Genomic DNA, 136,488 nt, shown 5'->3' with positions numbered 1-136,488 from the left:
CAGGATGTTGACAAATGCCTCCCAATCAGATCCTCCCTTCTAAGCAACACTGCATGAGAGCTCAGGTCACACCTCCCAGGCTTGGGGGTGCTAAGGCCCCAAGTGGCTCCATGGCTGCTGGCGTGCCCCACAGCCCATGGGTCCTTGTACTAAAAACCCTCGTGACTAGAGATCACCTGGGTCTCAATTCAATGCCCTCTCCTCAAAAAATGCTCCCTGACCACTCTATCTAACATACCACTCCTAGGTCACCTTTTAAAGGTTTTTTCCCTTCATAGCACTTATCAGGAACTGACATTATCCTGTTGGTATTTGTGTACTTGTGTACTTTGTGTCTTCCCACCTGAGAGCAGGGATCTGGGCTCCCCTTGTGTCCCACTGAATGGCCAAGGCCTAGAACGGTATCTGCACAGAGCAAATGCCCAATACGGTTTTGTTGAATGAATGAGCCTGGAGCCTCAGTCCCCTTCGGTGGGGGCATAGTGAAACCTTTCATCGCCACGCGTCCCAGGGACATAATCACAAGGAAGGTGAGGGCACACCTCCCCAGCCCTGTGCCTGCTCCATAGCCTGCTACTCCTTGTCCCCCTCCCAGCATCCAGGCCCAGCCTGGGCAATCAAGGGTGACCTGTATCGAGGGCTGCTCCAGCAAGGTCCAGCGCAGGGGGTACATGCGGGCCTGCATCATGTCCACCGGCACCGTGAACTGCCCGTCCAGGTGGAAAGTTCCTCTCTGGGTGAGGCTTGGGTCGAACTTGTTCTTCCAGAAACCTGCATCCAGCAGAGGGCAGGGCCACGTAGACTGGACCAGGGTGGGTTTTATACCACCAGCCTCTTCCCCATCCCGCCCAGAACCCATTCCAGGGACAAAAGGTGGGGGCCGAGACCCCAGAGGGTGCTGTGACAGTTGAGGCCCAGTTGATCTGAGATCTCTTTTCTATAGAGTTTTAAAAATCTGGGTGTGCACTTTCCCCATACCCTGCCATGCTCCCAGGGACCTCCCCCTGGGTCTTTCCAGACTGGGTTTCCTTCTAGGGTACTCTCTCCACAACAGCCCCATCCCGTTCCTGGGCCCCCTCCCTGCCACACCACTACCTGTCTCCTACCCTCTCCCAAGCCACAACCCAGAGGCTCCGCCCTGAGGAGGAAGAGTGCTCAGCCTACAGGGCGGGGGTAGGAGCTGCCAGGCTGGGGGACCTGAGAACAGGAGAAGCGCACCCTGGAAATGGATGACGTTGAGGAGCAGCAGCACGGTGTCGTCTGCCATCTCCGAGAGGAAGTCCTCAATCTTCCCCTCCGTGGCCTCCTTCACCCAGTTGTTGATGTTTGCCAAGTCATCCCCCTTCTTTCCCATCAGGTTGATGGGCTTTGCGCCAAAGAGACGTTCCGACTGTGCCAGGAAGTCCTCTTTGATGGGAAATCCTACACAGAAGGGGCCGCCAGCTGTTCCCGGAGCTCAGGCTCCACAGACAACAATGACCCAACTGGCTGAAGCCAAGCTCATCCCCCTCACCCTGTCCACCCCGACAGCCCTAGCTAGGGAGCTCCCTCCCACCAGCACCTACCTTTCTGCAGGTACATCCTAGCAGCCATGCGGAATGCCCCAGGGCCCAGGTCCTGGCAGAGGCGACTGAGCAGGTGGGGGAGGCAGGGCCCTGAGTCTGCATGCAGCACCTTCTGCAACCTCTGCAGCGTTCGGTTCTGAGCGCCTGGAGGGGACCGCACCGCTGTGGCCAGGCTGGGGCTCTTTCCCACCACCACTGCAACCCCCCCTGCCCCAGTCCCTCTTGAGTTCCCACGGTGAGCGCGCCCATGGGACCACACACTCTCCTCATGTCCACTGAACTGGTCTGAGTCACAGGACCCCCCCAAGTTCTACTTTCATGTCTGCTGCTGACAGTCTGGGTGACCACGCCTCATGAAAATTGTCCTTCCTCTCTGAACCTCAGTTTCCCACAAGAGACCCTCCAGTCCAATGGAGACATTGTAGCTATCAAACTCTTGCCTAAAAGTCACCAGAAGCAGATCCTTGGGCCCAATTCCTGGGAATCTGATTCACAGAGACTTGAGTGGACCCAGGGGTCTGCATGTTTACCAAATGTCACAGTGACCCCGCTGGAGAGGTCATTCTGAAGGAGTGAGCTCCTGCTGGCCTCCTAGCTCTGCTGGTCTGGACAGGTGCTGCCACAGTACCTAGTGCCAGGTGAGACAGCGCCAGAGCCACACTCAGAGGCGACAGGACGAGGTTGGGGTGGGTGGAACTCTGGGCCACCTGGGAGAATAGGTCTGTGGTGAAGGCCATCATGGCCTTGGCCAGCCTGCGGGTCTGCTCCGGGGCTGGGGCCTCATTGCAGTCTCCCGAGGCCGCCTTCGGGTCAGTCTTGCCATCAGGCTCCTGCAGGGATATAGCGGGGGTCAGCGGAGGCCAGGGGTCGCTCCGGTTCTGTGTTGAAGATCTGCTTCACAGCCCCTGGGCCTACGGGCAGCAGGGCCTTGTCCCAGGCCTGCCTGATACATTCTGGGGACTGGCTGCCTTCCTCTAGTCCCTCACCCTCTCTCTTCAGCCCTCTGCCTCAAGGCCACGCCCCCAGGCCCCTCACCCCTGCTGATGGTTCCCCCCCTCCCTCGGGCCCGCCCACTCTTTCCCAGCCCCACCTGGTTGTACCTGGTTGACCAACTTGAGGAAGCTCAGTGGGGACAGCTTCTCCTGGCTGGGCCCGATCACTATCTGAAGAAAGTAGGAAGCAAATGGAGAGGGATCCTTCCCACAGGTCCCCACCCTGCATGAGCCACAGGGGCGGCCTCTCAGCCCCTCTTCCCAGTACCTGCTGGCTCAAGGGCTCCATGGCGCTGGCTGGAGAGAACTGTTGAGAAAAGGATGAGGAGAGGAGGGGGAACCCCCTCAGAGCCAAACCCTCCTGCCCTTCTCTGCCCCCTCAGACCTATGGCCTCCATACCCACCGCCCATCCCTACCCAGACCCAGACTTCTGCCCAGACTCACCACTGAGCAGGGCCCTTGCAGGCAGGACAAGCTGAGTACCAGGAGCCCCCGGAGCAGTGCCATGTTCCTGTGAGGGGCAGGAAGTTTGGTTGCCAACTTGCCCCCGTCCACACACACACACACACTGTCACCAGTGAGCTGACTGGCCAGCTGAGCCAAGCCCCTACACCACCATGGGATCCCACCCACATGATCCCTGGCCGGCAGAGTCTGAGCCAGCATCGCGGAGAGGACAACGCCAGCTACAGCACACAGTCCCCAAAATACATCAGCAGTGGCTCTCAGTTCCGAGGGGTGTTTCGGTTCATGGGGGGAAACGATATCAAAGCGAAGAAAGCCCTCCTTCTCCAAGGCCTGGCATTGTGAGTGAGACCTGGGTGTGGATCCAGACGGACTCTTGCCAGAGGACCCTGGACATCTCCCTTACCCCTCCGGGCTTCTCATCTTGTAAAACGGTGGCACGGGTCCCTACCTCCTCCCACGGGCATTGTGAGGACCAAATAAGACAGTGTTTGTGAGCCCAGAGTGCGAGGCCTGGCACTCGGTAATGGCTGCTGGCCGCCGAGCCCACGGCCCCTCTTCTGAGAGCCCTGCCTCGTCCTGGGGCTCCCTCCCCACATCTCCTATCCAGCTGGCCCACCTTTTCTGGCTGGTCTGGTTTGGCCTTGCCCACAAGGGTGGCAGGCCGGGGAGGCTCTGAGGTCTCGGCAGGGGTGGTGGGGTGGCCCCAAGAGCCACCTTGTTGACCCAGCAGCAGAACCCAATGAATGACTCTGGCCAAAGCCACCTTTGGACTTTTGGGAAACACTGCCCCCGGCTGCCTCCGGGAAGCCAGGCTGTCAGGAGGGAATGGACAGGTGTAGATCTAGCCTCAGAGCAGGTCTCACACACCCCACCCCCATCTCAGGGCCAGTCCTTCTGGGGGATCCTTCTACCACCCCTGGCTCCGCCCCCATCACACACAGGGCCCTTGGCCGAGGTTCTGATCCCCAACCTGGACTTCTGAATCTTCCTGGCATGAAATGAACTCATGTTTTTCAAGTCCCAGAGAGCCTTCCCCTGGACCCCCCACCTTTCATCACCCCAGGAGCCGGGGAAACCACAGGCTCCTGGATAAATTTAGCCCAGACCCCCTCGCCAAGTGGGCAGCTCCTACCTCCTCTCCTGCCCGAGGAGCAGGCCGCTACCACTCCCCTCCTACCTCTGAGACTCCTCTCTGCTGCACACGATGTCCCTCTGGGACACTTGGGTGCTCCCCACGCTCTGCTCCGGCTCCAGCCAGCCCAGCCCAGCCCTCCCCTCCCACCAGGACCTTTGCTCTCAGCCAACCCCTGTGCAGATGCTTTCTCCTCTGGTAAATATTGACCTGCACATCCGATTAAACATTGATATTGGGGCCGGAAGCCCCTTTCCCACCAGGGCCTCTAAGCCTGAGACAGCTACCTGGAAGCACACGGATTTGGGTCCCACCTGAGCCTGGAGAAAGGAGGTTCAGGGGACAGTGGAGGAGGTTATCCTCATCTAGAGAGCAGATCCGGGAAGGACAGGAGCCTTCCAGAGACCCCATTAGGTGGAGGATTATCTCTGCTTTCGTCAGGCTCAGAGAGGCTATGTCACCTGCCCGAGGACACAGAGCTGGGCCGTTACATCCAGTTCCCACTTCCTTTCCTCTCCCCCACAACTGCCTCCCATCCCTAGGGAATGAAGGGGGAGCTGCAGGAGCCTGTGTAGGGGACCCAGGATAGGATGCCCACTCCCACTCTTACATGCCCAGGATCCTGACTGGCCGCCTTCAGCCTGGGTCAGAAGGCAGGGGATGGAACAAGATGCTGAGGGGTGCAGCCTCTCTCAGCACCCTGCCTCACTAGGAGCAATGCCTCACCTCCCCAAGGGTGGGGGGTCTGGAACCTGGCGCGGGGCTGCGGGAATCAGACGTCCTATTTCCGATGCCACCTGAAGAACCATGGCCAGCCTGCCTCCCACGTCTGCCCTACGCCCAACCCTCTCCTTACTGACCTGCAAGCTGTGGGAGCTCAACTTCTCCCCACCCGACACCACCGTCAAGAAAAGCCTCACTCGGTTCCGGGGCGCTTCCAAAGGGTTTATTGGTCATATTTACATCTATTGCAAAGAGTGAGGAGGCAGCAGGGGCCCAGTCCCAGACCTCAGCTCTGCTCCACAATGTGAGGACCCGGGGACCCCAGGATCTTCTTGTTCCCTGGGAGAGACCTGAGATGCACAGAGGAAATTCTTCTTGGCCCTTCTTTCAGGGCCTTGTACCCCCCATCTCACCCCCTCGCAGGGGTTCTGGGCTCAGGGGCTGCCTCCTCAGTTCAAGGCACAAACACTGTCTGTGGTTAGGGGTAAGCAGGGGAGCTTGGGGCCACTCCCGGCAGGCAGCAGCTAGCCGGTCCATCTTCTTTGCCCTGGTCCTGACCTCTTTCTTGTCCTACGGGTCCCACACAGGGCAGGGCCTGGCTGCGTGGACACTTAAACCCCAGCCCAAGGCCCTTAATTCCTGGACCATAGAGACTGGAGCCCAAGCACCATGGGGTGCTGGACTGGGGCAGCTTCTGTCCTTGGGGGACAGGGGCAGAGAGCCCAGCAGGAAGTGGGGGGCCTTGGCTGGAAAGCAGGTGGGCAGGGCCAGTCTCCCTTCCTCTTCCTGAGCTCCCCTGTCCCCATGTGGACACAGAGGGCAGAGCTGGGGTGAAGAGGGGCAGCGATGCTTTCCCAGCTCCTGCTCTTGCTTCCTGCTGGCCAGAGGCAGTCTCCCCAAGTCATGACTGAGACCTCTGACAACCTTGGTGGCTCTGGGGGCTCAGGAGCCCGGACTCCCACTCTGCCCTAGCTGGAAGGCCACATGGTTACACTGGGCATGGGGCCAGAGGCTTGCATGGAGGGGGAAACAAGGGTGAGGGGGTGGGCTCCCGGAGGATATCTGCCTACCCAGGCCTGGCCAGCTCCCACATCAGCCTATGCCAGGAGGCGGATGACCCCATTGTCTGAACCCAGCAGGAGGTGGCGCTTGGTGGGCAGCAGGGCCAGGCTGGTGAGTGTGCCACGGAAGTTCTCTGAGCTGAGCTTGGTGGTGGCCTGGGAGGGCGGCTCAAGCAGGGAGCAGACGCCGATCTTGTTGGCCACGGTGCCGGTGATCACCTCGCTGCCATACAGGTCGAAGGTGTGGATCGGGTCCGATGCGGACTTGTAGTGGTGTGTGGGCTTCTGCTCCAGCTCCTTCCAGACGGTCAAGGAATGGTCGGAGGAGGAGCTGACCAGGACGCCGCCCTCCACGGCCTGCTCAGGGAGAGGGGAGCCTTAGCAGGGCCTGGGGCTCCCATGGGCCCACCCAGCTCCAGGGTCTTCCTATTTCCACCCACGATCTCTCCCAGGAAGACAGGATGTTCTGAACGGCTGATGGGCTGCCATCTTCCCACATTATGTTCGTGTTAATTAATATGAATATACTAGAGGTTCGGTGCACGACATTCGTGCACTGAGGGGGAGGAGGTCCCTCAGCCCGGCCTGCGCTCTTTATCAGTCTGGGAGCCTTGGGGAGATGTCCGACTGATGGACATCCTTAGCACTGCTGCGGAGGCAGGAGAGGCTCCCGCCACTGCCGCTGCGCTCACCAGCCATCAGCCCGGCTTGTGGCTGAGCAGCAACCCCCTGTGGGAGTGCACTGACCACCATGGGGAAGCTCCTGCGTTGAGTGTCGGCCCCCTGGTGGTCAGTGTGCATCATAGTGACCGGTCGTTCGGCCGTTTGGTCTATTTGCATATTACCTTTTTATTATATAGGACTACAGCATCATTAACCTAGTCATCACTATAGTTTGAGCACTTACTATGTTTAGGCATTGTGTTAGGCACACCGCATTACCACGTTTCATCTTTGTAACAACTCTATGAAGTAAATGCTGTCACTGTTCCCATTTTACAGAGAAAAACTGAGGCTCAGGAAAGTTAACTAATCATACCAAGGTCACAGAGCCAGGATTAAAACCAGGCTGACCCCAGAGCCCTCCTGGAAAGTCAGGATCGGAAAGCCAGAATTTAGAGGCATCTGCAGCCCAGGGTCCCCTGGGGCAGGGGGTAGGGGGGTCTGAAGGGAGCCCAGGCAGCCTGTCCCCCCCAGCAGCGTCAGTGCATGTGCCCTTGCCTGGCCTCCACTTAGGATGGGGAGGGAATCCCAGCTGCCAGGAAAAATCCTCCCACAAGTAGCCCTGTGCCTCCCCGCCTCCTCCCCCCCACACACACCGTGCCTCCCTGAGGTCCGTGATTGAGAATGGGGTGGGGGCAGGATCCCCATGCCCGGTCTGCCCCTGCCCCCACCGGAGCAGCCCAGCAGGGGGCATGGACTCTGCTCAGTGGTCTGGGGGCAGTAAACAGCCTCCCAGATGAGCTTTATTTAACCTGAATTGGGTCACGGACAGGACCCGACCCCTGATCCTCCAAGCAAGACAAATATGGACAAGGGTTACTCATTAGAACATCTCCAGGGAGCAGCAGGGTCAGCTCGGCCCGCAGCGCCCGCCCCCATGGCCTGCCTCCTGCCAAGGCCCCGCAGTGAAGCTGGCTCCCGATGCTCCCTTACACCTGTCCTTGGGCAGGTATCAGGAAGCTCAGCTTGAGCCTGTCCTGGGTGGGCCCTAAACAGAGGTGGGGACCCGGAGCAGTGAGGTGGGGAAGGGGCCCTCGTCTGTCACCTTGATCTGCAGGATGTCCCCTTCGTGGGCAGGCCAGCCACGTAGAACCAGGCCTGTCCGGGTGTCCAGGAGCACCATGAAGCCCGAGGAGAAGCCGGCCACGACGCTGCGGCCACTGGGACTCACGGCCAGGGAGCGGACCAGCCCTGGGTTCAGCCCGCCACCCAGGCGGAACTCATGCTGCAGGCAGAGGAAGACAAGCTGAGGTGCCCTGCCGGCTCTGCCTGCTCCAAGCCGCTCTCCCTGAGGTCTTGCTCAGCCCTAAGCCCACACACCTGGGAAGCCTGAGCCCCTGTCCCCCCAGTCAAGGGGAGAGCTCCCCCATCAGCGTCCCACCCCCCAGGGTTTGCTGCTGTAGGTGATCTGTCTCCAAAGAGAAACTACGCCCTGGCCTTCTCTTGGGGATCCCTCCCTGCCGCCAGAAGTCACCCAGGCCCGGGCTCAGGCAACTGGGCATCCCTGACCTGCAGGCCAGGCTTCCTACTGTCCACAAAGCGCAGGGTCGAGTCAGAGCTGGCCATGGTGACGCTGCTGTGGGGAGCAGGCATGACAGCCACAGCGGTCAGCGGGACCCGGCTGTCGGACGGCTCCACCGTGCGAAGGGTCTTCCCTGGAAAGGAAACGTGCAGTGGATCTGGGGTTCCAGCAGCTGATGGAAGAGCCCAAACTCCTCCTACCTTCCCGACCAACCCCATACCTGCTCCCATATCCCCCGGGATCTCAGAAAATACTAGGTGTTTCTTGACCTTCCCACCTTCCTTCTTTCATGGCCAGGCCAGACTCCTATCCCCAAAGCAATGACTGAATGCTACCTCCCTCTGTCTACCTCAATGCTACTCCAACCCCCCTTTTAACTTTATTTCTCCCTCCACTGATGCCAAAAAATAATCGAGCCACCATTTATCAAACATGTGCTGATGCTACATTTTAAGCCAAACCCCTATGTTAAGCTAAACCAGGGGTCCTCAAACTACGGCCCGCGGGCCACATGCAAATACAAATATTGTATTTGTTCCCGTTTTGTTGTTTTACTTCAAAATAAGATATGTGCATTGTGCATAGGAATTTGTTCATAGTTTTTTTTTAAACTATAGTCCAGCCCTCCAACGGTCTGAGGGACAGTGAACTGGACCCCTGTTTAAAAAGTTTGAGGACCCCTGATGTAAACCTTTTGTTCTGATTCCCATTTTACAGATGGAAAAACTGATGCTTCCAGCAGTAAAGATCACTCAGCAAGTAAGTGGTCAGGGCCGATTCAAACTGAGGTCTAATGGATTCCAAGTCCTAACTGCTCCTCTGTGTGGCTTCACTGGGTCACCCCAAACCACGCACCACCACACTCCAACCACTCCACCCTTGGGCCCCATTCCAGAGGCCTACCGGAGGACAGGGTGACAGCAACAGAATAGACCTCACCTGGGCCCGCTCACCTGTGAAGGGGTCCCAGATGTGCACAGCCCCATCACAGCTCACCACATACTGGGGGGCCTCCAGCTGGCCCACAAAAAAGACGCCCTTGCGGTGCTGGGCGTAGATGAGGCGTGGGGCTGTCTCGCTGGTGCCGTCCCCATAGTTGTAGAGTGGCCAGAGGCGCACAGTGCGGTCCTTGCTGCCACTCAGGAAGAAGTCCTCACTGCTCAGGGGGGCCACGCACTTGACAGCCCCCGAGTGGCCCGGGAAGCTCTGCAGGCGGATCTGGTGGAAGTGAAAGTGGGCATCCTGCTGGCTCACGCCAATCTCGTACTGCCAGTATGCCAGCCAGTTCCCGCTCAGCCCGTGGGCGCTCCGTGGCAGCTCCCGCTTCAGTGCATTGTCTTCGCTTTCGCTGCCGAGGCCCCCACTGCCCATCCCGGAGATCAGGCCCAGGGGGCCGGAGCTCTCTGGCTGAGAGTCATCAGGGATCTGGATGCGGTTCCCGACTAGGACACTCCCAAAGGTCCCCGAGTGGCCGTCATCCTGGGGGCAGCCCCCACTCTGGGGGTCCGACTCAAGGCCGGCGCTGGGCACGGCGGGCTCCACACTGGCAGGGCTGCGACTGCTTGGGCTGATGCTCTCCAAATACAGTCCTGCCAGCTCCCCCACCAGCTCATGGTTAGGAATGATTTTCTGGATGATGTCACCTGGATGGAAGTGGAAGTGGTCCTAAGATTAGAGAAGGTAACAGGTGGCTGCTACCACCCAGCCAAGGGCTTGGGAACCAGAGGGGACAGGGCAGGTGCTGGCTGTGCAACTCTGAGCCAGTGAATCTTCATTTCTGAGCCTCAATTTGCTCCCCAGGAAAACATGGACTCATTCGTTCACTATGTACACATGAGCATCTTCTATGTGTGCTGGGCACAGAAACAGAAGAACAAACAAGACAGGTCATGCTCTCCCTCCCAGAGCTTAGATGTCAGTGGAGGGATGACAACTTATCTGACCACAGGGCTGTTCATCCTATGCAGGGAGATGACACCTGTTGGCTCTCAGCAGCGTCCAGCCTGTACCGTGCAGGAACCTAAGTACCCGGTGAGCTACTCATTCCTCTCAGGCAGCTCCCAGAGACACCAGGACGTCAGCCTGATCCCCCCACCTTCCCCGGGGAGGCGCTAGGCCACTCCTGTGCCTCCTTGCTGGCTAACGCTCAGTCCCTGTTATTATGTCACATTGAGACCTGAAGTCTGAGGCCAAATTCCTTTGCTCTGACCCAGAAATCTGTGCTGAACACCCACTACTGACTCTGAGGGCAGGGGGAGCATGGGGCCCTCCCAGGATAAAAGACATAGCCACAGAGGCCGTGTGAGGAAAGGGGAGGGGCAGTACCCAACAGGCAGGAGAAAGGCACGTAGATGGTGTACGCCATCTCCAAGGTGAACACCTTCTGCAGCTCATCCAGCAGGGCGGGGTCCACCAGCCGCTGCTGCCCATCAGAGAAGGCCACCTCTGGCAGCTGGCCCTCACTGTGGCCCACGGGATCCAGATCCTGGGGGAAGGAAGCCCAGGGAGTCAGCTGAGTCCACGGCCCCTGCCCAGCTCACCCCAGCCAGGTAGGTCTACCCACCTGGTGCCGCAGCTCATGCAGCTGAGAGAAGACTTGGAAGAAGGTGGCCACAGGCTCGCTCAGGTGCTGCTGGACCATCTCCTGTCCGATGCGAAGGCAGATGAGGGCGATGAGGCTGATGGTTTTCAGACACAGGACCGTCCGGGCCTGGGCTCCACTTGGGAACCTGGAAAGAGCTTATTAAGCTCCAGCTCCCCACACTGTGGGACTTGCCCAGAACCTATCAAAAGCTGTAAGTGGCCCTAACCGGTTTGGCTCAGTGGATAGAGCATCAGCTTGCGAGCTCAAGGGTCCCAGGTTCGATTCCAGTCAAGGGCATGTACCTTGGTTGCGGGCACATCCCCAGTAGGGGGTGTGCAGGAGGCAGCTGATTGATGTTTCTCTCTCATCAATGTTTCTAATTCTCTATCCCTCTCCCTTCCTCTCTGTAAAAAATCAATAAAATATATCTAAAAAAAAAAAAGCTGTACGTGAAAGGTGCTACAAGACCAACCGGTCCAAGCCAGAAGAGGAAACTGGGCATAGAAAGGTGTAGCTTGCTCAGGGTCACACAGCTGGGATCAGACGTAGGACACCCAGCCCAGTGTCAGTGGACTCTCCCCCAAGCTTCCCAGTCCCTACCCCCTTGGCCCCTCAGCTGGGCTGCTCCCCACACAGGATGGGGTAGGGGCCTACCCTGTGATGAGGGAAGTAAGGAAGCTGAGCACGGGCAGCAAGACCTCGTGGCTGATACGGGGCAGGATGTCCATGAGGGTGGTGTCGGAGAGGTACACAATGATCTTCTGGGTCAGAGTCACCGCTGCCAGCAGCCCAGCCTCCTTACGGCTGTTCAGTCGACTGGGGCTTGAGGTGCTACCTGGGGCCACCTAAGGACACAGAGTCGATGAGAGCCAGGCTGCCCCACAGACACCCTGAGACCCCCCAAAGATCCCATGTCAGCCCTCGGGCTCCTCAGACCCTCAGCCCCCAGCCTGCCAAATCGGACACTGACCAGGTAGCTGATGTAGGGCAGGTACTGGTAGGTGAGGACGGGCTCCCCATACAGATGGGCGATGTGGAGGAGGCAGCTGAGCACAGGCCCCGACACTATATCGCCCAGGACCGGTCTCTTCTGGTAGATGTTGCCGGCCCCCAGCGGGGGGCTCTCGCCACTGCTCACCGTGAACTGCTGCCGAGTGGACCCTGCCAAGGAAGGACCAGAGGCTTGAGTGCTGGCAGAGGGCAGGAGGGCAGTCGGCCTTCCAGGGTCTGTGGTAGCCGCTCCCACTCACGCTAGCCTGCGGTCTGCCCCATGCCCTAAGGAAGACAGAAACTTACAGACTGGGACCCAGGACCCAGGAGGTGGTCTGCAGTGGGAGTGGGAAGGATCCCTTAGAGGGGGCTGGAGATGGACAGAGGGCCTGGAGGACGTTTCATCTCCAGCACTGACCACAGGTCTTACCAACGTAACATGATGTCAGCAGGCGGAGCAGGTTGCGGGCCACGTGGCGGGAGGCCACCGTTGGGCCAAGCTTGGCGGACAGCCAGCGGACCATCTTGCAGGCAGTATCTGCAGGGAGGAGCAGACCCTGAGCTCATCAGATAATGGTGGCTCACCACTCCACCCCATGGCACCCACCTCGCCAACGCTGGCTACAATCTGCGAAGAAGCCCGGCCTGAGCCTGGTCGCCCCACAGCACCACTGCAGCGCAGAGGTGGCCGACGGGCCTCTGGCCTCAGGGCTGCCCCAGGTTATCCTTTCAGTGACTCTGCTCCAGTTTCTGACACCCTGGCTACCTCTCTGTCTGATCTCTGCTCCCTACTCTGCCCTCCGCTCCCTCAGCTGAATCAAGCTGGCCTTTCACTGATTTTTAACAGAACCATGACAGCCTCTGAGCTCTGCACATGCTATTCCCTCTGCATGGAATGCTCTTCCCACTGCAGACCCTGATATTTTTCCCTAGCTACTTCCTACTCATTGAACCCCAACTGGCCCTACTTTCAGAGTCTTCTCTGACCCCTGAAAACTAGATCTCAGCCCCATTTTATATCCCCTTGTCGCACCCAGCTGTACTCTTGATAGCGCCACGCTAACTTGGGCTTACGCTTACGTAAGCCTGTCTTCACTGTGGCATCTCCTCTGCTAGGTGTGAGCTCCAGGAGGACAGGCCCACATCTACGCTGTGTGTAGTCCTGCTCGATCCACTGCTTGGCGCAGGACACATGCTCTACACATGTTGAGTGCAGACCAGATAACTGACCTACAAACTCGGGCTCGTGTACTCACCGAGAAGGATCTTCTGTTCTTGGCCCTCCGACCGCTCAGTCAGCGGCTCCTCTTCGTCCTCCCCATCTGCCCCACCACCGGCAGCCACAGCCGTGTCCATGGACAGCACCGTGTTGGAGAGAGTGAGCTCAGATGGCCCAGTGACTTCATCTTGCTCCCCCTCTTCCTCCCCCTCCTCCAACACCACACAGCCTTCCTCTTCCTCCTCCTCCTCCTCCTCTGAGCCTTCGCTCTGCTTCAAGTCCTGACTGCTGTCACCTGACCTGAGGCTGCTCTTGTCCATGGGGGCCCCCCCTTCGTCTGCAGCCTGCTCCTCGCCCAGGGAGGTCTCACTGGTGCTGCTCTTGTCACTCAGCTGGCCCAGGCTCACCGCCTCAGCCTCCTGGGGCTGCGGGGACTCAGACACATAGAGCCCCGCCTGGAAGTCCTCTGTCTCCGAGAGGTCCGCCTGGTCGTGGAAGCTGACGCCAGACGTATAATCTGGGAGCCCCAGCCCTGACGACGCAGCAGGCTCCCCATCCATCGGAATCTCCTCCCCGAAGGCACAGGAGCTGGGCCTGGCCCCTGGGAGCCCACTTTCCTCATCCTCGGCAGCCCCTGCCAGGCCCTTGCTTTCTTCCTGGGAGGCCTCCACACCAGCCAGCACCTGCAGGACATGGGGCAGCAGGTGGACAAGAAAGGCCTGCAGGCCTAGCCGCACGATCAGCTGGGCCACGAAGCAGTCAGTGTATAGGTAGAAGCGGCCATGGAGCCGGCAGGGGCTCTCGTAGGCACCAATGAGAGGCTTCAGTAGGTACTTATTAGCATTTCTGGGGCCCAGTGCCTTGGCAACAGGTTCAAATAGGTACCAGGCCGTATACACAGCCGTGTGCTCCTCAGACATGAGTGACAGCACGAAGGGCAACAGGATCTCCAGGCCCTCAGGGGTGATGTCGCTCAGCACTGCACCCAGCTGCTGCCACAGAGCAAAGACCAGTTCCCGCCCCTGAGCCTCGTCCTCCACGCGCCTCTCCTGGTACAGAAGGATGAACTTGTGCAGTGCAGGGAAGTATGGAGGGAAGGGAACCACCGAGCTGAAGGGGCTGAGGAGCTGGGCCGGGGAGGGTGGGGGCAATCCCTGGGAGACAGGTCGGTACTCAAACAGTGGGCCCAGCTTGCCATCCCCTGCTGTGGCTGGGCCTTCAGGGCCACTCAGTTGCAGGAGCATGTCCAGCATGGGCTGCAGAGACACGGGGATCTCCTTGGGATGGCGTGTGCAGAGCCCCCAAGCAGCCTCAAAGCGTACCCACAAGGGCGCATCAGGCTGCAGTGACCGGGTCCTGGTGGCAAACACCATCTCAGCCAACAGGACGCCCAGCGCCTGCATGTCCCGATGGAAGAGGTCCCGCAGCTGCACAGGTGGCTGAACCTGGGGCTGCTCGGGCACCTCCAACCGGCCCCCTAGACCTTTGGTCAGGAAGTTGCCTAGCTTCTCCAGCTCCTCCAGCGCCTGCACGGGATTGAAGCCCTCCGGAAGAAGAATCTTCCCGTCCTCGCCTTCCCCGGGGTCCGTCCCGACAGCTTTGTTCCTGCGGCCTGGTCGAGAGGCTGAGGCCACTGAAAAAGACAGGAGGCCTGGGGGAGCTTGACCAGAGGAAGAGGAGGGAACCAGCTGGTCACCTGCTTTCCCAGCAAGGGAGATGGAATCGAGAGCTTCCGTGGCCTGCTCCAAGTCATCGTCCCCCGCCACCGGTCTGTCTCTGGCCCAGCCAGCCTCACAGGGAGTAGCCTCCAAAACCAGTCTGCCCACTCCATTTGCAAGCTGCCCCGGGAAGTCCTCCCGGCCGGTGCTCTCCTGGATGGTCTGGAACAACAGCCTAGGGATGAGTGGCGGCTCAGGGGCAAGGGCAGGAGCCCCAGCCAGGCGCTGGGGGTGTGGCTGATCGAAGAGCTGCACCACACCATAGTTGGTCAGGTGCGTGTGGGCATCCACCAGGTGCAGACACACATTCTTCTCCTTTACAGCTTCCTTGCCCTGGAGTTTGTAGCCGAAGGTGAGGTCGATCCAGTGGTGCAGGTCCTGGGACACCTCGCGGCTCTCCAGCAGCAGCCGGTGGGCAGCCACAAACTCCTGGCTGGAGCCACACCAGGCTGGCACATCCAGGTCAGGCATGTCAGGGTGAATGGAGCAGAAGATAGAGGGATCGGTGTAAAATTCGGGGATACACTCGTCCGGCGTCCAGTTCTGCATGCGCTCCATGCTGGCGGGGTACTCATTGGGCTCCCATTGAGCCCGTACGTGTCCACAAAGCACCGACCGGGGGGTGCGCCTAGCCTTGTACACATAGTACGTGATGTCAGAGAGCACATCTGAGATGTGATGAGGAACGTGGGGGGGCTCCCCGCCACCGGCACCACCTGCTACAAACGCCTGCCTCGTCATCTCATACGTGAAGTCCAGCTGCTTGTCCCCCTTGTTGAGGCGGAACTTGGACTTGCGCAGGTCTCGGAAGCGCCCGTGGGATGTGGTGAAGTCCACCACCCAGGGCAACACTGGGTGGTAGTTGGGATCCCCCTGCCGCCGACCTGCCAATCGGTTCAGCTGCATGAGGTAGTGGAAGTTGCTGATGCGGCCGTGGACCCAGTCGAGCACAAGGCACCTGAGTTCCTCCTGGCAGGAAGGACACCCGGGTCCCCCTCCTCCCTCCTCTCCACAGTCAGTGCCTGCCCTGTCCCTTGCTACGGGGGTCTCCTCACTCTCATCCTCTTCCCGTCTCTCATAAGCACTCAGGTCCAGCCGGAGCTCACTGCAAAGTTTCTCATCCACAGCAATGTGGTGCAAAGAGAGGGCCCCACAGGCCAGGCCCTGGCGGTGACAGGCATCCATGGCCCTCAGCACACGAAAGAGAATGAAGAGCACCTTGGCTTGGCTGTTGGTCAGCTTGGCAGGGCTGAAGGTGACCACATCATGCAGGGTGAACTGCACATAAGGGTGCACCACATACAGCATCTCTGGCGACTCCAGCAGGGCCTCAGCTCTCAATAGACTGGGACAGGCCGGGCTGCCCCGAGGGGGACAGGGGCCATCTCTGGCATATGCTGGGCATTGGGTAGTTTCACCCACTGGCAGGAAGGAGCAACCATAGACCCTCTGCAGAGCTTGTCTTACTGAGTCCAGGGCAGGGACAGTTGAGGGGGCAGGGCTATGACTATAGGGCTGCCCATAGGTATGATACGCATGGCGCCATAGGTTTCGATAATTCTGAGCAGCCACATCCTGCATGAAGCGATTGAGGGTCTCGGGGCTGCAGGAACCCTCCTCAAAGGACAGGCCGCCACCCAGCGGGTAGGACAGCCTCCGTTTCCGGAGCCCATGCACCTCTACTCGCGTCCAGCCTGGGGGCAGCCTCTGCACGGATCGTTGCAGGAGAGTCCTGACTTCCGCTTCGCTCAGGCCCTCGGCCCGGGGGCAGGGTCCCGGGGGCAAACGGCGCTCGCGGAGGCTGGCCAGCCAGCGCGCGGGCACTAGGGCCACCACGTGCTTGCCCCCAGGGGCTGGAGCCAGCTGGCGGGCATCGATGTTCAGGTCCCTCTCCACGCTCTGGAGCAGCTCCTCCATGTCAGGGCTTGGGGGCGGGGACCAGCCCTCGACCCCGGAGGTAAGAGCGACTTCCCGTCCCCAGGTCCCCAGGGCCATCCCCTCCCAGCCGCCTGGGGACCACGCGGGGTTGAGGCCACGGCCCTCCTCGCGACAGCTTCCGGGGTGCCAGAGAGGCGGAGTAGGGATGGACGAGGGGCGGGGGCTGGGGCGGAGGTGGCTGGGGTGGGCCCGGGACCGAGGAGAGGAGGGCGGGGGCGCTCTTACCCCTCCGCAGGGTCCTGCGCTCCGGGCGCGCAAGGGAGGAGGCAGAGCGGTGCCAGCACCGGGCTCCGCCGTGATGGGTCAGCTGATGCGGCTCACGTGATCGCCCCGACTCGGAAACAACCGCACGTGGCGCAAAGGGGCGGGCGGGACCCCGCCTACCACGCGCGCCACCGCCCCGCGGCCCAGCGCTCTGCTCAGAGCTGGTGGCGGCTTTGCTTCCTCCGGAGCTGAAGGGGGCCCCCGTGGGCCCCAACAGTGCAGAGGAGGGGGATGCCGAACTGCCCACGAGATTTGCCCTCCCCTCGCTGCCTCCTTCTGCACCACCCCGAACACAGATCGTAGATCTAAGGGAGGGCTTTATCCAGAGAGACCAGCCTTTAGGGGACTGATCACCCCTCCGGGTTTTAAAGATAAGGGACTTCGGACGACTTTTGATATCAAGTCCCTTCATCGCCTCCATACTGGCTTCCAAAAGAAGGAACTTTTAATTTTCCAAAACATGTAATCAGTAACATTCCATTTGGCCTCACAGAATCTAGGGAGGACGGCGGTTATTACTGTTTATATTTCACAGGTTTTAACCAAGAGCTATCAAAGAGGTTTGTCCAAGTGGCAGAATGGAGACTTAGAAGCTGGTGCACAGACTTTCTGCCCCGGAGTCCTCCCAACTGACAACCCTCTTCCATCCTCCCCCCACCCCACTCCCCGCCCCCCCCCCTTTTTTTTTTAAATTCTGGGTGACCTTCAGGGGAGAAGTGGCCCAGGCTCAGAGGCCTGGAGTTCTTGGGAGGAAATGTTCCCTAAGACTTCCTGTTTGAGATCAGCTTCTGCCCTGCCAAGCAGCCTGCTTGCTGTGGCAGAGCCTTGCAGATACCACAGTGGGGGGAGGTGCAGCACAGGACAGTAAGCGAAAACCAGACTGCTGGCACCAAAACTCCATGACTCCTCCAGGGGGTCTTGGTTCTGACTCATTTGCAGGACAGAAAGGCCATTGTCTGCAGTGAAACCACTGGCTGTGTTTTGAGTCTCACCCCGAGAAGGAGAAGGAGAGTGTTGTAGTTGGTGTAGAGGTGTAAGGGGTTCCTTGAGGTCACGTAAGAAAAACTACAGTCCAAATTAGAGAGGAGACAGGAATGGCTCAGCTATAATCTGATTCCATCTCTCTTTTTTTTTAATCCTCACCCGAGGATGTGTTTTTACTGATTGTTTTTAGAGAGAGATAAACATGGATGTGAGAGGGAAACATGGATCGGCTGCCTCCCTACCAGAGATTGAACCCGAAAACTAGGTATGTGCCCTGACTGGCAATCAAACCCCAAACCTTTTGGTGTACAGGTCCATGCTCCAACCAACTGAGCCACCCGGCCAGGGCTGCTGTGTCTTCTTTCTTGAAGGAGCAGCTGGAACCCTTGAAGTGCTTGGTCATAGGACCTGGGTCATAAGTAGTAACTTACAACCACTGATTAGGATCCAGGCACCACGCTAAACACTTCACATACCTTGTTTTGTTTAATCCTCATCTGGATTAGGAGAATGGCCACCTTAGGTAACTTGCCCGAGGTCACATAGCTAAGAAGTGGTAGAGCCAGGATTCAAATCGAGGCCTATCTAAAACCAGTGTTCCCTGTACTCCTTGGCCATTGCACTATTGTTTTTTCCAGCAGGGAAATTAGGTGTTCCTGTCAATCTCTCATCCCCAACTGTGGTCTGTGTTCCTGAGGCTAGAGGATAGGTTTTGATGGTCAGGAGGTAGTACTTGCTTCTGAGTACCAATAAAATTAGGTCCATCTGGTCTTTACTCTGGTCTCAGTTTACCTAGACTGAACAGGCACTATACTTTTTCTTTCTGCAAGTCTGTGTGTGCCCTGCCCTCTAGTGGTTTTGGCTTGCAATGTAACAATGACCTTGGGTGTAACTAACCTTACCTCAGAATTCCTTTTTGTTTTTTATGATTCCATAAGATTTTCCTTTTAATTTTCACTTTAAGTTATGCCTTTTCAATGCCAGAATATAGAAGGGAATATTTAAAACATTTAGAAATAGCTTAGATTCTAAAATAAATCTTACTGTTCTAGTAATAGCCTGAATCTGCAGAACAGTGAGAGCAAAGAAGAGAATTAATGAACTGGTTAGGATTAATGAGTCATACAGAGTCAGATCAACCTTGGCTGCCAGGGAACATGTATTTCCAAGAGAGGAAACCCAATCAGAATTCTTTCTTTCTCTTGAATAAGAAAGTCCTTGCAATGGTGGGTACTGGGTGCACTAAGATTTCCGGGGCAATGACACCTTCCCCAATCTGAGCCCTAAAACAGTGGTTTTCAAACTTTATGATGTACTTCTGATTCAGTAGCCTGGGATGAAATCCAGGAATCTGGATTTTTATTTTTTGTTAATCCTCACCTGAGGATTTTTTTTCCATTGCTTTTCAGAGAGAGTGGAAGGGAAGGAGGGAGGGAGAGAGAAACATCGGCACGAGAGACACATCTACTGGTTGCCTCCCACACGTGCTCTGACCGGGGCACAACTCGCAACCCAGGTATGTGCCCTTGATCAGGAATCAAACTCGAGACCCTTTGGTGTGTGTGCTCTAACCACTTAGCAACACTGGCCAGGGCTGGAATCTGAATTTTTTTAAAATATATTTTTATTGATATCAGAGAGGAAGAGAGAGGGAGGAAGAAATAGAAACATCAATGATGAGAGAGAACCATTGATTGGCTGCCTCCTGCACGCCCCCTACTGGGGATCGAGCCTGAAACCCGGGCATGTGCCTAACCCGCTAGGACAGGAATCTGAATTTTTAACAAGCACCCCAGGTAATTCTGATGCAGGCAATCTGCAGGCCACATCTTGAGATATAATGCTCTGTAATAGATCTATTCCCAAATTTCCCTTGAATCCCAACCCAAGCACCTTTGGGCTTTGGAGAATCTAGGACCAAATTAGCCAGCCCCCTTTGCCAACCTCCATATTGAGTGTCCTGGAGGTCATGGCTTGGATAGTCAGGGAGGCAAGCTGCAGCTGCCCCGGCAGTCAGCCCATGCCGGGTGAGGTTAGCCTTTGCTGATCTGGCAGGGAGAGAAGTGAAGGAAGCTAATGTTTAATGCACCACCTGTGGGCCAGTGAGCCTGGTACTGTGCTAGGCATTTCCTTCTTTAATCCCTACAATATGAATTTATTATTCATTCAATTTTGTAGATGAGAACATTGAGGCTCAGAGATGTTAAGTATTTCATCCAGCTCAGGGCTGGTAAGACCTAGAATTTGAATCCAAGTTTGTCTAACTCAGTGGTTCTCAACTGGGGGCAATTCAGGATCCCAGGGACTATTTGGTAACGTCTGAAGAGACTTTTGGTTGTCATGGGGAGGGGTCAAGTTGTGTTGCTAATGGCATCTAGTGGGCCAGGGATACTCGCCTCCACAGTACAGCCCCACAGCAAGAAATTATTCAATTCAAAATGTCAATAGTGCTGAGATTGAGAAACCCTGGACTGAAACAGCCTGTGCTTTTGCGCTAGGATGGGAGGGTGAGGGGATGGAGACTTAGCAGAACCAGAGAGAGACGAGCCTACCACAGGGCCTTTGGGTGGAAAGGGGATGGGACTTCTACGCCAAGGATAATGGGAACGGGTCAGCTGGTGAGATTTCTCTTCCTTCCAAGCTTGGCCAAGGCCCTGATCAGTTTCTCCCAACCTTGCCAAGTCATTCCTGGGACTTCACACTCAGCTTGTCCTGGAGTGACCCTGATTCCCAGCTCAGAGCTGGGGGCAAAATATTTACTTAGGTCTTCCTGCAGGGCTTCCCAGCCAAAGCCGCTGGTTCCTGGGGCCAGTCCTGTTCCACCTGCAGCCCCGGGAAGCGCCACATTCGCTCCCTTGCTGTAGAGGGTAAGAGTGTAAAAACGGAAGCAGCCAAGGTGGCATCTGAAAACAGAAGTGGAGTTAGAAGCAAGGCCAGGGCGATTCACTTAGCAGGTCCCTGTCTGGGGAGGTACTGGGCGACTTGAGCAGGGAGCAAAGGGCAGCTGGCCGGCCCAGGGAGCAGGGTTCTGACACCCCGGAGGCTTGCTTTCCACAGCCGTCCCGCTCCTCTAGGCTTAGTCCGAAGCTTCCCTGGACTTTCCCCAGTTCCCATTCCTGGAGCCCCCGCACACCCCTCCAGCCTCCATTCTGGGCCTCCCCAGTACTGGCCTCCCTGACTAGACCAGGGAGGGTGGGTCTGAGCCGACAGGAAATACCTCTGGTTCCAAGCTCAGAACCTCTGAAGAACTAACCAGCAGGGGGGAGGGAGAAAGGAGGGAGGCAGATGGTGACAGTGAGAGAGGGGGAAGAGGAAGGAACATACAAGCAGGTCCCCCATATTTGGGGTTCTGTCTCCTTCATTCCCTCCCTGCCGGTGGGGGGGGGGGGGGGGGGGGGGGAGAGTCATCAGATGGAGCAGGGCAGGCCAAGAGGAGGATGTGGTAACAGCTGATTTGTCCCCTGAGGTCACACTTTCCAGCAGTCAGCTGTTACTGGGGTGGAAGGCAGAAAGTTTCCTTAAAGGCGCAATGTTCTGAACACAAGTGGCGAATCGTGGTGCTCCTAGAAACCAGAGCAATCGCTTGGCTGAGCCCGTATTGAATACAGAAGGAACTGTCTCGCACTCCAGCCAAATCCTTTCGGCTCAGTGAACCTCACCCCCAATTTGGAGCTCGTGGAAAAGTCGTGGATCCCGTGTGGGTTCAGCTGGGAAGGGGGAAGGGCGGAGGAGTGATGCTACGGGGTGGGTCCCACACTTGCCCCTTTCAATAGGCAGTGGAGCAGCTTTTGCCAAGTCACTGGGTTCCTTTCAGTTTTTGCCCATCCCCCGCCCCTCTAAGCTGTGATTGGCCCCCGAGGGAAGGAGCAGCCTCCTCATTGGTCTCTACCTTCGAAATCTCTTCCCTAAGTAGGTCTGAGTCAGTGCAAAGCTTCTGAAGGGCGGTACTGAATGGGGTATTAAGGCAGAGGATGGGGTTGCCGGCCAGTTGTACTTTGACACGGCCATCCCCTAGTTTCTGACCAGAAGTCTTCCATCTACCCTCAGGTGAAGACTGTACTATGAATCTTTTTTATTTGGGGGGGGGGGGGTGAGGTGGGGGGAAGGGTTGGGGTAAGCAAACCATTTTATTAAGGGCCTTTGGGGGAGGGTCGAGGGCTGGGAGGACCATGAGAGCGATGTCCTCGGCCCGGCCGGGACTTCCCCAGCTTCACAGCCGCGAAAAAGTATGAGTCTTTTGTTAGGAAGCGGCTCTATCCCTGCGACTGGGACCAGACATCTCCACGAAAAGTCCCCTGATCAGGAAGCCTTCCCCCCACCCCCACCCCCACCCCCACCCCCAGGAGGGGTGGACTAGATCTCTCCAGTGAAAGCTGGGGCTTGGTGAGGCAGGCAGTCCTCCCCACCCCAAAAGCCCTCAGGAGTTCCCATCCAGTGGCAGAGTCTGCTGCCCTGGGGACTGATCTCCACCTTCAGTTCTCCCCACTCCTGCTGCTTCGCCTGCTCCACTTTTCCTTAGAGAGCCTCCTGCAGAGGTCAGCGAATCCATTTTGGGGTTGTCTAAAAGAAGCACTCACGGCTCCAAAAAGGAGGGGCTGTAGCCCTTTAAGGATTTCGCCGGGGATGGATTCAGAGATGATTTAAAAATGCCAACTCACAGAGCGCTCTGAATTCTGGGAACGGGGTGTCAGCTCGAGAACTACACGGACCAGAATGCACAGCAAACACACACGCCTTTACTTCCTGCTGCTCGGTCGGACCCTGGTTTGACGTAGCGCTCTTCAAAGCAAGTAGCCTAGCGGAGGGCCGAGCCACACCTTTTCACCTATTGGCCAGCTCTTGAGTTGGTGGGCGTGGCTTAGTGCAACTCTACTTCGGCAAAGGGGTGGCCTCCTTGTCAATCAGAGCTAAGACAGCCGGAGAGGCGGGATCAGGGCGAAGGGCTGGCGCCCCCGAGTGGGTGTGGTCACGCTGCACACCAGTAGGCGGTGATTGGCCCTGGGCGGTGCAATCGCAACTTGTGCGTCACTACGCCGCCAGCTGATCGGAGACTGGAGCCGGTGTGTGCTGGGCGCTGGGAAGAGAGCGCCGCCGGCTGTGGGGCACGGACGCACTGATTTGCTCCCCTGTCCTCAGCACCCCCCGCACACACCCGGCACCAGGTGGGTGTGAACTGGGGTCCTGGCCGCACTGGAGGGAGCCGTGCTAACGGGGTAATGGGGGCAAGTACGGTCCTGGCGGCCACACCCTGCCCTTCCGGGGGAGGGGAGAGGGGGCGGCGGAGGCAGGGGCGCTCCGGGGGAGAGGGTCCTGGACTAGCTAGAGGAGTGTGTCTGGAGGTTTTTTAAAAAGAGTCCGAGACAGGAGTCGTGGCGGAAGGTCTTGCGGAGTAGCTGGGAGGGCGGTGAGGGCGGGAGGGCTGGGGGCGGCTAACCTCGCGCCCTCTGGCCCGAGAATACGGGACCGACCACTCAGCCCGGAGAGGATTTGGACCAGGCGGGAGGCGGCGGAGGTGCTTTGCCTCTACCGGCACTCCCCGAGTCAGGCCGGCTGAGTACCCCGGCAGGGAAGGGGTCCCTGGGCGGGCCGGCCCCTCCTCTCATTGCCTCCAGGGTATGTTATGTAAGGGGGGAGGGGAGAGGAGTAGGGGGCGGCGGTGCCGGGGCCTTATGCAACCCAAAGGTTTAGGGTTTCACCGCGGTGGGTGGGGGGAGCGGGCACGAGGAAGGCCTGGAAACTCTACCTCCCCCCCCCCCCCCCGCCCCAGCCTCACTAGCCGTCTTGGGCCGAGAGAAGGTCACCTCTGCACCTCCCCCAAGCCCGTCCGGTCGTGGGGGCCCTAGCCCAGGCCTGGCCCCGACCGCCTGGGAAACCGGCTGGCTGGGTGGGGCGCCTGGGTTAGTCATCACTGGGCTCCCTCTCTCCCCACCTCTCGGCCAACTCTTGGCCCCTCCCCGTGGCCTCGGGCTAGGCTATCGCCCCCACCTCCCTTGGCCCTAGTTCCAGCCTCCAACTCTTCTGGCCTGTCATCCTGGCTGTCAGACTGGGCTGGAAGCTGTCAGGGTGCCAGAAGGTTGATGGAGCAGCTGGTCAGAGGGTCAGTGCCCTGGACCCACCCCGCTCTGCAGCCAAGGGCACCTGCTTGGCACAAACTCTCAGTAGCCGCTAAGTCCTTTGGGCTGACCAGAGCTGGCTCAGACCGAGGGGGGTGGGAAGGAGCTGGGGACTGGTCACTTGGGGGAAGGCAGATACCTCAAAATTCATGCTTTCCAAGAGGGTTTTGTCATTTGAAAACCTCCCAACCTTACCCTAATCTTTTCTACCCTCTAAGTGTAGAAATCTCGAGGCAAGACCACCTTGGCCACTCCCATTGGCATGGGCATGCCCTTGGGCCGAGTGTCAGCACAGACCCGCCCTCCCCAGCTCACTGCCCCCCCTCCCCCGAGCCTGCCACGCCCCCAACCCCCTCCCCGGGCCATGCTGCAGGGCCCGGCTTTTCCTGCTGATTCATGCGTTGGAACTGTGGGGGCGGGGCTTGGAACTTGGAACAAAGTTCAGACTTGGAGGGGCCGGCAGACAGCCTGGAATTCATACCAGATGTACCCGGAATGCGCAAGCGGAATGCTTGGCATTTGAGAGTCCAGGGGAGGCTGCCCAACCTCCCTGCCTAATCTCCCTCCCCTCCAGCCTTTGGTCCCTTGTCCTCTCCTCACAGTCCCAGGAGCTTCTGCTGACCTTCCAAACTCTAGACCTCCTCCCTTCCTCACTCTTCCCCAGATCCAGGCCCCCCAGAACTTTTTCCAGCTGAACTCTCTGGGAAGAAATCAGTTGGGCTGATCACTGAACTCATTTCTGGACCTGAGACACAACTTCTCACCTAGTACCTTGAAAAAGGGTAGGGTGTGTCCAGCCAGGGTCCCAGGTCCTGCCTTTTCCCAATGCTGAGTAGGCTGCCCCCCACCCCATGTGTGGCTGGGGTAAAGGGGATGAGAGCCTGGGTTCCTGCAGTTCCGGAAAGAGGAGCAAGGGAAAAGCTGCCTCTTGCTTCTCACTGAGCTCCCGCAGGCCCAGGCTAAGAACCCTTCCCTAGAAGGTTGAGTGTCTGCTGGGACTGGACTTGGGTGGACAGTGTCCCTGTGCCATGGCCCTGCTCAGGCCTTTCCCGTTTTTCTTCCCTTTGCCTTTAGGAGCCTGTACCTCCCACACCCTCACCTGGCTGAGCCGCAGTAGTTCTTCAGTGGCAAGCTTTATGTCCTGACCCAGCTAAAGCTGCCAGTTGAAGAACTGTTGCCCTCTGCCGCTGGCTTCAAGGAGGAGAAGGAGCTGCTTTCCCGCTCATCTGGAAGGTGACAGAACTGGGGCTGGGAAGGTCTGCAGGAGTGATGATGGTATGTTTCAGGAAAGGGAACCTTGTTCAGTCGGAGAGCCTTCACTCTGATTGGCGCTGCAAGAGAGAACAATTTGAGAGACCCTGACTGAATGAGGGGATAGATGGCTCTGACTGCCCAAAGTTAGTCAGCCTTTGTGTGACAGTGGGAGGAAGTGGAGCAAAGAAAACCCTGTCTATCCCTTTACCCAGGTGTCTTTCTTTACCCTCCTTCCTTATCCCTCATTCTTTCCACTGGCCTTTCCAGGTGAGGTCCAGAAGTAAGCTTGCCTCTTCCTGCCATCTCAGTAGTCATACCTCTTACCTTTCCCTGCATTTCCTTAGACTGGCCCAGACTCTAGATTCAGGGTTACTTACCTATATGTGGCACCCTTAGACATCCGGTCTCAGCTTCTCCACCTACCTGTGGTATGGAGAAATCGCCCAGTTGAGTGTGCCTGAGGGAATCAGAAGCCCATTTGTGCAGACTCAGCTTGGGGTGGGAACAGAACAGCTTTTCACTTAAGCTATTGCCCCTCCCCCCTCCCTGACAATAACCCCAGGGATAGGGGGTTGGAGGGTTAAAGGGGCTCAGTCTCTACATTGACTTCTCATCATGCTAGGGTGGCCCCAGGCATCCTCTGCCACCCATAATAAGACTGCGGCCCCTGATGGCTACCACTGCTCTTCTTCCTCACTTTGCTTTCCAGGATGGTGTGTGAAACTCAACTCAGGCCTGTGCAGGCAGAAAAATTCTCCCCTCCAGCAGCCAGCAGAGCTGAGTTCTGGGACTCAACCCCCCTTGGGGGCATCAGGCAGTGTAAACCTGCCATCCCCACATCCTGATCCAGTCTCACTCTTTGGCTCAGGCTCTGGTGTGGTTCAGCCTTGGCCTAGAATCCCTGCCTGAAGGTGGCTGCCTTCAGGGGCTGCAGGAAGCTGTTTGTTCTATTTGGGGGGAAGAGGAGCCGGGTCCTATTACCCATTTATGAGAAACTCAAAGATTTAGGGGAGAGTAGACCATTGAACCCAGCTCTTCCACAGCTTAAGCCGATGTGTGTGGGACTGTGTTAGAAGGGGGTGGGTAGACTGAGTCCACTCAACAAAGATCACTCTGTCCCTGGACATTGCTTCCGTCCTTTCTTCCCCTCCTCGCTTCACTGGCCACAGTGTTTCCTTCCAGCCTGGGTGTGTGGCTCTGCCATCCTCACCTATCATGGAGCAGAGATGAGGAGGAGCATCCTGGGAACACAGAGGCAGGCGGAAGACCAGTGAAGGACAAAGCCTGGAGAGCACAGGACCTGTCTGGGCACCTTGCAGAGGGGGGGCATAAAGGCCAGGAGCACCCCAGGAAGAGGGAGGACAGCCAGCCTCCAGCAAGGACAAGCTTCCAGGCATCTTCAATCTCTCCACCTTCTTCGGAGATGTGGGACCATATTAAAGTGTCCTGTGGCTTCATCCTCCTCCTTCCACCTCTCTCCCACCTTGTAATTTACATATAAGCAGCTTCAAGGAACAAGAGCCAGCTGTGAAAGGACATACACAGGAAATTCATAAAAGAAATGCAAATGGATAAAACCATGACAACAAATGTGTACTTCATTAGTAATTAAAGAGAGGCAAATACAGCTGTAATCATTTTTCTTTTTCTTATTATCTTTATTGTGGAAAGTATTACAGATGTCCTTTCCCCCCCCCCACTGACCTCCTTCATCCCCCCCCCCCCCCCCCCCCCGCAAAGCATTTTTCTCATAGCAAGCTATAACAGACAAAATAAGACCCAGTTGTCAGCAAAGGAGTACTAAAATAACACTCACATACATTGCATATAGGGTACAAATTGGTACAGCCTTCCTGGATATAACTTTGGTACTATGTATCAAACATATTACCATGGCCTTTGACCTAGTAATCCTACGTTTGGGAATTTAGCCTAAGAAAATAAATATTTAGTTATAGGATGTTCATTCCAGCATTGCAATAGAGAAACAATTGTCTGGGAATTCATTTCTGCTGTAAAGAAAATTTGCAATAGGGGGTTGCTTAAATAAATTATTGTATATCCAGATGGTGGAGTACTACACAGCCATTAAAAGTCACATTAAAGAGCCCTAGCCGGTTTGGCTCAGTGGATAGAGTGTCAGCCTGTGGTCGGAAGGGTCCCAGGTTGGATTCTGGTCAAAGGCACATGCCAGGGTTGCGGGCTCGAACCCCAGCAGGGGATGTGTAGAAGGCAGCTGATTGATAATTTTCATCATAGATGTTTCTATCTCCCTCCCCTTCCTCTCTGCAATCAATAAAAATGTATTTTTAAAAGTCATGAAGAATATTTGAAAAGAAAAATGTTCTTTAAATATTAAAAAAGGTGCCGAAACCGGTTTGGCTCAGTGGATAGAGCGTCGGCCTGCGGACTGAAAGGTCCCAGGTTCGATTCCGGTCAGGGGCATGTACCTGGGTTGCGGGCATATCCCCAGTGGGAGATGTGCAGGAGGCAGCTGATCGATGTTTCTCTCTCATCGATGTTTCTAACTCTCTATCTCTCTCTCTTCCTCTCTGTGAAAAATCAATAAAATATATTTAAAAAAAATATATTAAAAAAGGTTATAGCCCTGGTCAGTGGCTCAGTAGTTAGAGCATTAGCCAGTGCACCAATGGGTCTCCGCTTCAATTCCTGGTCAAGGGCACGTACCTGGGTTGCAGGAAGCAACCAATCCATATCTCTCTCCTCTCTCCCTCCCTTCCTCTCTTCCACTCTAAAAATCAATGGAGAAAAGACTCTAAGTGAGGATTAACAAAAAAATTAAAAGATTATAAAAATGGTGTACCAGTATGTCAAGTGATCTCAATTTTGTTTTTTAAAATATAAGTATATACTTGCATACAATACATGAAACAGATAGAGACTGAGGCTGTACTCTAAAGTGTTAATAATGGTTATCTTTGGATGGTGGAATAAAGTAATTGTAATTTTCCTCTTCTGGCTTTTTTTCCCCTATAACTTCCAAATTTGCTACATTAATTGTGGATGGCTTTCATATAACAAAATTTAAAAGAATCAGTGTAACTTTAAAAAAAATTTTTTGGAGAGGTGGGTGTGGAAGAATGAAGGGATGTCCCTAGCGCCTTGGGTTTAATGGCGTTTTGGTGGGGAAAGGGTTGTGAGAGGGTTCGGGGAGCAGGATCATCAATCAGCTGCCTCCTATCTGCTTAAGAAATTCATTCTCTGGCAGTAACTGGTATCTGCCTGTTCCACGTACAGGAAAGGGCCCTGAATTTCTGGCTGGCAACCAACTCCAGGTGTGGAGTAAGATGGAAAGCAGTACCAACTCTTCAGGAAATAGGGGTGCGGGGAGAGATTTTCCTTTACAGGCTGAAGGGTTCTGGAATCCTAACAATCCTGCTGCGGAAAGCACGATGATGCGCTCTGTTTTCTCTTCGATTCTGTCCAAACCTTGAGGTGACTCTCTGACCTCTCCCGGCCTCCTCGGATTGGGAGATATTCTGTCCACCCACCAGGTACCAGCTCGGGGGAGGGGGGCTTCTCAGGACTATAGTGCTGAGTGGTTCTCTTTGCCTCCCCTTCCTAACGATGAGACTCCTCTATAGGGCACCCAAAAAAGGTGGAGGGAGGAGTTTCCATTGGGCCCCTCCCTCTCCCAAATGGAAGCTGCAGCTGTTCTATTTGAGAGGTACTAGGTGAGGGGCAGGACTCCAGGAACTGTAGGGTTGCTGGGATGCGCTGTGGGCCTAGAAACCTCCGGAGGTAGAAGGGGTGCCTGGCTCCAAGGCAGTGAAGTGCCCTCTCCCCCACACCTGAGACGGGGGAGGGGTGTGAGCAAGTGGCAGTGGGTTTGCCCTGGCCTCTCACCCCAGGGCCGTGTGGGTGGGGTGGGGTGGGAGGGATAGCCAGATTGTAAGATTGGAGAGGAGGGGAAAGAGGGGAAAGTTAGTGGGGCGGGGCCTCCGGGAGTGTCAGGTGAGATTGGTGACCTATTTCTGGAGCTCTAAAGAGTTCAGGACTCGGGGAGCTGGGGGAGACCTCTGTCGACTTCCCAGAAGTCCCCTGAGCTCCGTGGCACGGCCGATCCCGGGAGCCTCCAGCCCGCAGTCTGTCGCTAGGGCGGGACGCGGTCGGTTGCCTAGGCTCCAGGGGCGGTGGCCGCGCGGCTGCTCCAATCACCGTCCAGCCGGGAGATCGTGGACCATCCCTGGAAAAGTTACTGCGGATTCCCCAGGCCGGGAGGGCCGGCGAGCCCAGGAACGCAGCCCCGCCGCGACGCGGGTCACAGTCTCCGGAGCGGGCGTCGGATGCGTCGGGGGCGAGTGCTCAGGGGCCCACGGAACCGATCCGGACCTAGCCCGCCCGCCCGGCCATGGCGCCCTCGGGGCTCCTGGTGACCGGTGCCTCCTTCGCAGCCTTCCGGGGGCTGCACTGGGGGCTGCAGCTGCTACCCACGCCGGCATCTGCGGCTCGGGACCGTTGGAAGTGGCAGAACATCTGTGTCTCCCTGGTGCACAGCCTGCTCACGGGGCCCGGGGCGCTGCTCGGGTGCGGGTCTTAGAGGTTCGGGAGAGACCTGGATGAGGGCGAGGGATGGGAAGCTCACGTTGGAAGACCTGGCGGCACCTTTAAAATGGATGCTAAACCTTGAGAGCCTGAGGCTGGGATGGGTGGACGGGGCGTGCCCTGCAGGAGAATCCGGTCTGCACGAAGCTGACGGTGGCTCCCCGTCTCCTCTAGGCTGTTGCTATACCCTCAGATGGCCGCCGACCCCATTCATGGCCACCCGCCCTGGGCCTTGGTGCTGGTGGCTGTATCTGTGGGTGAGTCTGCAGGGAAGGCTGGGCCAGCTTGGGGGCGGGGAACAGCTTCCAACGGTAATGGCAATCCCAGGTGCGCTTCTGTCAGCGTTACTGAGGGAGAGGAAAGCTCTGGGAAAGGTAGGGGCTGGAGATTTCTCTCCGGCTGTACCCCAGCTGCCGCCCTTCCCCATAGGTTATTTCCTGGCTGATGGAGTTGACATGCTGCTGAACCAGACCTTGGGCCAGGCCTGGGATCTTCTCTGTCACCATTTGGCGGTGAGATTCAGGGAGAGGCGAGGCAGGACGGGAGGTGTACCGACTGCACACCCCGATCTCTCATCAGCTTTATGTCCCATGACTTCCCAGAGAGCCTCTGACACCTCTTTCTCCCCTGGGCTTGATCCTCCCAACCTTGGGCTGAATTGAGGGGCGGGGATTGACTGCTGGCACAGCTGCGAGTCTGAGCACTGCCTCGGGGGCTTGCATTCGCCCACACAGGTGTCCTGTTGATTGCAGAAACCTTAAACATGGAGCTTTTCTGAGAAGGAGGGAGCCCCCGTATTGGGAGTGGGAATGGGGCATGAAAGGCCAGGATGGAAGTTGGGGGGTTACTCTGCAGATGCTACAGCCCCAGAGAAGACAGCCTCTGGCCAAGGCTGCTTCCATCCTAGAGAAAGATGGTTTCAAAGCCATGCAGGCTCCTGGCATAGGGTAGGCATAAAGTTGGGTGTTTTCAGGGAAAGAATGCCAGAACATGCTTGGGAGGACTGGGATATTAGGACGCGATGGTGGTAGGTCACGGAAGGTCTTCTAACCTTTGGCCCTTGCTCCCCAGGTAGTGAGCTGCCTCGGCACCGCCATTCTGTCCGACCACTATGTGGGCTTCTCCGTGGTGTCTCTGCTCCTCGAGCTGAACTCCGCCTGCCTGCACCTAAGAAAGTTGCTGCTGCTTTCTCACCAGGCCCCATCCTTGGCCTTCAGTGTGGCCAGCTGGGCCACCCTGGCCACCCTGGCCCTCTTCCGCCTGGCACCACTGGGGTGGATGAGTCTGTGGTTGCTCCAGCAGCACCACCAGGTGCCTCCTGCTCTGGTTGTCCTTGGTGGCACCGGGCTGGCCACTGTGGGAGCCATGAGCATCTCACAGGGTGTTCGCATTTTGATCAATGATGTCCTGCGGCCTCGGCCTCATTCATCCAACCCTGGGCACAGGGAAACTAGGGTCACCAGGACATGCAATGGGGAGCCTGCCACCAAGGATGGTTCCCCTCTCGGCCTGAAAGACTAGGGAGAAGCCTCGGGTTCTTCTTCTGCCACTCTTGCGGGAGCTCGGACCGGGACAAGGAGATGATGGTCTTCAATGCACAGCCCCCCACTGGGGTAAGGACTGGGCTGGATTTTCAGTATCTCAGTTCCTCTTCCAGCAAGTTCATACCCCTCCCCCACGCCTAGGATCTGAGAAGCAATGGTAATGTTGGTGGGTGGCTGGGAGTCTGGGCTAACGTTCATGTTCATTGCATTTCATCATCAGATAACGTTCTTTGCATTTCATCATCAGATAATTAGTCCTCTCCAGAAAACTAATTCAAGAGGTACAGCCAGTGCTGCCAATAAAGGGTGGCAGGACCCATGAGACTGAACGTAACTGGCAAGGGGAACAGAAACCCTTTGCTTTAGCACAGGGACAGATGAGGGAAGGTGAAGTCTCACCTAGGAGTAGAGATCTGGTATGGAGAGGGTAAGGCCAGAGGGAAGAGAGATCTCACCTATGACCAAATTCTGGCAGTGGGAGGAGAACACCACGGGTGCTATCTGTAGCCAGTAGTTATATAGACATACCAGCTGCTAAGAGACCAAAGACCTGGGTCATGGAGATTGCTGCTGATATTTCTGGTTCTCAAAACCCCACTGTTGTGTTTGTACTTAACCTGAGTCCTACTGTGTCCAGCATCTGCCTTTCCGAAATTTATTTTTAGAATATCTTGACCTTTTCGAAGAAAGGGCATATTCTTAGAGGAGTGAACATGGGGCTAGGTCTCTCTTCTTAGGACAGAGCCGGAGTAGGGACTCAAACACCCATTCTGGGTGCACAGCGTAGGGCAGTGGTTCTCAACCTTCCTAATGCCACGACCCTTTAATACAGTTCTTCATGTTGTGGTGACCCCCGACCATAAAATTATTTTTGTTGCTACTTTGTAACTAATTTTGCTACTGTTATGAATCGTAATGTAAATATCTGATATGCAGGATGTATTTTCATTGTTACAAATTGAGCATAATTAAAGCATAGTGATTAATCACAAAAACAATATGTAATTATATATGTGTTTTCCGATGGTCTTAGGCGACCCCTGTGAAAGGGTCGTTCGACCCCCGAAGGGGTCGCGACCCACAGGTTGAGAACCGCTGGTGTAGGGTCTTCCTAGGCCCAGGCCTTCATGGGAGAATGAGGAACAGGCAGAAGGAGCCAAGCAAAGGCTTCCTGTTGGCTGCAGAGCCATGAAGTCATTTGCAAGCTCTCCTTTCTCCCCTGCCACTTCTGCTGCATTTTTTCTTTTGTTTTGATTGATTGATTTTTTTTTTTGGATGGAGAGAGAGAGAGAAAGAGAGAGAGAGACATCAATTTGTTGGTCTACTTATCTATGCATTCAGTGGTTGCTTCTTGTATGTGCCCTGACTAGGGATCGAACCTGAAACCTTGGCATATCGGGACGACACTCTAACCAACTGGCCAGGGTTACATGGCGGCATTTTTTTTTCTTTCTATTGCATAAACCCCCTCCCTGGGTTTAGAGCCAGAATAGCCAGGTTATGGGGAGTGTAGAGCAGATTAAGGTTGCTAGTCTACTAAACAATGGACAAGAGATAACCTGTAATCACCCACAGAAAAGATACATGAGCAAAAGCAAGAGACAGGAAGATTTTCTAAAATTCCTGCCAAGAAGCTGAGCTAAAGAAAGACAAAGGAGCCCTGGTCAGTGTGGCTCCATTGGTTGGGTGTCGTCCCATGCACCAAAAGAAAGACCAAGGGGATGTAGAGAAAGACATACATAGATTGAGGGAAAGCCAAGAAGAAAGATTCGCTGCATAGAAGAGACAGGCAAAGGGAAACGGAGTGAGGGACAGAGGGTCCTTGACAGAAATATCGAGAAAGACTGTTATAGAAGCTTGAGATAAACCAAAATCGGAGAATTGGTAAAATGCTCATAAGCAAAGAGAAAGATAAAAATAAAGAAAGGCTGACAGGAAGGAACCCCAAGGGTGGAAGGCACAGTTAGTGCCTAGGCAGTGATTTAGTGAGAGTGAGTGACAAGGAGGAGCAACCAGGCTCCGGAGAGACAGGGTAACCGTGGCAGCTGAGAGATGAGCAGAGTGAGAGGACAGAGGGGGGGAAAGAGATGAGGGGGGTTTGTCAGCGGAGCTGAGCGGCAGAAGAGCGGAAGGTGGAGGAGGCAGGCAGTGAAAAGATTTATTGACAGAAAAAGAAGGCAGGAAATATGTGGTGTTGGAGACGGGCAGAAAGACAAAGGACAAGCAGCTACAGTGCAAAACAAAGACAGACTGACAGGGACTGATAGGCAGAGACCCAGAGGAAAATGAGCAAAAGTCAGAAGCAGGGAAGTGCACTGAGACAGAAGAATAGGCGAAGAGACGTGGAGAATCACAGAGAGCACATGGGGTAGGGGGCAGGATCAAATACACACCCACAGGAGGGAACAAGGGAACGCACAAGGAGACAGAGAGAAAAATACATGATAGAGATTAAGGGGGAAATGCGAGAGGGGGGTTGTGAGCGATCCCTATCAGAGAGTCGTTCCACTGAGGCTCAAAGGAGAGAAAAAATACCAGGCTGAGGAGCAACTGTCACAGTCGGAAGCAGACACGGGCAGAAAATGAGAGCAGAGGGTGTCAATGTAATCAGACTAAAACTGGGGAGGCAAAGGTAGAGAAGCTGCGGTAGAAAAACGAAGTAATGCCTTAACCGGTTTGGCTCAGTGGATAGAGCGTCGGCCTGCGGATTGAAGGGTCCCAGGTTCGATTCCGGTCAAGGGCATGTACCTGGGTTGCGGGCACATCCCCAGTAGGGGGTGTGCAGGAGGCAGCTGATCGAGGTTTCTCTCTCATCGATGTTTCTAACTCTCTATCCCTCTCCCCTCCTCTCTGTAAAAATCAATAAAATATATTTAAAAAGAAAAACAAAGTAAAATTCTGTAGTTGTGTCTTCAAAACTCTAAACGGAGCGCCTTGATTAACAAAAACATTGCCCTTATGTTTAAAAACAGAAAACCATGAAATATGACATACTTCGGGAGTACGTCATAAATTCATGCTCCACGTGAGCACCCTCCTTGGTAAGATTTGATAGTATCTTTCAAGGGTGCCCAAGAACTAGACTGTCAGGGAAACCCGGCTGTTTCTGTGGTTAACTAATAAAACCCATACAGGAAGGGTGAGATTAGCTACCGGTGGGGCTAGACATGAGTGGATACCTGAAGAATTTGGGATCACACACACATTTCCATCGTGGCGACCGAGTGAAGCTTTAAGAAGGCAGAACTGGATTGTGATTATAATTGACTGACATCTCATCAACTAGAGTAGTTATAGATAGTGTGGACCAGATACAGATGATGGGAATCGGAGAGGCCTGGCCAATTAGGACCCCGGAAAAGAGAAGCTAGAAAATGCAGAGGCTGACAGATGCTACATTTGGTGCAATGAGTTGGGTCATGGAAATGCTCTGTCAGACCTCGCCATGGCTCAGTAAGGTGGTCCTCAAGACGGACTCCATGCCTACCAAGCTACTTGCTGGTGAGGTATTTATTTTCTAGCAAAGGGGAGGGGGCTTTCCTGGATGGGGGAACATTGATATTTTATGGGACATTATCCTGATCATAAATTAATAAATTGTTAGGCAAATAATTGCATCAGTCTTTTGTGAGTGTGGTTACACTGAGTCACTTATTTTTTTTTTTGGCTCCATTGATTTCCTGATATATAATGCAATGCTGGATTGTTGAAACTTTGCTGTGGGATGATTTCTTGGCACTAACTTTATGACCTACAAAGCTCTAATGTGTTCTAAGATCCTCTACTATCAAAAAGCAAACCTGCCTGCCCTGGCTGGTTTGGCTCAGTGGATAGAGCGTCAGCCTGCGGACTGAAGGGTCCCAGGTTCCATTCTGGTCAAGGGCACATGCCCAGGTTGCAGGCTCGATCCCCAGTAGGGGGTGTGCAGGAGGCTGCCGATCAATGATTCTCTCTCATCATTGATGTTTCTATCTCCTTCTCCTTTCCTCTCTGATATATATATATATATATATTCCTTAAAAAAAAGGCAAACCTGCTCAATCAACTGAGCTGCACTGGTGGCCAGGGCTCATCCCAGTTTTTAAATGAGTAAACTAAGGTAACTTATTCATGGTTACCTAGCCAGTTAGTGACATGGCCTGAATCCAACACACACACACACACACACACACACAGTGTCACATACATTTTTGATAGCTCAAGCGATGCTTTTTTCTTTTCAGATTTAACCCATTGGAATTAATAATTATTCAAAGTGTATATATACTTTTTTATATTTTTATTGATTCAGAGATGAAGGGAGAGGGAGAGAGAGATAGAAACATCAATGATGAGAGAGAATCATTGATCAGCTGCCTCCTGCACTTCCCCTTACTGGGGATTGAGCCCAAAATCCAGACATGTGCCCTGACTGAGAATGGAACCGTGATCTCCTGGTTCATGGGTCAATGCTCAACCACGAAGCTACACTGGCCGGGCATGTATACATTTTTTGGGACACCAGTATATTTTTCTGTTATACCATCTGTGTTCAACATCTGCTACATTTGCCTGCCCAGCAGTGTAGAGATTTTCTTTTGAAAACCACTCCTCCCTTACCCCCCTCAATGGGCACGTGACCCAGGCCTAGCCAATCATAACACCATATCCTCTTTTCCTGAAAGAGTTTATGACATAAGCAGAGCCTATGAGCCTCAGCACCATGACTTCCAGAATCTTTGAAAGATGCACTTTGTGTGCTAACATTGTTAAACCAGCAGGCTGTAAGAGGTCTTCTCTGAGCACAAAGCCAACACAGTCACACACACAAAGGACTCAGAAAGACAGAGATATCTAGCATCATGTGAGTCTCTGCTCAGGCTCGGCCTGAAGCCAGAACTTGCCCTGGACCTTTCAGTTACACAAACCAAAAAACTCCTGGATTTGCTCACGTGAATATGAGTTGAGGTTTCTTCACTTTTAACAATGAGTCTTTATTAATATGCCACCTCCAAGATAATCCAGTCTTCCAGTTCAATTTGCAGAAAACTGAAGCCTACAACAGTTGTGATATATCCAAGCACACCCAGCTAGTTTATGGCACGGCCAGAATTCGAATCTCAGTCTTTGATTTGGTGCAGGCTCCTTCTTATACACGATTTTACCTCTTTCTTGATAGAAAGGTTGAGGAGTAGAGACCTTCAGGTGGGAAGATAAGATCTTGCTGACAACTGAAGATCAATCAAGCCAGACGAATTGCCTCTGAAGTGGTATTTATAAGTCAGGATGCTTCAGTTTGAAAGCCAGACTTCTATTCACTGAGTATTGATTCCTGCGCTTTTCAGGAATGCAGTGACGGAGGTCCATTTCAGCTTTCCCCGCAGTCATGAGCACCACTTAACTCAGTGTTGTGAGCACATTCTTTCCCTGCCTTTAACCTGGTGGGAGGCAACCTTCACTTGCCACATCTTCTGTAGGAACTGAACACAGCAGTGACTCAGGCTGAGCTAAGGATGCAAGCCATGCGGGCTTTAGGAGGAGAAGAATGGGAGTTCGATCCCGGTGCGATACGATGATCCCTGCAAAGGGCTCTCTGCCTACCTCCACCCAACCCTCCCAGAAAACAGACTTGGGTAGTAGCTGACATTCCAGGGATAGTAAGTGACTTCTTTGGGTTACGCTTTGCCCCTTCACTCTGGCCTGCCTGCTCGTGCCCTTGAGAGGACTCCTTCACCTCCTTGAACTGCTCTGGTTGGCCTTGTTAAACCCGGGGGCTCAGAGCCTGGCACAGTGGCTCTCTCTGCTCCAGATCCCAGGTCAGGGCACCGTTAGAGAGGGACAGTGGAGCCTGAAGAACTGGGGTGCCACCGAGTCCTGCTGCTTCTCTGGTTTAGAAAACACTGGTACTTGCTCCCCTCAGCAGCTCATCCAAACACCTTTTTCTCCCAGCTCCTGCCCTTCCTTCCCTAACCCCAGCTCTTCATGGAATCCATATATTTCCACCCTGGGGAGATGGAGAAGGTGGGGGGAGGGTAACAGGGGGCACCTGCTGTAGCATTTCCCTGACATACAATATAATGAATTTTAAAGTCATGTTCATGTATGTACTGGGAGGTTGGAGGGAAAATTGGATTTCCATTCTCTATTGTGGGGAGTGAGTAGATAATGCCTAAAAGTAAAAAATCAAGAAAAAAGTCAAGAAATACTAATTTAAGCTTATTACTTGAAGATATGGCAATAAATGCCAAAATAATTAGTTAAAATTGGTGAAAGTGGTTTTTTTTGGGGGGGGTAGGTGGTTAAGAGAAATGGTCAGAGGGAGCACAGGCGGCTGTTCTTTGTTTTTTGTTGTTGTTTTTAAAATATATTTTTATTGATTTCAGAGAGGAAGGGAGAGAGAGATAGAAACATCAATAATGAGAGAGAATCACTGACCAGCTGCCTCCTGCACACCCCCTACTAGGGATCGAGCCCACAACCCAGGCAGGTTCTCTGACCCGGAATTGAACCCTGACTTCCTGATTCATAGGTCAACAATCAACCACTGAGCCATGCTGGGCCAGGCCTTTGTAACAAATTTGTGTGTGTGTGTGTGTGTGAATCTTCAAACAAGGATATTTTTTCCATTGCTTTTTAGAGAGAGTGGAGAAAGGGAGGGGGGGGGGGAGAGAGAGAAACATTGATGTGAGAAAGACACATCGATTGGTTGCCTCCCACATGCCCTTGGCCAGGAATTGAACCTGAATCTGAGACCCTTTGGGTGGGCCAACGCTCTAACCGCTGAGCCACACCTGTCAGAGCTGTAACAAATCTTTGTAACAAATTCTGCAAGACTATATAACTTTGTAAAAACTAAAACTAAGAACATTACAGTTGTAGCTGATTCAATCAACCTCAGATAAAAAAATATTAGGGAAAAAATGTTACGCTGTAGCTGACATATACTATGAAGCTAGGCCTATGATGGTTGCGTTTCTACTAATATGTCCAGATTTTTTTCTTGTCATTATTCCCTGAACAATCCAGTATAGCAAGTATTTACATAGCATTTACATTGCATTAGGTATTATAAATAATCTAGAGATGATTTTAAATAAATGAAGGGATATGCATGTGTTATATGCAAATACTACATCATTTTATATAAGGGGCATGAGCCCTGGCTGGGGAGCTCAGTTGGTTAAGCATCTCGTCCCAGTATACCAAGGTTGTGGGTTCTATCCCCAGTCAATGCACATACAAGAATCAACCAATGAATGTGCAAATAAATGGTACAACAAATCAATGTTTCTCTCTCTCTAAAATAAATAACTTTTTAAAAAGTGAATGATTCAAAACAATGAGCAGACTGGTTTGACTGCAATGAATGGTCCATAATAAAGGCAGCTAATATTTTCTGTTCAGAACTGTTCTTGGTTTGGTCACTTCTCTGCTCACTTGAGCTTCATCAGATTAACTTAGACTATTTGTGATTAGTAAAGAAACCTTAAGAAAAGTTCTTGCACGGCAGGTATGGCTCAGTGGTTGAGCATTGACCTATGAACCAGGAGGTCACGGTTTGATTTCAGAGAGGAAGGAAGAGGGAGAGAGAGATAGAAACATCAATGATGAGAGAGAATCACTGATTGGCTGCCTCCTGCACTCCCCTACTGGGGATGGAGCCACAACCCAGGTATGTGCCCTTGACCAAAATCAAACCCAGGACCCTTCAGACTGCAGGCCGATGCTCTATCCACTGAGCCAAATCTCCTAGGGCTCCCTCCTCTTTCTTTCTAAAAAAAATATATCTTATTGATTTTTTACAGAGAGGAAGGGAGAAAGAGAGAGAGTTAGAAACATCAATGAGAGAGAAACATTGATCAGCTGCCTCCTGCACACCTCCCACTGGGGACGTGCCCACAACCAAGGTACATGCCCTTGACTGGAATCGAACCTGGGACCCTTCAGTCCGCAGGCTGACGCTCCATCCACTGAGCCAAACCGGTTAGGGCTCCCTCCTCTTTCTTTACCTCCTCTGTCTTTGACATCTTTAAAGAAAGATATCAAACCCTTCACATCTACCCATCTCCATCAAATCTTTGATAGTGTTCCTCTCCCTTATTTGAACTATATGAATGTCCACACCAGCCAGCACGTGCTTGGACCTTCTTTTGCATTTTTCTCTAATTATTTCACCTTTGAGTTCTAAATTCCCAACTAGACTGACAGGCTGTATTGGTTACAATTCCTTTGCATCCTCCCCAATAAACTTGGTGTGAGTTCAAACAAATTTATCTGTTAAGTCAGATTGAAAGTGGTTACCAAAGGATGTAGCAAGAATGGGAAGGGAAACAAGGATTGCGGGAGGTGGAGAGCAATTCAGGCAGAAAGACAGGGCCGGAGGGATCCAAGAAGCCTGTACAGGGGGTCCACTCTACACTCCACAGTGTAGTCATGGTAGAGAGAGAAAAGAGGAATGGAGAGGGAGGGGAAAAGGCGCTCAGCAACGTTGCTCCCCATGTCCAATTATTTTTCTAGGTTTATTGATTAAACTCCTCCTTGACTTCGCAAGCGGGGTTAAATGCCCGCCCCTCCCTCTGCCCCTGTCCTAACCGGTTTGGTTCAGTGGATAGAGCGATGGCCTGTGGACTCAAGGGTCCCAGGCTGGATTCCCGGTCAAGGGCATGTACCTTGGTTGCGGGCACATCCCCAGTAGGGAGTGTGCAGGAGGCAGCTGATTGATGTTTCTCTCTCATTGATGTTTCTAACTCTCTGTCCCTCTCCCTTCCTCTCTGTAAAAAATCAATAAAATATATTAAAAAAATAAATAAATGCCCTGCCCCAAAACTCCCATCACACCGCATCTAAGAACCTGGTCTGCCTCTCCGCTACTCTGTGAGCTCAGTGAGGTTATTTTCCCCCCCTGCTATATTCCTAATAATACATAGCGGGTACTCAATAAATGATGGCTGAATGAATGAAAGCATGCATGAACAAAGGGTTGGCTGACTGCGAGCTAGTACTGCACCTCAAGTCTACATTTTGAGACTAGACACAGAATAATGTGCAGATTTTGACAAATGTATTAAAATTCCGTAAGCCTTGGATTCTCGTTGTCCCACGACAGCGGCGGATAAGACGACGGGGTCTGCTAGAGGTCCCAGAGCTGTCTCAGAAAAGTGGGAGGCGGGACTTGGGCCTCTCCGACCACACCCCCTTGCGTTCAAATAACCCCGCCCACAGACCCGCCCCCACCAGCCAGATATGCAACTCTCATTGGTGAGCTCTCTAATCCGTCTGAGCACATCAGCGCCTATTGGGTCAATTGCCGACGCTGCGTTGCGCACTTCCCGGCGCTGGGAGCGCGGCGCGGACGTAGGCTGGCCGCCATTGCGTTTCCCCCGAGCGGAGGTCGGTGTGAGGGGCTGTCGGGGGGTGTCTGGCGGGCTTCCAGCGGCCGCGGGAGGCGTGGAGGCGTCAGCCGAGCGGCCGGAGGGGTTGGGCCGGGCTGCGCCCACGCTGAGCGCGGAGGGACTGCAGGCGGGGATCTTGACGCGTTCCTGCTGCGCCTCTTGTGGGCCCGGGCCCTGTTGCTCGTTAATTTTTTATTTTTTTCTGCCGCCCCCCCAGATTCTCCGGGGATGGCCGGGGTCTTTCCTTACCGAGGGCCGGGTAACCCGGTGCCCGGCCCTCTCGCCCCGCTGCCGGACTACATGTCGGAGGAAAAGCTGCAGGAGAAAGGTGAGAGCGTGCGGGAGCGGTGTCTGGGCCCCGAGACGCGGGGTGGGTGTGCGCGTGCGCGCCTGCAGCGGCATTGAGCCCCTTTTCTGTTGTTGCAAGTGTCAAAGCGTTAGGTGTCAGCGCACTTACTGCCCCTCACCCCGATTTTTTCCACCGAATCAGGTCTTTAAGAGCGTCTTTTATTTTCAGACACTGATCCAAACAATGGGGATACAATAGCGATGCAGATAGAGCTCCCTTTATAAGGGTTTATGAATTGCAGTGGAGAAGATAGACAATAAAAAACGTAAAAAAACCCTCTAACATAAATGTCAGGAAGGAATAAATAAAGAAGAGCAAGGTGACAGGAGAATCAACAGGGAGTGCACCTGCTGGATGCTGGCCCCTCTTTTATACATCCTGGCCGGCCCTCACCTTAGGGCAGGAGATGGGGATGATTAGACTAAGAGTGTCCAGTCTTTTAAACTGAGGTGTCTTTGCAGCCCGAAAATGGCAGCAGTTACAGGCCAAGCGCTATGCCGAAAAGCGAAAGTTTGGATTTGTGGATGCTCAGAAGGAAGACATGCCCCCAGAGCACGTCAGGAAGATCATTCGAGACCATGGAGACATGACCAACAGGAAGTTTCGCCATGACAAAAGGGTCTACTTGGGGTAAAGAACATCCTGGGATTACTTTGCTTGGAGTTTGGCCCCTTTCATTGTCCCTCTCCCATAAGGAGTAGTCCTGGAAAGCTGCTCTATCATTTGGGACGTTAGTCTTCTAGGACAGCCCATCTTGGTGGTTATAAGAGAAAGGAGAAAACCATTAGGGTCCTGTGATGATTCCAGATCTTCCAGTATGCTTTTTTTTTTTCCCTCTGAAAGATTTTACAATTTATTTATTTATTGACTTTAGAGAAAGAGAAACGCCGATTTGTTGCTCCCCTTACTTATGCAGTCACTGGTTGCTTCTTATACGGGCCGTGAGCGGGGATTGAACCCACAACCTTGGCTTGTCAGGATGACCCTAATCAACCGGGCTACCCGGTTAGGGCCCAGTATGCTCTTTATTGCCTTGATTTTACTTCCTTATCTGGAACTAGAGCTTTTTTTTAAAAAATATATATTTTATTAATTTTTTACAGAGAGGAAGGGAGAGGGATAGAGAGTTAGAAACATCTATCAGCTGCCTCCTACACACCTCCCACTGGGGATGTGCCTGCAACCAAGGTACATGCCCTTGACCGAAATTGAACCTGGGACCTTTCAGTCTACAGGCGGATGCTCTGTCCACTGAGCCAAACCGGTTAGGGCTGGAACTAGAGCTTTGTAAAAAAAAATTGATTGATTGATTTGAGCGAGAGAGAGAGAGACAGACAGACAGAAACATCAATTTTTTGTTGTACGCACTTATGTAGTCATTGGTTGATTCTTGTATGTGCCCTGACGCGGGATTGAACCCGTAACCTTGGCATATGGGGACCATGCTCTAAACATCTGAGCTACCTGACCAGGGCTGGGACTGGAGCTTCAATTTGCCCTGTTGGTGCTATGATACTATGTCCCTATCTTTGAAAGTGTTGAAGCCCAGAGCAGGACACGTTGTGCATTCTTCTGTGCTTGTAACTCCTCAGTGAACAGAATTCTCAGGTTCAGGAGTAGTTCACTCCTGAGGTATTTACACTTGTTTTTCTATGGCCCCAAGCTGGGAGAGTACAGGTACAAATACCTTAGCAAATCCCTTTCCCATGTAGACACAAAAATGTTAACCAGTTCATTATGAATACCAATTCATTAACCGCCAAGACAAGATTTGTTTCAAAACTTTTTTTCCCCAAAACTATTTCTGGAGAACTGTTCTAGGTGCTAGGGATAAGAGTAGTGAACAGGAAGTAATGGCCTTTCTGGAGCTTATAGTCTAGTGGCGTGACAGATATGAGACAAATGGTTACAATAAAGTATGCTGAGTATTTTAATATTTATGGGTAAGTTCAGAGAGAATAGAATGTGAGACAGTCTAACGCTGTCTTTAGAGGGATAGCTGTTGATTTAGAGCAGCGGTTCTCAACCTGTGGGTTGCGACCCCTTTGACGGTCGAATGACCCTTTCACAGGGGTTGCCTAAATACATCCTGCATATCAGATATTTACATTACGATTCATAACAGTAGCAAAATTACAGTTATGAAGTAGCAATGAAAATAATTTTATGATTGGGGGTCACCACAACATGAGGAGCTATATTAAAGGATCGCGGCATTAGGAAGGTTGAGAACCACTGATTTAGAGGGACTGAAACCCCGTATTGTGGGACTGAAGTTTAAGAAGAATAGCACAGCCCTAGACGGCTTGGCTCAGTGGTTAGAGCATCAGCCTGTGGACTGAAAGGCCCCAGGTTCAATTCTGGCCAAGGGCACATGCCTGGGTTGCGGCTCGATCCCCGGTGGCTGGTGTGCAGGAGGCAGCCAATCAATGATTCTCTCTCATCATTGATGTTTCTATCTCTTTCTCCTCTCTTCCTCTCTGAAATCAATAAAGAAATATATTAAAAAGAATAGCATAGTTGGAGAGGGGAAAGCAGAGTTCCTGGTCATGGAGGGCTGTGTGCAATTGGAAGTTTGGACTATAAGGTAGGATTTTCTGTGGAATGTGATACCTTGTGACTTCTAATTATTTGTCTTCCTGATGTTGCAGTGCCCTGAAGTACATGCCCCATGCAGTCCTCAAACTCCTGGAGAACATGCCTATGCCTTGGGAGCAGATTCGGGACGTGCCTGTGCTGTACCACATCACTGGAGCTATTTCCTTTGTCAATGAGATCCCCTGGGTCATTGAGCCTGTCTACATCTCCCAGTGGGGGTGAGAAGGGCTGGAATATGGGTGGTGGTGGTGGTGGTGGTGGTTGGGAGGCAGTGGGTGGGAGCCACTGTGTGACATTGTTGGCTTGCAGGTCAATGTGGATTATGATGCGGCGAGAAAAAAGAGACAGGAGGCATTTCAAGAGAATGCGTTTCCCCCCTTTTGATGATGAGGAGCCGCCTTTGGACTATGCTGACAACATTCTAGATGTTGAGCCACTGGAGGCCATTCAGCTAGAACTGGACCCTGAGGAGGATGCGCCTGTGTTGGACTGGTTCTATGACCACCAGCCATTGAGGGACAGCAGGAAGTAAGTGTGGTTGGAGTTACCACTCCTGTTAGAACTTTGGAAACCCAAGAGTCCTGGGAGAGCAGTCGGTAGTGTGGCTTGGTTAGCTGGTACACCCAGCAGACATGAGTCTCTTTTCTCCTAGGTATGTGAATGGCTCCACTTACCAGCGCTGGCAGTTCACACTGCCCATGATGTCCACTCTCTACCGCCTGGCCAATCAGCTCCTGACAGACTTGGTAGATGACAACTACTTCTATCTGTTTGATCTGAAGGCCTTCTTTACCTCCAAGGCACTCAATATGGCCATTCCTGGAGGCCCCAAATTTGAACCTCTTGTTCGAGATATCAACCTACAGTAAGTTGGAGTAGGAATTTTAGGCATCTTGGGTTGAATAAACTCTAATCTCGATCCTTAAGAGTCCATTATAGCCAAAACCGGTTTAGCTCGGTGGATAGAGCATCGGCCTGCGGACTGAAGGGTCCCAGGTTCGATTCCGGTCAAGGGCATATACCTTGGTTCCAGGCACATCCCCAGTAGGGGGTGTGCAGGAGGCAGCTGGTCGATGTTTCTCTCTCATCGATGTTTCTAACTATCTCTCTCCCTTCCTCTCTGTAAAAAAATCAATAAAAATATATTTAAAAAAAAAAAAAGAGTCCATTATAGCTTCCAAACTGTCCAACTAGTCTGATCATCTTTGATTTTGTACCCTAGGGATGAAGACTGGAATGAATTCAATGATATTAATAAGATCATCATCCGGCAGCCTATCCGCACGGAATACAAGATTGCTTTCCCTTACTTGTACAACAACCTTCCACACCATGTCCACCTCACCTGGTAAGAGAGTTGGAACACAGGTGGAGGAAAGGAGTGGGCCGGCATTTAGGTTGGGCCAGGGCAGGAAAACCTTGGCTAACTCTTCTTTCTTTTTAGGTACCACACTCCTAATGTTGTGTTCATCAAAACTGAGGATCCTGATTTGCCAGCTTTCTACTTTGATCCTTTGATCAACCCAATTTCCCATAGGCACTCAGTCAAGGTGAGGGGAGGGGGCATTTGACTTCAGCTCTTCCAAGTGAAATTTTCTGACTGTGGCTGAGGTGTTACTTGATAAAAATTCATCAGAGGGAGATGTGTTTTCCATCCTATTAAGTGGTTGGTCTTGAGCTAAAAGCTAATTTGAGAGTTCGGCATTTGGCTCGAAGTTATTGGTATAATTTTGGTCTCTGATTATCCATCTGGGCTTTATCATCCTCTGGGACTCTATTGTTCATTCTATTCTTTTCCACTGTGTTTTTTTTCCCTTAAGTCCTTTTATTGAGATATAATTCATATACTATGCAATTCACCCATTTAAAGTCTACATACAGTTTACCTATTTAAGGTGTACAGTATTCGCCCATTTAAGTGTACAATTATGTGGTTTTTAGTTTATTCACAGTTGCACCACTATCAACTCAGGCAGTTTTTTTTATAACATTTTCATTACCCCCAAAAGAAACCTTGCACCCATCCATCAGCAGTCACTCTCCATTTCCAGTGAATGTTCCGTGCCTACACTACTATTAATCTACTTTATGTCTCTATATTTGCCTATTTTGGATATTTTATATAAATAGAATTATACAATAAGTATAATTTTGTTTTAACAATATGTAGTCTTCTGTGACTGGCTCTTACATATACAGTGTTTTTTATGTTTATCTATGTTCCATCATGTTCTTAAGATGAACAGATCTGCTTCTTCAAGCCTAGTTTTTGGAGCTTGAGCAGGAGTTGATAGCAGTGTTTACTTCTTATGGTATCAGGCTCCTATGGGAGGCCTTTGTTGGTGAGCCAGTTGGGTTGTGACTAGTGATGGTTGCTTTCCTGGTTGGCCCTGGCTTGTTCTCTGCTCTCTTGGCCTCCTTTGCCCTGGCCCTTTAGGGTTTCTCTTGTCAGGCAGCCCAGTTTCCATGGCAGATGTAGCCACTCTGCTTGGCCCCAGAGAGTTTCCCTTCCTTCCCAGGTCTCTGCTCAGTTCAGCAAGAACTGAACCCTTGGGGTTATTCTTTCAGAGCCAGGAACCATTACCAGATGATGATGAGGAGTTTGAGCTCCCAGACTTCGTGGAGCCCTTCCTGAAGGACACCCCTCTCTACACGGACAATACAGCCAATGGCATTGCCCTGCTCTGGGCCCCCCGGCCCTTCAACCTACGCTCTGGTCGCACCCGCCGGGCCCTGGACATCCCCCTTGTCAAGAACTGGTAAGGCTTCTACCTGGGAGGAGGATGGAGGATGTATAGGAGGAAAACGCCAACGGGGGGCGGAGCGGGGAGCATGCAGCCTTTATCTGAGTGGCTGGAAAGAGAGTTGGGCCAGTCTTACCTGATGGGTGTTTTCCCAGGTATCGGGAGCATTGTCCTGCTGGGCAGCCTGTGAAAGTGAGGGTCTCTTATCAGAAGCTCCTTAAGTACTATGTACTTAATGCCCTGAAGCACCGGCCCCCAAAAGCCCAGAAGAAGAGGTAAGGTGCCTGAGGGCCCTGCTCAGACTTCTTTTGTTCCAAAGATGATCAGCAAGCTAACACTCTTCATTATTCCCACTCCAGGTATCTGTTCCGCTCCTTCAAAGCCACCAAATTCTTTCAGTCCACGAAGCTGGACTGGGTGGAGGTGGGGCTGCAGGTTTGCCGCCAGGGCTACAACATGCTCAACCTTCTCATTCACCGGAAAAACCTTAACTATCTGCACCTGGACTACAACTTCAACCTCAAGCCTGTCAAGACGCTCACCACCAAGGTGACTGCATTGGACCTTAAGGGTCTCCTGAGCTTGAGGGATGGACTGGTTTGCTCTGGCCCCCAAAGGAGGCATACATCCAGTCGGGACCATTGCTGATTAATGTTTTTTCTGTTCTTGGCATCTTCTCCAGGAAAGAAAAAAATCTCGTTTTGGGAATGCTTTCCATCTGTGTCGAGAAGTTCTGCGTTTAACTAAGTTGGTGGTAGACAGTCATGTGCAGTATCGATTAGGCAATGTGGATGCCTTCCAGGTAAGGCTAAGTATCTCCAAACCCTACCCAGGTGAGAAGCTGGGTGAAGCCTGGGCTGATTGTGGAGCTGGCTGTAGCTTAAAGCCTGATGGGGCATTTGTGTTGCAGCTGGCAGATGGATTGCAGTATATCTTTGCCCATGTGGGGCAGCTGACGGGCATGTACCGGTACAAATACAAGCTGATGCGGCAGATTCGCATGTGCAAGGACCTGAAGCATCTCATTTATTACCGCTTCAACACGGTGGGTCCCTGCCCATACACTCTCTCTCAGACCCATTTTAATTTTTATATCTAGTCAGGGTGCTTTCCAGGGACCTATTTGGAGAAAAGCTCTGTGTCATTACTGCCCTCACCTTGTGAATCTCAACAGTCCCCCACCCCTTACCATACCCTCCTCAAGTCCACCTTTAAGTCTAAATAGGAAATTTCAGTTACTGATTTCTGCCTTAAAGTTTTCTCATTTACCTCATTGTAGCTGTTGAGGTCCCAGAGTATTTCCTCCCCCACACCCCTCCTCCCTTCACTGTCATACATGTGTTTCTCCTATCCCATCTCTGCCCAATTTTCTATTGTCATTAAATTAATTGCTAACTTCTCTTCTGCTTGGGATCATAGGGCCCTGTAGGGAAGGGCCCTGGCTGTGGCTTCTGGGCTGCTGGCTGGCGGGTCTGGCTGTTTTTCATGCGTGGCATCACCCCTCTGCTGGAGCGGTGGCTGGGCAACCTCCTGGCCCGGCAGTTTGAAGGTGAGTGGTTTTCTCTTTGTCCAGCTTCTCCCATGATCTCCTCACGGGTAGGTCCTATGTGTTCCTGTTCTGCCCCCTGCCCTTGTTTGAGACTGACTCCCTTCCTCCTGCATTGCCTCTAAGTCCCACTCTCTAATGAGTCTGACCTAGTATTCTGTTTATTTTGTTGTAACCATGGTTAGTGAGGGGGGCATGAAGGTAAAGACTCATTAAAAGCAGTGACTCTTAATCACTTCATTTCTAGGCCGACACTCAAAGGGGGTGGCGAAGACTGTAACCAAGCAGCGAGTGGAGTCACATTTTGACCTTGAGCTTCGGGCAGCTGTGATGCATGACATTCTAGACATGATGCCTGAGGGGATTAAACAGAACAAGGCCCGGACAATTCTGCAGCACCTCAGTGAGGCCTGGCGCTGCTGGAAGGCCAACATTCCCTGGAAGGTGGGTATCTCCACACCTCTGAGCAGACAAGGACATCTTTCCTGGGGTTGGGAGTACCGCTCTCAGGGGGCTGTGTGGCTCCCATCACTTTCCCATTGTGCCTTTTGCACTTTCAGGTCCCTGGACTGCCAACGCCCATAGAGAATATGATCCTTCGATACGTGAAGGCCAAGGCTGACTGGTGGACCAACACTGCCCACTACAACCGAGAACGGATCCGTCGTGGGGCCACTGTGGACAAGACTGTTTGCAAAAAGAACCTGGGCCGTCTCACCCGGCTCTACTTGAAGGCAGAACAGGAGCGGCAGCACAACTACCTGAAGGTTGGGCAGAGTAGGCTGGGCTGGATGTGGGGGTGGCCAGGGAGTGGGTTGCAGAGTTGGGCCCATGCCTTGTGCGGGAGGGATTGGCTACAGTGGGAGGCTAATCATTATGTGTACCTTGCAGGATGGGCCTTACATCACAGCAGAGGAGGCGGTGGCAGTGTATACCACCACTGTGCACTGGTTGGAAAGCCGTAGGTTCTCACCCATCCCGTTCCCTCCACTCTCCTATAAACATGACACCAAGTTGCTCATCTTGGCCTTAGAGCGGCTCAAGGAAGCTTACAGGTGAGGAGTGGAGTAGACAGGCTCCCACCAGAATGTCATTATCATAGTCCAAAGGAAGGTTTAGCCTCAGTCTTTTCTGGGTTTGGTTTCCTCTTGGTTTTCTCATTCACTTTCCTGTTGCCTTGCCTTGTCAGTGTGAAGTCTCGGTTAAACCAGTCTCAGAGGGAGGAGCTAGGGCTGATCGAGCAAGCCTACGACAACCCCCATGAGGCATTGTCCCGCATCAAGCGTCACCTCCTCACACAGAGAGCCTTTAAAGAAGTGAGTGAAGATCCCCCCCGCCCCCCATTTTATTTTGGCTCTGCTATTCATTCATGGCACTCAGGGTGGCAGAATGCCTCAGGTGATTGGTGGATTGGTGTGAGCCAGCTTCCCTGTCCCACAGGTGGGCATTGAGTTCATGGATCTCTATAGCCACCTGGTGCCAGTGTATGATGTGGAACCACTGGAGAAGATAACTGATGCCTACCTGGACCAGTACCTGTGGTATGAAGCTGACAAGCGCCGCCTCTTCCCACCCTGGATCAAGCCTGCTGACACAGAACCGCCTCCTCTGCTTGTGTATAAGTGGTGCCAAGGTAAACTTTCCTGGGATCACCCCTGAGGAAGGGAGGTGAATTGAGTTTTACATCAGAATTCGTATTCAGGCCCTGGCCAGTGTGGCTCAGTTGGTTGAGTGTAGTCCCATGCACTGCAAGGTCACCTGTTTGACTCCTGGTCAGGGCACATTACCCAGGTTGCAGGTTCAATCCCTGGTACGGAGGCAACTGATTGATGTTTCTCTCTCACAATGTTTCTCTCCCTCTTCCTCTCCTCTTTTCTCTCCCTAAAAATCAATAAAAACATTTTTGAGAAAAAAGAAAAAGGTTTTCATTCGGGCAGCATAATTCATTTACTCTCTTGCTGCATGGTACCAAGGAAATACGTGCTGATGTTAAATTGAACAAAGCAGTCCTAGCAATGTGGATGAATGAGCAGTGTTAGTGCGAATATGATAGCTACTGGAGGCACTAGTCCTGAAAGGGAATTTCTAACCTGGAGACCTGTCTTGTTTACTCCTCAGGCATCAATAACCTGCAGGATGTGTGGGAGACAAGTGAGGGTGAGTGCAATGTCATGCTGGAGTCACGCTTTGAGAAGATGTATGAGAAGATCGACTTGACCCTACTTAATAGGCTGCTGCGACTCATTGTAGACCACAACATAGCTGACTACATGACAGCCAAGAACAACGTTGTCATCAACTATAAGGTGTGTCTTAGGGGCAGGGTAACAAGGAATTTTGTTGTGGGGTGAGGGTCTGGCCCACTGAGTTAGGTTTTATTAAGGATTAAGGGGAGGGCAAAAGAGGGTGGGCCCTAGAGCAGCCTGGGACATGGCCATGGGTTGAGAGTTGTTAAAGAGTTGTAAGTTTTTCTTTCTAGGACATGAACCACACGAATTCATATGGGATCATCCGAGGCCTGCAGTTCGCTTCATTCATTGTGCAGTACTATGGCCTGGTGATGGATTTGCTTGTGTTGGGATTACACCGGGCCAGTGAGATGGCTGGGCCCCCTCAGATGCCAAATGACTTTCTCAGTTTCCAGGACATAGCCACGGAGGCTGCCCACCCAATCCGTCTCTTCTGCAGATACATTGATCGCATCCATATTTTCTTCAGGTGAGCGCTTGCTTGGATTCTTATCCTTGCAGGGCATTGAGGCATATACCTAGCCTCTGGAAGTGACTCTTGTACTTTAATTGGCTTCCTGCTGAGTTGGGGCTTCAAAATGGAATGAAGTACTATGGATAGGGTAGGGGTTTGGGGTTTATCCAGCTGTAGGTCTCCTGAGGTCCTAGTGTATTGGGGCCTCAGCAATGCACTCTGCCTGGTGTAGGTTTACAGCAGATGAGGCTCGAGACCTGATCCAGCGTTACCTGACAGAGCACCCTGACCCCAACAATGAAAACATCGTTGGCTATAATAACAAGAAGTGCTGGCCCCGAGATGCCCGCATGCGCCTCATGAAACATGATGTCAACTTGTGAGTCTGAGTGGGGCTGTGGGAGCTGGGAGAACATCAGCCTGAGGGATTCAGAGACAATTAGATGGGGTTCATGAGGTTGTGTCCTGGGTGGGAGGAGTGTATTCTGTTGGGTTATCGTCAGTCTGACCTTTGAAGGGAAGTTTCTTCCCAGGAGACTGATGTGACCATATGTTTTCTGTGGGCAGGGGTCGGGCAGTGTTCTGGGACATCAAGAACCGTCTGCCACGGTCAGTGACTACAGTTCAGTGGGAGAACAGCTTCGTGTCCGTGTACAGTAAGGACAACCCCAACCTGCTGTTCAACATGTGTGGCTTTGAGTGCCGCATTCTGCCAAAGTGCCGCACCAGCTATGAGGAGTTCACCCACAAGGATGGGGTCTGGAACCTACAGAATGAGGTACAACCTGGGAAGGGGGCTAGACAGAGCATTGCCACCCCTGTACCTTCGGGGGGCATGGGGGTGAGGAATACCAACATAACGCCATCCGTCAGCTGAGCCTCGCTGGGTGGCAGGGCATTGTGGTGGTCAGAGTTGATCCTTGCTCCTGTGGCAGTACCAGAGACAATTAACCTTGACCTTGTGGTTTAGGTTACTAAGGAGCGGACAGCCCAGTGTTTCCTGCGTGTGGATGATGAGTCAATGCAGCGCTTCCACAATCGTGTGCGTCAAATTCTGATGGCTTCCGGCTCCACCACTTTCACCAAGGTATCGCAGACAGCCCCACTCGGTTGTCTCCTCTGTCCATCTCACTTCCCTTTCACCTCTTCCCCTGGTTTGCCCTCCTTTCTTCCCAGTATCGCCCACTGTACCGTCTCTGTGCTTTAGGTATAGATAGCAGATTAGAGTGTCAAATCAAGTTAGTTAGTTTCTGAGAATTCCCTGCAGGACTTCTGCAGTCTACTTCTCTGTAGCTGTGATGGCTCTAAATTAAGGCAAGAGTTGAAGTTGGATTTTTAAATTTGACAAAAATCACTGTTTTTGCATTTTTCCAAGGGCTAGTGATCCAACTCATATAACTCATCTTTTAAACAGTAACATAGTGTGCATATTGAAAAGCAAGCATAATTAGCTATCTCAGTGTCTGTTTTCCCCTTCAGTTGCTTCGGAAGGCAGCTGGACTTGTAGACTGTGTATACAAATTTTTTGCATGGTTTAACAGGTCATCTTGCCCTTTCCACTGTCTTTCCTCGCCTTGTAATGGTGTACATGAATGTCCTGGCTGATGCTCGCAAGAGCATCAATAATGCCAAAAAGAGGGAAACACCAAGTTCTTAATTAGGCTCTGCTCCAAAGTCATTGTCCAGTTTCTAACTGTGTTGATGAGGCAAGGTTACATACACTGGTGGATTTGAGAGCCCTGATGATCACAGGTGGGAAAATTATGAACTGCACAGGCAGATGAAACAGGTGTAGTGTGGTCAGCCCCAGATTTGATACGCAACTCAGAGATCTAAAAATGCCAAAATAATCTGAATCCACCCTGTCAGTTTGGTTTCATTGTACTGACAACTTCAGCTGGTATCATGATCCACAAAGAAGCAACACAAAGGATGCCCTGGCAGGTATGGCATAGTTGGTTGGGCGTTGTCCCATGCACTGAAAGGTTGCCGGTTCGACTCCCTGTCAGGGCAATGTGTCCAGGTTTTAGGCTTGATCCTTCAGTAGGAGGTGTGCAGCAGGCAGCCAATCTATGTTTCGCTCCCACAACGATGTTTTTCTCTTTCTTTCTCTCCCTCTCTCAAAATCAGAAATCTTAAAAAAAAAACAAAAGATAGAAAATCCTCGGATTCCTTTTTTAGGAATATAATACATACATAGAAATAAAGTATCTCAGTGGATTTTTAAAAAATATATATTTTACTGATTTTTTACAGAGAGGAAGGGAGAGGGATAGAGAGTTAGAAACATTGATGAGAGAGAAACATCGATCAGCTGCCTCCTGCACACCTCCTACTGGGGATGTGCCCACAATCAACGTATATGCCCTTGACAGGAATCGAACCTGGGACCCTTCAGTCCACAGGCCGGCGCTCTATCCACTGAGCCAAACTTGTTAGGGCTCTCAATGGATTTTTTTTTTTTAAATATATTTTATTGATTTTTTACAGAGCGGAAGGGAGAGGGATAGAGAGTTAGAAACATCAATGAGACAGAAACATTGATTAGCTGCCTCCTGCACACCCCCTACTGGGGATGTGCCCACAACCAAGGTACATGCCCTTGACCGGAATCGAACCTGGGACCCTTCAGTCTGCAGTCAATGGGTTTTTAAAAAAATATACTTTATTGATTTTTTTACAGAGAGGAAGGGAGAGGGTTAGAGCGTTAGAAACATCGATGAGAGAGAAACATCGATCAGCTGCCTCCTGCACACCTCCTACTGGGTATGTGCCCACAACCAAGGTACATGCCCTTGGCCGGAATCGAACCTGAGACCCTTGAGTCCGCAGGCTGATGCTCTGTCCACTGAGCCAAACTGGTTAGGGCTCTCAATGGATTTTTAAAAAGGCACTTCATCCTGATTTCCCTTAGAATAATAACTGTTAGCTGTAGCAATTTTCTTTTATTCTGACCTTCATATCCCTTTAAATATGCAGCACACATAAAGAATGCCTTAAATTTTTTAGTGATGCTTCTCTTGAGGATACATTTTTATCTTATTCCTTACCTAAAGTTCCTCATGATAGATTTTTTTGGAGACTGGTGCTAGGAAAAAGTTTGTCCTTTAGGTTGGTTATTCCCTCTAAGGGTCAGATAACTGGAATTATGTAGCTCATTCATTCATTGGTGCTTGTTGATAACTACTGCACTCAAGGTATTGTGTGCGTACTATATGTAAGATAGCATCTGTGCCTTAATTGAGCTCACTTACCTAGTTGGAGAGACAATACAGATGCATAGTCAGGAAAAGAGCTATTGTATTGGAATCTGTGAGAACACTCAGTTAAGGACTCGCCTTCTCTGGGAGAAGGAGAGGAAAGGCTTCCTGGAAAAAAATAACGTGATGAAGTGGTGAGAGAGGGCATTCCTTCAGCCAGAAGTATGGAGAGGTAACTAGCAGGTATATGTGGGACTGTAAAAAGTTGAGAATTTACTGGAATAAAATCGTGGAGTTGGGCCTGTTAGCAGATGGAGCTGGGTAGATAAGCAAGAGCCAGATCATGGAGAGGATTACGCCTCAGTAAGAGTTCTGTAAGGGTGACCCATGGGCGTGACTGTCTCAGATTTCTGTGTTAGGTGGTTCACTCTTGCAGCTGTGGGAAGATGGGTTTAGACTAGAGGAATAGGATGTGATCAGTTTGGGGACTACTGCCAGAGTCCAGATAAAAATGATGAAAGCAGTGGAAGTAGAAGTAAGGATAGGGGAACAGATTTGATAAGTAGTTAGCAGGTATGATCAGGTGAGTTTCATTTTGATGGGATGCCAGAGGGAAAGAAAGAAGTCAAAATAATAGTTTTTGGCATGGGTGACTAGGTGGATATTGATGTCACTAATTGGAAGTCTATGGGAAGAAGAACAGGTTTAGGGGGGGAACAAGTGAATATAGTTTAGGATGTAAAAAGGTTGAAGTTCTTGAGAATATCTAGGTGGAGATATTTATGTATTTCTTTAATTCCATGATAAATATACACATGTGTGTATTTCCCCCCCTCACTTGTGCCTCTTAAATTGATGGTCTCTTAGATTTGATGAAAAATACTGTGAGTTTGAAGCTCCAGGGAGAGAAATGAGGTGAGAAAGTAAGAGCAGTCAGGGGTAACTTACAAGTTTCTATAGAATGTCCAAGAGGAGGTATTTTACAACCTGAAGCCTGAAGATGTCTGGGTTGAAGATGTAGATTTAGGAATCTGTCAGCATAGAAAAGATGGTTTAAAGCTCAAGAGTGAGCAAGATTATCCAGGGAAAATATAAGGGGTGAGGAGAGCCGAGTTGGGAACACGGAGCAGCAGTGTGGCCAGACGGAGAGAGTGCTGGGTCACGGGAGCCAAGGCTGTGGGGAGTGGGTGGCCAGTTAACACTGGCAGTTGCTTAAGAGTCTTTCACTTAGATAAGGTCTGAGACGTATCCATTGGATTTGGCGGCCTGGACGTCATTGGTGACCTTAGCAAGAGCTGTTTCAGAAATAAGTAGGGATAGAAGCCAGATTGCAGTGGGTGAGGCTTTATGGGAAGTGAGGGGTGGAGACAGCAAGGACTGTCGATTCGCCAGAGCTGGAGGAAGGACATTAGATGCCACCTAGAGGAAGATGTAGGTCAAGGCAGGTATTTTGAAATGGGAGTGACTTGGGTATGTTTCATTGAGCCAATAGAGGTTCAGAGTGCAGTAGAAGTGTGATAAGTGATGGAGCAGTGTTCTAGAGAAATTGTGTAGGGCTGGTGGAAAAGGCAGGCAGAGGGAAAAGATCCTCTGAACCTAATAGGAAAGAGGTCTGGATAGATGTGAATGTTAAGTGGGTAGTTACTACAGTCTTGAATTTTTCAGCTTTGCCTGGGCTGGAGTAAGGGACACAGGGTTTCAGACTTTAAAGCACAGTGTTGGGGGTATGATGGGATGTTGAAGAAACTACACTGTACGTGGGTTTCAAGAAAATGAAGGAAACTGACTTCTTCCCAGAAGCACTCAGCTACTCAGTGATGGGATGGAGAATGTGGACAGATTTTGGTGATTTAGGATTGGGTTTTGCTGGAGGACTGTGGTGGAGTGGTAAGGGACTGGCTACAGGGGAATTAAGGGTGCTGACCCCTTTTAGCCTCCTGGATTATGGGAGGGGAGAAAAGAAAGAGACCAGAAGAGGCCAGTGGCCTTAGGGGGAAAAATACAGGGACCAGGGGAATAGATGTGTGAGAGGTAAGAGCCTGAGTAATGGAGGGTGTCGGCGGTTAGAGAGGAGTGTACTATAGTGGTTGGAAGTGGAACAATTTGTTGTTACACTTATTTATGATTCTTGTTAGTATGTGCCTTGACCAGGGAAGGAACCCACAATCTTGGCATGTCGGGACAATGCTTTGCTTTCATCAGTTGAGCTACCCGGCCAGGGCTCTGATTTGTTAAGGTAAAATGTTAGATGATCAATTTTAGACCTTTTTAAAAAATATATTTTTATTGATTACAGAGAGGAAGGGAGAGGGAGAAAGAGATATAGACATCAGTGATGAGAGAGAATCATTGATCGGCTGCCTCCTGCACTCCTCCTAGTGGGGATCAAGTCCACAACCCAGACATGTGCCCCTGACTAGAATCGAACCTGGGACCCTTCAGTCCACAGGCCAACGCTCTATCCACTGAGCCAAACTGGCTAAGGCAGATAGTGTACTTTGTATCTCTAAAAGTTCCATTTGAGTCTTTAGCATCTTCTGTTTCTCTCATTATGTTCATGTTTTTCTTAATATACTCAAGCATAATTACAAGATTTTTGTTTCATTTTGTTAATCCTCACCCAAGGATATTTTTCTATTGATTTTTTAGAGAGAGTGGAAGGGAGAGAGAGAGAAAAGCAAACATTGATGTGAGAGAGATATGCATCTATTGGCTGCCTCCTGAACACTCCCCGACCGGGGCTGGGGGTTGAGCCTGCAACCAAGGTACATGCCCTTGACCTGGAATCAAACCTCAATCATTTAGTCCATGGACCGATGCTCTATCCACTGAGCCAAACCAGCTAGGGCACAAGTTTTTTTTTTTTTTTTTAAATATATATTTTATTGATTTTTTACAGAGAGGAAGGGAGAGAGATAGAGAGTTAGAAACATCGATGAGAGAGAAACATCGATCAGCTGCCTCCTGCACATCTCCTACTGGGGATGTGCCCGCAACCCAGGTACATGCCCTTGACCGGAATCGAACCTGGGACCTTTCAGTCCGCAGGCCGACGCTCTATCCACTGAGCCAAACCGGTTTCGGCTAGGGCACAAGTTTTTATGATAGCTGTTTTAAAGGTCCTTGTCTGTTAATTCCATCATCTGTTGTTTCTAAGTCTGTTTCTGTTTGATTTTTCTTCTGGTTATGGGTAATTTATTTCTACTTTGTATGCATGGTAAATTTTTTAAAATATTTTTTTTATTGATTTCAGAGAGGAAGGGAGAGGGAGAGAGGTAGAAACATCAATGATGAGAGAGAATTATTGATCGGCTGCCTGCTGCATGCCCCCCACTGGGGATCGAGCCTGCAACCCGGGCATGTGCTCTCACTAGGAATCAAACTATGGCCTCCTGGTTCATAGGTTGACCCTCAACCACTGAGCCATGCTGGCTGGGCTGCATGGTAATTTTTTAATGCATGCCAGAAATTGTGAATTTTATTTAGTTATTTATGGATTTTGTTGTATACCTTTAACCCTTTGCGGTCGTATTAAATTTGGACATGGGTGTCGTACTGGTCGGAATTAATTTCCATTGAAAGAGCAGTGATACATAACATGCAAGATTATGAAGGATAAACAAGATTTATTAATTCTTTTTTGGAACTACGTCACTACTAGTAGAATCACTACAAACGTTATCACTTTCTACGTCAGAATCAGTATTCAAGGTGCCAAAATAAAACTCTTCATCGTTACTTTCAGATTTGCAGTACACTTCTTTCGGTAACTTTCTTTTTGCCATTTTGGAGTATTATTTTGAAATATCTTAACAAGTGAGAATGCCTAATTACAGTTAAATGTAATTTGTAAAGCTTTATTTGAAATTCTGCGAAGTATCTCCGAAGCTTGTCGATTTCTTCACTCTCAAAAGGCGAGTGACTCGCCACGGTGTTTTGCATGGCGAGTGTGGAACGACCGCGTTTGTTTGTATTGAGTTTCGATATCTCCGATTTGTTGGGGCAGTGTTTTGGTTCGTGACAAGGTCGCTTAGACACTTAAGAGCTTTCAGAGAAATTATGAACTGATACATGAATGAATAGAGTTAAAATTCGTACGGTTCCTTGCTGTGGTGGCTGAGAGCAGACATACGACCGGAACGGTAAAAAAGCTTTGGTGGCTGAGAGTAGATAAACGACCGCAAAGGGTTAATAGGGTATTGGGTTGTGTTCTGGTGTGCAGTTCAGTAATTTGTGGATTTGTTTGATCCTTTGGAAGCTTGTTTTTAAGTTTGGTTATGGCAAATTCAGGGCACCTGTTGTCTGGATTTTTTTTTAATCCTCTCCTGAGGATATTTTTTTATTGATTTTTAGGGAGAGTGGAAGAGAGGGAAATAGAGAGAAAAACATCAATGTGAGAGATGGGTTGCCTCCTGCACGAGCCCCTACCAGGGTCTGGGCTGAGAAGCCTACAACCAAGGTATGTGCCCTTGACCAGAATCAAACCCGGGACCCTTTGGTCTGCAGGCCAGTGCTCTATCCACTGAGCCAAACCGGCTAGGGCTGGAGATAGAGATTATATATATATATATATATATTTTTTTTTACCTCCACTGTTAAGTAGGTAACTTGTAACTTTCTGGGGACTTTACCCAGTTTCCATGTAGAATAAGGTCTCTCTACTCTGGCTGGTGGGAACACAAACTGTTTTCAGCCTATATAAACTGTGGGCCTTGTTCAGCTTACTGATCTTTGGTGGTTCTTTCACTGACCTCGGAGTTTTACTGCATACAGATTGGGACTCGGTCAGAAACTTGGGGCAGTCCCTTCATGGATCTCCAGAGATCTCTTTCTGTGTATCTTCCTTTTCTTCACACAGTTTCTAGCTGCTTTGGCCTCTTGAACTCTAATCTTTGTCTCTTCGATTCAATGAGCCTATTGGGCTGTTTTTCTTAACCCTCCATGTTTGTGCTGCAGATTGGAAACTGCCACTAGGCAGTAAACTGGGGCGGTTGTGGGGCTCACTGTATGTTTCCCTTTTCTCAAGGGTCATAGTCTGTGCTGCCTGTTTGCCAGTTTCCCAGAAATGTTGTTTTATATATCTCGTTTACTTTTCTAGTTGCTTATAGTAGGAAGGCAATTTCTGTGATCCCACTCGTTTTTATTCCCTCCATTTAAAAACATGTTTAAAAAGCTTTTTTGATTTGAGAGAGAGAGGGAAACACCCATCTGTTGTTCCACTTATTTATGCATTCATTGGTTGCTTCTTGTATGTGCCCACAACCTTGTCGCATCTAGATGACACTAACCAATTGAGTTATCTGGCCAGGGCCTCTCCATTAATTTTTGATACTTTTTTCTCATCCCTTCTTTTCCCACTGCCTACTCTGGGATTATGACTCTATTTGGTCTCATTTTTATTAGGTGTTTTTATTGATTTTATTATTTTAAAGATATTTTTATTGATTTTCAGGGAGGATGGGAGAGAAAGAGAGAGATGGAAACATCAGTGATGAGAGAGAATCATTGATCAGCTGCCTACTGCACACCCCATACTTGGGATCGAGCCTGCAACCCAGGCATATACCCCAACTGGGAATCAAACCATGACCTCCTGTTTCATAGGTTGATGCTCAACCACAGAGCCATGCCAGCTGGGCTGTTTTTATTGGTTTTAGAGAGAGAGAAAAAGAAAGAGGGAGAGAGGAAAAGAGAAACATTGATGTGAGAGCAGAACATCAATCAGCTGCCTCCTGCAGCTCCTGCACTGGGGATCGAGCCTGCAACCCAGCATGTGCCCTGACAGGGAATCGAACCAACAGCCCTTTGGTGCATGGGACAACACTCAATGAACTGAGCCACACCGGCCAGGGCTCTGGTCTTTTTTTTTTTTTTTTTGCTTAAAGTATTACAAAGGGTATTACATATGTGTCTTTTTTTTCCCCACCCTTGACAATCCCCTGGCTCTGGTCTTATTTTAACATTGTTTATATTGCCTCAATTTTTTTATTGAGATAAAATTCACACTTTAAAAAAAGATATATTTGTATTGATTTCAGAAAGGGAGAGGGAGAGAGAGTTAGAAACATCAATGATGAGAGAGAATCATTAATTGGCTGCCTCCTGCACGTTCCACATTGGGGATTGAGCCCACAACCCAAGCATGTGCCCTGACCAAAATTGAACTGTGACCTCCTGGTTCATAGTTCGATGCTCAACCACATAGCCACGCTGGCTGGGCTGAAATTCACACTTTTAAAGTCTACAATTGAGTGGGTTTTTCAGTATATTCATAATATTGTGCAGGTATTTACCACTGTCTAATTCCAGAAAATTTTCATCACTCCCAAAAGAAATTATCACTCACTCCCTATTGTTCCTACTCCCAGCCCCTGGCAACCACTAATCTACTTTCTGTCTATGTGGGTTGGTCTGTTCCGGATTTTTCATATAAATGGAATCATACAATGTATGTGACCTTTTTTGTCTGGTCTCTTTCACATAAGGTTCATATTTTAGCATGTATTAGTACTTCAGTCCTTTTCATAGCTGAATATTCTGTCATTTGGATATACCATATTTTGTATATCCATTTGTCAATTGATGGGCATTTGGGTTTCCCCCCCACTTTTTGAGTATTAGGAAGAATGCTACTATGAAATTTGTGCACACATTTTTGTGTGGACATATGTTTTCATTTCTCTTGGGCATATACCTGAGTAGGATTGCTGGGTTATAAGGTAACTCTGTTTTAACCTTTTGAGGAACGGCAGACTGTTTTTCAAAGTGGCTTTATAATTTCATGTTCCTACCAGCAGTATATGAGAGTTCCATTTTCCCCACATTCTTACTGACACTTGTCCCTATCTTGTAGCTACTCTGATGGGTGCTAAGTTGTATCTCCCAGTGATTTTGTTTTATATATACTTCCCTGATGATCTTAACTTGAAATCTTTCTTGAGAACTATGGACAATATAACTAACTGAATTAGTCTGCTGTGTCTTCCCCCACACCAATGGCTCATCTATAATTTCTTTCCCACTATCTTCAGATTGTGAATAAGTGGAACACAGCTCTTATTGGCCTGATGACATACTTTCGGGAGGCTGTGGTGAACACACAGGAGCTCCTGGACTTGCTGGTGAAGTGTGAGAACAAGATCCAGACACGTATCAAGATTGGCCTCAACTCCAAGATGCCAAGTCGGTTCCCTCCTGTTGTGTTCTACACCCCGAAGGAGCTGGGTGGACTCGGCATGCTCTCAATGGGCCACGTGCTCATCCCCCAGTCTGACCTCAGGTAGGACTTGGCTAAAAATCTTGCTAGACCTTAAGAGAAGGGGTGTTTCTTTATCTTTTAGGCTTTATTTTTTCTCTAATCTTGGTTGTCCCCCAAAACAGGTGGTCCAAGCAGACAGATGTAGGTATCACACACTTCCGTTCAGGAATGAGCCATGAAGAAGACCAGCTGATTCCCAACTTGTACCGCTATATACAGCCATGGGAGAGTGAGTTTATTGATTCTCAGCGTGTCTGGGCTGAATATGCACTCAAGAGACAAGAGGCCATTGCTCAGAACAGGTAGGCATCCAGGAGGACACAGCAGTCCTGTGGGGTGTGGAGGCATGACCTTTGAACTCTGCATGACATATTTTTATGGAGACAAGGAAGTAGGTTCTAAATCTGCCCTTTTATTCTTGATCAGTAGGTATGCTTTACTGTTCATATGAGCACATTTCACTTCGATCTTTTTTCTTTGGCAGACGACTGACCTTAGAAGATCTAGAAGATTCATGGGATCGTGGCATTCCTCGAATCAACACCCTCTTCCAGAAGGACCGGCACACATTGGCTTATGATAAGGGCTGGCGTGTTCGAACTGACTTCAAGCAGTACCAGGTACGTGGAGGGGATAATGGAACAGTTTCCCTGAATTAGGAGACTCCGTGGCCATCCTGGGACAGTAGGCACTTAGAATTGTGACCATACTTTTCTTGCCATCTAGGTTTTGAAGCAGAACCCTTTCTGGTGGACACACCAGCGGCATGATGGAAAGCTCTGGAACCTGAACAACTACCGTACAGATATGATCCAGGCCCTGGGCGGTGTGGAAGGCATTCTGGAACACACACTCTTCAAGGGCACTTACTTTCCAACCTGGGAGGGGCTTTTCTGGTGAGAATTCTCTTCTCCCCTTACAGTGACCTGTTACACCTCTTTGAGCTCATCCCTTGTGTGCCTGTGATCTGCTATGATGTGTTCCAACAGCCATCCCCAGGAGGTCAACAGCACTCTGGGAGATGGCACAACATCACTTTGCCTGGTCTCTTCTGCTTCCCAGGGAGAAGGCCAGTGGTTTTGAGGAGTCTATGAAGTGGAAGAAGCTAACTAATGCTCAGCGATCAGGATTGAACCAGATTCCCAATCGTAGATTCACCCTCTGGTGGTCTCCAACCATCAACCGAGCCAATGTGAGTGTGATTGGTAGACATGGGAGATCAGAAGATAAAAACAAGTGTTTGTACTTTCTTAATTATGTCTTGAGAACCAAAGTCTCTTGATCTCTAGTGTAACTTTCTTTTTCCTGTCAGGTATACGTCGGCTTTCAGGTGCAGCTGGATCTGACAGGTATCTTCATGCACGGCAAGATCCCCACACTGAAGATCTCTCTCATCCAGATCTTCCGAGCTCACTTGTGGCAGAAGATCCATGAGAGCATCGTTATGGATTTGTGTCAGGTGGGCTAGAATTGAGGCGAGAGGATGCCATCAAAAGTCAGGTCACCTCTTTGGGTATAGGAAATCTACCCTGGAAACTCGGAGGATGAGACTCTATTGTGGTACCAGGTGCCACATTATCTTAAGTTCTACAAGCCTTTTTTTTTTTTTTTTTTAATATATTTTATTGATTTTTTTACAGAGAGGAAGGGAGAGGGATAAAGAGTTAGAAACATCGATGAGAGAGAAACATCGATCAGCTGCCTCCTGCACACTCCCCACTGGGGATGTGCCTGCAACTAAGGTACATGCCCTTGACTGGAATCGAACCCGGGACCCTTGAGTCCACAGGCCGACGCTCTATCCACTGAGCCAAACCGGTCAGGGCAAGCCTTTATTCTTAAGTGGGCTTCCATAGCCACTCATAACCTTTCCACTTTTGCCTCCAGGTGTTTGATCAGGAACTGGATGCACTGGAAATTGAGACAGTACAAAAGGAGACAATCCACCCCCGAAAGTCCTATAAAATGAACTCTTCCTGTGCAGATATCCTGCTCTTTGCCTCCTACAAGTGGAATGTTTCCCGGCCCTCATTGCTGGCAGACTCCAAGTAAGTGCCTTAAGGCCCAGCCCTAGGCATCCGGGAGACTTAGTTTCACTATTCTTCTAGCAGTTCTACTTTAAGAATGATCGCTGCCTATTCTTTCTAACTGGGAACCAGTGCTCTCCCTGGATCCTATGGACACCCTCAGCCAAGTCTGCTGATTCTCTGGGGAGTCTTGCTGACCTGGAACTGGCAAGAGGGTTGGTTTGAAGACTTAGATATAGTGATTGAGAGTTCTTGTGGTTGTGTCAGTGGCTTCCTGGAAGTCTGGACTCCTAACCTCTCTCCACCCTCAGGGATGTGATGGACAGCACCACCACTCAGAAGTATTGGATTGACATCCAGTTGCGCTGGGGGGATTATGATTCCCATGACATTGAGCGCTATGCCCGGGCCAAGTTCTTGGACTACACCACAGACAACATGAGTATCTACCCTTCACCTACGGGAGTGCTCATTGCCATTGACCTGGCCTATAACCTGCACAGGTAAGATGGGGCTCAGAAGCATGTGTTTTCCATCAGCCCCACACTTGGACATACAGTGTTTTTTTAGTTTGCCCCGCTATAATGAGGTTTGGCTCTTTCCTCCTCTGGGTCGCTGACTCTTTCTTCCCTGTCTCTGTGTATATGAGCAGACACTTGTTAGCCTGGCCAACAGTCTTTTCCTCCTCTGTAGAGTTGCAGTTTGCCTCATTCCTGACACTACCAGTCTGGTCTAACTTTTTCTTGCCTCTTCCACCTTCATAGTGCCTATGGAAACTGGTTCCCAGGCAGCAAGCCTCTCATACAACAGGCCATGGCCAAGATCATGAAGGCAAACCCTGCCTTGTATGTGTTACGTGAACGGATTCGCAAGGGGCTGCAGCTCTACTCATCTGAGCCTACTGAGCCCTATCTGTCCTCTCAGAACTATGGTGAACTCTTCTCCAACCAGATTATTTGGTTTGTGGATGACACTAACGTCTACAGAGTGACTATTCACAAGGTGAGAAGGGCTACAAGCAGTGTAGGGGTGTGGGACTCTAGATGCCTGATGGAGGGTGATCGGGCAAGTGTGTGCATATTGGCATGAAGGCAGGATGGTTCTAGGCTGTACTAACTGATGTAATCATTCTCTAGACCTTTGAAGGGAACTTGACAACAAAGCCCATCAATGGGGCCATCTTCATCTTCAACCCACGCACAGGGCAGCTATTTCTCAAGATAATCCACACATCTGTGTGGGCTGGACAGAAGCGTTTGGGTCAGGTGAGTTGGTTAAAGGACAGAGTCTGTAGAAACTTCTCTCTTAATCTTTGGGGTATGGGTGTGAGAGAAAAAATCTTTCTCTCTGAAAGATTGGGGGCATCTCAATTGAACTTGTTCCCCAAATTACTTAATTTGGGGAGTATTCTCCTGTAGGAGGTCCAAGAGTGTGTGAGGTCCTTCATTGCCTGCCAGCTGGGCTTTGCTTTCTGAATCTCCTACCTCTAATTTCGCTTGATCAGAGCTACCAAAAATTACCTTTCTAAAGGGAACAAGCATTCTTTTCTTTCTTAAAAGCAAGCAATAATTTATTGACCACAGCAAAAACACACTCAGGACAGTGAAGCAAGGATGGGCATAGAAGAAGCAGCAGGAGAGCCTGGGCGGGGCTGCTTTGGCTCCTGGAGGAGTCAGAGGAAAGGGGCCTGGAGACAGGTTCAGAGGGTTAGCCTGGGATGAACTGCCGCTGCCCATTGCTCCCCTGGTTGCAAGTCTCATGGGGTCCCTTGGAATTTAGGAAATAAGTTCCTGTAGGGAAAGAAGAGGGGGAAGGGAATGGCGTGGGCATGCTTCCTGGAGGGAAAGCCAGGAACAGGCATTCTTAAAATGTCACTTTCTGCCCGGCTGAAGTGGCTCAGTGGTTGAGCACTGACCTATGAACCAGGAGGTTTGATTCCCAGTCAGGGCACATGCCCAGGTTGCAGACTCCATCAGCCGATCAATAATTCTCTCTCATCATTGATGTTTCTCTCTATCCCTCTCCCTTCCTCTCTGAAATAAATAAAAAGTAGATTTAAAAAAATAAAATGTCACTTTCACCAAATTTCTTTCTCAAATCCTTTGCTTGCCCCTCCTTGCTGAATTACCTCCTCTTCGGCTTCCTAGACACTTGATATCTGGCTGAGCTATAACTTGTCCAGCCACAGTTTCTCTTCCTTTATGGCATGTTTCCTCGTGCAGTTAGTCTGCGGTTCTAGTATCACAAAACCCTAATGTTCCTCTCGCCTTTGTGGCGTTGCTCATATATCTTTCTTTCTAAAATGAACTCTGCTCTTCCTCTGTTTATCAGTCTTACTCATTCCTTAAGACCTCTTTCTGCAGCTCTTTATGACCGTTGGTCTTAATTTCTTTTGTCCCTGACATAGTGTAGTATAATCATAGTGTAGTTTGTATGAGTTTTATATAGCCAGGTAGGTAGAAAAACCCTTTGGGGCAATGCCATTTGACACCTCTTACTTTACTTTCGAAGTACCTAACAGTGCTCAATAGTTTGCCCAGCTAGCGTGGCTCAGTGGTTGAGCATCTACCTGTGAACCAAGAGGTCACGGCTCGATTCCCAGCCAGGGCATATGCCTAGGTTGTGGGCCATTCTCCAGTGTGGGGCGTGCAGGAGGCAGTCGATAAACGATTCTCATCATTGATGTTTCTCTTCCTTCCTCCCTGAAATCAATAAAAATATATTTTAAAAAGAAACATAGTTCAATTATTTAAAGACTGAGTCTTCTGATTTACCTGGAAGAGTGGAGACTCAGTTTTTATTTCTTTCCCCCTTGCTTCTTAGTTGGCTAAGTGGAAGACGGCTGAGGAGGTGGCTGCCCTGATCCGATCTCTCCCTGTGGAGGAGCAGCCTAAGCAGATCATTGTCACCAGAAAGGGCATGCTGGATCCATTGGAGGTGAGAGGTGGATGAGGTTAGAAGAAAGGAAGGCTGAGACCTGCAGGCTCTGTTTCTAATCTTGGATTTGATCTTGTCTCAGGTGCACTTGCTGGACTTCCCCAATATCGTGATCAAAGGGTCAGAGCTCCAACTGCCCTTCCAGGCTTGTCTTAAGGTGGAAAAGTTTGGGGACCTCATCCTGAAAGCCACTGAGCCCCAGATGGTTCTCTTTAACCTCTATGATGACTGGCTCAAGACCATCTCATCTTACACGGTATGAAGCTACCTCAAGAAGAGGATCACTTTAAGAGGAGTGGGTTTGGGGCCACGAGAAAATCTCGTGCCTTGGTTTTAACCTCAGGCACCTCATAGGGGCCGTTCTCAACGTGTGGACAGAGACTCTGCTCTGCATATCAAGTTGATTCGTGGTGAGGGGATAGGAGGTAGCACCTTAGAGTTCGAAATCAATTCCTGGTTCCATGACAGAATAGGATCAAGGAAAGGAAAGAACATTAAGTGTCTGGCCTTCCCCGACACTGCCTCATCTCTTTCCAGGCTTTCTCCCGCCTCATCTTGATTCTGCGTGCCCTGCATGTGAACAATGACCGGGCAAAGGTGATCCTGAAGCCAGACAAGACTACTATTACAGAACCACACCACATCTGGCCCACTCTGACTGACGAGGAATGGATTAAGGTGGAGGTGCAGCTCAAGGATCTGATCTTGGCCGACTACGGCAAGAAAAACAAGTGAGCAATTGGGGGTGGGGAGGCAGATGGAAGAGACAAAAAGGGTGAAATAAGTGGTACAGTATATGGTTTCTGTTTTGGGGTTTTTAAAAAATATTTTTATTGATTTCAGAGAGGAAGGGAGAGGGAGAGAGAGAAATATCAATGATGAAAGGGAATCATTGATTGGCTGTCCCCTGCACACCCGTCACTGGGGATGGAGTCTGCAACCCGGGCATGTGCCTTTGACTGGAATCCAACCTGGGACCCTTCAGTCTGCAGGCTGATGCTCTATCCACTGAGCCAAACTGGCCAGGGCAGTTTCTGGGTTTTTTGAAACATTTAGCCTCAGGTGTTTCTCAAGAAATTGTCCTGGGAATTGCTTATAGAAGAAAGGAAGGCAGTGTCTTCAGATAGTGAAGGAAGAGTCTGTGTTTTGGGGCTTCAGTCTGACCCTTGGGCATTGTTTCTCAGTGGAGGCACTATTGCCATTTTGAGCAGGGCATTTCTTTACTGTCCATGCATTACAGGAAGTTTTAACATCCCAGGCCCTGAGGTACCACTGCTAATAGCACACACATACCTTTCTTCCCTCTCCTTCCCTGTAATTGTGGGAACCAAAAGTGTCTGTAGCTTTTCAAGTATCCCCTAGGTTGACTGACAGTACCAGCTCTGAGAACATGTTTCAGGGTTTCTGTTTTTGAGAATTGTCCGGTGCTAGGGCACTTTTTATCAAGGAAAAATGGGAGGTATGGATGCTAAGCAGGTTTGAGCCTGGCTGAAAAGTGCACCTGCACAGGGCCATCCTGGGGTGTGGCAAATGTTAGTATTAGTACATCTGCACTTCACACTTCCTTTACAAGTGTCACTTGATGATTGTCTGGGATAATATGGGTTCCCATGTACCCAAGTTACATTCTTGCCATTGAGACATAAGTGACCGAGGGGAAGGGACCCTTGTGTGACCCACACTGTCCCCTCAGTGTGAATGTGGCCTCACTGACACAATCAGAGATTCGAGACATCATCCTGGGTATGGAGATCTCTGCACCGTCACAGCAGCGGCAGCAGATAGCTGAGATTGAGAAGCAGACCAAGGAACAGTCACAGCTGACGGCAACACAGACTCGTACTGTTAACAAGCACGGGGATGAGATCATTACCTCTACCACCAGCAACTATGAGACCCAGACTTTCTCATCAAAAACTGAATGGAGGGTCAGGTACTGTAAGGGGCCAAAGGGGTAGGGATGGAAGGGCCTGCTGGGCTACCTACAGTGGGTTGAGAAATGCTGACATTCCTACCTGTTTTTAGGGCCATCTCTGCTGCCAACCTGCACCTAAGGACCAATCACATCTATGTTTCATCTGATGACATCAAGGAGACTGGTTACACCTATATCCTTCCCAAGAATGTGCTTAAGAAGTTCATCTGCATATCTGACCTTCGGGCCCAAGTGAGTAAGTGTGCTCAGCTGGGCCACGGTGTTAGCCAAACATTTTATGTATCTACAATTCACCTAAGGTTTCCTGGAACTTGAGGTTTCAAGATTCATGGAAAAGTAAATATACAAGGACTAGAGGGCCCGGTGCACGAATTTGTGCATGGGTGGGGTCCAGCCTGGCCCGCCCTGCCCCGCACAAATCAGGCTGATTTAACCTGGGGTGGGGGGGCGGTTGGCGGGCCACCCCGCCCCCTGGTTGAACTCCAGTAAGGAGGGTTTTGACCCCTACCAGATATCAAAACATAAAGTTATGGCAATTAAGAGAATAGCATCTACACAGAAACATTCATGTGCATATAATAAATATGGTATATCAAGTCTGTAGTATTAAGGATGCCATATGATATTGAAGCAATCAGAAAAAGTAATCTAGATCCCTATTTCACACCACTTACAAAAATAAAATCCAGGTGGGATAAATATCTATTTAAAATACTAAATAAACTGTATAATATTAGAGGAAAACATTTATTAGTTTTGGGATAGCCTCTAAATAAGACACAAAGCACAAAACCACAGTCAAAATGAATAACTTGTGTGTCTGTCAAAGGGTACCACAACAGATATCCTAAAAACAAAAATTATTTGCATAACCATAGATATAATGGATTAAGATCTAGAATAGGGAATTCTCAGAAGTTGATTTTTAAAAAAAAGATAACTATAGAAGATTGGGCAAAGATTACAAATGTAGTTCAGAAAAGGAACTACAGGTGGCAAATCCTATCTAATAAAAGAGAAACATGGTAATTGGCGTACGACCGTTACCCTTCCCATTGGCTAATCAGGGCGATATGCAAATTAACTGCCAACCAAGATGGCGGCCGGCAGCCAGGCAGCTTAAACTGAACATGAGGCTTGCTTGCTTGCTTCAGTGACTGAGGACTGCAACGTTCCCTGCCTGCCTTGCCGGCCTCTGAACTTGCAGTTTAAGAAACATTGTAACATATAGAAGCTAAACAAAACCCCAGAAACCAGCTTTCAGCCGGCTGGGATCTCAGAGCTGGAGTTGATACAGAGTTTCGATTATAGAACCGAAACAAACCAGATACCTGCTTTCAGGAGCAGAGGCCTAAGAGCTGGAGCCTCAGAGCTAAAGCTGGCCCAGAATAAAAAAAAAAAAAGAAAAAAAGGAGCAGTTGGGAGCTTCAGTCCCAGCCTGAAAACAGCCCCCAGCCCCTCACCCAGACTGGCCAGGCACCCCCATGGGGACCTCCACCCTGAAGGGTGTGTGACCAGCTGCAAACAGCCATCATCCCCTCACCCAGGCTGGCCAGGCACCCCAGTGGGGACCCCCACCCTGATCCAGGACACCCTTCAGGGCAAATCAGCCAGCCCCATCCATGCACCAGGCCTCTATTCTATATAGTAAAAGGATAATATGCCTCCTTGGGATCAGCGGAGCCACGAGGCCTCCTGGCACCGGGATCAGTGTGACGAGGCAGCGCCCAAACCCCCTGATTGCCCTGCAGCTCTGTGTGTGACAGGGGGCGGGGCCACAACCTCATCTGCCCTGCTCTGTTCCTGTCAGGGGAAGGTGCCCCAAACCCCTGATCGGCCCTGCTCTGTGCCTGATAGGGGGGAGCTCCCCAACCCCCTGATCACCCTGCGGCTCTGTGTGTGACAGGGTGCGGCGCCCCAACCCCCCCACCCCACGGGCCCTGCTCTGTGTGTGACGGGGTAGAGCCATAACCTCCCCATCGGCTCTGCCCTGAGTGTGACAGTGGCGGCGCCCCAACCCCCTGATCGGCCCTGCTCTGTGGGTGATAGAGGGCGGCGCCCCAACCCCCTGATCTGCCCTGCTCTGTGTGTGACGGGGCGGTGCCCCAACTCCCCTCTCGGCCCTACTCTGTGAGTGACAGGGGGGAGCTCCTCAACCCCCTGATGGGCCCTGCTCTGTGCATGACAGGAGGAGCTCCCCAACCCCCTGATCGGCCGTGCTCTGTGCATGACGGGGCCGCGCCCCAACCCCGATTGGCCCTGCTCTGCGTGACGGGGTGGCGCCGCAACCTCCCCATCGACCCTGCCTTGAGTGTGCCAGGGCGGTGCCCCAACCCCCCAATCGGCCCTACCCTGAGCGTGACTGAGGGTGGCATCACAACCTCCCGATCCGCCCTGCTCTGTGCATGACAGGGGGCGGCGCCCCAACTCCCCAATCAGCCCTGCTCTGAGCCCAACCAGGGGCTGCACCTAGGGATTGGACCTGCCCTCTGCCACCCAGGAGCAGGCCTAAGCCAGCAGGTCGTTATCTCCCTAGGGGTCCCAGACTGCGAGCGGGCACAGGCCATGCTGAGGGACCCCCCCTCACCCCCCAGTGCACAAATTTTTGTGCACCGGGCCTCTAGTATATGAAAAAATGCTCACCTTTACTAGTAACTAGGGAAATTCACGTGTTGTAAAACACCATTTATGGCCTGTTTGGTGAATTTGAAAAGTTTGTTAATATTCTGTGTGGGTGATTTATAGGAACACAGGTCCTCTTAACTTTGTAAAACTTAAGATACCACATATTACTGGTTTTAAAGAAATTTTCATTTGTTTATAGATACTATACTTAGATAATCAACTGGGGAGCAGGGCAGATTCCTGGACTCCACTCAGGAGATTCTGATGTGGTCATTCTGAGATAAGGTCCATGTTTAATGTTGTGACCAAGCACCCAGGTGATTCTTTTTTTTAACAACAAGCAAACACGTTTTTATTTCAGAGAGAAAGGGAGAGGGAGAGAAAGATAGAAACATCAATGATAGACTAATCAATCAGTTGGCTGCCTCCTGCATGCCCCTCACTGGGGATTGAGCACGCAACTTGGGCATGTGCCCTTGACCAGGAATCAAACGTGACCTGGTTCATATGTCGACATTCAGCCACTGAGAAACACCAGCCGGGTCTCAGGTGATTCTGATGTGATAGATTCTGACCACATTTTGAGAAATTTGTTCTTAAGGGAAGGAAACGGCTAAAAGCCCAGGTCTGGGCTGGTACTAAGAATCATTTTGATTCTTGATCCCCTTGTCTCCAGATTGCAGGATACCTGTATGGGGTTAGCCCACCAGATAACCCCCAGGTGAAGGAAATCCGCTGCATCGTGATGGTACCACAGTGGGGTACCCACCAGACTGTGCACCTGCCTAACCAGCTGCCCCAGCATGAGTATCTCAAGGTCAGTGGGGTTTTCTGCTACGAGGGTTGGGGAGGGAAGGCAGACCTTACCTTCATGAGTGGGATTCCTGTCTGCAGATAGGGCTTTAAATCATCTTTTACTGCCCTTTGCCTATAGGAGATGGAACCCTTAGGTTGGATCCACACTCAGCCCAATGAGTCCCCCCAGCTATCGCCCCAGGATGTCACCACCCATGCCAAGATCATGGCTGACAACCCATCTTGGGATGGCGAGAAAACCATCATCATCACCTGCAGGTGGGCTTGAGCTCCCATGGAAAGTATGAATGGGCCAGCATTGCAGGCCAGGACCCAGAATGGTGGCCTAAGCTCTGACTTTATCCTCATCCCCTCTTTCAGCTTCACACCAGGCTCCTGCACACTGACAGCCTACAAGCTGACCCCCAGTGGCTATGAATGGGGCCGCCAGAACACAGACAAGGGCAACAACCCCAAGGGCTACCTGCCTTCGCACTATGAGAGGGTCCAGATGCTGCTGTCAGACCGCTTCCTCGGCTTCTTTATGGTCCCTGCCCAGTCCTCATGGAACTACAACTTCATGGGTAAGTGGGGAGCACAGGGAAGGGGCTGGGCCTAGGCCAGTGATGGCGAACCTATGACACGCGTGTCAGAGGTGACATGCGAATTCATTTTGGTTGATTTTTCTTTGTTAAATGGTATTTAAATATATAAAATAAATATCAAAAATATCAGTCTTTGTTTTACTATGGTTGCAAATATCAAAAAATTTCTATATGTGACACGGCACCAGAGTTAAGTTAGGGTTTTTCAAAATGCTGACACGCCAAGCTCAAAAGGTTTGCCGTCACTGGGTTAGGCCCTCATCCTTAGCACTTGGGGCCTGACTGGTTTGGAGATGGCCCAGGGGCCCCAGCTGGGTGAGATAGGTGGACCTTGTTAATATTGGACGTTTTTATCTACCCCAAGGTGTACGGCATGATCCCAACATGAAGTATGAGCTGCAGCTGGCAAACCCCAAAGAGTTCTACCACGAAGTGCACAGGCCATCCCACTTCCTCAACTTCGCCCTCCTGCAGGAGGGGGAGGTCTACTCTGCGGACCGAGAGGACCTCTACGCCTAGTTGTGTCCTCACCTCCTGCTTCAGACTCCCACAGGCTGGAGCCTTTTAGGCCCCCCCCCCCTCGCCACCTCCCACATACTAGCTGGTGACATTCATCAGCTTGGCCCCTTTTTCCTCTATTTTGTGCTTGTTGTTGTGTTGTTGACTCCTGGTGACCTGTAGTCCTGAACAGTATAATAAATTTTGTATAAATTGGAGTTTTTGAGTGTTTTCCCCCTCTGAGCTCAAATTCTGGGCGTAGGATTGGCAGGTGAAGGGAAAGGAGGACCCCTCAGGGGTTGTGGGGCCAAATATCCAGTAGACGCTGGGAACTGACATATGGGGGTTGGGCTTTCACACTCCTACCACCTTGACCACATTTGCCAATTTTGCTCCAAAATACTTGCAAATCATCCCTTGGAGCAGTTGCCGTTTCCTGAGCCAGGAAGCTTGTGACTTGTTCTCTGCAGCTGTGTGCCAGCCTGGCCCCTTAAGCTTTCTGTCACTCCTGGTCAGGGCACAGGCACATGCCTGGACAGTTGGCTCTGGCTGAGGCCAGTGACAGCCCAGCGACTCCTCACCTCTTGCCCTATGTGGTTGGCAGCCCAGTGGGGCCCCGTGACTCCAGGCACAGGGGTGGAGCCCGGCTTGGGCACTGGGGAGGGCATAACAAAGTGACCACTTACAGCCCTGAGCCTCAGCTCTTGGACGCCTGGCTGGAGGCTGGCTGTCCTGCTTCCTGTGACCTTGGGGACTTGAACCGGACCGGGCCCCGGGGGCCCAGGGCACGGTCTCCTTCCCCCACGCTGTTTCTTTAATCGCTCCTCCCCAGTCGCTTCTACCCCACCCTCTCCTGCGCTAAACTGTTTCCTGGGCGGGAGCTGTTTGGCTTTTTCCTGCCCCAGTTAGGGGTGGGGGCGGTGGCTGTCGCAGCCCTTGGCCTTCGGGGGACATGGAGCCCAGGAGGGCGGCGCCTGGGGAGCATAGCTGGAGGCCTCGAGTGGCCGCGGGGGCTGAGACGGCCGCAGAGCTCGTGTACCATCTAGCGGGGGCCCTGGGCACCGAGCTGCAGGAGCTGGCGCGCCGCTTCGGGCCTGAGGCGGCCGCGGGACTCGTGCCGCTCGTGGTGCGGGCGCTGGAGCTCCTGGAAAAGGCTGCGGTGGGGCCCGCCCCCGACTCGGTGAGTCACCGCCCCTCCCTCTGCCACCCGCGGGGTCGCCGGGGGCCTAACCCTGAGAGCCCGGACTCCCAGCTGCAGGTGTCGGCGCAGCAGGCCGAGCTGGAGCTGCGGCGGCTGCGGGACGAGAACGAGCACCTCCGCAGAGAGCTGCGCTGCGGGCCGCAGGGTGAGTGCGGGCCAGGGCGGGGGCGGGCCGCCCCGAGACCACCCCCCGGGCCGCCGCTAAGCACCCCCTTCCTCAGAGGAGCGCGCTCTGCTGCGGCAGCTCAAGGAAGTGACCGACCGACAGCGGGACGAGCTCCGGGCGCACAACCGGGACCTGCAGCAGCGCAGCCAGGAGACCGAGGCGGTGAGGGCGGGAGAGGCTGCGCCGCGGGGCGGGGCGGGCTCCCTCGGCGCCCTGCCCACCGGCCCCACCGCGTGCTCCGCCCCCAGTTGCAGGAGCAGCTGCAGCGCCTCCTGCTGGTGAATGCAGAGTTGCGGCACAAGCTGGCGGCGGTGCAAACCCAGCTGCGAGCCGCACGGGACCGCGAGAGCGAGCGGGAGCTGCGGCGTGCAGGGGTCGTGGAGTTGGCTCAGGATCAGGCACGGAACCTGGCCGGGGGTCCTGGCTGCGCACAGAGGCAGGAGCCCGAGCTGGCGACCGCAGAACCAGGCGGCCCGGGGACCCCTGAGGACCCCGTGAGTGCCCGCTGGGTCAGGGACCCTTCCCAGTCCTCACAAGGGCGGGCACTTGGGAAGTGTGCTGTGCTGCGTGGCAGGTCCGACGGGACGTTGGAAGGTGGCACACAAGTATGTCCCCCAAGCCGGCCTCTGTCCCTCTCTCATCTAGAGCACTGGTCTGTCGTTGTGGTGCCCCTTGCCTCCCCAGTCTTCCTGCCAGGCATTCCCTCTAGAACAGTGGTTCTCAACCTTGGCTGCACATTAGAATCACCTGGGAGCCGAAACCGGTTTGGCTCAGTGGATGGAGTGTCGGCCTGTGGACTGATGGGTCCCGCGTTCGATTCCGGTCAGGGGCATGTGCCTTGGTTGCGGGCACATCCCAGGTGGGAGATGTGTGGGAAGAAGCTGATCGATGTTTCTAGTTCTCTATCTCTCTCCCTTCCCCTCTGTAAAAAATCAATAAAATATATATTAAAAAAAAAAAAAAGAATCACCTGGGAATCTTTTTAAAATCCTGATTTCTGAGCCTCATCCTCTGGAAGTTCTGCCTCCTTGTTGTGGGGTGGGGCCACAACATTAGTAACAAACAGAATTTCCAGAGGATGAGGCCCAGAAATCAGGGTTTTAGAAAGATTCCCAGGTGATTCTAATGTGCAGCCAAGGTTGAGAACCACTGCTCTAGAATTACCGTGATGACCCAAGGGCAGAGAGGCGCCAGCCAAGGCTCCCCTCTGACCAATCCTTCCCTTGCGCAGGCAGATGCCCCGCAGGAGGAACAGTGTCCCTCCAACGTAGGGCAGTGCGGCTTCAGTCGACAGGAGCTTCAGCAGATCCTCCAGGAGCGGAATGAGCTCAAAGCCAACGTGTTCCTGCTGAAGGAGGAGTTGGCCTACTTCCAGCGGTGAGGGCTCTGGGCAGGAGCTGGGCAGCGGAGGGCTTCCGGTCACACCTGTTCCTGGGGCTGGGGTCACCTGCCTCATTCTTTGGCTCATTGGTATATAAACAGTGACATATGCCAGGCACTGTGCTGGGCACTGGGAGGACATGAATCACACAGCCCCTGCCTTCCTGGAACTCCAACCAGATGCGGGAAAGGGAGTGCAGAGGGGCACAGCAGCCACAGCAGCAGTCAGAGAAGTATTCCTAGGAGATGTGACACCTAAGCTAAACTTTGAGGGGTATTAGGCAAAGTGTTTCAAAACAGGGTACTTTGGTGTGAGACTTACTTTTGGTATCCCCATCACTTTTCCCTGCCCTTTCTCCTCCTCTGTAGGGAGCTGCTCACAGACCACAGGGTACCTGGGCTTCTCCTGGAAGCCATGAAGGTGGCTGTCAGGAAGCAGCGGAAGAAGATCAAGGCGAAGATGTTAGGGACCCCAGAGGAAGCAGAGAGCAGGTAAGTCCCTGCCTTCATTCTCACTGAGCTAGCCCTCCCTCCCTTGTTCTGTTGAGCCTGATGGCCCAGCCTGGTCATGCTCTAACCCAGTCTAGTCACCTCCGAAGTCTGCTGACCTATTCTGGTCACCCTATTGAGCTTGCTGACCCAGCCTGATCATCTTTTGAGTCTTTTTGTCTCAGACTGAACCTATCATCCCAGCCTCATCACCCCTTGAACCTAACACTCTTTTTTTTTTTTTTAATATATTTTTATTGATTTCAGAGAGGAAGGGAGAAGGAGAGAGAGATAGAAACATCAATGATGAGAAAGAATCATCGATCGGCTGCCTCCTGCATGTCCCTCACTCAGGAATGAGCCCACAACCCAGGCATGTTCCCTGACCGTGACCTCCTGGTTCATAGGTCGACACTCAACTACTGAGCCACATCCGGCCAGGCTAGTCTAGTTACTCTTGAACCTGCTAACCTGGCCTGGTCACCCCCTGAGCCTGCTGTCCAGCCTGCCCTGCTGAGCCTGCCATTCTGGCCTGATTACTCCTTGAGCCTACTAACGGGCCTGCCCTGCTGAGCCTGCCATTCTGCCTTGGTCACCCCTTGGGCCTGCTGATCTGATCTAGTCTGGTCTTGGTGACCCCTGAGCCTGCCTAGCCACCTCCTAAGTCTGCTGACCTATTCTGGTCACCCTGTTTAGCTTGCTGACCCAGCCTTCCCTGCAGAGTCTGCTACTCTGGCCTGAGCCTACTATCTGGCCTGCCCTGCTGAACATGCCATTCTGCTTTGGTCACCCCTTGGGCTTGCTGATCTGGCCTGGTCACCCCTTGAGCCTACTATCTGGCCTGCCCTGCTGAACATCCCATTCTACTTTGGTCACCCCTTGGGCTTGCTGATCTGACCTGGTCACCCCTTGAGCCTGCATTCCTGAGCCTGCCACCCTTCTCTCTGGATCACTTTGCTTCCACTTGCCATGCTTGCTGCGCATCCTGCTGAAGAATCCTGCTAATGCTGTTTCTTCACATTCATTCTTCGGGTCCCTGTCCTGGATGTATCTGCTGGTTCTCAGAGGAGTGAGACGGTAGCTGTAGAGACCTTCATAGAAAGCCAAAAGGCCTGGGTTCAAAGAGCTTCTGGGCTGGTGGACACATGGAGATGCAGGACTCATGGCGGGCCTGCAGAGGGCATGGCAGCCCTGTGCCCTTTCCCCATACCTTGCCCCTGAGAGCTCAGGGTGCACTTAGAGCTCAGGACAGCAGGGTGGAAGGATGCTTCTTCCATCTGGCTATTACTGAGTTATAACCTTTTATAATAAATCAGTAATCTAGTAAGTAAAAAATAAAGACTATAGCTGCAGGCTTGTCAGAGGTCTGCTGTCCATCAGCCTATAAAATAGAAGTCTCAACATGTCCATCTCCCCAGTGTTTCCTTCCCAGCTTTGGGGGCCCTGTTGTCACCCTGTTTTCCCCTGCTTGCTCCTGAGGGCCACACAGAAGGCTGACCATAGCTGCACTCCCATCGTCCCTCCTGGCCTTGATAAATGACCCTCACCTCTTTCCTCTCTCTGCCTCAGTGACGATGAGGATGGCTCATGGCTCCTGCTCTCCAGCGATAAGGAAGACCACCCCCCACCCCCTGACTCCAGAATACAGAGTTTGTATGTTGTGGGGAGAGGAAGAGGCCCCACCTTGGTTCTTTTCAGCATCCCCTTTGCTACTCCCCTGATGCCCACCCTGCTGTCCTGAGCTCTAAGCGCGCCCCTCCCTTCCTGCTTCTCTGACCCTGTCCCTTTCACCTCCTGCTGCCCTTTCTTCTTACTATATCCCCTGTTCTCACCATCCCCATCCTCAGCCCATATCCTTGATCTCTCTGGCATCCAGGCTCAAAGTACCTCTGGGTTCTCCCCCCAGCTTTGGCCGGTGTTATCGAGGTGGCGCAGAGGCCCTTGAAGCCAAGACCAGTAGCACAGCTCCCAGCGAGCGAGGCGGAGAAGAGGAGGCCCCACAGCGACCCCACGTGGAGCCTGTGGGCAGCCCCTGACCGGCCCTGCTTTGCTCTCGATGAACATCTTTGTCTCGGGGTCTCAGGTGCCCCAGGTGCCTGACCTTGGAGTCTGACTGTGGGTGGATGTGACCTCAAATGAGGACAGGGCTCCCTCCTGCCCTGCCCTCCCAGGCTCTTTCTCAGTCTTGGCCTGAGCCAGGGCACGACTGGGAGTCCAGCCTTCCTTCCTTCCCTAGATCCGAGCAAAGCCTCCCGGGATCAGATAAAAGTGCTTCCTCTCTGCGTCTCAGTTTCCCCATCCGTGAAATGGAGAGCTGACTACCTACCTCCCAGAGATTTGCACAGATGGCCTAAGCTAATGTAATAAAGGAACTGCCCGTGATATCCACAAACTGTTCCACGTCTGTCTGTCTGTGGTCGGCCCCCCCTTCCCGCCCTGCTTTGCCAGGGGTGAAGGCAGGCTGAGGTTGTCTCACAGGGTTTCCCCGGTTGTCACTGGGTGGGGAGGCTTCTCCCAGCTGGGAAGTATGACCTAATGGAAAACTCTGGCTCCCCCCTCACCCCACTCCCTGCCTGTTCCCAATATCCCAGGACTTCCAGTTTCATCTTCCTGCCCCCTCCAGACTGAAACCAGCCCCTTCAGGCCCCACTCGGCACTAGTGATTGGGCCTGCCCACCCTCAGGGAGGTGCCTCATGGCAGCCCTCCCACCACCGCCCCCTGGGCCTGGTTTCCTCAGGAAAAGCCTTGGGAGGAAACAGGGAGGGGGTTGGAGCTGTGGGGGCCAGGCTCACTCAAACCCTCTCACTGCACTGGCCGCCATGGGCCTGCGGCTGCTGCTCCCCCTGCTACTGCTCTGGACTCAGAAGACCCAGGGGTCTGAGCTGGACCCTAATGGGCGGCATGTCTGCATGGACAACAGGTGGCTCTTGTGGGAGGCTGATGGGGGCGGTGGCTGAACTGGTGCTGAGGCTTGGGGCGGGTAGTGAGGGAAGAGATCATGGGGCAGAAGGGAGGGAGGCTTGGGGACAGCCTGGAGGGTAGTGGATCGTCAGGACAGATGGTGGGAAGGCCAGAGAAGGGGAGGGAAGGGGTTGGGGTCAGTGGGCTGCGACTCCGCCAGGCCTGCCTGATGGGGCTGAGGCAGCTCCCACATCTCAGCCAGAGGCAGTGACCCACCTTTGAAACCAGGCTACCACCCTTCCTAACCCCCCTCCGGCTGACCCCTCTCTGCCCCGCAGCCCCTCTGCTGAGCTCCAGTGCTGCCCAGGCTGGAGGCAGAAGGATCGAGAATGCACCATTGGTGAGTAGCCAGGACCAACCCCCACACAAAGAGAAGGGAGGACACAGCTCAGTGACCTTCCTACCCTTCTGGGGGCTGATTTCCCCTCCTGAGCCCTGGAGCTGGCGTCCGTCCTAGGACACACACACCCAACCCTGAGGGAGCAGCTCTGGAGGGTCAGGGAACTGGGAGCCCCAGTCCTTCTGACCTCGTGGGTGTTTTTCAGCCATCTGTGAGGGACCCGATGCCTGCCGGGAAGACGAAGTATGCGTAAAGCCAGGCCTCTGTCGATGCAAACCTGGCTTCTTCGGGGCCCAGTGCAACTCCCGTGAGTCCTAAGTCACGCCTGGGGGATGACCTTGCTGGGCAGAACTAGGAGAGCGGGGAGGCAAAGCAGGTAGGACCGACATCTTGGAGCAGCAGGGCCAGAACCTCTCCAGTCTTCACTGAGGAAATTGAGGCCCAGGGACAGGAAGTGACGCTCCTGGGAGATGCCCTGAGTCATCTGGGTTTTGCCCAGATCCACAGAGCCCTACCTACTCACAGCTGCAGTTCTGGGCCCTTCACCTTTCAACTCAGAAAGGGTACTGGTGGTTCCCGTTCATTGCGAGATGGATGCATTCTCAGTCTCCCCCACGTACTGTATACCTGAACATGCATGGAGGGCCCTGGCCAGGTTGTCTGTCCTCTCTGGCAGAAAAGAAGGGCATGGATGGGAACAGGACAGCCAGGGGCAGCCATCAGGATTCAGGAATCGGTGGAGAGGAGACACGGGAGGAAATGGGCTTCTCCTGCGACCCTGATGGCAGCACCCAGGCCTGGGAGGCTCAGCTGTCAGCCCAGGGGAGGACCCAATGAGAGGGAGGAGGGGGCATGGATGAAGCCTCCGCCCCCCCCCCCCCCCCCACACACACACACTTCTGTGTGCTCCGGGAAAAGCCCCTTTCCCTCCCAGGATCTCTAAGTGTGTTCTGGAATGTGACATGGGAGGCTGGGTCACTGCTAAGGAGTTTTGTAGTTCGGAGTCCGGGGCAGGAAGTGAGCTTTGCCCCAGGAGGATAAGATGCCACAAGTTCCAAGGGTCTGTTCCTGGCTCTTGGAGGATGGGCCCAGCTCCCTCCTTTGTTTTGGGAGGGGGTCCAGAGCCTGCGTTTGTCCGAGGCCTGAGGCCGCTGACCCCTTCCATCTCTCCCCGCCCTTCCCTTTCCTGCCCCAAGGCTGCCCGGGCCAGTACTGGGGCCCCGACTGCCGGGAGAGCTGTGCCTGCCACCCCCATGGCCAGTGCGAGCCCGACACCGGTGTGTGCCGCTGCCAAGCCAACCGCTGGGGTAGCCGCTGCGAGTTCGAGTGCACTTGCAGCCCTCACGGGCGCTGCGACCCGAAGACCGGCGCGTGCCACTGCGAGGCGGGCTGGTGGTCGACCAAGTGCCACCACCGGTGCCAGTGCAACCCAGTGGCGGCCCGCTGTGACCAGGCCACCGGCGACTGCCTGTGCGAGGTGGGCTGGTGGGGCCGCCGCTGCAGCTTCCGCTGCAATTGCCACGGCTCGCCGTGCGCGAAGGAGTCGGGCCGCTGCGCCTGCCGGCCGGGCTGGTGGGGCCCCGAGTGCCGGCAGCGGTGCGAGTGCGCGCGCGGCCGCTGCAGCGCGGACTCCGGCCAGTGCGCATGCCCGCCCGGCTCCCGCGGCCTGCGCTGCGAGCTGCCCTGCCCCGCGGGCCGCTACGGGGCGCAGTGCGGCCACAGGTGAGCGCGGCGGGTGGGGGCGGCGAGGGGCACCTGCGCGCAGGGCGAGAGGTCGGGGAAGGGGAGGGGAGAAAGGCGGAGGGAGCGTGCAGGACCGGCGGTGAGGGTCAGGGAGGAAGTTGCGGTGCTTCCCATAAAAACCTAGGAGGGGCCTGGGGCGTGGCCAGTGTTTGAGCTTCCACCCATGAACCAGGAGGTCACGGTTCACAGGCCCGGGTTGCTGCTCCTCCCCCAGTGTGGGGCCTGCAGGAGGCAGCCGGTGGATGATTCTCAGAGAGAGAGAGAGAGAGAGAGAGAGAGAGAGAGAGAGAGGAGAGAAACATTAATCAATGATGAGAGGATCATCGATCGGCTGCCTCCTGCACGCCCCCTACCGGGGATGGAGCCGCAACCTGGGCATGTGCCCTTGACAGAATGGAGCCCGGACCCTTCAGTCCGCAGGCTGATACTCTACAAGGATGGGATGAAAGGGGGATAAAAGATCCTCAGTGCCCCAAAGTCCAGCCTCCCACACCCCTTTCGTCCGGTTACTGTTAATAACAATATAGTATAACAGGCCATACTTAGGAACAGATAAAGAATGAATCACGTGACAAAATGATTCCATGGTCCCTTTGAGACTCAGTGACTTTTAAACTTCGACCAACTCCACCCACAATAACACGTTTTACATCCCACCTATCGCACACACCCATGTATATTAGTATATATCTATGCATATATAACTGAAGTAAAAGCTTAACCAGACAACACATTTATCTTTACTACGTATATCACATATAATATACAGTATGTGAATATATAATATGTATATACTGTAATGTTTTTTATTCTCTCTCTTTTTTTTTTTTTTTGCTGCTGGTTGGGATCTGCTAAATTGGTTTTATGAACTTCCCTCTCCCCCCACCAATGAGTCTAATCAAAGTATATGATCCCAGATAATAAAGTATCTGAGGGAGAAACTTCAAGTAACTATTACGGATCAATGAGAAATTGAGATAATATAAACCTGCCCTAACTGGTTGCTCAGTGGATAGAACATTGGCCCTGGGACTGAAGGGTCATGGGTTCGATTCTGGTCAAGGGCACCATACCTCGGTTGCAGCTTCAGTTGCAGTGTGTTGGGAGGTAACCAATTATTTAAAAAAATATTTTTATTGATTTCAGAGAGGAAGGAAGAGGGAGACAGAGATAGAAACATCAATGATGAGAGAGAATCATTGATCAGCTGCCTCCTGCAGGCCCCACACTGGGGATTGAGCCCACAACTTGGGCATGTGCCCTGATCAGGAATCAAACCCTGACCTCCTGGTTCATGGGTTGATGTTCAACCACTGAGCTGCACTGGGCCAGGCTAAAATGCTTTAATTTTTATTCGTTTTCATGTTATGGGATAGGAGATAAACTACTGAGGTCCATCCCTGCCAGACCTCAGGGATGCTGTGGTTGGAAGGGTGGGGAGACGCTGGGAGGCAAAGGTTGGGGTAATAACTTGGCTGCTCTGACTGGTGACCCTGGAACCCAGGGAAGGATGAGTCCTGGAAATCAGGGGTTAGATGGAGAGGGCTGGAATCCTACTAGAGTTTATAGAGATCATTTATCCAATCTCTTTGTAGAACAACCTGGGGAAGCTGAGGTCAAACCTGCCTGAATGCGTTAGCTGGGACCTGGATGCTCTCCAGGGCCCCTGGAGACCTGGGTGGGCACTCCTTCCATTTGCCCCAGGAGCTTCCCATGAACTTCTCTTCCCACCAGCTGTGGCCACTGCAAGCAGAATGAGCCGTGCTCTGCAGACACAGGCAGCTGTAAGTCCTGTGAGCCGGGCTGGAACGGGACCCAGTGCCTCCAGCCCTGCCCACCTGGTACCTTCGGTGAGAGCTGTGGACAGCAGTGCCCCCAGTGCAGGCGTGGGGAGGCCTGCCAGCCAGACACTGGGCACTGTCTGAGCTGTGACCCTGGCTGGCTGGGGCCCAGGTAAGAGGTCAGCCTGCTCAGGATGGGGTATACCTTCCTTCAGAATCCTCACCCCAGCTGCTCCCTCTGGGGTAGGCGTCCCCTCCCCAAACACACATTCACACAGCCCCCTGGGGCTTGCCACCTGGCAAAGCCTGACGGGAGGGAGATGGATGCTGATGGGGCCTGGGCAGGGTTCTCTTCCAACTCCCTGCCACTCAGGCTTCCTGCCCTCTTCTTCCTCCAGGGATCTCTAGTCGGTCACCTATTGGGTTTGGCCCGGCTTCAAGGCCCTGTTTGTACCTGAGCTTCACTGCTGAGGACCCACAGTTGGGTCCCCGAGTCCAGAAGCATGGGGGACGATGGGTAGAGCCCCCTTTGGGGGCCGGGCCTGCCCTGTCCCCCAGTTCAAGTCTTGCCTCACCTCAGGTGTGAAGATCCCTGCCCAAGTGGCACCTTTGGGGAGGGCTGTGGCTCCACCTGCCCCACCTGTGTTCAGGGGGCTTGTGATGCTGTGACTGGGGAGTGTGTCTGCAACGCTGGCTACTGGGGACCCAGGTGAGGACTGGGGCCCTGGCAGAGAGGCGGGGGCCTAGGCCAGGCCTCCGTGCAAGCTGTTTCCTTAACTTCCCTTCTGGGCTTCTCCACCTTCCATATACCCACCCAGCACCCTCAAAACTCCTGTTGTGGGGTCTGCATCTTCCAAAGGAGGCTCAGAGTAATGCTTATGGAAAAGGCCTGACTCCCTACCTAGATGGGGAAGCTATTCAGGGGTATGGCTCCAAACCCCACTGTTGTTTCCCTAAGGTCTTCAGGTAGTAAAACCTAATCCACGTCCATGTCTCCAGTGTCAGATTTACCACCTCTGGGACAGGATCTAGAATAACATGGAAGAGACCTCATTTTATAGAGGAGAGAACCAAGGCCCAGAGAGTCAGGGGCGGGGCTGGACCTGGCTGAGGATGTCTGATGCCATTGGCATCTTGCTTAGTTCATATTAGTGCTGGGTGGGTAAGGGATGAGGCTCATGAGAAGTGGACTCTGCCCGAGGGTTACGCCCTGGGGCTGGGGGCAAAGGACAGCTTGGGGGTAGTTTCCATGGAAGATGGGCTGAGGAGCTGAGGGATTCTCTCAGATGCTGTCAGGGGTACTGAGAATGTGGCTCTGAGGCAGGAGAAGTCTGCCCAGGCATCATCTAGGGAAGTCTGATGGCAGGGGTGGGGAACAGTGCTCAGAAATCTACCTTCTCCTATCCCAGTGGTTCTCAAGCTTCTGGCCCTTTCAATACAGTTCCTCATGTTGTGACCCCAACCATAAAATTATTTTCGTTGCTACTTCATAACTGTCATGTTGCTACTGTTATGAATCGTAATGTAAATATCTGATATGCAGGGTGGTCTTAGGCGACCCCTGTGAAAGGGTCGTTCGACCGCCAAAGGGGTCGCGACCCACAGGTTGAGAACCGCTGCCCTATCCCCTGCCCACCTCCACCCTTCTCACCCAGCCTCAGCTTGTCTGTCCTTGTCACCCACAGCTGCAACGTCTCATGCCCATCTGGCTTCCATGGAAACAACTGCTCTGCTCCCTGTGAATGCCCGGAGGGACCCTGCCACCCTGCCTCTGGGGCCTGCCAGCTGGGTAAGGTGGAAAGGAGGGTGCAGGGTACAGTCACCCGGGAAAGATTGGCCCTTTACATGGGCTCCATTTGCCAGGGAGTCTGAGCCCATAACAGAGACATTCCTTATGCCTGAAATCTGTATGGATGCTCTGAGGTCCCCTTAAGATGTGACAGAGTCCCTGTTCCCTGAGACACCAGGCTAGCACCCAGGAAATGAGCAGGTAGGGCTGGACGCTGGGATGTGCATCAGGCATGAAAACTAGGGGCAAGGCTTGTGGAACAGACCATGGGCCAGCAGAAGGGGACAGGCCAGCAGGTGGCCTCCAGGCTGAGCAGAGTCTACGTCTCTCAGAAGAGACACCACAGGTGGAAGACTGTGGGGAGGAGGCAACTCAGCTAGAGGTGAGACATGTATGGGAGATGAGAAGGCCCTGAATATTTGACCACTGCTCACCTCCCCCCCCCCCCCCCGCCTCCCCATCCCCGCCCTCAGGGTCTCACAGTCAGGACGCCACCCTCATCGCTGGCATCCTTGTGCCTCTGCTGCTGCTCCTCGTGGGCATTGCCTGCTGTGCCTGCTGCTGTTGGGCTGCCCGGTTGGACCCCAAGGACAGGTGAACACTGGCTCTCCTTGTAGGGGTGGGGAAGGGCTGACCTTGTCACATACTTAGGTCAGAAGTGACGGGGTCGTTGGTAGTGGCCTGGAGACATCCGGTCAGCCGCTTGCCTTCCTCAGAAGCCTTCGGTGAGAGTCACATGCGCAGGGGCACCCGGCTGGGGAAACTCGAACCCACAGCAGGAGGCTGAGGGTGTACTTACAGGGGCCAGAGGAGGAGGGTGACAGGGAGAAGCAGCAGAGCAGCTTAGGGCTGGGAGCAGAAGAGACCAGGCCTCACACCCCCAGAAAGGAGAGTGACATAAAAGTCTGGGCAGTGGTTTGGCAGAGAATGGGCTTTCCCAGAAGAGAAGAAGGGTTTGGTGTTGCGACCCGCTGGAGACCACTGCTCCTATCGAGCTTTGTTCCTTTACAAAATCTCTTCCCGTTTCTCTGCTCCTTGGAGACTCACCGCATCATGGAGGTTTGGAGCAGGGAACGTGGGGGCAGGAGGAGTGGCACAGCACAGAGGACACCGATAAGGTGACGCGGTTGGCCACTGGCACACACAAAGCCTGGGCCTTGTTCTCTGGACTCTGTCCGGTGCTCTCTTACAGTTCGCACACTGATCCTCAAGTACGTCACCCTACGTGTGCTGGGGGCCCTCACAGATGAGCAGGCCCAGTAGCCTGTCCCCTGGGGCATAGAGCCCGGGGTGGGGAAGAAGCCCCTCACATGAGGACCCGGGCATGTGCAAAGGCTGTCAGAGGAATGGCAGGAGTGAAGCAGTCACTTCCAGCATGGGGACGGGGCCAACAGCAGGCTTCCTGGAGGTGGTGTCATTTTCAGAAAGCCGGGTGAGCTGGGACTCAGCTAGGATGGTGATAGCACGTAGCTGCCTTTTGGCGAACCGCACCTGGTGCCTGGTGCTGTAGGGGGTCCTGAAAAAAGCTCTGACAGATTGTAGTTGTCCCCATTTTACAGATGAGGTAACTGAGGCCCAGAGAGTGGTAAAGTTTGAGCAGAGTTGCTGCCCCAGGTCTATTTGACTTTAGAGCCATGCTGCCCTCTGTGGCAGGCCCAAATCTCGGGCTCAATAGTTTGGACTTTACTCTGTGGCCACAGGGAGCCACTGAAGCAGACACAGCCACTCTGTCCCGCTTCCGCACTCACACTAACCCCAGGACCAGGATGGGCCTGGCCCTTTTCTCCTGCTACCACCCTGCCCCAAGGAGGGGTCTCACACACTGACCACCCTCTGACGCCCTCAGGCCAGCGAGCGATGGAGCTGCTGTGTCCAGGAAGAAGCTCCAGGTCTTGTGGGAGACATTGACCAGCCTGAGCTTCGCACTACCCTGCAGGTCCCTCAGCAGCCACAAGCTTCCCTGGGTGACAGGTAGGTGGGCGCTGAGGGTCAGGGCTGGAATGGGACACGGCTTCCCGTCAGGCTCGGCGCCTGACCTGGAGCCCCCTGCAGTCTCCCACCACGACCCGGAGATCCCCTTCAACCACAGCTTCATTGAGCAGCCCTCTGCGGGCTGGGCCTCGGACGACTCCTTCTCTTCTGATTACGACTGTGGAGAAGAGGATGAGGACCCTGCCTACTGCGTGCCACCCCAAGAAGGTAGGGGACCCCCCCCCCAATCGCCCACTGGGGCTACTTCAGATACTGCTTGGGTGTCTGGGAATCCTTCTGATCCCTTTGTCCTAGAGATATAACCATTCCCTATGTTGTACTACTTCTATAAAGTGTACAGTCTTCTACTGTGGTTCATAAAATGGAGACAAGCTAGATTCCCGTCCTTACCAAGCTTTAGTCTGCTGGGCCATAACCAGACCCTTATAGGATAGAGTGATATGTGCTTGGTTGGGGGACATGCAAGAGGGGCTATAATCCAGCCAAGTCAGGGGAGATGGGGGTCAGGGAAGATGTCTCAGTGTTAGTGACATTGGAGTGGAGTCCAGCAGAGTCACGAGTTAGCCACGTGAAAGTTAGGGGGAGGTGGGAATGGTGTTTCAGGAAGAGGGAGCAGTGTACAGGCCCAGAACGGGGAGGGACGAGGCTGTGTGGCATTGAAGAGTTTTAGCTTGGATAGAGTGTGACATTGAGTCAAAGAAGGGTGGGAGGTGAGAAGAGAATGGAGAAGTAGTAGTGTCTATTGACACTGCTGTTCCCGCCTCTTTGCATCCTCACTCTCTACCCTGTTGCGGCCTCCCAGAAGATGCTGCCCTGGGCAGGCAGGATGGGTTGGGGTGGCCAGCCCAGCTTTAGCCAAACTCTTCTGTCTCCTCCGCCAGGGGTGGTCCCTGTGGCCCAAGCAGAGTCACCAGAGGCCAGCCTGGGTGATGGTCCCTTCCCTCCCCCTGAGGATGCCTCTACCCCATTCGCTATCCCACGCACGTCCAGCCTAGCACGGGCCAAGCGACCCTCGGTTTCCTTTGCTGAAGGCACCAAGTTTGCACCGCAGAATCGCCAAAGCTCCGGGGAGCTCTCCAACCCGCTCCGCAAGTCCAAGCGGCTCTCCCGGGGTGGCCAGCCAGGTCCTGAAAGCCAGGAGGCTGAGGAGTCCACGGGCCCTGAAAAAACGGAAAGGGACAAGGCCCCTCCTGGGGCACCCAGCCCCAAGGATTCAGCCACGGGCCACCGCCGGCTCCCACTTGGTGGCCGGACAGTGGCTGAGCGCGTGGAAGCCATCGAAAGCAGTGTCCAGGAGAGCTCAGGCTCTGTAACCACAATATACACCTTGGCAGGGACACCCCGGGAATCTGAGGGCCCGGTCCGGTCTGTCCTCCGCCGTTTCGGTAGCTTCCAGAAAGGCCAGGCAGAGCCCAAGGTCAAGAGTGCCATCCCCAAGCCTCCACGTCGGGCATTGAGTCGGAACAAGGGCAGACCCGGGCTGGCCTCTGGCTCTGCCAGTCAGAGCCCTGGCCCAGCCCCCAATGAGGGGCCCCCTGGGGCCTCGCAGCCTGCAGGAACTGGGCCAGAGGAGGTGGCCAGTGGGCTGAGGGATGGCATCAAGAGCTCAGCGAGGGTCCAGGAGCTGGGCCCCAGTGGCCCCCCAGAACAGGATCCCCAGAAGCTGGCTGACGAGGAAGGGCAGGAGGAGCCCCAGTATGAGAATGTTGCCCCCATCTCTGGGCCACCAGAGCCCTGAGGACTGTGAATTTGGGGAGTGGGAAGGCTATGGGTGGGGGGTAGGCATCGAACTGCCTCTGCATCAGATTGTCTTTTGTGCTGGAAAAAGGTCCCAGGGCCAGGAAAGACCTCCCCGAACCTCTGCCCTTGGTGGGGAAACATCTGAGGTACAGGCCAGTTGGCTCTGGGCCCTGGCGGTGTTCCAGGGAAGGTCTGGAAGGCCTGGGCAGAGACCCCACGGGATGGGGTCAGGAAGGGGAGCGAGACGGCTGCAGGAACTTTTTTCTGTTGTCCTGGACTTTGCTTACCCCAAAAGGCTATTCTTTCCTTCATTTGCAAAATATTTTTCTAAAATGGAAAACAACCTAAATGTTTGATGATAAAAGATTGGTTAAATAAATATTTTTTTTGATAGGTTCCTAAACAACCACGAAAAATTATGTTGTGTAAGAGAGCGAGAGAGAGAAACATCGACGGGTTGCCTCCCACATGGGACCCCGACCATGGGCTCGTACCCGCAACCTGGGTGTGTGCCCTGACCAGGAATTGAACCCGCCACCTTTGGTGTAAGGACGATGCTCCAACTGAGCCACACTGGCCAGGGCTTATGTTCTTTTTAAACTTTTGCATAATGTGCATATTTTGTACCGTGAATGTTTTTACTTTTCTCACTCGATTAAACCTTTTTTTTTTTTTTTAAAGTACTGTTCTTTGTTAAAAATAAATAGAACTAACATTATGGACATATATGAAGTAAAAATGAGATTTCCCCTCTCTTCAGGGGAGTCTGGGGGACCAGGGAGGGGCCAGATTTACTTCTCACTGGATGTCGTTTGCTCTTGTTCTGAATTCTTTCCTCACATTGTTGTATTACCTAGTCGGGAAATAAAGAGCGGTTTCCCCTCCGTCCCTGTGCTCAGAGAATCTCATGGAAGTTTAGATGCTTCCTTTCAGATGTCTTTCTGCGCACATGAGAACAGAAGAGCCTACAGTTCTGCAATTTGCTTTTTTACTTCATGTGTCCTGGGTATCTTTTGGTGCCAGTAAATATAAAGCTACCTCTTTTTATTAAAAAATGGCCACATGGGATTTCATCATGTGGAAATAACACGGATTATGTAAACCATCCCCTACATTTAGGGATTTGGGTTGTTTTTGTTTAAGACTATAAATGATGCAGTGTCCAACTTTGTCCATTTTTAAAATATATTTGTGCAAGTTTTTCTGTAGAAGAGATTCCTGCAAGTGGAATTGCTGTGTTATGGAGTCAGAACATTAAACATTTATGTATTTACTCCAAAAAAGTTGTATGGCTTTATACTCTCACAAATTATGGTGGTATCTATTTTCTCACACCCAATCTGGTAAGTTCAAGATGGTATTTCATTATTTTAGGGCAACAAGAAAAAAGTAATAGGTCAAAGCTTTTTTTTTCTTTCTTTCACAGAGTCACTTTTATTGAGAACCATAGTTTTAGGAAAGGTTAAAGCTTTGATCAGATAAAAATATTTTTAAAAAAATATATATTTTATTGATTTTTTACAGAGAGGAAGGGAGAGAGATAGCGAGTTAGAAACATCGATCAGCTGCCTCCTGCACATTTCCTACTGGGGATGTGCCCACAACCAAGGTACATGCCCTTGCCCGGAATTGAACCTGGAACCTTTCAGTCCGCAGGCCGACACTCTATCCACTGAGCCAAACCGGTTTCGGGGATAAAAATATTTTTATTTTAGCTTTTTAACCATAAAAATGGTATAATTAAAATCTGATTTTCTATGATTATTCTAAGATTGAGCTTCTTTTCAAATCATTATTTGTATTTATCCTATAGATTATCTGGTTATTTTCTTTCCCCAATTTCATTTGAGGTATTCACCTTTTTCTCAGTGATTTATATATTTCAAAGATATATAACAAAATCAGTGAACAAAGATAATGGAAAGTATTGTGGAGAGTAGTCAGGGAAGGCTTCCTGGAGGAGCTGTCCAAAAAGGGACTCTGAGGCCCAGAGGTAAGAGAACAGCATGTGATTGGAGCATCTAGGACCAGGCAGGTCAACCAGCCTCCATGGGGAGAAAGAGACTGGTGGGAGGAAGGATGTGTGGGTCAGGTTGGAGAACTTGAACTTTATCCTGGAAGACAAATGGTAGAGTTTCTGACTGATTTTTAGCAGAGATCAGATTGACCAAGGTCAGATTTAAAAAATTTATATATATATATATATATATATACTGATTCAGAGAGTGAGGGAGGGAGAGGGAGGGAGGGAGAGAAACATCCTATATAATAAAAGCCCAATATACAAATTGTCCCCTCTGGGGGTCGTTCAATCAGGAGTTTGACCAGGAAACTGGGCGTTCGACCACTGGCTATGATGGTCTGAACCAGGGTGCCAGCGGCGGCATTCCAGCGGCGGCATCCCAGCGGCAGAGGGCGCTCTCGGACCGGGCGACATGGCACAGAGGCTCCCGGGGCTCCCTCAGCCCTGGGATAAGCCAGCTCCAGGAGCCTGCAGGGGAGGCCAAGCTGATCATCGGGAAGACCAAGGGTCCTCTAAGGCCAGGCTGGTGTCTCTGATGGAGAGACGAAGACAGGCAGCAGAAATTCCAGAGCCTGGGCTCCATCCCCTGCCCTGGCAGTTCTGGCAGGTCCAGCTCGCCTACCAGAATGGGAGCTGGAGCCCTCCCGACTCCACGCCTTCTCCCCGAGGCCTGATTTGTCCCTGCAGCTTGGCGCTGCCCAGCCCGCCACCCTGAGAGGGTCCCTGAGGAAGGCATCCGGGAAAGGGGCGGAGGTGGAGCAGACAGAGGGTATGGGATAGTCACCTTGGGCAGGGTTGGGGGGGGCAAGGGGAGTGGGTCAGAGTCTGGATGGGGCAACAGGGGAGACACCGTGCTAGGGAACAGACGAGCCCCAAACTCCCACCTGGGGGTCCCCGAGGGACTGGGCAGATGGCACCCAGGAGCGGGGTCGGTGGATCAGGAGAACAGGAAGAGGCACAGCGCGCCTGGGGCCCGCAGATCCGGAATGGGCCAACGTTGTCTGGCCGGGGGGAGACTGGGGCAGGAGGAAGCAGGATGGGTTGAGCTGGGAGGAGGCAGTGCGGGCGGCGGGAGTGCAGCGACCCACGGGGAGCCAGAGCATCGAGGCCTGGTGCCAGCGCAGAGTTCGGGAAGTTGGGGGGCCCTAAGGCGGGGCGGAGAGCGGAGCGCAGAAACCGAGCGGGAGTTGGAGTGATGCTGGGGGCATCTGGGGGCCCGGGCAGGCCGAGCCCGAGACTCCAACCGGGGCAAGGCTTCGGGGTGGGGCTCCGGAGAGGCGCTGGGGCAGTGTCTCCAGGGGTGTCCAGCCCGGCTGTGACTCCAGGTTAAGGTGGCGGAGCAGACGCTCGGCCCACCGCTACCCCAAAGCACCCCCAGTTCTCCTGTTCGCCTCGGAGTCCGGCCGGAACCGGCTTCTGCTTGCGGCAGGGCGGGCGGGTGCCTACTGATTGGCCAACGCCTGTTTCCAGCCCACTCAGCCAATCAGCGCGCAGCCGTGTTTTCGTCTCGGGGTCCTAATAAAAGGGCTGTAATAAAAGAGGACAGAAAAGGCGCCGGCCGGGCCCGACATACGTCAGTAGGAACCGGGTGAGCTGGATCCTGGGCATCTGGGCCTCGGGGGCGGGTGCTGGGGGCCGAAGGCTTGCGAGCAGGGCGGAGGCGGGGGAGTAGGGAGAAGATGTGTGAAAACATGAGAGGGAAGAGACTGGATGGATGGGGAGCCGACAGGAGAGAGGACGAATTTAGGAGGTGCAAGGAAGTGGAGGGGCGGAGGTCCGCTCCCATCGAAACGGGACAAGTGCCGCTCAGGACGGGGGTCGCGCAGGTGGCCCGCGCCGCCGGTTTGAACCGGCTTCGCTTCTCCCATGCGGGGTTCGCGTGGCCGCAGCGCCTAGCGACCTAGGCTGCGGCCAATGGCGCGGCAGTTCCTGTGCCGTCCGGCCAATCAGCGAGCCGTGGGCGGACCGTAGGAGCTAGGTGCGCTGATCTTGTGGTTGAAAGAACCAGCTCTGGGGAAGGGTCTCCATTGCGGGCGGGCGGGCGCCTGTCAGGGTGCTAGGGAGTGGCCGCCCCCAGGTACGCCCGGGCCCAGGTGTCTGGATCTCAGGCTGCCGCCCCTGCAGACACCCTAGCTATGTCAGTCATGCTGGGAGCCAGGACGAATGCACGTCCCTGAGCTTGCGTTAGTCCCTTCCTGCTAGCGTGCCTCAGTTTACCTCTGAGTGAGCCGAGGGAGAAGTCTGCCTGCCTGGCCGGAGCAGCTCCCTCATCTCCGAGGGCAGCCGTGCAAGTCAGCCGCGGTGGGTGGCCCAGGTCCCGGGCGAGACCCGGGCTCCCTTTGCCGCGCGCACCTGCAGCCCGGGCCGCCGCAGCGGCCGGGCTCTGCCTCCCCGACTGGTCAGGGCCGGGCGCTGACGCTGAGGTCTGTGCGCAGGTGGCTGCAGAGCCGGAGCCGGGCCACCTCGCCGCGTCATGGCGCCCACCCTGGCCACTGCCCATCGGCGCCGCTGGTGGATGGCCTGCACCGCGGTGTTGGAAAACCTCCTCTTCTCGGCAGTCCTCCTGGGCTGGGGCTCGCTGCTCATCATGCTCAAGTCGGAGGGCTTTTACTCCTACCTGTGCACGGAGCCAGGTGAGACGGGCGCCTCGGGCTCGGGCTCGGGCTCGGTCGGGGAGGTTCCCGGAGCGGGCGCTTTTGGAGAGGGAGGGCGAGATGGCGGCACAGACCTGGCCCGCGATACCACCTTGCTGCGCAGCGCCCCCCAGTCAGCAGAAGGCCTATTTGCTCCTCATGCGGCTCTCCCGGGTCCATAGCACGGTCCCCGTTTTATGGATGAAAAAACTGAGACTCCCGACAGATCTTCTGACTTGCCCGAGGCCACACAGCTAGGAGCCGTCATAGAATCAGAACCCCTGAGTCCAGGGTATTCCTTCCCCCCCTGGGAACACTGCTGGGCACCTCCGCCCAGGGCCTGGCACATCGCGTGCCTGGCATGAAGCATGTTGCTCCCTGACTGTAGAAAAAGGAACTCCTGACTCAGTGCCTGGGGTGTAACTAGAGAGAGAGGAAGTGGCTTGGCCTCCATCCGGTGGAAGATTCATCTAGAATTTAGATGTTTTTTAGTCAGATGATTCTGGAGCCTTTTAAGGGCTTGTCAGATACCATTTCTTGTCTGTTTTTGCTGCTTTATGATTTTCCAACGGACTTTTCCTCCCGCAAGCTGTGAGAACGTCTCAGTGTTCTTCTGTGTCCATGGGGGTCGGGGGGAGGAGAAGAGGGGGAACTTATAAAAATGGCACCAGGTCTGTCCTTTCCCTTTGCCACATCGTTGGTGTTGCCAGATGCAGGCTGAGGATGCTGGTCTACAAGAAACCAAACCCCCATTCCCACCTTCATACTTCCCAGCCCTGCTTGAAGGTTCTAATGGTTGGTGTCAGTAGGTTCAGCCCAACTGTGGAACTCAGGTGACTCCCAATTGCTACCCTCCTACCCGCTTCCTAGACAATCTTGATAGGAAGCATTTTCCTCTGCCCTCTTGCTGTCTCCAGCAGTTCACCCTGATTGAATCAGTAATGCCTCTCCCCAGGGCCTTTGTCAGCCCGCCCCCACCCGAGTCCCTTTAGACCAGTGGTTCTCAACCTTCTGGCCCTTTAATACAGTTCCTCATGTTGTGGTGACCCCCAGCCATAAAATTATTTTCGTTGCTACTTCATAACTGTAATTTTGCTACTGTTATGAATCGCAATGTAAATATCTGGTATGCAGGATGTATTTTCATGGTTACAAATTGAACATAATTAAAGCATAGTGATTAATCACAAAAACAATATGTAATTATATAGGTGTTTTCCGATGGTCTTAGGCGACCCCTGTGAGAGGGTCGTTCGACCCCCAAAGGGTTGCGACCCACAGGTTGAGAACCGCTGCTTTAGACAGAGATAGCCCAAGCTTGACCCCCTGATCACACCACCAGCATGCTTTGTCTTTCTAGAGTTCTTACTTTGAGGGAAGAAAAAGTTTTGAACCAGCTCGTGTAACTCCATGTAGAGTCCTCCCTGCTTTTCTTCTCTGATCTTCCCAGGATGTTCCTGAGTGTTCCGGTCTCTGGGGAGCGAAGCTGGAGGGGTTTAGGGCAGGAGAAAGGGAGTGCGTGTGTTGGGTGGGGAGGCAGGGAATGCACAGGCTACTGGCAGGGCAGAGAGTGTATCATTTAGAACCTTTAGCCTTTAGCCACTCAGAAATATTTCCTGATAGCCGGAGGGTTCTTGGCAGAACTTTCCCCATGTCAGCAAGAAATCTTGGGAGATGGGAAAGTCACTCAGACCTTGTTCCTTACACAAGCTTTCTATTCTGTCCAAGAAATGTTAGATTAATGACTCTGGAAGGAACAGGTTGGAGTATTTGGCTCCTCCTCTGCCTCCCTTTCTCCTCCCTTTTAGATCATGACCCTTCCTGCTTGCCTCCCTGGGCTCTCTCAGGCTACACAGAAAGTTTAAAACATAGGAAAAGAAATCATCATCCACAGAGGAAGCTTTTATCATCTTGTTCGTGCCGGAGGACTGCTATATTCAATTTTTTTTTTTTTTTACCCACTTGGTAATAGAAGGTCAGATTCTAGGGTTCTTCCGAGTTTGTCCACTGATTTAATTCACTTTATGGTATTGGCAGCATCGGGGCTGGTCACTTCATTCCTGCCTCAACCTTGGCTACTTCCTTCAAGTGGGAGGAGTCCCAGAGCTTGTGCCAACCTAGTGCTGAGTTAGTAGTTAAGCCTTTGAGGCTTGACTGGCCCCCCTCGTAACCCAAAGTGAAGATGAAGGTGAAGGGTCAGGATGTGGGTTGAACATCAACCTCTTATCCCATGCCTTTGCTCCTGCTTCTGATTTTGGTTTCTCTGACTCTCTGGCAAACCTCTGACTCAGCATCCTCCGCGGGCAGGCCTGCTGATTCTACACAGCTTATCTCTCTGGCCTCTCTGTTCCTGGCTTCTGGGAGTCCAAGCAGCCTGTGCCTTTCAGGCAGGAATCCCGGTGCCGCCTGATTGGGAGTGCCTGGAGGATTCAGGGACAAGGTTTCTGCTGAGGTCTAATATTCTCAAACTGGGTGGATGGCTGCCTTGCAGAGGAGCAGTTAAGCACTTATTGAATTAGACTTGTGAAAAGGGCACCAGCCTGCAGCTGATTGAGATGCAAATCTGTCAGCTTTTTGTTGCTTTTAGGACTGATGCTTTGGTTTGTCCTCTAAAGAAACTTTGCCTGAACCTGTTGAAAGGTTCTCAGAGTTCTTTCTTGGGACTCCAGCCAGAATCTGGCCGCAGACACAGCACTGGTCCCAGCTTGGTGAGGTGGGAGGAGGAAAGAAAGAGCCCCTTTCTCTGCAGCTGCTGAGCTCTTTTTGCCCCGCGGCTGGACAGTCGGGATTAATGACTGGGCCCGGGGCTAGGCATTTAGGCTTTGCTCCCCAGACCCGTCCCCCTGGTCTGGGCAGGAGACCGACTGGTTCCCAGCCCAGGAGTCATGGGGCTTTTCCAGGACTGCGTCCTTTTGGCCTCTGGGCGGCCACTGTACCCACCCACATCTGGCCTCTTCATTTCCTCTGTCACTGGGTGGCCCACTTCTGCAGGGGCAGCTCGGGCGGTGCTACCTGAGGACGTTTATCTCTTCTTCCATCTAACCTGGACTTTACATAAACATTATTTTAAAACTGTTTTTATTGGAAAAGAAAAAAAAAGTAACAAAAATGTTTTTATTGGTTTTTAGAGAGAGAGGAAGGGAGAGGGATAGAGAGATAGAAACATTGATGAGAGAGGAAAACATCATCGATCGGCTTCGTCCTGCACGCACCCCTCCTGGGGATTGAACCCTCAACCCGGGCATGTGCCCTGCCCAGGAATCGAACTGGCAACCTCTTGGTTCCTGGGTCGATGCTCAACTACTGAGCCACACCACCCAGGCAAGTAACATTGTTGAGGTGCTGCCCTGGAGTGCAGAGCAGTCCTGGCCCTCAGGGTGCCTGCAATCTGCCAGCATCAAACAAGTCACCGCACACAGACCTATATAGTTTCCAGGGGTGGTCCGCACTCCGGCGGACAGCAGGGGGCTGGGACTGAGAGTGACAGTGGAGGTCTGATTCAGCTTGGATAGAAGGGCCTCTGGTGTTTAGGCAGAAGTGTGGAGGGTGAGGAGGGTCGAGTCAGGAGAGAAGGGGGCAAGTAGCCCTGAGGCAGACTGCATGCTGGAGAAGAGGCGACAAAGGACTGAGCGGGGTCAGGGAAGCTGCTGGGGAGGCTGGATTTTACTCTCACGGCAAGAGGAAGTGAGGGAGGCAGAGGAGGGTGATCCGTTTCACCTCTTAGACTCCTGAAGTGTTGAGGACTTGCCACCTGCTGGGTGGGGTGGGGCTGTGAAGGTGAGAGACATGGCCTCTGCCTGAGGCAGTCACAGCCCAGCCCAGCCATGGACACCAAGGCAGAGCCCAGGTCTGTGCTCTTGGTCTCTACAGTCCCTACCTGTGGTGTCGGGGGAGAGCCATACCCTTCACTGAAACAAAACAGGAAGCTGGCCCTTGTGGTTCTGAGAGGGCAGAGGAGCTGCCATCACCCAGGGAAACTGGACCAGGCCTGGTCCCCACCAGGATGGGCCGAGGCTGCAGATGTGGACAGGAGACATTCTCTGTGGCTTCCAGGCCCTCCCTTTTTTTATTCAAATTGAATTTATTGGGGTAACATTGGTTAATAAAATCATATCGGTTTCAGGTGTACAATTCTATAAAACATCATCTGTATATTGTGTTGTGTTCACCAACCCAAGTCAAATCTCCTTTCATCACCATTTATCCCCCCTCAACCCTCCTCTACCTCCCCCCACCCCCCTCTCCCTCTGGTAATCACCAGGCTGTTGTCTGTGTCTATGAGGGGTTTTTTCTTCTTAATCCCTTCATCTTTTTCACCAGCCTCCAACCCCTTCCTCCCTGACAGCTGTCAGCCTGTTCTCTATCTATTTTGTTTATTAGTTTATTTTGTTCATTAGATTCCACAAATAAGTGAAATCATACGGTACTTGTCTCTGACTGGCTTATTTCTCTCAGCATAATATTCTCCAGGTCCATCCATGCTGTTGCAAAGGGTAAGATTTCCTTCTTCTTCTTTTTCTTTATTGATTAAGGTATTACATATGTGTCTTTATCCCACCGTCCCCCCCGCCCCCAATTTCCTTCTTTTTTTATGGCTGAGTAATTCCATGTGTAAATGCACCACAGCTGTTTTATCCACTCATCTACTGATGGGCCCTTGAGCTGCTTGCAAATCTTTGCTGTTGTAAATACAGTGCAGCCCTGGTCAGTTTGGCTCAGTGGATAGAGCATTGGCCTGCAGACTGAAGGGTCCTGGGTTCGATTCCAGTCAAGGGCACATGCCCGGTTGTGGGTTCGATCCCCAGTGTGGGGTGTGCAGGAGGCAGCCAATCAGTGATTCTTATTGATGTTTCTCTCTCTCTCTCTCTCTCTCTCTCTCTCTCTCTCTCTTCTTCTTCTTCTCTGAAACCAATAAAAATATATTTCAAAAAATAACACTGCAATGAACTTAAGGGTGCTTATATTCTTTCGAATTATTGTTTTGAGTGTTTTCAGGTATATTCTCAGAAGTGGAGTCACTGAGTCATAAGGCAATTCCATTTTTTTGTTGTTGTTGTTGTTAATCCTCATCCAAGGATATTTTTCCATAGATTTTTAGAGAGAGTGGAAGGGAGGAGGAGATATACACAGAGAGAGAAATATCCAGTGGTTGCCTCCCGTATGCGCCCTGACCGGGGCCGGGGATTAAGCCTGCAACCAATGTACATGCCCTTGACCAGAATCGAACCCATGACCCTTCAGTCTGCAGGCCGATGCTCTATTCAGCTAGAGCAGGCAGTTCCATTTTTTTATTTTTTTAGGTAACCCCATATTGCTTTCCACAGTGGCTGCACCAGTCTGTATTCCCACCAACAGTGCATGAAGGTTCCCTTTTTCCACATCCTTGTCAACAGTTGTTTGTTGATTTATTGACGATAGACATTCTGATAGGTGTGAGGTGATATCTTAATGTGGTTTTAATTTGCATCTCTCCGATAATTAGTGACATTGAGCATCTTTTCATATCTCTTGGCCATCTATATGTCCTCTTTGGAGAAGTGTCTGTTCAGGTCCTTTGCCTGTTTTTTAATTGGGTTGTTTGTGTGTTTTGGTGTTGAGTTGTATAAGTTCTTTTTAAAAAAATTAATTTTAGAGAGAGAGGAAGGGAGGGGGAGAGAGAGAGAGAGAGTAACATCAATGTGAGAGAGAAACAGCAATCGGCTGCCTCCCACACACACCCAGACCAGGGGGTGAGCCTGTAATCTGGACATGCGCCCTGACTGGCGATCACACCTGTGACCTTTTGGTGCATGGGATGACGCTCTACCAACCGAGTCACACCAGCCAGGGCAAGCTGTATAAGTTCTTTATAAATTTTGGATATTAACTCCTTATCAGATGTATCATTGGCGAATATGTTCTCCTATGCAGTGGGTTGTCTTTCCATTTTGTTGATAGTTTTCTTTGCAGTGCAAAAACTTTTTAGTTTGCTATAGTACCATTTGTTTATTTTTGTCTGTTTCTCTTGCCCTAGGAGAGATATCAGAAAAAATATTGCTACTAGAAATGTCTGAGATTTTACTGTCTATGGTTTCTTTTAGGATTTTCATGGTTTCAAGTCTTACATTTAAGTCTTTAATCCATTTTCTGAAAAATATGTTTTTATTGATTTAAGGGAGAGGGAGAGAAAGAGAGAAACATCGATCAGCTGCCTCCTGTATGCTCCCTACTGTGGATTGAATCCAAAACCAGGGCATGTGTCCTGACCAGGAATCGAACCAGTGATCTCTTGGTGCATGGGGCAAAGCTTAATCCACTGAACCACACCAATGGGCAAGTCTTTGATCCATTTTGAGTTTATTCTTGTGTATGGTGTAAGAAGGTGGTCTAATTTCATTTTGCACATATCTGTTCAATTTTCTCAGCACCATTTATTGAATAGACTATCTTTACCCCATTGTATGTTCTTGACTCCTTTGTCAAATATTAATTAACCACAAAGGCATGGGCTCTCTATTCTGTTCCATTGATCTATATGCCTGTTTTTATGCCAGAACCATGCTGTTTTAATTACCATGGCCTTGTAATATGGTTTGATATCAGGTATCATGATTCCTCCAACTTTGTTCTTTCTCAAGGTTGGTATGGCTATTTGGGGTCTTTTGTGGTTCCGTGTAAATATTTGTTCTGGTTCTGTGAAATACGCCATTGGTATCTTGATAGGAATTGCATTGACGCTATAGGTTGCTTTGGGTAGCATGGACATTTTAATAATATTAATTCTTCTTATCCAGGAACACAGTATATGCTTCCACATATTTGTATCTTCTTCAGTTTCTTTCTTCAGTGTCTCATAATTTTCTTCTATTCACTTTGGGCTTTTTTTTCTAGTTACTTTAAGTGTAAAGGTAGATTGTTTATTTGAGATTTTTCTTGTTTCTTGAGATAGGCCTATTATGCTATGAATTTCCCTCTTAGGACTGCTTTTGCTATGTCATAAATTTTAAATTGTTGTGTTCTCATTTTCATTTGTTTCAAGGTAATTTTTTATTTCTTCCTTGATCTCATTGTTAATCATTCATTGTTTAGTAACATGTTATTTAGCTTCCATGTCTTGTGTGATTTTCAGTTTTTTTCTTATGATTGATTTCTAGTTTTATACTATAATGGTCAGAGAAGATGCTTGATACAATTTCAATCTTCTTAAATTTTTTGAGACTTTTTCTGCCTTAACGTGTGGTCTATCCTAGAAAATGTTCCATGTGTACTTGAAAAGAATGTATATTCTGCTGCTTTGGGATGAAATGCTCTGAAGATACCAATTAAATCCATCTGATCTAGTATATTTTTTAAGGCCGCTGTTTCCTTGTTGATTTTCTATCTGGAAAGATCTATCCATTGATGTCAAAATCCCCTACTATGCCACTATCCCCCAGCTGGGTGACTCAGTTGGTTGGAACATCGTTTGTACACTGAAAAGGTTGTGGGTTTGATTCCCGGTCAGGGCACATACCTAGATTCGGGTCCAATCGCCGGTAGGGCACAATGGGAGGCAACTGATCTATATTTCTCACTCTCTCTCTCCAACAAACATATCCTTGGTGAGGATTTTAAAAATCCCCTACTCTGACTGTATTACTGTCTCCCTTTATGTCCATCCAGATTTGCTTTATATATTTAGGTGCTCCTATGTTGGGTGCATAAATGTGTATAAGGGTTATATCCTCTTACTGGATTATTCCCTTTATCATTGTGTAGTGTCCTTAGCCTTTGTTTTAAAGCCTATTTTGTCATATATAAGTATTGCTATCCCAGCTTTTTCTTTTCAATTCCATTTGCATGAAATATCTTTTTCCATTTTTTTACTTTTAGTCTGTGTGTATCTTGGAGACAGCATATATGTGGTTTTTGTTTTCTTATCTATTTAGCTACCCTATGTCTATTATTATTATTATTATTATTTTAATCCTCACCCGAGAATATTTTTCCATTGATTTTTAGAGAAAGTGGAAGAGAGAGGGAAAGATAGAGAGAAATATTAATGTGAGAAAAAAACATATCGATTGGTTGCCTCCTGTATACATCCTGATCAGGGCCTGGGCTGGGGAGGAGCCTTCAACTGAGGTATATGCCCTTGACTGGAATCGAACCCGGGACTTGGGCCGCAGGCCGATGCTCTTTCCACTGATCCAAACCAGCTAGGGCTGGCCTATGTCTTTTGATTGTAGTACTTAAGCATTTATATTTAAGGTGATTATTGATAGGTATGTATTTATTGCCTTTTAACTATGTTCCTCTGTTGTTGTTGTTTTCTTCTTAAAGAAGGCCCTTTGACATTTCTTATAATATTTCTTGGAACATTTTCCCCAGCAGTCTTACACCTATTAACAAACTCCTTTAGCTTTTTCTTGTCTGGGAAGTTCTTTATTTCTCCTTTTATTTTATTTATTTATTTATTTTTTTTGTTAAATATATTTTATTGATTTTTTACAGAGAGGAAGGGAGAGGGATAGGGAGTCAGAAACATCGATGAGAGAGAAACATCGATCAGCTGCCTCCTGCACATCTCCCACTGGAGATGTGCCCGCAACCCAGGCACATGCCCTTGACCGGAATCGAACCCGGGACCTCTCAGTCCGCAAGCCGACGCTCTATCCACTGAGCCAAACCGGTCCCGGCTCTCCTTTAATTTTAAATGATGGCCTTGCTGGGAAAGTAGTCTTGGTTGTAGGTCCTTGCTTTTCATCACTTTGAATATTTCATGCCAATCCCTTCTGAGGCATGAAATGGTTTACTACACCCAAGGGTCAGTGGTTGATAGCTTTTGAAAACTCCCCCTTTCACATTTATTGCTGTGTATTTTGGATTTTTTTTAAAAAGTAGCAATGGGCCCTAACCGGTTTGGCTCAGTGGATAGAGTGTCGGCCTGTGGACTGAAAGGTCCCAGGTTCGATTCCGGTCAAGGGTACATACCTTGGTTGTGGGCACATCCCCAGTAGGAGTTGTGCAGGAGGCAGCTGATCGATGTTTCTCTCTCATCGATGTTTCTAACTCTCTATCCCTCTCCCTTCCTCTCTGTAAAAAATCAATAAAATATATTTAAAAAAAAAAAAGCAGTGACTTCTTAAAAAAAATTAAGAAGTAGCAATGGGTAAGAAAGTCTAAAGGCTGGTGACCACAGCCTTAGGATGTGTCACAGAGAGGAGCTGGTGCCCTTAGCCCTCCCCACCAACCCTGCCCTCCTCCTTCCCATTTCATGACCTAATTTTTCTCCCCCACATCCGCTGCTCACCACTCCTGGTTTCTGGGTGTTCTATTCAGGTCTTGCCCAGCTGGGTTGGCTTTCCGGGACCTCGTGGGAAGATCTTGGGGACAGTCCCATTCTCACCAGGTGACATTAGGTCCACCTGGTATTGCCCCAGCTCTGTGACAGCCTTGTGCTCCCAGCATTTTCTCAGAACTGCCTCTAACCCAGGTGGTACAGCATCAGCACAGCCTGAAGGTTAAAAGCAGGAGCTTTGGAGCCTGACAGCCTGGATTCAAGTCCAGTTTCCCCAGGTATTGGCTATGAGACCTTGGCCAAGACACTTAACCTGTTCTGAAATTCCTGGGATACGGGGTGGGGGTGGGAGGCCGCTGAGTGACACAGGAGTGAATAGCATTGAACACAGCAGCCCCCACACACAGGCACTCTGTGACCACAGCGAAGGCGTTGGCCCTGGCCCACCAGCAGGGCCCTCTGACTGTCTGTGTCCTGCCTCTTGTTTGCTCTGTGTCTGAGGCTGACCTCTCACCTACATCCCCCCTGCTGCACTGGAGATGCTGCTTCCTGTTGCCGGATAGACTAAGGATTTGAGAAAGACGGAGGTCCTGGGGCAGGGACCATCAGCAGGGTGGCCCAGCCCCCCCCCCCCCCCCCCCCGGGGTATTCAGTAAGCAGCCAGTCAGAAGAGGGCTGCTCAGGAATTCAGAGGGGCTGCTCCAGCCCAGCCCAGGGCCCTTTGCTCCCTTAAGCATCGTCTGGCCAGCTATTCTGGAGGCTCCCACTCCCTTTATTTCCCTGGGATGGGGGGAGCCCCCTCTTTGACCCAGAGATGTCAGAGCAGCCCGAATGGGGTCACAGCACCCTCTTTTCTCCCCTGCCTTCTCTGTAAAGATTGTGTATGTGAGTCTTCTGTAAGTGAGGCGGACAGTACAGGCATTGTTCTCTCTTCCCTGCCCCTGGCTTTCCTCCTAAGCAGTCTTACGCCTGTTCTCAGCATACTCTGGCCACACCAGTTCCTGTCCTGTCCTCTTGGTTCACTTTCCCCAGCTGGGCTGGATCAGGCCGCTCTGGCCTCCCACTGCAGTCACCTGTTTACTAAACAGGTGCAAGTGAGGCGCAGAGCAGGCTGGGCCGGTGAGGGCTGAGCTATGGCTGGGAGAAGAGGGGCACCCCAGGGCCTTGATGCTTCCTGGGTGCTTGTCTGATTGGTGTTTCTCCTGGCCCACAATGGTCCAGGTGGAAGAGGAGCCAAGGAAGAGAAGCAGCCTGGGTGTGATGGTGTGTTTGGGCACCTGCTGCATCTGTGTTTATTCGTGTGGGAAGTTTTACTGCCAACAAAGCTTCTGGGCTAAAGGATGGTTTAGGTCCCGCTGGGTGAGGGGCACGCTCATGTTGCTCCATAGGCAGACAAGGGGCCACTCAGACACCTCCACCCACTCCAGGCTCATGTGTTGCTGGATATCACTGCCTGAGGCAGGAGGGCTGAGGGCCAGGCGGCCCTTTGGCAGGGACTTGTTTAAGCAGAGAAGGCCGGCAGCCCAAAGGTCCCCGCCTCTGTATGGAGTGGCTCTAGAATGAAAGATGGGAGGGACAGAGACCCTTCCTTCTGCTCTGACCTGTCTCCTCATTAGCCCCCCCGTCTAGTTATAGGGGTGACCAGATCTCTCAACTATTCAGATGTGTGCACCCATCCCCCATTATAGCAAATTAGGGAGACTGCCTTGGGTATTGTGCCTTGGTCTTTACTTCTCTCTCGGTGAGTGCAGTCCTGGATTTAAGGGTCCCCTGCGGTTCCTCTCTGGGGAACCTGTGGGTAGGGCACCCTGGTGCCTCACTCAGAGAGAGTGCTGCCTCGTTTGCTGGTGTCCCGTCCAGGCAGGGCTCCCTGCCCATAGCAGCGGACCCTGCAGCACTGAGTGCAGTGATGGGCTCTAGACCCTGCGTGGCCACAGTCAGGTCTCACAGGCCAGCAATCCTGGACCCTCCCCTCCCATCCACCGGGTCACACCTGTGCTGGTTTGCTCATATCTGCACGCCAACCTGGAAGTGGCTGTCGTCCCATTTCACCTCCAGTTCCTGTTGCTGCTGGCAGAGCTGACACCTGAAGCCAGTGCCAACCTGTGAAGCAGCTCTGCCTTCCCAGAAGCTGCCCCACAGGGGGCGAGCGGCCACGTCAGTGTGTGTGACAGTGCTGAGCGGATTCCAATGGGCTCAGGTGACCCTGGTTGGCTGTTTTGGTTGCCAGTGTGGTGGGGCCTCTCTGGAGAGCAGCAGGCTGAGTGGGGTGGGAATCTGGCTTGTTAGGAGGTTGTTTTCTTTAAAATATGTTTTGCCGAAACCGGTTTGGCTCAGTGGATAGAGCGTCGGCCTGCGGACTGAAGGGTCCCAGGTTCGATTCCGGTCAAGGGCATGTACCTGGGTTGCAGGCACATCCCCAGTGGGAGATGTGCCGGGGGCGGCTGATCGATGTTTCTCTCTCATCGATGTTTCTGGCTCTCTGTCCCTCTACCTTCCTCTCTGTAAAAAATCAATAAAATATATTAAAAATAAAATATGTTTTTATTGATTTCCGAGAGGAAGGGAGAGAGAGAAACATCAATGATGAGAAAGAATCGTTGGTTAGCTGCCTCTTGCACGGCTCCCAGTGGGGATCGAGCCCACAACCCGAGCATGTGCCCTGACTGGGAATCAAACCGTGGCCTCCTGGTTCATAGGTCACCACTTAACCACTGAGCCACACCTGCTGGACTGGCTTGTTAGGTTTTGTTTCTGTAGCTTCAGGAGGTTAACATTGTAGCTTTAATCTCCTTAAATCCCCTCTATCTTCAATTTTATCCACTTATCCTATTTGCTTTTTTCTTTCTTGATCCTTTTGGCCATTGTGATCTGAGCCCATTGTTTTCATTAATTCAGTAAACGAGTGCTCTGTAAAGGACCTGAGTAAGGTGTTGGGGACTCAGGTGACCAGAACGCAGTCCCTGCCCTCCAGGTCCCCCAGCCCAGTGGAGACTAGACACATATTCATGCTACCACATGCACAGTTATGGAATCTGCTGTGAGTTACTGTGCCGGGCTCTGCTGCCAGTCGGTTGCACCACTACCCCCATCCTGAGCCCCCAATAATAGTAATTATAATAACTTTCAGCTATTACTTATTGAGCTCTTTCTCTGCTTGTGTGAGTTCTAGAATGTTATCTGGATTTTCCTGTCTTCCCTAAAACTCTAGGAGGTAGATACTAATTGTTAGATTATGCCCATTCTACAGATTTAAAAAACTGAGGAAGAGTAAGCTTAAGTCGTTTCTTCAAGGTCATACAAGTAGGAAGTGGAGGAACCAAAATGGGAACCCAGCACCTCACCCTCGATCTGCGTGCCCCCAGGAGGCCTCTTTGGTTAGAGTTGGCATATGGCATGATTCACCCAAAGCGCATCCTTTTCCATGACCTTGGGGCGGCCCTGAGAGGCCTGGGCAGGCCTTTGCAGACCTCAGCTTTACAGCCCTGGCGCCAGAGGGCCGCAATCTGGAGGCTGCAGTTCTCTGAAGAGAGGCATTTCCTTGTCTCTCCCAGTGTTACCTCCAATCTAATCAGAGGCCGCGCCTCTTTCTGCAGGATTAGTCAGCATCTCATAACTAGCAGTCCCAGCGAGGAGCGAGTTCTCAGCTGTGTTCTGGACCTGCCCCCCACCCTCCTGCCTTCAGCTGCCGCAGCACTTTTCCCTTCCTATTCTTGCTGTCTTGCTGCTGGTGGACTTTGGAGAGGGCCATTAAGGGCCAGGGTTATAGTACAGGTGTGGCCTCAGGGACAGCAAATGCGGTGACTCTAGGGAGGAATATTAGAAAGTAAAAGATCTCAACAAGTGAAAGCAAATAAATTGGGACTATTTTTAAAAATCCTTTCCCAAGGTGTTCTACAATATAGTGTGTGTGGAGGTTGATAGCGTGAAAATGTGCGGGGAGGCGGTAGCATGTGGGCTGCATGTTTGAGAAGTCACTGTGCTTAGCAGTAAAGGGGGCCCCCTGCTCTGAACTGACCGAGGGGAACCCCAGGGTGTTGCAGTGAGACCAGCAGCTGCCCTTCCCAGGTGGCCTAGGGTTGGCTCCTCTGTACTGGCTGCAGTCTGTTTCCGTGGACAGAGCTGCTGAGAAGGCTCTTGCCACCCTGGGACCTCACTGCCAAGGCTGGGGCCTGCGGTCACTCTAGACTGGGAATAGGTGACTAGAACGGGAATCCCAACCTGGGGCTCATGGGTGCTTCAAGGGACACACGAAGCCCCTGAAATTGTGGGTAAGACTGTGTGTGCATTTTCTGAGTCACGGGAGCATAGCTTTCTCTGTTGGGTTCACCAAAGGATCTATGTCCCCTCCAAAGTTAAGAACCTTCGCATTATCATTCCAGGGGGCTTGGCACATGGGCATCCAAGCCTGAGTCCTCAGGAGGCCCAGAGACAACCCTGCCGTTCCCAGTGGGGCGACTAAATGTGCACCTGCCCCTCTGATCTTTGGGAACCCCTGCCATGACCCTGTGATCAGGTTTCTCTCTCTCTGCACTCACAGAGAATGTCACCAACGGCACAGCGGGTGAATCAGAGCAGGAGGAGGAGGTGAGCTGGATGAATGGTTGGCTCAGCTGTAAGGCCCAAGATGAGATGCTAAACTTGGCCTTCACCGTGGGCTCCTTCCTGCTCAGTGCCATCACCCTGCCCCTGGGCATCGTCATGGACAAGTATGGCCCAAGGAAGCTCAGGCTGCTAGGCAGGTAAGTGTGTGGGACCCTGGGCTGAGTTCCCCACTGTAGGAATCCTGGTGCCTGCTACCAGGTACACTGTGGAGCTCCCTCAATGCCCACTCAGAGTTTCTGCCCCTTCTGCCACCAAATCAGTAGGTGCTCTGATCCTTGTCATGTGCCAGTATTGCATACAAAAGGCCCAGGGACCCAGGCCTGCCTGGGAAGGCCTGGAGTTCTTGTCATTAAGAACACTGGCTTCCACACTCTTTATGACCTTCTACCTCTATCAGAAAAAAAGGTTTTGCAAAATGACTTCTAATATAAGCACATGGAGTTGTCAGTTATGTATACATATGCCATTCTTAGTTTTTTATGTGCTTTGTGACACATATACAAAAATATAAATTAAAATGGCTGAGATTAAAAGTTGTAAAATAGAAGTCCTAATATTTCCCCTACCATTGGCACCTGTGTGGATCATCAGGTGTACCGGGGGGGGGGGGGGGGACGGGGGGGACGGGGGGTGTGCCTGGTCTGTAAAGTTCCAGTGTGCCAGGCTCAGGGTCAGTCCACCCTCTCAGGTCATGGTCTCCTCTAGCCTGTCCCCTTCGAATGATCATCTCAAAGGGCAGTGGCTTGCAGTGAGCGAGCCCTGTGACCAGAGAGGGAATGGGTGGTGGAACAGTTTCATTCACTTTTTGAGGGGGATTCAGGAGCTGCCACTCTCTCGCCTGTGCCCAGTGTCCCGTCCATCCCCTGGCTGAGCGAGTGAGAGAGGGCACAGTCCACTCTCACTTCAGAGCCTTGGCCCCTCCGGTCTGGGACGGGAAGGGGCAGTGCAGTGTGGTGTTTGCCAGATGTGGCTTCCAGGCTTGAATTCCTGCTTGGGCACTTACTCGTTGGAGACTTTGGAGAAATCAGTTCTTTTTTTTCCTCTCATCAGTAAAATGGGCCAATTATACTCCTTAGAATTGTTAAATTAAATAAAATATTGTATATAAAATTTCCAGAAATATCTAATACATAGTAAATACTCCCAAATAATAACAATATTAGCAACAACAAGAAGAAGAAATAATGTATTATCTCTGCTTGTTTTTAGTGCCTGCTTTGCTGTCTCCTGCTTGCTGATTGCATATGGAGCAAGTAACCCAAATTGTGAGGACACTTTTCCTCCACCCTTTTGTCAGGGACTGGGGAGCGTGCCCATCTGCTCTAGGACGCTGTGCCAGGCCTGGTGCTCACTGCTCACGTTAAAGGGGATGCTTGTTAGGCCTTTAACCAGTTGCTTATCTCAAATGGGTGGCTGGGTAAAAGAACAATCGCCCCAGACTGATGTCTGAGGGAAGGTCCCAGGGTGTGTGAAACTCCCATCTCATCACCACGCCAGGCCAGTCCGCATGGCCTCATTGATCCAACCTGAGAGGCAAGTTCCAAGAACTAGGCCAGCTGCAGTGGTGTGTGCAGAATTGTCAGCTGTGTCCCTGGAGCTTAGAAGCCACCTGGTCCCCAACCTTGTTCAGGTGAAGCTGTTGCTTCAAGGAAGTTTTGAACAAACACCAAAATAAGACTTGAGTTTATTTCACCATCTATTGATTTGGGGACACCTGTATTTTTGGTTTCAGTGAAGCTGCTTCTCACTTGCTGCTCAGGTTAATGGAGGACAGAGGGTGGGGACGCACCTTTTTAAAAGATGTATTTTTATTGATCAGAGAGGAAGGGAAAGAGAGAGAGAAAGAGAGAGAGAGAGAGAGAGAGATATCACTGTTTGGCTGCCTCCTCACGCCCCACACTGGGGATCGAGCCCACAACCCGGGCTTGTGCCCTTGACCAGAATTGAACCCTGGACCCCTCAGTCGTCAGGCCGACGCTCTATCCACTGAGCCAGACCAGCTAGGGCGGGAGGCCCCTTTTGTAAGAGCCCAAGCCCTGGCCTCCCTGAAGCTCAGCTGCGGTGCCTGATTCTGTGCCTTTGTTTTCCTCAGCTCTCTCTGTGCTCATCTTCATCGCCCTGTCTCTGAATGGCTTTGGCGGGATGTGCATGACCTTCACCTCATTAACAGTGAGTATCCATTTCTTTAAGACCTCAGTTCAATCACCGCCTTGTGACTTTGAGGCAGCTTTTATTGACTTCAATTTCCTTGTCTTCCACTCGCCTGCGTGTGCCTGGACATCCCAGCACAGACGGCTGCTGCTGGTGAAACGGCTGGAGAGCAAAGCCAGCCAGCGAGGCCTCCGCAGTGGGAGGCGGGGGTCCTGCAGCACAGCAGAGCACGGCTCTCAGAGAGGCCATCCCTGCCTGCTGGCCGTGGCTTAGGCACTCAGGAAGCCAGCTTGCTAGCCATGTGTCCAGGGAAGACGGGGCAGGGAGGAAAAAAGCTACCACCCACTTTCTTTCTCTTATTTTCCATGACAGCCCTGGCGAACAGGGCAACCTAAAAACAAACCTCCCTCGCTCGGAATCTCCCCGCCCCTAACCATCGCCTTTGTCCAGAACTGAATGAGAAGCTCAGGGGAGCACACAGGCCCCCTCTCCTTGGTTTCTGGGATGCCAGGACACAGAGAGCCCCTCTAGGAAAGGAGAGGTTTTCTCGGTGCTGAGCACCCCCTGATCAGTAGCACCAGGGCGCCACGGAAGGTGAGAGAGACTGCAGTAAGGCTCAGGCTGAAGGAAAGAAAGCCAAACATGTCTTCCCTGGGAGGAAGAGGGAAGCTCTCTGCAGGCTCGCCCAGTCCGGCAAGGGTGCCTTTCAGAGCTGGCCGTTGGGAAAGAAGTGAGAACAATAGGCTCTTCAAAGAGATTTCTGTCAAACAGGAAAGCCCGGCCTGCCTCAGGTTCCCCGAGAAAAAGTTTTTATGATATAATACCTACCATCACCTTTTATAGGATACTCTGGTTTCTGATTTCTCTTTCCACAAAGGAGTCAGGAGTTGGGGGGCCCTTGTTTAGCTGTGCAGGACCGGGGTCTGCTGGTCTTCCTGCAAGGAAGCTTGAATAGGTGCTGGCACCTCCGTGACCCCATGTCTGCAGGCTGTGAGCCAGAGGCCACGGGCCCAGTATGTCCTCTGGTCACCTTTCCTACACTTGGCCGTGTTAACTTTACCCTGGTGGGAAGGACCAACTGTCTGGGTCTGGCTCTTGGGAATGGAATATTCAGCGGCATCTCTTTAGGTGAGAAAGGCCATGGCACGGGGCCATGTATGCGGTGTGCTCGGGGCAGGGGTAGAACACACAGGTCCGGGGACTGTGGTTGCCCTGCTCCGGTGGTATGAGAGAGATTGGGTTTGTACCCTTTAGTGCATTTTTATTTTGATTTTTTAACCAGGTAGATTAAAGAGAAGAAATATATTCCCTCCCCCCACTCAAATACCCAGAGGTCGGTAAATGTCGAAACTGTAGGAAATCTGTTAGAACTGCCAAATTCCACTAAGTTGTGTAAACTGTGTAACAGGAGTCATGGTTCTGTTTGTTCTTTGACAGCGTGAAAATTATCAACTCTTTCATCAAAAGGAAAATTAAAAACCTGGCAGCACCCCTCATTTTAGTCACTCTATGCCTGTGTCATGGCAGTTCTGCATTTTGGGATAAGAGAAAGAGATGGTCCTTGAACCTGAGGAGTTTGTGCTCTGAGATGCAGAAAGATGCTTTTCTGTGATGAAGCAGAAGAGAAATGGATAAAACCACCATGCCACGAATCCTCTCTAAGAAAGCCTTTACAATGAACTTGTAGTTGTCTAAGAAAACTTTAGGAGGCTAGTAAGCTCATAAGGATCTGTTTTCTTTTTTAAATTATAAAACAAACGCCGAAACCGGTTTGGCTCAGTGGATAGAGCGTCGGCCTGCGGACTGAGGGGTCCCGGGTTCGATTCCGGTCAAGGGCATGTGCCTGGGTTGCAGGCACATCCCCAGTGGGGGATGTGCAGGAGGCGGCTGGTCGATGTTTCTCTCTCATCGATGTTTCTGACTCTGTCTCTCTCTCTTCCTCTCTGTGAAAAATCAATAAAATATATTTTAAAAAAAATAAATTATAAAACAAACATGTTCTTATTTTAAAAAGTTAATATTTTCTAAGGATAAACTATAGACTGTAAAATTTTATAAGCCCAGCTTTATCATTTTAGAATGTATCTCTTCAGTATTTAAAAAGAATCCGCAGATACCAATGTTATTCTTTTTTAAAAAGAAATACTGTTGCCCTAACCGGTTTGGCTCAGTGGATAGAGCATCGGCCTGCGGACTGAAGGGTCCCAGGTTCAATTCCAGTCAAGGGCATGTACCTTGGTTGCGGGCACATCCCCAGTGGGGGGTGTGCAGGAGGCAGCTGACGGATGTTTCTCTTCCATCGATGTTTCTAACTCTCTGTCCCTCTCCCTTCTTCTCTGTAAAAAATCAATAAAATGTACATTAAAGAAATAAAAAGAAATACTGTTATAACTTGCCCTTTCCTTTTTCTTTTTCTTTTTTAAATATATTTCTTTATTGATTTCAGAGAGGAAGGAAGAGGGAGAGAGAGATAGAAACATCAATGATGAGAGAGAATTATTGATTGGCTGCCTCTTGCACGCCCCTGACTGGGGATCCAGCCTGCAACCCAGGCATGTGCCCTTGGCCAGAATTGATCCTGGGACCCTTCAGTCCGAAGGCTAACGCTCTATCCATTGAACCAAACCGGCTAGGGCAGGGGTGGGCAAACTTTTTGACTCGAGGGCCACAATGGGTTCTTAAACTGGACCCACGGGGTCACGGAGGTGCCAGCACCTATTCAAGCTTCCTTGCAGACCAAGGAAGACCAGCAGACCCCAGTCCCGCACAACTAAACAAGGGCCCCGAAACTCCTGACTCCTTTGTGGAAAGAGAAATCAGAAACCAGAGTATCCCACAAAAGGTGATGGTAGGTATTAATTCAAATTCAAAGTAAACATCATTACATAAAAGGGTACGGTCTTTTTTTTTTTTTTAGTTTTATTCATTTCAAACGGGCCGGATCCGGCCCACGGGCCGTAGTTTGCCCACGGCTGGGCTAGGGCTTTCTTTTTTTAAAAAATATATTTTTATTGATTTCAGAGAGGAAGGGAGAGGGAGATAGAAACATCAATGATAAGAGAGAATCACTGATTGGCTGCCTCCTGCACTCCCCGCCCCGGGCACTGAGCCTGCAACTTAGGCATGTGCCCTGACCGGGAATCGAACCATGACTTCCTGGTTCATAGGTCGATGCTCAACCATCGAGCCGCACTGGCCAGGCACAACTTGCCCTTTTCACTTAACAATGTATTTTTTTACATCTTTTCCTGCCAGTGCTTAGAAATCTACCTTATTATTTTAAGCTCTCGAGATCTACCTCATTATTAAAGAGTTCCATGTAATTCTATAATACGGATATACCATAATTTATTTAACCAGCTTCCTACTAATGGACACTTGGGGTTGTTTCCAATTTTTCTGATTTATGATGCTGCTGAAGTGAACGTTCCTGTACATATATTTCTGTAAAATAAGTTCCTGGAAGTGGGATTGCTGGGCCGCAGATCAGTGTGTTTGAAATGTTAACGGATACTGTCACGTGGTCTTTCCAAAAGCTTCTACTGTCTGTACATGATGCCATCCTACCCTCGCATATGAGAGTGCCTTTTCTCCACACCCCTTCCAGTACCCTGTCACTAATCTTTCAAACACTAGCCCATCTGATCTGGTAAAACATGATATTCCATGATTTAAAAATTTTTTTCTTTAATGGTTAGTAAGACGGAGCATCTTTTCACCTGTTATTTGTGGTGGTTTGTATTCTGTGAAGTGCTGCTTTGTGTCTTTTTCTACAGGATTACCTTTCATATGCAAAGCAATTAGCTCTTTCTGAGTGAGCAAGGGGTCTTACCCGGGGTTTCCAGGCTTCTGTTGGCCTGTGAATAAGCCTGAGGAGGGCTGTGCTCTCCCTGGAGATGATATGCAAACCGAGTGTGTTCATGCTCCGCAGGTGCATTTTTCTGCGAGGGTCCATTGCTTTCAGCAACCTCTAGGTCTCTGGAGGCCAAACGCACACAGAGGGGTGTTCCTGTCAACGTCTCCCTTCCACTGGGAGGTAAAAGGCCACACAGGCCAGAGAGTGCCCAGGCAAGAAAACCATCTGATCGGCACTTACTAGTAAAGTGTTTGGATAGCAGGGGCCTATGTAAGCAGGGCTAGTGGCTGGTCCTCTGAGGTCCCCGTTCTTGGGTCTAGAACACACAGACCAGCACACTGCGACCCCAGGCCAAATGGAGGCCACTCCAGGGAAGTGGGTCCTGTGAACAGTTTTATTGGTACACAGCCACGCCCACATCTCTTTGGTGCGGTGGCTGCAGAATGAAGTAGTTGTACAGAGACTATATGGCCTGTAAAACCGAAAATATTTTCTGTCTGGCCTTTTACAGAAAAAGTTTGATTTGAGAGGCCCAAGAAGCTGCTTAATCACTATCTTCTGTGGGAAGGGGGGGAGGGGGCTGACACACCTCTCACCCCACATCCCGCTGACCCTGCCCACTTGTAGTTACACAGGCCAGCTCCCTAAGCACTTTTCCTGAAGTGCTTTTTTGTTTTGTTTTGTTAATTCTCACCTGAGGATATTTTTTCCATTGATTTTTAGAAAGAGTGGAAAGGAGGGGCGAGACCGAGAGTGAAACATCAGTGTGAGAGAGACCCATAGATTGGTTGCCTCCTGCACATGCCGACGAGGGCTGGGGATCAAACTTGTTTTTTTGTTTTTTGTTTTTTCTGAAGCGCCTTTTAAGTCCTCTCCTTCCCCTCCACGGCTGCTCCTGGCCTGAGGCTTCTCCGGGGGGAGGCCTCAGATGGGGGCTCCCAGTGGCTGCTCCTCCTCCAGAGCAGACCCTGAAGGGGGCCGAGCAGCAGGTCAGCAGGGCAGGCCTGGAGCTCTTGGGCAGTGAGCCAGGGCAGGCCGCAGCTTCTGCTGAGCGGAGCTGAGTCTCGTCCTGACACAGCCCAGGCCTTTAAAAAGCAGAACTCTCAGGAGCAGCTCCACAGATGCGAGCCAGCAGCACATGGCACTTTCTGTCTGTGTCTCCCACCCACACTCTAATTTGGGGGACAGAGGAGTCTTCAGGGTCGCCTTTAGGAGCATCTGAATCAAGTCTCCTACAGCTGCGGTGGGGCCGTGGATCATTGCTCCATGATAACCTGGGAAGTGGGGGGGATGTGTTGTCATGGAAACCTTATTTTGGGGACTTTCTGAGTCCCAGTGGGTTTAATGTTGCATGGGTTGTGGTATAAAGATGTACAGGCCCTGTAAGCTGTTACCTCAGTTGGTGGAGAGGGGCCCCAAATTGGCAAAATTGCTTTTCCCCACAGGCCAGGATGGGTTGGCAGATAGGCCTCCTTCACAAGGCCCAAGAGGTCTGCTGATGGGCGATCCTTCCCTCTGCGGGGGTGGGGGGACTCAGAGGGCCAGGGGGATCCATACCAGGGGGCTACCTGACGGCCAGCACTGGGCTCCCAGGTCCCTGCAGCAGAGGGTGATGTCCTTAGGGGAGGGTGCCAGGTCGTTCGAGGGGTGCAGAGCACTCCCCAGGTGCCGAGCCTCATCCTCCCGCCCCCTGCCCCCACCTGGACAGCACACTTTGGTCTGTTTGCTCAGTGCTTTGCATTTGTACAACCCTTTAACTCGCTTCATCGGCCGGAGCACAAATACCAGCCAGGGCTGAGCCGGCGTCTTTGGGTCGCCACCCCACAATCCAGGGCCTGGGTTGCTTAGAGATGGGAGCAGATGCAGCCAACATTGTGGACATGTCTTTTACACTTCATTACTCTGACCCCTGTCCATGTGTGGGCAGGACGGGGAGTTCTGAGCTGAAGCCCTCACAGAAAAGTGATTACAAAACGTTGCCAGGCTCCTTGATGAAAAATTTCTCTGTGGGCTTTCCCTATTCGATTCAGTGAAGTCTGACTTTGAACCTGAGGAAGAAATGATCCCATGGTAGTGGGGATCTGGGTCTGAAGGAAACAGAATAAACATCCCTCTGGCAAAACCTGAGAGGAGCGGAGGGGAGGATTGGGATGCAGCCATGAAGCAGGTGTCCCGTGAGGGGCTGGAGGTTAGCATTCTGCTCAGCTGACCTGTTTCTACGGGACTCGGTCAGCTCTCCGGGAGCCCAGGGCCAGGTGAGCAGGACTCGCCCGCTCTCCCTCTCCGTTTCTGTTCTGTGCCTTGTGAATCCAGAGCAGTCAGCTGATCGCCACTGGCCTGGGAAAAATTCACCCATCGAGGGTTCCGCATTGTGAACTTGCTTCAGCATGTGACAAGTTCAGGGGTGGACAGAAAGTGTAGTGGGGGCACCGGCAGGGCTGGACCTGGCTGGGAAGGCAGATGAGGTGGCCGGGGGAGTGGAGGCCCTCCTCCCACCCCTTCAGCAGTGAAGCGGAAAGGTGACCACAGGGCCTGCTCCTGACATTAAGTGCTTGGAGCTGCCAGGTGGTTTGGGGTTAGGAAATAGCTCGGCTTTGCTGAGTCTGCTTGTCTAGACTGGTACCTGGATCCTGGCCTGTACAGGTTGTACGGAGCTCTGGGTGTGTACACCAGCCACTTGAGGACAAGGCTCACCTCTGGAAGGGGCCTGAGGGCCAGCATGCCAGCCTCCACCCAGGCTGCACGTGGCAGCTCCCCAACGGCCAGGGCGTGCCCCCAGCTGGTGGGCTCGGGAAGCCACAAATGTGGAAAGTCAGTGTCAGGTGGCTACACAGGGCCCTTCTTTCCCTGCCTACCAGCAACCCCAAGGGCTGTCTTGGGGGCCCCTGGGTGGAGAGACATCTTAGAGGATCTTCTAGGGAAGACAACCCATCCTCACCGCCCTGCAGCCTCGGCCTCTGGGGACTCTCATCTAGTAGCCTTGCTCTGTGGCCAGAAATCCAGCGGAGGGGCCGCCTGCAGCTGCTATTTTCCCCTCTGGGAAGGTCACACAGCCCAGGCCTGTTTCCCGGGCAGCTGAGGGGCTGAGAGAATGAGTCACCAACAGCATCCCCTGGGAGGGAGCAGGCCGGCGTGGAGGGCCCCGCAGAGCCCACGGCAGCCCTACCCTCGCAGGCAGGGGTGGTGGTGGAAGCACTCAGAGCTGGGGGACAGGGCCTGCACTCCCCGCACCTGTGAGTGCAGTGAATCCTGAGTCAGGAAACAGCCTCTGTTGAGTGTTTCCCCCGCATCTGTCGTTGCAGCACGGCTCCGGCTTCCTTCTTGGCAGCCGAGCTGGCTCTTCCCCTCCACCTGGCCCTTGAGGCCCCCACTAGAGCACTCTGCTCAGGACCCAGCCATCACTCCATCACCAGGCTTCTGAGCAGCCATTGTGTGCGGCTGAGGTCGAGCAGAGGCAGAGGAGGGAGAGGAGGAGGAAGGAGAGGCGTGGAGACCGGTGGGAGGAGGAGACTCGGGTGGGAAGATGAAACAGGAGAGTCCACTTGATGGTGTGGCCCAGGACCATGGAAGGTCAGCCAGGGAAGGTCAGGGGCGGGGAGGGGCCCATGGTCTAACTGTTAGACCCACAGGAGGGTCAGAGGAAGAGCAGACAGACGCTGGGCACGGAGCACAGACGCGTGAGGGGTGTGAGCGTCTTTGCTTTGGGGCCCAACTGAAGTGTGTACAGAGCAGCCCAACAGTTGTGCACATCAACTTGACCTGCTTTGGATCCCAAATTTGACCCTTACCAGCTTGGGGGTGTTCCATGACTTTTCTAATCCTAAAGGGTTTTAACCATTAAGTGAGGTTAAAAAGTGACACCTGCCCCCATTAAGGTTGTTTGGAGGTTTGTTTTTTAATTTTAAAAATATATATTTTTATTGATTTCAGAGAGGAAGGGAGGGGAGAGAGAGAGAGAAACATCAGTGATAAGAGAGGATCATTGATCGGCTGCCTCCTGCACGCCCCACACTGGGGGTCGAGCCCTCAACCTGGGCACGTGTCCAAATCGTAACCTCCTGGTTCATGAGTTAATGCTCAACCACTGAGCCACACCAGCTAGGCCTGTTTGGAGGGTTTTTAAGATAATACATACAGTAGATATTACAAATAGTTGCTATTATAATGATGCCATTATGTTATAATAACATATTATTATATTAATATAATCATGCTATATATTATTATATACCACCACTTAATAATAAGGAAAATCCTTTGATCATGCCGCCCCTGGGCACAACAAATGGGGAGATTTCTGGCAGGCAGGACAGCTTTGGGAGGAAGGGAAGGAAGTGGCTTAAAAGATCACACAATTAGTATTAACATTTAAAAATAATCAGTGTCCACAGGGAAACCCTCTCTTCTGCTGTGCTTGTTATGCTTCTGTGTCCGAGGCTGCCAGGATGTTTATGCTTTGGGTTTCATTGGTCAAGGTCATTCTTGATGTTCTTTTCAGAGAGATTTCACCTGACAGAAATGCTAAAAGCTGAAAAACACTTTGACTTCCTATTTCAACACTTCTGTTGGTAAAAAAAAAAGCCATGAACTAAGAAATTAAATGGCAAACTAGGAAAACATACCTGCAGTGTATGAATAAACGGTGACTGCCTTATATATAAAGAGCCTAATCAAAATCAATATAAAAATATTAACATCCTTATGGGGAAAAAAGGACAAATGGAGAATATAAATGACTTTTAAAACTAGAAAAACGTTCAAAGTCAGTAATTAAATAAATGTATGTTTTTTAAATTTTAATGTTTTCTTAGTCATGGAAACTTTAAATATATATGGTATTGGAGAGAATAGTACAATGAACCCCACATACCCCTCTTGCAACTTCAACAATTAATCAGCTCATGGCCATTCTTGTTTCATTTCTGCCTCCACCCACCATCCAGGTTACTTAGAAACAAACATCAGTCACTAATTCATTTCATTCATATCCTCAAAGAAATGGATTTTACCACAGCAGGATATTGGTGAAGTGGCAAATATTAAAAATAATGGTAATGAACAATGTTGGAATGGCTACAGTGAAACAGGCACTCTACTATGCTGCTGGTGGGAAAATCGATTGGTATAAGTTTTCTAGAAGGCAATTTGGCACAGAGTATGACAACGAATTCTCTTTCGGGACTTTATCTTAAGGAAATAATAGCTATATGCACATATATTTATCTTCAAAGATGTTCATTTAAGGATGTTCATTGGTTGTTTATGGTAAAAATTAAAAAGGCCCTGAGGGCCCGGCTAGTGTGGCTCAGTGGTTGAGCATTGACCTATGAACCCGGAGGTCTTGGTTCGATTCCCGGTCAGGGCACATGCTCAGGTTGCAGGCTCCATCCCAGTGTTGGGTGTGCAGGAGGCAGCCGATCGATGATTCTCTCTCATCATTGATGTTTCTATCTCTCTCTCCCTCTCCCTTCCTCTCTGAAATCAATAAAAATATTTTTAAAAAAAAAATAAATAAAAGGCCCTGAGGCCCAACCTCAAAGAAATGCATAAAGTGTGGGCCAGATAGTCATTACAAACTATGTTGAAGATGAATATGAAATTAGGAAACATTTATAATATAGCAAAAAAGAAAAAATTTATAAAACAATATTTAGCATATGATCCCAATTTTGTTATAAAGTTATAGGTATTTATAGGAAAAAAGTTAAAGGGAACTATATCGAGATGGTCACATGGTTATATCAGGGTGTTTTTTATTTTACCCTTTATGTATACTTCGTTTCAGATGTTTTACAGTGGACATGCATTGCTCTTCTAACCAGGAAAAAGAACCGTAATTTAAAATACAGGGTGTTGATGCTGGGAACACTGAGTGGCATGGCTTGCCCTGAGGCTCTGTGCTCCCCTGGTAATGACCCTGCTGACCAAAATAACGTGTTGGGGAGAAGAATTTTCTTGGTGTTGCTGAGAATGTCCTAGGCCGGGAGAAGCAGGGCAGCGAGGAAGGCAGCTGGAAGGCTACTGCCCTTGTCCAGACATGAGTGGGGGGGTCTCACCCAGGGGCAGGTGGGAAGGCAGCTCTTCTCCCAGCTTTCTGTTCTTCCCTGCCCTGGATCTAGTTGTGGGGAGACGACTCCAGAAGATCAGATCAGAGTTGCATATTGGCCCCAAACCCCTGTTGTTCTGTGGCCCGTAGCCTGAGTTAGGGTCAGGGCACGCTGGAGCTTAAGGACAAAGGGAAGGGGCTAGCTGCCTGCTTCCCTGGAGTATCCCGTAGCCCGTTGAAAAGTCTGAGCTTTGTGCGCAAGGGGCACCAACAACAGTGTCCCCCTGGCCTGGCTCTGCACCAAGTGGCCTTTGCTACACCAGGCTCGTGGCCTCCATTTGCTCTTCTGGTGGATTCTGAGCCCTCTTGGACCCTTTTCTTCCTTTGCCTGCCCTGGCGGGAGTGGCATTCCAGGTGGGAAGAGTTCCCCCTCCCGGACAAGCAGAACTAGTCTTTGGATTCTCCCTGGGGCTGATATGGCCCCGGATGCCTCCCCTCCACGCTGCCTGGCTGGAGTAGTCAGCATGGAGAAGCCAAACTATGTGAGCCAGGAACTGAGGCATGTCCTCTGAATCACAGCATACCTGGGGGGCATGTGTGCACAGAGTCAGATCGGGTGCCATAGTGCTCCCCCGGTGTGCCTAGGCACTCACGAGCACATCACATTTCCTCTGTCTCCTGTTGGGAGATTTCCACCTGCCCCTTGTTCTCCCCTGACCCTCGCTGAGAAGCCTGAGTGGACAGGGGATCCACTCTGTGCGGGGCTGGAAGAAGAGCTCTTTGTGTGCTGGGAACTCTGGGGAGCCTGGATAGCCTACGTGGCCTCATGTCATATGCTATAGACTTATTCATGTTCCTTTTTTTTTTTCTTTTAAGACTTTTTAGTGATTTTTAGAGAGAGAGGAAGGGAGAGGGAGAGAGAGAAAGAGAAACATTGATGTGAAAGAGGAACATTGACCGGCTGCCTCCTGCACACTCCCTGCAGGGGAATCAGGCCCCCAACTTGGGCACGACCCGGACTGGGCATCGAACCAGCAACCTTTCTGTGCACCACACCTGCCAGGGCTCGTGTTCCTTTTTAATTCTGGGATCCGAAACATTTGAATTCCTTATTCATGTGTGTGTTTTTTAACAGTGATAGAGACATGATTCATATACCATGTAATTCACCTCAAGTATACAATTCACTGGTTTTTATTGTATTCACAGTTGTGTAGTTATCAGCATAATTAATTATATTGCCCCAAATGGAAATCCGGTACCCATTAGCACTTCCTCCCAGCTTCCTCTACGCCAGCCCTAAGCAACCTCCGATCTATTCTCTGTCTCTAGGGATTTGCCTTGCCTGGACTTTCCATACAAATGCAATCATACAACATGTGTTCTTTTGTGACTGGTTTATTTTCACCACATATGTTTTCGTAAGGTTCATCCATGTTGTACTATGAGTCAGTACTTATTTCTTCTTATGGCTGGCTAATATGCTCTTGTGTGGATATACCACACTTTGTTTACCCATTCATTCATTGATGGACATTGAGATTGTTTCCACTTTTGGGATATTATGAATAAGGCTGCTCTAAGCATTCCTGTGCAAGTTTCTGTGTGGCTATTGTTTAATTTCTCTTGGATGTCTACCTAGGAGTGAAATGATAACTCTGTTTAACTGTTGGAGGTACTGCCAAACTATTTTCCAGAGTGGCCGCACCAGTCTACATTTCCACCAGTAGTGTGAGGGCTCCGGTTCCTCACAATTGTTAATTAGCTAATTTCTTTTTATTGTAGCTACACTAGAGGGCATGAATTAGTATCTCGTGGTTCGGATTCCTATTTCCCCTATGATTGATGACATTGAGTATATCTTCATGAGCTTATTATCTATTTGTATATTTTTTGGAGAAATGTCTATTCAGATCTTTTGTCTATTTTAAAAATAGGTTATTTATCTTTTTGTGATTGAGTTGTAGGAGTTATTTATATTTTCTAGATACAAGTCCCTTATCAGATACGGGATTCGTAAAAATTTTCTTTTCTGTGCATTGTTTTTTCACCTTCTTGATGGTGTCCTTTAAAGCACAAAAGTTTTTAGTTTTTAGATTTCATTTTTTTCCCCAACATCAGAATTTATTTAAAACTTATTTTTAGCCAGACCGGTTTGGCTCAGTGGATAGAGCGTCGGCCTGCGGACTGAAGGGTCCCAGGTTCGATTCCGGTCAAGGCCATGTACCTTGGTTGCGGGCACATCACCAGTAGGAGGTGTGCAGGAGGTGGCTGGTCGATGTTTCTCTCTCATCGATGTTTCTAACTCTCTATCCCTCTCCTTCCTCTCTGTAAAAAATCAATAAAATATATTTTAAAAAAACAAAACAAAACAAAAAACTTATTTTCAGCCCGACTGGCGTGCCTCAGTGGTTGAGCGTGTGGACCTATGAACCAGGAGGTCACGGTTTGATTCCTGGTCAGGGCACATGCCGGGGTTGTGGGCTCAATCCCACAACCAGTGTGGGGCATGCATGAGGCAGCCAATCAATGATTCTCTCTCATCATGATGTTTCTATCTCTCCTTCTCCCTTCCTCTCTGAAATCAATAAAAAAAACAAAACTTATTTTAAAAAATGCTATTGCCCTTATAATGGTCTATCTCAGAAACCAGATCTATATTAACATTTTTCAACAGAAATTCAGGTTAGGAATAGGATCATAATAGATATGAAGCACAAAGTTTTTACTTTAGATTGATGCCACTTACTTGCTTTTTTCCTGTTTTATTGAGACATAGTTACATATAGCATTGTATTAGTGTAAAGCATGATGATTTGGTATATGCCCTATTCATTGTAATTGTGGGCAACATGGCAGAAATGCTGAGGCCAAGTTCAAACTGCTTGTGTTCAGCAACAGTGGATTGGCTTGCAAGCCATCATGTTTACTAAAACCCCCAAATGATTGCAGACAAGTGGGGGAGGGGAACATATAAATAGTATGAAACAGGCTGGCATAGCTTCCAGAGAGGGGTCCTCAGTGCGAGGCCACTGTGGGTGTGGGTGGAACCTCCTGGAGGTTCCAGAGAGAAGCAGTGACTGGCTGTTTTGGAGTGGGGGGTGGAGGATGTGTGCTTTGCCTCAGGTCTGAATCCTTGACTGCATTACCCTATTTACCATGCCTGGATTTGTGTGGAATCGCTGAGGGTTCTAGCTTTGAGGTTATGTCACATGAGCCCAGAATAAATTTATGTGCGATGCAAGAGTGGCCTCACTGGGAGGAGAGCCTGAGCATGTTTAGCCACTGGCCTTCTCAGGTGATGATTTCTGGGGCCGTGGAAAGGGAAAGCCCTCCTTGCCCTTAGAAATTCAGAAGCAGAAATCCCAGGCCGGTGCCCTTGTCAGCGCTGAGGGAACTGTAGAATTTTGATTGACACCTTCCAGAAATCTACTCTCTCAGACTGAAAGCAGCTTTTGCTGACATCTGGTCCTTCTGGGACGCTGATATTTTTATTTATAAAAATGACACTCTCGTCCCCAAATAGATTCTTATTTTTAACTGACTTGCTCCCTTTGAGGGATGCCTGTCTCCCAGCTTGGCTCGCTTGCATCTCCGTGTCATCCTGTAAAGACAAGAAGGCCCCTGGCCTGTGGCAGCAAAGAGGAGGGACAGGTGCCAGCCAGGAAGTCCAACAGCTCTGTCCTTACATGTGGGGTCCGAATTCTGCATTGCACTCCTCCTCTGCCCTTATCAGCCTCAGGCCAGGAAGGAAAAACTTTCCATTCCCAGTAATTACCTGTGAATTAAGGGAGGAGAGCAGATAAGAACAAGGGCCTCATGAGCCTTGATCCTCTCTTCCCCTCCTTCACCCATCCTTTGCCCCTCTCTCAGCTGAAGTTGCCCTTGCTCTTGTCTTACAGCTGCCCAACATGTTTGGTGACCTTCGGTCCACGTTTATTGCCTTGATGATTGGATCCTATGCCTCCTCAGCAGTCACCTTCCCAGGAATCAAGGTGAGGGTGTGGCCAGCTGGTTTCCAGCACACTTATTTTGTGCTAGTGTCTGAACAGAGGCTTCTCTCAAGGCTCCTCAGCCCGCTCTGAAGAGGGAAATACTTGTGGGTGTGGGAGGCTGGCCCCCCACCACCACCCACACTGGGAGGATGCACCTGGGCACCATGGGAGTCAGAAAAGAAACGCACTTGGCCTGGGGGATGGAAAATTACCACAGACTGCCTTTGCATTGCTGGGCTAGGGTGCAGAAAGGGGATGGGTGAGTTTGTCCCCGATCCTGAGTCCAGCTCCAGTCTCCCCACCCCCAGGTCTGTTGTTGTTGGGCTGTTACTTGCCATTAGCCAGCGCGCTGCTCTGGCCAAGTTGGTTCAGCTGTTTCCCTCCCAGGCAGGATTCTGAGCCCATGGGAGTCACACAGGGTCAGGATGAAGCCGACACCTCCCAGTCCATCAGCCCCAGTTCCTACTCCAGATCCTGTTGCTCCTACCAGGGCTTCAGAAGGGGCTTCTCCCTGCTCTGGCACCAGCACCCAGTAAAATCCCCTGTCCTGGGTGTGTGGGGCCATCAGTGAGAAGAGGTCACAGGTGTGGACTGGTGTCCTGGGAATCAAAGTGCATGGAGAGCCTCGGGCCAGGCATCCTGTGGCTTTTAGGGAGTCTCACTCCCGAGTGCAGAGAAGCCTGCATGTGCCTCGTCCTCCCGTCTCCGTGCTGAGCTGCTGCTGGTCCCTGCCCAGGGGAGCTGGCAGCTTCTGCCAGGACTCTGGGGACTCTGGTCCTGGAAATAACTTGCAGTCATGACAGTTACAGCTAACATGCTGTGCTCAGCAGGCTTCCCCTGCCACTCTGAGGGTCACACCTGCCTGACCCCACCACAATACCATAAGGACACGTGCCAGTCTTGCACCCACTTCTCAGAGGAGGAAAGTGAGACAGCCACCTGTTCATTCCTCGGGTATTTTTCACAACTGTCATGTGTACACTTCGAGGTGCTGGAGAAACACCCGTGGACAAGGCTAACAGGCCCCTGTTCTCAGGGGCTAAACTAACAGTGGACGAGGAAATGAATTGAGACATCAGTATTCTCAGCCAGGGCTGCTCACTGAGAGCCGGTGACATGACAGTGATGGGGGCGGGGGTGTCAGGGGAGGCCTCTCCTAGGAAGTGACACCTGGTCCCAGGTGGAGGCACGGGGGTTAATGACATGCCAGGGTGAGTTGGGGTACTTAGGCTGCAGTATCTGATGACCAGTCACCCAGGTTGACTGGGCTGTGCCCCTCACGCAGCTCGGCACCGATGATCCTGCCCTCTACCCACCTGGCTTCCTGTGCTAACTCCGCCCCTGCCCCCGCCCCCGCCCCGTTGTGCCTTTCAGGTCATCTACGACTTTGGTGTCTCCTTCATCATCATCCTCGTGGTCTGGGCCGGCTGCTCCGGGCTGGTTTTCCTCAACTGCTTCTTTAACTGGCCTCTGGAGCCCTTCCCAGGGCCAGAGGACATGGACTACTCGTAAGTAGATGTGCTGTCTGTCCCCAGCCCCACCCCAGTTTGGCCCCGGGCGGCACTGACAGACACTTTCTGTGGCCTCCAGGGTGAAGATCAAGTTCAGTTGGCTGGGCTTTGACCACAAGATCACAGGGAAGCAGTTCTACAAGCAGGTGACCACAGTGGGGCGCCGCCTCAGCGTGGGCAGCTCCATGCGGAGCAACAAGGAGCAGGCGGCACTGCAGGAGGGCCACAAGCTCTGCCTGTCCACCGTCGACCTGGAGGTGAAGTGCAAGCCAGATGCCGCAGGTACCCGCCCGGGGCCCTCGCCTTCCTGACACGTCGGCAGGGCACCCGCACTCACACCCGCACTCACACTCACACCCACACCCCCAGCCCAGGAAGGGGCGGCCAGTCCGGATCTGGAAGCCCTGGCCCCAGAGGCCCAACCGGCTGAGGACTTTGTGGGTCTCATCTCACTTAATTCCCACTTCACCCCAGAAGGGCAGGCAGCACCATCCACCCTGGTGTACGGATGAGCAAATATCGGTCACTACTTCATTTCATTCATATACTCAGAGAGGGTGAGGGATGCAGCCAGCTTGCTTTACACAGCTAGGTGGCCCCACTCTAGTTCCCCCACCTTTAACCTCACCGGCCCATCCTCGCATCCGGCCTGGAATGATTTGGTCAGAAAATCGGTCTCCCCTCCCCACACGGGGCCCCTGAATGACAGGTGGACTGTGGGCCATGGAGATCTGGGCCCCGGTTATCCCTGAACCCCTGTGGCCTTCTCCCCACAGCGGCCCCCTCCTTCATGCAAAGCATATTCAGCCCCATCCTGCTGCTCAGCCTCGTCACCATGTGCGTCACGCAGCTGCGGCTCATCTTCTACATGGGCGCCATGAACAGCATCCTCAAGTTCCTGGTCAGCGGTGACCAGGACAAAGGTAGGTGGCCCTGGACCTCGGTGCACAGCCCCATAAGAGGGCCCCGCCCCAACTGGTGGTCACTCCTGCCACCTGAGGTTGAGCCCACTGCCCGGCCAGCTGGACGGGATCAGGCCGGGCCGGGAAATGACAGCGCCCGAGTGACCCCTTGCTGGTCAGAGCCATTTCATCGCAGTCCCATTAGAGATTCCCGGTTTAGGAGGGAGGGAGGGAGGACTAGGATAACTGTGTGTATCTGGGGTGTGAGGTGTGTGTGTTCATCGCCTGAGGAGCTGGTTGACGTGTCTGTGAATGAAAACATTACTGGGAACTGAGTACCTGAGAACCTGATGAAAGACAGCCAAGCCAACCCAATGCCAAGAATCCCCTGGGAAACCGCAGTGTTGGGGTGTGGAGCACGTGTTGGGGTGGCAAGTGGGGCTCAGGGCGGCTCGGCTGGAGCCTGGGGCACTGGGGCCCGCAATGGGATCAGCGCCCTGGGCTGGCAGCGGGGCCAGTGGAGCTTCCTCACATGTGTGCTCCAGTCCAGACTTGCTCAGGCTGGTAAACAAAACTGATAACCCACACACTCCTTTCCCAAAACAGCACAGAAGGTCCTTAGCGGATTAGAGGTTTTGGTGCTACAAAGAAAGTCAGTACCTCCGCAGGGCTGAGCTGAGTCAGCTTTAGTCATCCCTGAGCGGGACAAACACATTTGGTAAATGCTTTTTTTATTGGCAACATCATGGGTGTGCAACTTTTTGTTAGTTTAATTGTTTTTCCCTAGGGATTGTAAGGAATCAAACACAAATACGGTTTGTAAAAGGGACGAGAAACCCAGCCTGCACAATGGGAAAGATGACGAAGGCACCCGATAACACTGCTTCCACTGTGCCCATGGGCATCCGTGGAGAAGCAGTCACGTGCCCTTGCACAATGTCATGATGAATGCTGACATAGGAAAGGCCCTGTTTTTTACAGGAAAAATGACTGATTTAGCTTTGTTGAGTCCAGTGACGTTTCCCCAGATTCCTACCACAGGAGCGGTTTTATTATGTAACACTCGTTAAAATCTGTGGACTGAACTTCAGGGAAAGCTGATCTGTTATGTCTCAACACCCTCTCTGTAACTCTCAGGCCCAGGGCGGTGGAGACCCCAGCATGTACAGAGCAGGGTCCTCAGTGGCCCTTAGAAGGCAAATCTGCCTGCTGCTGAGTCAAATCTCTGAGAAATCCTTCGCTGCTCAAGAGGAATTCTTTTCCAACTGTTTCCCACATTCAAAAAGTCAGTTTCAAGAAGTAGAGGAAGTTGGGCCAGGAAATTCTATCTGCAGCTGACAGGGCATTGGTTTTCCCCATCCTGCTCCTATGAGCTGTTGTGCATGACACCCACAGCCCGGACTGTGCCCAGAGGGGTGGCTTCAGGGTCAGGGAGCCGCTGGGGGGGACAGGAGGCCAGCTCTGGCTGTCTGGGGGAGACCCGTGGTGTCGGATGCTTTGCTGGGGGTTGGGATGCATTGTTTGACTTCTCTTGCCCTCGGAGCACAACTGTGACAGAGCAGTGTTCCCAAAGGGCCACACCACAGTGAGTTCTGCCCAGTCTTTTGCACCCACACTACTTCCCCATCATGGTCCTCGGGAAGCCACAGGCCTGATTCACCAGCCACCCCCTCCCCCCACCCCCCCACCTGCGACTGGGCTCCAGCTGCACATGACTGAGGCCCCAGCAAACAGTAAAAGGTCAGCAGGCGCCCGCGCTGACCCCCTCCCGCCTCCTCTCCTAGAAGCCTGGCTCCAGCTCAGCCACCCATGGGTGCTCTGAGAGTCAGGTCTAGGTGGGAAATGACATGTATGCCGGGCCCAGAGCTAGCCAGCCTCCATGTAACAACCATTTCCCTGTAACAACCTTCGAGATTTCGGCTGCTAACTTTGCTCCTTTCTGCCTTTTCACTTTGCTTTCTTGATGCAGTGATGGCCGCTGGTAAGCAGGGGGGACTGTCGGGGAGCATTGCAACGTCCCCTCCCAGCCAGCCTCTGTTCAATGGAGAGGTGCATTGCCTTGAATTCCAAACATCCCTCTCGGGCAGAGCTGTGGGTGGGGTGGGGTAGCCAACTTTCAGTTTCCATATGCCCCCCCAAAATCCCATCTTGATTTTAAGCTCTTTGAGGATGGAAGCCCTCACATCGGATCCCCTGTGAGTGACGCCTTCCTGGTCTGTTTCTAAGGCAGAGAAGTAATGGCCAGTTTTACACAAGCCTCCGGCCCAGGCTTTGGTCATTTTGTGGTTGCCACCTCAGAGACTTCCTGGAGCGCCTGGGGAAGCCATTGTGACACACTGGATTTCACTAGCTGTTTCTGGGAAGCAAGCAGGGATTTGGAGAAGAGAATAGGGTGCCTACCCTCGTGCCAGCTCTGATCTCAGAGGTTAAGGTCTCGGCTCCCCTCAAGATCCACAGTGACACAAGGGCGTCTGGGGATGACCTGTGGGGTCTCAGACTTGGTCCGGTGCCTGCGCCCGGCCTCTGTCAGGAGCCCCCATGACGCAGCCTTCTTCCTCCCCAGTTAGCCTCTACACCTCCATTTTCGGTGTGCTCCAGCTGCTCTGCCTGCTCACGGCCCCCATCATTGGCTACATCATGGACTGGAGGATGAAGGAATGTGAAGATGCCGCTGAGGAGCCTGAGGAGAAAGACGCCAACCAGTGCGTAGGCAGGACCTGTGCCTGGCTCTCAGCCCCAGAGAAAGAAGCCCCCCAAGTCACATGTTAGGCAGGGACAGGTGGGGGGGGGTAGCAAGCAGGAGAGGCGAGAGAGGTGCCCGAGGCTACGCTCCCAAGGGCTTTAAGACACTGGCTTACTCAGCTCAGCACACTGTCAGGTCTGTGGCTTCTTTGTGGTAGGCTGCAGTGTGGGGAGCACTGAGTTAGATGAAAGAAGAGGAGAAATGAGAGGAAGGTGAGTGTGCAGCCACACCATTCTGCTTTTAGGACCACACTCCGATGCTTAGCATGAGAAGCACAATGGGCGAATGACCTTGAATCAGTGCTGCCTCGCCAACAGGGCTCACTCCATGGCCAGAGCAGTAAGTCGCCGTAACTGTAATAGTGTTAATAGACTTGCTCATGATCATGAGCCTTAAACGAGGCACCGGAGCCCTACTTTACGCAAGGGTTGGGCTCCGAGATCAGAGGATGAGTTAAGTGCTGTCTTCTGGGACTCCACCTTAGTGTAATAAGCTATTGTGTATTGTGTCAGGCCCTGTGCCAAGCACTTGGTGCACAATCTCAGTTAAGCCTCAAGCACCTCGATGAGGTGTGTCCTGGTGTGAAACCCGTTTTACAGATGGGGGAACTGAAGCTCGGAGTTTGAATAACTTGTCTGAGGTCGCACAGTGAGGAGGCGGTGGGCCGGAGACTCCGTACACACCCCCCAGCACTTGGCATGCATTCTTGGAGTTACGCAGTTGTCCATGGGCATCTGTGGGTGGTGAGACTAGAACCAGTACTAGTGAGTCCACAGGAAGTAATTATAGAGAACGCTTTGTTATCTAGGTCAGGTCCCACCGCCAAGAGGTTCTTTGTGCCCATTCCGGTTCCATCTGCTGCATATTTGTTTCTATTTCACTACCTCCTGCTCGCCCAAGGGGAAATTCACTCACTCCCTTATTTGATTTGTTACCTGCTTTGTCATGAGCCCCCGCAGGATTTGGGTGAAGTTGAAGCCAATAATGAAGCGAGGCTTTGCCTCGTCCTAACTTGGGCACACTCTGCTCCTTCCCTCCTCGCCATCGGAGCTCAGTCCTCACTAAAGCCGTGCAGTGTGTGGTTATACCTTTTTATATCTAACCTGTCCCCTGAGATTCATGCTCAGCGCTTAGTCAAGAGGGTGCGGTGGGAGTGTCCCTAGTGTGGGTGGTCTCTGAGTCTGGAGCTGTCTGCAAGCTGTGACTCCTGGGGCCTGCCTTGTGGGGAGCTCACCCTCCTCCAGGGAGCCTGTCACCCTCCTCCAGTGTGTGCTCGGTGTCTCTGCAGGGGCGAGAAGAAGAAGAAGAGGGACCGGCAGATCCAGAAGGTCACCAACGCCATGCGGGCCTTTGCCTTCACAAACGTGCTGCTTGTGGGCTTTGGGGTGACGTGTCTCATTCCCAACCTGCCTCTACAGGTGGGTGTGGGGACAGGGAGATAAGGGTACAGTGAGACTAAAAAGTGCGAGACTATAAGGGAACAAAGAGAATGGTGGCTTTTCATTCACTTAATTCAACCAACCAACCAACCAGCCTCCTGCTGTTTATACCAAGAGCCTCTTACCCACCAGGCTTGTGCTCAATGCTAGGACTGAGCTGACACGGGTGTTGCCTTTCACAAAAGACTCTTCTCTATGAAGGTGTATCATTCCTCTTGGTCTTTTGTGCATCTGCAAACCACAAATACTCCACCATTTTTCAGAACTGTGCTGGGTAGTTGTGTGGCCACTTAGTTTGAGTTGCTCAAACAGCTGAAATCTGAGGTCCAAAGAGGCCTGACTAATCTGGTGTTATGGAAACATCTGTCCATCAGATACAAGAGTGCCCACAAGGTCTAGACGTTGTCGAGAGTGGAAAAAGATTGGCATCTGGGTTCAAAAGCTTAATTTCGTTCCACAGATTTCTGATGCTTTTGAAAACCTAACATTTGGCAGAGATTACCACCCGTCTGACTCTACCCTTAGGTCCATGAAAGTGTACTGGCCCCAACCCCCAAGATTATGAACTTTGAAGGGATTTGAGTGATGGCATTGCTCCCAGGTGGGTGTAGCCCGAGGTCGGATGTTATCTTGAGCCAGGTCCAAGATGAAAGCAAGAGTCCCTTCCTTTTTACAAGTGGCCACGTGTTGAGGAACATTGAATACCAGGTGTGCACCACCCATGGGTACTATCGCGTGACTATGCCGACACCGGCGAGTGCAGATCAGAGTAAACCATTGGAAACTTGCACCAGTTCCAGGTGGGAGTGTTGTTCCCTCCCTGACGCCCTTCTGGCCTCCTGGTGGCTGCCCTCCCTGCAACACCGACAGACCCTGACCACCTTGTCCAGCTGAGGGGCAGTGCTTAGTGGGGGACTTCATTTTTTTTGAGTTCTCATTGAAAGAGAAGTTATGAAAAAGCAACAAGGCAGTTGAAGTGGAAAGGGGGAGCCCGCCCAAGTATGTGCCTGCACATCCGGGCACAGCCCTCTTTCAGCAGGAGTAGCCCCTGCCCCCTCCACCGCCCACATTCCAGGGACAGGTCCTGGCTGCTGGGGAGGAGGGCAGGGCTTTGTCTGAAGAGCAAGCAAAGGGTCCTGGTGGCCAAGTGGACAAATCTTGTGCCTCTGCATCATCAGCAGGGGCTTCCCAGAACTCGCAAGGCCTGCCAGCAGCAGCCTCTTCCACAGCAGAGCTCTCCTAGGCATGGTAGGGCCTGAGTGACCCGGCAGGGAGACCTCAGCACAGTCCTTGGTCAGCAGTAGCAGGAGATCCAATCATGACCCGTGACCTCCTGCTTAGTGCTACTGAGACGTATTTCACAACACACCCTTGGTGGGGCCGCGGCGGGGTGGGGGGAGCCCTGACTTCTAGCATTTGCCAGTTTCCTTGGTGTAACTGCTCTCATCGTGGCTGATTTTTCAATCAATATGATATCACCAGTTGTGGAGTTGGAAAGAGAATCACAGTAACCCACCATTGTGTGCCATTTCCTTCCACCATACAAAAACCTTTAGGACATAGATCGTAGTAACACATAGTAAAATAATTGGGAAGTGATACGTTTTGAGTATTCATTACCTTTGTTTTTAATATAATTTGTTTAATTGTAAATTTATAAAATGTCAGTTTCCATAATGACTGTGTTTAACAACTGCCTTGAAGAATTCCTGGAAACTCAGGGATTGGCCCTCAGAGCTGGTATGGCCGACTCTAGGTGCCGGTGCCCCCATTGCTCAGGGCCCCGGGGACTGGGGCAGGGGCACAGGTGAGGGCCCACGCGGCCTTCTGCTCACTCTCTGTTCTCCCTCCCTCAGATCCTCTCCTTCATCCTGCACACAGTTGTGCGTGGATTCATCCACTCTTCCATTGGGGGCCTGTACGCCGCCGTGTAAGTCCTGGGGCCTGTGGGTGGCCGGGTGACAAAGGGTGAGGGAGTGACTTATGGGAGGTTTGCGGTGGGACTAAGGTCCTGAGGGGGGCAGCCTGCCCTTTCAGGGTTCATTTTCTGGCATCAGGGACAGGTCCCGGGGCTTTGTTGGGTGTGTCGGGAAGGCCAGACCTGGCGGGAGGTGGGTCAGTGGGCAGACAGTTGGATGCCCGCAAGCCTTGGCATTTAACACGAAGTCAGTTCTCAGCCAGCCAGTACCTCTGTGCAGCTCATGGTGCCTCGGGGGCCACTGCTCCACCGAGTTTTGGCTGCCTTTGGTTGCTCATGGGAAGGCCAGGGGTGGGTTCCGGCTGCCCCAAGCTCAATGTTGACGTTCAAATGACCCCCAGCAGGAGCAGGGACATGGATAACTGAGCCCAGAACATACCAGACAGTTCTCACCCAGAATCTCACAGGGCCTGCCTCTACCCACGGCCTTCTCAGGGTGTAGCTGCAGTGAAACCTGCCTCTTCTCCCAAGAGGCCACCCATGCATCAGGAGCCACAGCGTCCTTCCGCCTTGGGCCGGGGCTAGTTTCAAAAATTGGAACCTACACACCATCCACTGTCTCTCTCTGACCGAAGTCAGATTGTTCCCCACTCGGAGCCCCTTCTCACCACTGGGGCCCCAAAGCCTGATGTTTTCTAAGATCTTGCTAGAACTCTCTCCCCCTCCCAACAGCATTGCACGGGGGTCATACCAGGTCTGCATGTCCCCCACCCACCCAGGCCTGGAGGAAGTTGCGGCTGCCTTGGCAGGATCTGAGGCAGTCGCTGAAAGCTCTGATGCCGCGTTTCCGTGATTACACAATGTCCTCTGGATGAGGGCACAGCAGAGCCAGCCCAGCCTCCGTCCTGCTCCCTGGGCCTGTTTCCCAAGCTCCCGCTGGCACCACACTTTCCACTCAGCTCAGCCAGGCACCCACAGGCCCAGGGCACACCTGAGCAGGGTGGGGTCCTCCCTGGAGTCTGGGGCCTTAGGTTGGTGCAAAAGAGAATTGCACTTTGCACAACTGCTCAGCAGAAAGGAATCTGCAGGCAGGTGCCCGCTGTTCTCGGAGGCTGTTCCTGCCTCTTGTCTGGCACCAGCGCACCTGGGCCAGGCTGAGGCCAGGAGCATCTGGAAAGCCTGGGAGCGGACTTTCCGGTGACAGGTTGTCTGTTGCCCTGCAGGTACCCCTCCACCCAGTTCGGCAGCCTCACAGGACTGCAGTCTCTGGTCAGTGCACTCTTCGCTCTCCTGCAGCAGCCCCTGTTCCTGGCCATGATGGGTCCCCTCCAAGGAGACCCTCTGTGGGTAAGAAGGGCCAGGGGGCAGTGGGTTACAGGCATCTGCCCCCTCTGCTGGGTGGGAGCTGAGAGGCATTGCTCGGGGGCTTCCAGAGCCCCAAAGACAAGAAGTTTGGGAACTTTGGTTAAGATCGAATCAGAGTCCTCTTGTGACTGGCGGCTGGGCGGGAGGAGAAAAGTGCCCTTTCTGGACCCGATTTTGAGATAAAGAGAGTCTAGTTGCTGTCCCTGCCCCACCCCCTGGAGATTCAGATGAGTAGGTCTGAGGTCAGGGCTGGGGGTGGGAGGAGGCAGAGGGCAGGCCCGGAGGGAATTCTGGTACTGGAATGTGGCCCTCCAGCCTCTTGAACATTCCAGTTTGTTTTTCCTCTCCTGTCCTGTGACTTTCTCCCTTTCCCAAACCTGAGTGTGAGGAAGGGTCCAGAATTGGACTCTGCAAAAGACCACAGCCCCCACCTGGTCCCCTGCCCCACGTGACGGCAACTTTCATCCCTGCCGCCCCAGGTGAACGTGGGGCTGCTGGTCATGAGCCTGCTGGGGTTCTGCCTCCCCCTCTACCTCATCTGCTACCGGCGCCAGCTGGAGAGGCAGCTGCAGCAGAAGAGGGAAGATGACAAGCTTTTCCTCAAGCTCAACGGCTCCTCCAACCAGGAGGCTTTCGTGTAGGGCCCACCACCTCAGAACTGTGGCCTCCTGCCCTTGCTTCAGTGACTCACCGGTGTCCTCCTCCCCATCCCAGAGGACCACGCACCCCCAGGAGCCTCTCCTCCACCGTGCCGGAGTCCGTGCGCCCTCCCGGGGCCCTGGGCCTGCCTTGGAGCTCTGCTGTGGAAGGACGGGAGGGCCTGAGCGTGGGGTTTTCCTGCTGCTGGAAGAGGGCTGCCCTGGGCTTTGCTCTGCCACCTTTGAGGGGCCCTGATACCTGCAGGAGGAGCCAGGAGGACCCCTGACAGTCAGGCTCTCTCCCTCCAGTATCTGGATTCTGCCTCTTGCCAAAGCAGAGGGACCTGCCACTCACTGCCTACCACCTGCCTCTCGGCTGCATGCCCGCCCGCCCCGCCCGCCCCGCCTGCCTGAGGACAAAGGCCTGTGCTGTCTGCACCCCCCCTCGCGGGCCCCTCATCTCCACCCCTGGTCCGTCCGGCTGAGGCTGCCTGAGGAAGGAAGGACCCGCTTCCTGTTGTTGGTGCTAACTCCTTTGTGATTCCAGCCCCCTGTGGCCAGGCCGTGGCCTGTCCTCCCGTGTGAGGCCTGTGGAGAAGCCCCCTGCCTGAACGCCTGGGGAGGGATGGGGGGCCACACTGGGCTCAGGAGCCAGGGACAAAGGACCTCGGGATCTAAGTGGAGAGCAAGTTTGTGCTGCCGCCTGTCATCCAGTCTGTGACCTGCAGGGAATCAAAGGGGCACCAACACACAGCTATTGTGGGGTGGAAGTGAGGCTGTGGTTGATAGACCGGAGGGCCAGGCCTGGTGGGAGGCAGATGGCGAGGGGCCTGGGTGTTGGTGTTTGTGGAGGTGTGTACATGTGCTGTGTGTGAGAGAGGTGTGTGGGATGGTAGGGTGTGTGCGCTGGGTATCTGCTGTTATCTGGCTCGTCTGGGAGTTTGTGGGCGGCTGTGGAGCCACCGCGCCCCCTGCTGGCAGACTCCTCCAGGGCCCTGAGCTGTTTACAGGGGAGGCCTCCCTTCCTCTGCCAGGCGGGCCTGATTTACCAATCCACCCACCAGGACTTGCCCCAGAAATGTGTCTGGGACTTCCTGGGAGCACAGAGAGGGGTGGGTGGATTTTTAGGTTTCTAGTTTTTGTTTGTTGTTTTATCAGACTCCTTTTTATAAAGCAATAAATCAGTTTTCCTCCTGTTAGGGTTGCCCTGCTCGCACATCAGTTAAGGGCTACACATGCCTGTTTTGAGCTGGAGGAGGCAAGGCAAGTTTTGCTGCCACTGACCAGCCCCAGTCGTACCCAGTTGCTCACAATCTCTCCGGACGATTGCCAGCTTGGGAGGGGAAGGGCTGGGAAAAGACCCCTCCACCCCCACCTGGACTTGTGCGGACATCTTCGAAGGGGACGACCCCCTCCTCTGCTGCTTCTCCCAGCCAAACAGGCTAATCCTGGCCCCTTTGGTCCCCTGCTCAGCTCTCCTGTCACCGGCCAGCTCTCCTGAGGGTTCCCCCTGAGTTCAGTCCCAGGAGAGCCTCAGACGCAGAGACAGAGGCAGAACATGGTGGGGGGAATGGACAGAGAGCAGGAAGGGGCAGATCCAGGCCCAAATTCGAGGTCTGTGTCAACAGTTAAGCATCTTGAACACGCCTTCCTAGCTGAAGCCACTCAAATATTAACAAAACCAAAAATGTTTGTTTATAACTTGGAGTAGTGAACACAGATGATGTATTACAGAATTGTACACCTGAAACCTACACAATTTTATGAACCAATGTCACCCCAATAAATTCAATTACAAAACATTTGTTTAAAACATATTTTAAACCCTGGCCAGGTAGCTCAGTTGGGTAAAGCATCATCCCCATACACCAAGGTTGGGGGTTCAATCTCTGGTCAGGGCACATACAAGAATCAACCAATGAGTGCATGGGTAGCTGGAACAACAAATTGATATTCCTCCCCCCTCCACCCCCACCTGTACCCCTTTCTCTCGAATCAGTAAATAAATTTTTTAAACGTATGTTTTTAAAAAAGAGAACAAGATCAACATTTTCAAAAACTTTCCTCAGAACACTAGTTATGTGAGGTTTAATGGTTATGCTAAATTTTTTAAAAAGCTTTGTAGTCAAATTTGGTGAATGCTGAGTTCAAGTCAGGCATGTTTCTTTGCAGCAAGCACTTGCAGCACTCTGGCATGCTCATGGACTCTGGCCCTCCAAGAGGGAGGGTGGTATGCTATGCGGGGAGGCGTGGCTTTAACAGTCCAAGAGCCGTCCTCCATGTGTGGCCCAATGGAGCTGCTTGGTGTTTGTTGAACATATAAACTGTAGGTCTTGCCTTTGACGTAGAGGGACTCTGGAGCCTAGATTTTGCTAGGCCCCACCTGGTGATTCTGGTGCCTCCCCAAAGTTTGAAATCCACTGACAGAGGAGTACAGTTTGGGGAAATGTGGATTAGCAAGGGTCCTTCCAGCTGGAAAAACATGAGGTTACAGACAAGACCTGTGCTGTCCCAGGAGCACCCAAAGTAAGGGCTGCTGCCTCTCTCCCACCCACCCACAGGGTGTGGGCACTTTGCGGGAAGAAGGAGGCATTGACAAATGAGTTCAGGGTGCAAATCCGTATAGGGCCAACAGTGCATAGGGATTGGAGGTATGAAATGGGAGCAGGGTACCAGATGGGTTGGCCACCACCTGCACCCGAATCCGCCAGTCATTCTACTCTGACTGTACAGGAGTGATGGGTGATCACAGTGGTCGGCAAACTCATTAGTCAACAGAGCCAAATATCAACAGTACAATGATTGAAATTTCTTTTGAGAGCCAAATTTTTTAATTTAAACTATATAGGTAGGTACATTGTTATTAACTTAATTAGGGTCCTCCTAAGCTGGCCTTTGCTAAAAACGTCCTCAATCTGAGGTACGTTCGCTGAGGTCAACCCCTTCCAACTCTCCCATCCACACTCGTCTTGTACACTTGTTTCTCCCAGGCCGAAAACCGACTTCTGCGCATGGGCCACGAAGTTTCAATCGCGCTGTACGTACGCGCCCGCACGTGGTATTTTGTGGAAGAACCACACTCAAGGGGCCAAAGAGCCGCATGTGGCTCACGAGCCACGATTTGCCCACCACTGGGTTATCATCATTGAATCATGCAAGAGTGAAATGGATCTTATTTCTGTTTCACAGTTTTAAAAAACTGAGGCCCAGGGAGGTGGAGTGATTTGTACAAGATTAGAGCCAGGACTTGCTTATGGGCCTGAACATC

General features: G+C 51.8%; 7 protein-coding genes, 1 long non-coding RNA gene and 1 other non-coding gene across 35 annotated transcripts in view; 6 read left to right on the top strand and 3 right to left on the bottom strand.

The window, feature by feature from the left end:
* SERPINF2 (serpin family F member 2) overlaps nt 1-4,330 on the bottom strand; it is a 7,120-nt gene extending 2,790 nt beyond the window's left edge. Inside the window, exons 1-8 of one of the 3 annotated variants that reach the window (XM_036341002.1) lie at nt 4,204-4,330; nt 3,003-3,069; nt 2,826-2,864; nt 2,666-2,728; nt 2,194-2,395; nt 1,566-1,709; nt 1,219-1,422; nt 629-771 (exon numbers count right to left, since the gene is read on the bottom strand). In XM_036341002.1, the coding sequence (XP_036196895.1) occupies nt 629-771; nt 1,219-1,422; nt 1,566-1,709; nt 2,194-2,395; nt 2,666-2,728; nt 2,826-2,864; nt 3,003-3,065 (858 nt within the window). In that variant the 5' untranslated portion in view covers nt 3,066-3,069; nt 4,204-4,330. Of the gene's footprint in view, nt 1-628; nt 772-1,218; nt 1,423-1,565; nt 1,710-2,193; nt 2,396-2,665; nt 2,729-2,825; nt 2,865-3,002; nt 3,070-3,642; nt 3,766-4,158 lie in introns of those variants that run through there. The other 2 variants (XM_036341003.1, XM_036341004.1) reach the window with 2 other exon arrangements.
* WDR81 (WD repeat domain 81) lies at nt 2,697-16,924 on the bottom strand. 4 transcript variants are annotated; one of them, XR_004972921.1, is made up of 13 exons: nt 13,018-16,922; nt 12,192-12,299; nt 11,742-11,932; nt 11,426-11,616; nt 10,751-10,916; nt 10,513-10,672; nt 9,141-9,830; nt 8,175-8,320; nt 7,711-7,890; nt 5,952-6,299; nt 3,003-3,069; nt 2,826-2,864; nt 2,697-2,728 (listed from the first exon to the last, which is right to left on the bottom strand). XR_004972921.1 is itself a non-coding variant. In XM_036341001.1 (11 exons), exons 1-10 carry the CDS (start codon nt 16,691-16,693, stop codon nt 5,979-5,981), a joined length of 5,829 nt encoding a protein of 1,942 aa, XP_036196894.1. In that variant the 5' UTR covers nt 16,694-16,922; the 3' UTR covers nt 5,083-5,231; nt 5,952-5,978. The 4 variants fall into 4 exon arrangements, 2 of the variants coding, with proteins under 2 accessions (XP_036196894.1, XP_036196893.1); XM_036341001.1 differs by lacking the exons at nt 2,697-2,728; nt 2,826-2,864; nt 3,003-3,069 and adding an exon at nt 5,083-5,231; XM_036341000.1 differs by lacking the exons at nt 2,697-2,728; nt 2,826-2,864; nt 3,003-3,069 and having other exon boundaries at nt 5,083-6,299.
* Nucleotides 16,925-22,887: 5,963 nt separating this feature from the next.
* Nucleotides 22,888-26,885, top strand: LOC118672139. Its single transcript, XR_004972997.1, has 3 exons — nt 22,888-23,046; nt 25,072-25,272; nt 25,961-26,885. It is a non-coding gene; the product is annotated as an uncharacterized LOC118672139 (long non-coding RNA).
* A 2,312-nt stretch (nt 26,886-29,197) lies between these two features.
* Nucleotides 29,198-32,254, top strand: TLCD2 (TLC domain containing 2). 2 transcript variants are annotated; one of them, XM_036338858.1, is made up of 3 exons: nt 29,198-30,074; nt 30,247-30,329; nt 30,889-32,254. In XM_036338858.1, exons 1-3 carry the CDS (start codon nt 30,011-30,013, stop codon nt 31,336-31,338), a joined length of 597 nt encoding a protein of 198 aa, XP_036194751.1. In that variant the 5' UTR covers nt 29,198-30,010; the 3' UTR covers nt 31,339-32,254. The 2 variants fall into 2 exon arrangements, with proteins under 2 accessions (XP_036194751.1, XP_036194750.1); XM_036338857.1 differs by having other exon boundaries at nt 29,198-30,329.
* Nucleotides 32,255-40,649: 8,395 nt separating this feature from the next.
* Nucleotides 40,650-72,771, top strand: PRPF8 (pre-mRNA processing factor 8). Its single transcript, XM_036340976.1, has 43 exons — nt 40,650-40,730; nt 40,950-41,060; nt 41,543-41,711; nt 43,733-43,897; nt 43,989-44,207; nt 44,332-44,544; nt 44,902-45,027; nt 45,124-45,229; nt 46,248-46,438; nt 46,579-46,698; nt 46,783-46,972; nt 47,106-47,225; nt 47,334-47,468; nt 47,843-47,972; nt 48,217-48,413; nt 48,530-48,736; nt 48,861-49,024; nt 49,159-49,285; nt 49,410-49,602; nt 50,088-50,275; nt 50,449-50,687; nt 50,905-51,051; nt 51,240-51,450; nt 51,643-51,759; nt 60,904-61,151; nt 61,253-61,432; nt 61,615-61,750; nt 61,857-62,026; nt 62,193-62,322; nt 62,443-62,589; nt 63,018-63,178; nt 63,469-63,660; nt 63,922-64,159; nt 64,294-64,422; nt 65,981-66,094; nt 66,177-66,350; nt 66,632-66,825; nt 67,788-68,027; nt 68,120-68,261; nt 71,332-71,472; nt 71,590-71,729; nt 71,832-72,034; nt 72,420-72,771. Exons 2-43 carry the CDS (start codon nt 40,961-40,963, stop codon nt 72,572-72,574), a joined length of 7,008 nt encoding a protein of 2,335 aa, XP_036196869.1. The 5' UTR covers nt 40,650-40,730; nt 40,950-40,960; the 3' UTR covers nt 72,575-72,771.
* Nucleotides 72,772-73,252: 481 nt separating this feature from the next.
* Nucleotides 73,253-78,181, top strand: LOC118671906 (Rab interacting lysosomal protein). Of its 10 annotated transcripts, none has more exons than XR_004972920.1 (8): nt 73,253-73,899; nt 73,976-74,082; nt 74,169-74,525; nt 75,152-75,297; nt 75,670-75,792; nt 77,359-77,442; nt 77,666-77,881; nt 78,026-78,181. XR_004972920.1 is itself a non-coding variant. In XM_036340993.1 (8 exons), the coding sequence occupies exons 1-8, from the start codon at nt 73,506-73,508 to the stop codon at nt 77,823-77,825; spliced, it is 1,293 nt and encodes a 430-aa protein (XP_036196886.1). In that variant the 5' UTR covers nt 73,254-73,505; the 3' UTR covers nt 77,826-78,181. The 10 variants fall into 10 exon arrangements, 9 of the variants coding, with proteins under 9 accessions (XP_036196888.1, XP_036196886.1, XP_036196883.1 ...); XM_036340993.1 differs by having other exon boundaries at nt 73,254-73,733; nt 73,812-73,899; nt 77,666-78,181; XM_036340992.1 differs by having other exon boundaries at nt 73,255-73,733; nt 73,806-73,899; nt 77,666-78,181.
* SCARF1 (scavenger receptor class F member 1) lies at nt 78,038-89,419 on the top strand. 4 transcript variants are annotated; one of them, XM_036340978.1, is made up of 12 exons: nt 78,038-78,149; nt 78,381-78,710; nt 79,030-79,091; nt 79,297-79,398; nt 80,288-80,813; nt 82,569-82,787; nt 83,196-83,324; nt 84,301-84,404; nt 84,878-84,998; nt 86,251-86,375; nt 86,457-86,603; nt 87,278-89,419. In XM_036340978.1, the coding sequence occupies exons 2-12, from the start codon at nt 78,484-78,486 to the stop codon at nt 88,132-88,134; spliced, it is 2,619 nt and encodes an 872-aa protein (XP_036196871.1). In that variant the 5' UTR covers nt 78,038-78,149; nt 78,381-78,483; the 3' UTR covers nt 88,135-89,419. The 4 variants fall into 4 exon arrangements, with proteins under 4 accessions (XP_036196871.1, XP_036196873.1, XP_036196870.1 ...); XM_036340980.1 differs by having other exon boundaries at nt 86,251-86,603; nt 87,428-89,419; XM_036340977.1 differs by having other exon boundaries at nt 86,251-86,603.
* Nucleotides 89,420-91,616: 2,197 nt separating this feature from the next.
* Nucleotides 91,617-135,020, top strand: SLC43A2 (solute carrier family 43 member 2). Of its 9 annotated transcripts, none has more exons than XM_036340984.1 (14): nt 91,619-91,747; nt 92,595-92,792; nt 106,592-106,793; nt 107,866-107,921; nt 108,749-108,825; nt 122,612-122,704; nt 124,079-124,212; nt 124,295-124,497; nt 124,992-125,138; nt 127,681-127,819; nt 129,149-129,278; nt 131,156-131,229; nt 132,441-132,564; nt 133,062-135,020. In XM_036340984.1, exons 2-14 carry the CDS (start codon nt 92,633-92,635, stop codon nt 133,221-133,223), a joined length of 1,701 nt encoding a protein of 566 aa, XP_036196877.1. In that variant the 5' UTR covers nt 91,619-91,747; nt 92,595-92,632; the 3' UTR covers nt 133,224-135,020. The 9 variants fall into 9 exon arrangements, with proteins under 9 accessions (XP_036196880.1, XP_036196881.1, XP_036196877.1 ...); XM_036340985.1 differs by having other exon boundaries at nt 106,568-106,793; nt 132,441-132,507; nt 133,074-135,020; XM_036340981.1 differs by having other exon boundaries at nt 106,568-106,793.
* On the bottom strand, nt 121,349-121,419 carry LOC118672544. The gene has a single exon (XR_004973108.1). It is a non-coding gene; the product is annotated as a small nucleolar RNA SNORD50 (small nucleolar RNA).
* Nucleotides 135,021-136,488: the final 1,468 nt, after the last annotated feature.

This window comes from Myotis myotis, unplaced genomic scaffold (genome assembly GCF_014108235.1).
Source record: "Myotis myotis isolate mMyoMyo1 unplaced genomic scaffold, mMyoMyo1.p scaffold_m19_p_17, whole genome shotgun sequence".
Taxonomy (NCBI): Eukaryota; Metazoa; Chordata; class Mammalia; order Chiroptera; family Vespertilionidae; genus Myotis; species Myotis myotis.
Note: the sequence above shows the minus strand (reverse complement) of the source record. Positions and strands in the feature narration are given on the sequence as shown.

Excerpts from the sequence above, each read along its gene's own strand:
- SCARF1 (XM_036340977.1), top strand. The coding sequence starts at position 78,484 with ATGGCAGCCCTCCCACCACCGCCCCCTGGGCCTGGTTTCCTCAGGAAA. Across the intron at positions 80,814-82,568 it reads GGGGCGCAGTGCGGCCACAG|CTGTGGCCACTGCAAGCAGA; the intron begins GTGAGCGCGGCG and ends TCTTCCCACCAG. Across the intron at positions 84,405-84,877 it reads CTCTGGGGCCTGCCAGCTGG|GGTCTCACAGTCAGGACGCC; the intron begins GTAAGGTGGAAA and ends CCCCGCCCTCAG.
- LOC118671906 (XM_036340990.1), top strand. The coding sequence starts at position 73,506 with ATGGAGCCCAGGAGGGCGGCGCCTGGGGAGCATAGCTGGAGGCCTCGA. Across the intron at positions 73,900-73,975 it reads GCTGCGCTGCGGGCCGCAGG|AGGAGCGCGCTCTGCTGCGG; the intron begins GTGAGTGCGGGC and ends CCCCTTCCTCAG. Across the intron at positions 75,793-77,358 it reads CCAGAGGAAGCAGAGAGCAG|TGACGATGAGGATGGCTCAT; the intron begins GTAAGTCCCTGC and ends TCTCTGCCTCAG.
- SLC43A2 (XM_036340981.1), top strand. The coding sequence starts at position 92,633 with ATGGCGCCCACCCTGGCCACTGCCCATCGGCGCCGCTGGTGGATGGCC. Across the intron at positions 92,793-106,567 it reads CTACCTGTGCACGGAGCCAG|GTTTCTCTCTCTCTGCACTC; the intron begins GTGAGACGGGCG and ends CCCTGTGATCAG. Across the intron at positions 106,794-107,865 it reads AAGCTCAGGCTGCTAGGCAG|TGCCTGCTTTGCTGTCTCCT; the intron begins GTAAGTGTGTGG and ends GCTTGTTTTTAG.
- TLCD2 (XM_036338857.1), top strand. The coding sequence starts at position 29,832 with ATGAGGGCGAGGGATGGGAAGCTCACGTTGGAAGACCTGGCGGCACCT. Across the intron at positions 30,330-30,888 it reads TTCTCTGTCACCATTTGGCG|GTAGTGAGCTGCCTCGGCAC; the intron begins GTGAGATTCAGG and ends CTTGCTCCCCAG.
- PRPF8 (XM_036340976.1), top strand. The coding sequence starts at position 40,961 with ATGGCCGGGGTCTTTCCTTACCGAGGGCCGGGTAACCCGGTGCCCGGC. Across the intron at positions 49,286-49,409 it reads CACAGAGAGCCTTTAAAGAA|GTGGGCATTGAGTTCATGGA; the intron begins GTGAGTGAAGAT and ends CCTGTCCCACAG. Across the intron at positions 66,351-66,631 it reads AGACCATCTCATCTTACACG|GCTTTCTCCCGCCTCATCTT; the intron begins GTATGAAGCTAC and ends ATCTCTTTCCAG.
- WDR81 (XM_036341000.1), bottom strand. The coding sequence starts at position 16,693 with ATGGCCCTGGGGACCTGGGGACGGGAAGTCGCTCTTACCTCCGGGGTC. Across the intron at positions 11,617-11,741 it reads TGCCCTACATCAGCTACCTG|GTGGCCCCAGGTAGCACCTC; the intron begins GTCAGTGTCCGA and ends CTGTGTCCTTAG. Across the intron at positions 10,917-11,425 it reads CTTACTTCCCTCATCACAGG|GTTCCCAAGTGGAGCCCAGG; the intron begins GTAGGCCCCTAC and ends AGCTCTTTCCAG.